This window comes from Dromiciops gliroides, chromosome 3, assembly GCF_019393635.1.
Source record: "Dromiciops gliroides isolate mDroGli1 chromosome 3, mDroGli1.pri, whole genome shotgun sequence".
Lineage (NCBI taxonomy): Eukaryota > Metazoa > Chordata > Mammalia > Microbiotheria > Microbiotheriidae > Dromiciops > Dromiciops gliroides.
Window position 1 is genome coordinate 340,878,051 of NC_057863.1, and position 124,243 is coordinate 341,002,293.

Here is a 124,243-nt window from a genome sequence, read left to right on the forward strand (position 1 = left end):
GTGATATATATTTGATTTGATTAGTCAAGTTAAAGATTATCAGTGAAGGGAAATTAACTCCTGCTGTCTCTCTGAAGAAGAGGGCCAACAGGAGAATGAGTGAGGAGGCAAAGGGAGGGATAGAACAGAGAGAAAAAGGAGGAAATCTTGTTTTGGTGGTGGGAGGGGTCCCACTGAAGAAATCGTAAACATGTCCTTTATGGATTATATTGAAATAACAAGATTAATCAGTTCTAGGAGCACAAACAAAAGACACAGATGCAAAAAATCAAATCATCAAAATAGCAAACAAAAAAGCAAAATCAAAACAAACCAAGAAAAAAATAAAAAGATTGATCAGAGGGGGCAGCTAGGTGGCTCAGTGGATAAAGCACAAGCCCTGGATTCAGGAGGACCTGAGTTCAAATCCAGCCTCAGACACTTGACACTTTACTGTGTGACCCTGGGCAAGTCACTTAACCCTCATCGCCCTGCCAAAAAAAAAGAGAACAGAATTAACCAGGCCATGGACAGCTAGGTGGCACAGTGGATAAAGCACAGGCCCTGGATTCAGGAGGATGTGAGTTCAAATCCAGCCTCAGACACTTGACACTTACTAGCTGTGTTACCCTGGGCAAGTCACTTAACCCTCATTGCCCCACCAAAAACCCCAATAATAATTAACCAGGCCATAATAATTTTGAAACTGAGCATTTAGCTCATTTTAAAGGTCAAACATTTAAAAACAGAACAGAATGGAGTCTACTTGGAGGAAGTAAAAGGAGTAGGTGTTCTTAGGACCTGTAACTACAAAAATAAAGAGATTCTAAACTTTGATTCTGATCAGAACCTACTATGCAGAGTTGTATGCATTAATATAATTAAGAACACAAAAGACATAGAGGAATATTTTAAAAAATATAAACTATCCAATCTAATAGATGACCAAGTAGAGACCATAAATAATCCAGTCTTCCAATCTCTAAAAAGGAAATAGAAGCTCTGGTAAAGGAAAATAAAAACAAAAACAGAAAACTCCTGGTCTTGATTGATTCACAGGAGAATTTTATCAAACTTTTGAAGAGCAATTAGTAGCAATGTGATACAAATTAGTCTCAAAAATTGGGAAAGGAAGCACCTTACCAAATTGCTTTTATGAGATAAATATAATCTTTTCCTTCCTTTGAAAATTTTTTTTTAGGGGCAATGAGGGTGAAGTGACTTGCCCAGGGTCACACAGCTAGTGTGTCAAGTGTCTGAGGTCAAATTTGAACTCAGGTCCTCCTGAATCCAGGACCAGTGCTTTATCCACTGCACCATCTAGCTTCCCCCTAAATATAATTTTAATACCTAAATCAGAGAAGGATTAAGCAAAGAGAAGTATAAACCAATATAATTCATGAACATTGCCTCAAAATTTTAATTTGTTTAGTATTTTATTGATTCAAAAATTTTAAACTAAATCCTATCAGACTATAGTGATTCATCCAAGAAATTATTCATTATGACTAAGTTGGATTTCTACAAGGATGCAAGGATAATTTGAAATTAGAAAAACAACCAACATGATCATCCTATTAAAAAGAGAAACACCCCAACCCATATAATTATCAGTTGATCAATAAATATTTATTAAGTGCATCCTATGTACAAGGCACTAGACTAAGCGCTGAGGATACAAAGAAAGGTAATTCCTGAAGAAGGTGGGGTTTTAGTTAGACTCGAAGGAAGCCAGGATGCAGAGATGAGGGGGAGTATTCCAGGTATGGGGGTCAGAGAAAACGCCTAGAGAGGGGATAAGGAAGGTCTTGTTTGACAAACAGCAAAGGGGTTAATATCACTGGATCGCAGTGTATACATGGGGTGGAGAAGTGGGAGGTATAAAAACCGGAAAGATGATAGTGGGGTGGGAGGTTGTGAAGGTATTTAAATGCTTAAATGAGGATTTTATATTATCTCCATGGCCATAGAAAAGGCCTTTTACAAAGGCCTCAACAACACTCATTTATGCTTCTGCTGTTGTTCAGTCACATCCAACTCTTCATGACCCCATTTGGGGTTTTCTTGGTAAAGATACTGAAATGTTTTGTTATTTTTTTCTCCAGTTCATTTTATAGATAAGGAAACCAAGGCAAACAGGGTTTAGTGACTTGCTCTGGGCCTCACAGCTATTAAGTTTCTGAGGCAGGGTTTGAATTCAGGAAGATGAGTCTACCTGATTCTGAGCCCAGTACTCTACTGCACCACCTAGTTGCCCTTCATTTATGTTAAAAAGCCCTATAAAATACAGGCATTGAGGGATTTTTTTTTCAGAGCAATGAGGGTTAAGTGACTTATCCAGGGTCACAAAGCTAGTAAGTGTCAAGTGTCTGAGGCTGGATTTGAACTCAGGGTTTCTTGAATCCAGGGCCAATGCTTTATCCACTGTGCCACCTAGCTGCCCCCCGGGGAAATTGTTTTAATATAAAAAAGTACCTACCTAAAACCAAAAGCAAGCAACAAGGCTATATTAGAATCTTTTTCCAGTAATAGAGGTGCCTAGGAAGCCACATCTGTGGGGCTAGAGGGTATCAAGACCCTGCCTCAAGAGAGGTGCTACTTGAACGTTGATCAATCAAGCCCCCTGGTACCTCCAAAAATAACCTAACACATGTGGAGACAGTGGGAAGATCCTCATAGACATATCTCAGGGGCCCTCCCAGTCTAAAGCATTTTGATACTTTGTCAGAAAAAGAAACCCCAAATATGCCATGGGAAAACTTGCAGGTGGACCTGGGCCTTTGTTGGTACTGTACTTTCTTTGTTCTGTTTCTATGTATTACCTGACCTGGCCTGGGGTTGGTGCAGGAATCCACAATGTTACTTTGTTCTGCTGCCACCCAGGACAACCGGCCTCTTATAAGTAGAGTCCCCCAATTGACCTAATTAACCCTAATAAAACCTACTAATAACCAAGCTGGTATGAGCCCCTCCCTTCTTTGGTATCTCAGTATTCTTTCAGAGGCTATGCCACCCTACAATTGGCATAATTAGGGCAGAAAAGATTCAGCCCCTTACAGCAGTGGCAGAACCAGCTTCAAACCTCGGGCTCTCTGCTTCCTAAGAAAACTATGCTTTCCCATTATACTATGCTCTCCTTTAATAGATATAGATTTAGAGGTGGAAATGACTTCAGAAGCTAGCTCATACAACCCCTTCATTTAACTTTTTAATTTTATCTTACCTTTTGTCAATTAAGAATTTATTTCCTCTCCCTCCCACCTTCCTCCTACCCCATACACACCAGTTGAAAAAAAAGTAAAATGAAAAAATGAAGTCTTCATAAGAAATGCGTAAACTCAAAACAAAAGAAAGTGACTGCATTGTCCAAAAATGCAAATTTGTGTCTTGAGTCCGTTACCTCTCTGTCAGGAGGTCCTTTGGAATCTCAGTTGGTCATTGCACTGATTAGACCACATAAGTCTTTCAAAGTTGTTTTTCTTCATGTTGTGCTCGCATAAACTGCCTCCCTTCTGTTCACTCTGCATCAGACCATATGGATCTTAGTTTCCTCTGAAACTTCCATGTCATTATTTTTCATGACACAAGAATATTCCATTCTATTCATATACCAGAATTTGTTTATGGTATGAATGGGTACCCCTTAGTTTCGCAGTTTTTTGCTACTACATAGGACCTTTTATTAATATTTTTGGACAATCCAACCCCTTCACGTTACAGATGAGGGAACTAAAGCCTTAAGTGATTCCCCAAGGTCTTACAGTTGTAATGGTATGGTTGAGATCCAAATCTAGCTCCCCCAACTTCAAATCTAGCATTCTTTCCACCCAGGAGGTACTTGTACACAGTAGGACCTCAGCAAACATCTGCTGCTTTTCTTTATTCCTTTTCTCACCTGACTTTCCAGGAATCAGCATTCCTTTCCATGGCTTCCACCCAAACCTGCTATTCAAGAGCCTATGCCTTACTGAAAATGGATAGACTTAGTGGAGTGTGGAGTGAGAAGGGGTGTGAGGGCAGGAGGGGATGAAAAGGATGTATTAGATGACAAGGAAGGACAAATTGCCTGAGTTTACTAACAGGGCACCTTACTAGTGATCTAAGAGGTGGGAGGAGACAGCAAGCAGCTATGATAGAATTCAGGGCATCAATGTCAGATGGATACTCTACTGTCTCTTAGCTTTTAGCCCCAGAACTCACAAAGATTTGAGACTCCTCTTTTCCTTTATTTCTTCTCACCCCAATCTCACTAATCCATAATCCTTCCTTCTGCTCTGCCTTAAGCCTGCTCTCCTGGGCTGTAACAGACCCTGAGCCTTCCAGAAAATGGACTCATTATGTGTGTCTATGTGTGGAATGAGGGGAGGGGAGGGGTGGGTGAAAAGGTTGGGCAACTATTGAGCAACAAGGAAGGACAAACATAGATCGCTAATTCTGCTAACACAGTTCCTATCTCTCTGTAACAGGGCCAGGAAAGCAGCTAAGAAGCCATCTCAGAACCCAGGTGGTCATTCAGCGATAGACACCTTACCACCCCCTTGCTGCTCAACCCAGAATCAACAAAGAAATGCAACTCACCTTCCCTGCCTTATTATCCTTTGGGATATTAGGTAAGTAACCAGTGACTGGATATTAATTTAGAGGAGGAAGAATGCCAGCAATGGTGGGGGTGGGGGTGGGGTGGAGATGGTTTTGCAGTAACTGATCTCTTACAGGCAGCAGACAGATAGGGTGCCCCAGGAGTGCTCAGGTACATGCTAATGTACCAACAACCCTCATGACATGGTGGACCTGCCTTGGATCTAGAGCCCAATGTGGGCAGGGGTGTATTCTCAGGCTCTGGGGGAACCTCCATTGCCCACAGCCACCATCGTTACTCCTTTATACTTCCTTTCTCCATTTTTACTGCTTTCTTCTTTTCCACAAATGGGACTGGTTAGGGAAGAAAAAGGAGTCACATCTAGTGACCTGGTCACCAGACAGGCCAGAGTCCCTCTCCAACCCTCTTCCAGAGTCTTTCCAGATTAGTCAAAGATATAGATTCTGCTTTGCCTGCCCTGGTGGTACTTCTGCTTGGCGGAGCCCAGTGCCTGCTGAAGTCAGATGAACCATTTGCCTTCATCACCTCCCATCACCTGAAGCATCTTACTCTTATGGGGAAGCTGCAGCTGGCTGCTTCTGGCTCAGGGGGGAAATCAAGCTGGTTTTCCCCTTTGACTCGTCTGGCCACAATTTTAAACATCTCAATTTAGAATATATGGCCCTGGGATTGTAGTTGTTATGGGTAAGGAAAGCAATAAAAAGTGAAAAGTTTAAATTCAGTTCCCCAGTTCTTAAGCTCCTCCCTCCCTCCCTTCATGCAGAGTGTGAGGCCAAGAGGGCAAATTCCAGTTGGAAAGTTACCTTTTTGCCCCAAAAGATAAGGCTGAATATGTTGTTCTTTAATTTAGGATCAGGAGAAAAATTTTATTTAAAGAGGTCCATTGCAATGTTTGTATTTTTTTTTCTTTTCTTTTGGTGGAGCAATGAGGGTTAAGTGACTTACCCAGGGTCACATAGCTAGTAATTGTGAAGTGTCTGAGGCCAGATTTTAACTCAGGTCCTCCTGAATCCAGGGCCAGTGCTTTATCCACTGCACCACCTAGGTGCCCCTGCAATGTTTGTATTTTTAAAATAGTTTGTTTCATTTTAAAAAAAGAAGTTTAGTTAAGTTTTAGTTCCTTTAGGTGGTGCCCATTATGATTCTGCAGGCTCTGGAGTCAGGGGCCCTGGGATCACACTGGGGCTGTGGCACTTAGTGACCTATGACTTTGAAAAAATCCATTAACAGGCCTGGACCCTCATGCTTAAACTGAGGGGCTTGGACTTTGAAGAGTCTGCAAAGCTACTGCCCAAGAGCCATATCTGGCCTGCTGCCTGCCTGCTTTTGTATAGCTTCAAGTAAGAGTGTTTTTATCTTTTACATATTTATTTAAAATAGTTTGCTATAGTCTGTCAACCCCTCAAACAGACAGTCTCTGAGGTCTTTGAGGAAACACATATTCTCTCTAATTTAGCCTAGATAGATACTAGGGGCAGGCGGATGGTGCAGTGGATAGAGCACTGGCCTTGGAGTTAGGAGTTCAAATTCAGCCTCAAACATTTGACACTGTGTCACTTAGCCCCAAATGCCTCAAAACTGGGGCCATCTCCAGTCATCCTGATGTATAGATATCTGGCCACTGGACCCAGATGGCTCTGGAGGAGAGAGTGAGGCTGGTGACCCTGCACAGCCCTCCCTGACTTAAATCCAATTCACTGCAAGTCATGACACCATCTCCCAATGTCTTGGTCTTCTTTGGGAACAAAGGACAAACAACAACAGCCTTGTTACTTCTTTAGGCATAGTTAACATGTGTTTCCTGTAAGCAATGCAACAATAACACCCTAATAAAATGTGCTACAAATATGTACTTCAGCTCCATTCATCCTCTTGAATAACTTTGCAATAAAAACCTAATAGGTTTTATTTTGAAATTAACTTTTGGAGGCAGCTTTTTTTTTTTTTTTGGAGGTGGGGAAGCAAAATGAGGAGGCAAAGGAACCCTCAGCATTTCTCACAATATGAGTGTCCTCTGAAGTCACCAACAAGCATATTTAAAGGTGGCTATAGCTAAATCCCTAGCCTTGTCTTTACAAAAGGAATTTGAAGGCAACACACCTGTACTTGACACAAATGAAACAGTAGGTAGTCTCTGACTTAAATGGACTGCAAGGGTAGACTGGAACTCTTGACCAAGTTTGCTCCATTTTGTGGGAGGGCAAGGGATAAAAGAGGTTGGGAAGAGGGAGGAAGAGATCAAATAAACATAAATACAGAGAATGAAGTTTCTTGATGGTCTTAGGAAGTTGTAGAGTGATATACAACTTGCATTATGAGCTATATTGGACTATTTGCCAGACCCATAAATAACAAAGGATGGGTGGTACTTTGCTCCAAGATATTGAGACATGCTTCCTTCTTGACTGGAAGGTGGTGCTTCTCCTTCAATGGATGGATAGTGGAGGGCTGGAGGGGAGGGAGAGAGAAAATTTTGGAACTCAAAATTTAAAGATAAATGCAACAATTAAAAAAGAAAAGTAATCAAAAAGAAAATAGACAAAAATGAAGCTATTCAAATAGCCTTTTTTTTAAAAGTATAGCCAATTATTTTTTTAAAAGCCTAGGAGATTAAGGAGTTTTGTGTATATGTAGAAAGCAAAACAAACGCTTACAGGAAAATAGGTCTTAACCAGTTTTTTGAAATAAACAATTTAAATAAACAAACCATCTAGTCATCGGGAGATGATTAATAGAGATGTTGCTTTTTTAGTAATTAATTTGGAAATATCAGAACATACTCCTTGATTTCTATAGCATCAGGTAGGAGAATGAGTAAGGAAAATTAGTAACAGATTGAGAAAGAGGAAATCACCCCATCTAGAAGCCTGTATCAGTTACCAATGATCATGGATGATAAAGATATAATTTTTTAAAAAAATTAATTAATCAATCAATTATTTCCGTTACATGTAAAGATAGTTCTCAACTTTTGTTTATACAAGCTTTCCAATTTCAGATTTTTCTCCCTCCCTCCCCTCCCTCCCCCCTCCCCTAGACAGCAGGTAATCTGATATAGGTTACACACACACACATACACACACACACATATATATATATATATATATACACATAATAACATTAATCCTATTTCTGCATTAGTCATGTTATAAGAGAAAAATCAAGCAATGATGAAAAACCTCAAAATAGAAAAAACAACAGCACCAAAAACAAAAGAAATAGTATGGTTCATTCAGCATCTATACTCCACAGTTCTTTTTTTTTTTTCTTGGATTTGGAGATCCTCTTCTAGATAAAGATATAATTTTAATCCATAGGTAAATGAAGAACTTTGGTAAGACTTCTTTAGCAAAATAAAGGTTTGTTAAAAAATAAAACAGGGGCAGCTAGGTGGTGCAGTGGATAGAGCACCAGCCCTGGAGTCAGGAGTACCTGAGTTCAAATCCGGCCTCAGACACTTAATACTCACTAGCTGTGTGACCCTGGGCAAGTCACTTAACCCCAATTGCCTCACCCCCCCCCAAAAAAAATAAATAAAAAATAAAACAATACAAAAAGCAAACTGATGAACAAACTAATATAGGAGGAGAAGTTGTTTTCTTTTACTCCCCTTGGCTTTCCCAACCCCAACAGAAATGCTAATGGGTAAAAAAAAGGGGGAGGGGAACCCTAGCAGTACAATGAAGGGAAAACATCAGGAAAATAAAACTATCTGGTCTGGATAATAAAAAATTGATGGTAAAACAAACTCTCCGCTCATCTATCTTCTCCCAGGCCCACCAAGGACACAGCTGCCTATCTTATAGGTAATTATGGAGCATCCAAATGGAAACTTTGACCTGATGTACTCCTGAAAATGACTGCAACATGAGAGAGGATATGACTCTTGCTAAAAGCCCTGACTTGCCTCTTTTTTATTGTTGCCAGAAATATCTCTTCCAAAAAGATCACTTACTTCCCTCCCTCTCTCCCTCCCGGCTTCTTTTCCCTAGGGTTGTGCCTAGCTACCACAGAACAAGTGAGATGGTGTGTCCAATCAGACAATGAGCAGGAGAAATGTAATGAGCTTAAAGAGGTCCTAACAGGTACCACAAGCCCGAGTTTGACATGTGTAAAGAAAATTTCCTACAAGGACTGTTTCAGGGCCATCTGGGTAAGTATCTTGGGAGGAGGGGAAGGATGTCTTCTACTCAGCACTCTCAACTCCCATCTATTTCAATATACTGATATTTCCCTAGTTGACTCATCTAGGCAGTGAGATGGTGTGCTGCACAGAGTGCTGGGTTTAGAATCAGGAAGACCTGAATTCAAATCTTACCTCAGATACTTAACAGATGCTTGATCCCAAGGAAATCACTTAACATCTCTTCAACCACAGTTTCCACCATCTAAAATGAGAGGATTGGACTCAAAATCCTTGAAGGTCACTTTCAGCTCTAAATCCATGATCCTATTATCTTTAGAATTTTCCTGGTACTCAATAATTCTGGAAAATTATGCTTCCCCCAAGGAGCCTAGATGAGAACATTCAATACTGAGACAGAAAATGAAGATTTAAAAATAGAGAAAAATGAAAGAGGATAAAAATTTCAGAAATAATCGCTGCAAAGACAGCCACATTATTTAATTAATTAATTAATTAGCTTGTTTGTTTATTTCAGCTTGTAAGGAAGTGTTTTATTTTGTATACTTAGGAGTTTTGCAAATTAAAGTGAAGTGGGAATCAATTTAGGAATAACTGAATTGATGTGCATTTTGAGCTTAGAAATTTTGCTGAAAATCATATGAGACTCCTACTCATTTTCATAACAGATTCAGATTTGTAATTTTATAGCTAAGAAGAAAGGAAACCACTATATGTAGTTCCACACCCCCACCCCCACCCCCTTCTTGTGTCCTGCACCTTTAATTTTTAGTTTTAATTGAGATTAATTGATAGCCTCCCACCTGTACTAAGCCACATAGGTCCTCAGGAGAAAATTACAGCTAAATTTAAATTAAATTGAAAGGTTTACTAAAACCTTCTTCCCTTTGTCTAATCAGGCTAATGTGATTTTTTTTATTAGACAATACAACCCTTTGTCACCTTCTGATCTCTTCACCTGGAGAAGTTAGGAAGTTTCAAGAAACAGAATCACAATCATTCTTACAATGGTCTATGCAAACATGCTAAACTACATGTAAGGCTAGACCTCTTTAGTCTACCCATTTGTTAAAAAGATAGGAGAAAGGAAAGGAGGGGCAGGAATTGAAGAAAAGATCAGATCCCAACCCTACCCTTTTCACAGGTGATGTCTTCATCAATTTTAAAGGCTGAATAACGATTTTTTTCCTATTGATAAAGTATCCTTAGAAATTAAACAACTGATAACTAACTGAAGCTGATTTTGTTTTAATTCAGAAGCAGCTAGAAGGTAAGAGCTCTTTCTGCTCTTAAGGCTAAAAAGTTTAATAGGAAAATGATCTTATAAAACATGTAGCCAAGGACAGAAGGAATGCAGAAAATTGGAGAAAAAAAATTTTCATGGATGTGATTGGTTTGGAATATTGCTGTGGTCTAAGAGATGATGAACTAGTTCAATTGGAAAGGCATGTAAAGGCTTGGACTTTGTTTTTTTTTTTCAATTTCTTATTTATTTATCACATTACTTTTAAATGTAAATACATATAGCATTTCCTCTGCTCCCTTATTATGTCATGGAAGTTCTGAAAATGGAGGACAAACTTTGGCAGGGGATGCCAATTTGGTAAGCCTTTGAATGTGGATATAGTGACTCATAATTGGGGTACATGAGAAAAAAATACATATACGGAAGAATGAGCGGGGGAGTTGACATCAGATGAAGCTCACCTATTTTAAATGGGTAAAGAAGGGTTGAACACACAGTTTGGTATAGAAACATAAAACTCAATAGGGAAACAGGTGGGGATAGGATAGAAAAAGATTAAGAGTGAAGATAATATTAATGAGTGAATGGTCACTAGCAAAAAAAACCTTCTTGATCCCAAAAGGGAGATTAGAAGGGAAGAAAATTGCCTATTAGATGATTGGGGAGCAGCCAAACAAATTATGGTATATGAATATAAAGGAATACCATTTTGCCATAAGAAATAGCAAAAGAGAGACTTTCAGAGAGTCCTGGGTCATATGAATCATACAAGGAGAGCACCAATGTAAAGAAAAACAACTTAGAAAGATTGAAAAATTCTAATTGATGCAAGGGTCAACCATGTCTCCAGAGGACTTATGATTAAGTATGTAGCTTACCTAATGATAGACACAAGATATGGAGACAAGCATTTATGGGCAGAACAACTATGTGGATTTGTTTTACTTGACTATGTTTAGTTGTTGCAAGAGTTCTGGTTTTTTTCCACTTTTTTTTGGCTGGGCAATGGGGATTAAGTGACTTGCCCAGGGTCACACAGCTAGTAAATGTCAAGTGTCTGAGGCTGGATTTGAACTCAGGTCCTCCTGAATCCAAGGCTGGTGCTCTATCCACTGTGCCAACTGGCTGCCCCCTCCCCTCCACTTGTTTTTTTTTTTTTTTTTTGGTGAGGCAGTTGGGGTTAAGTGACTTGCCCAGGGTCACACAGCTAGTAAGTGTTAAGTGTCTGAGGCCGGATTTGAACTCAGGTCCTCCTGAATCCAGGGCCGGTGCTCTATCCACTTAGCCACCTAGCTACCCCTCCACTTGGTTTTTAATTGAGGAGAGAGATTTGAAGTAAAGTGAGACTAGCAATAGTGATGAAAAAAATAAGTCATTGTAACATTAAAAAATGTACAGTACTGACAAAAGCAGGACCGTTTTGAAAGTAGTGTATACATCGCCACATAACTGCCAAAATGATAAAATATAGCTTTGACTATATTACTCCACTGCTCAATAAAAGCTTCTGTGGGTCCTTATTACTTCTAGGATCAAGTATTTGATTTGGCATTTAAAGCCTTCACAACCTGACTTCAAACTTCATTTCCAGTTTTATTACACACTGTTCCCCTTCACACCCTCTACAATCCAGCCAAACTTGTCTTTTTGCTATTTCGTATCCACAAAATTCCACCCTCTGACTCCTTGCCACTGTACAGGATGTCTCCAATGCTTGTGATACACTCCATCATTACCTCGATCTTTACCTGTTTTTTTTTTTTTTTCAAAGCTTGGGGGCATTCTGGGAAGATGGGTGTGAGAAAACAATTATTAATAATGCATTTCTAGGAGAAACCCAGACATTAGTCTTTGCTGCTCCCTCCTCCTCACACCAGAAAACTGCCTGGGATGAGTTCACCCTAACCAAAGGAATGCAAATTGATTCTTTTGATTAGCTAGGGAAGACACACCAAGAGCAGGAACTTACCCTCTCTAAGACCACCCCTCAATTCATGTCAATCAATGGAGCTGAATGATGCTTAGATCAATGTGTGGTGATCTGCCTTTGCCAAAAGAGGACAAAGAGACTGGACCACAAGAAGCTTGCTCTCTTTTACTATCCACAAGCCCTCTCCTCTCTCTCTCTCTTGATGCTTACCCTCTTGGCTCAATATGTTGGGTATGTAATTGTTTAGGCCTGTAAGCCAATACTTTAATAATATGTGATATTAATTAATAATAAATGCTCACTGCCAAAACTGGTCCAAGAACCATTATTACATAAATAGCAATTAATATAGCAGCAACAATAATCCTAGTATATCCAACCTAGTTCCCAAATAATTTAAATAACACATGGGGGAGTAGGTCAGAAATTTCCAGGCTAAGCTCTAATGTCACTTCTCCATAGGATGCCATTTCCTGAAACTCCTAGTTGCTAGTGTCTTCCCACCAAACCTGCCTTTTCTTTTTTTTTTTTTCCATTTTTTTTTCAGTGAAGCAATTGGGGTTAAGTGACTTGCCCAGGGTTACACAGCTAGTAAGTGTTAAGTGTCTGAGGCCGGATTTGAACTCAGGTACTCCTGACTCCAGGGCCAGCACTCTATCCACTGTGCCACCTAGCTTCCCCCTGCCTTTTATTTTCTATATACTTATATATGGTTCTTAGGCGGTGCAGGAGGTAAGTGTTCTGGACCTGGAGTCAAGAAGACCTGAGTTCAAATCCAGCCTCAGGCACTTCATAATTGTGTGACCCTGGGCAAGTCACTTAACCTCTGTTTCCTTTGTTCCATCTGTTCCCCTGTAAAATAGGTTGTAATGATAAAATGAGATAATATTTGTAAGGCACTTTGCAAACTTTATATAAACCATAGCTAGTAATACTAGAAGGAGCAGCAGTAGATGTTGTTTTCCCTAACAGAATGTAAGCTCCACATGAGCAAGGAATGCTACATTTTTGTCTTTACATCCCCAGCATTTAGTATAGCACTTGGCATATAGGCACATAATAAGTGCTAATTGATGATCTTTAATGGTTATATTGATTATAAATGGAGAATACAAGAAAGGACCTTGCTGCTTAGTTCATATTTTCCTTTCCAAAGGAGACTTTTTTCAGACCTTCCTGCCTCCAGCTACTAGTGCCTTCCTCTATGAGATTACCCTCCATCCACTCTGTATAAATCTTGTAATACCTACTTAATTACATGTTGTCTCCACTATTAAGTCATGAGCTCCTTGAAGGCAGGGAGCATGGTTTTTGCCTTTCTTTGTATCCTCAGCACTTAAAACAATGCCTGAAACACTGTAAGTGCTTAGTAAATGATTCATGGCTGACAAAGCAGACAGACAGACAGAAGGGAAAGAAGGAAGGAAGGAAGGGAAAGAAAAGTGTACTATTTATTATAGGTAAATTTGTAGATGATAGATATTTTTAAAAAGGAAGTAATATGAAATGGAGACAAAATTATAATGAATAAGCTTGACCACAGAGAAGAGATATGAGAAGGCAACTCACTTACTTGCAAAGGTGAGGGACTATGGATATGAAAGAGTTAATTTAGATTTTTTTTTTTAAGTGAGGCAATTGGGGTTAAGTGACTTGCCCAGGGTCACACAGCTAGTAAGTGTTAAGTGTCTGAGGTTGGATTTGAACTCAGGTCCTCCTGACTCTAGGGCCAGTGCTCTATCCACTGCGCCACCTAGCTGCCCTAATTTAGATTTTAATCAATAAATAATTTAAATGTTTTGATGTATTGACTAGTTTTGCAGAAGTGTTTTTCTCTCTTTTAATTCTTTGTTATAAGAGATGGTTTTCTATGAAAGGGGGAATATACAGCAGGAATTATGGGGAATATATAAACAAAAACTATTCATAAAAATTATTTAAAAAAATTTTAAAAGCTGTTACAAATGTTTGAATATAGAGGACATTTTGCTCTGCCTCTGACCTCTTTGGGAGTAGATGCTTAGTAGGGGTATCACTGGGTCAATGGTTATATTTAGTTTAGTGACCCTTTGGACATAAATCCAAATTGTATACAGAATTGTTGGACCAAACTACAGCTACTACATATTAGTGTGTCTGTCTTCCCTGAAGTTCCTCCAACATTTATTAATTTTGTCTTTTGTCATGTTGGCCAATTTAATGGCTGTGAAATAAAACTTCAGAGTTGTTGATAAATTGTATTTTCTCTTTGGAAAACTGCTTCCTTTGACCTTTTGACATATTAGGAAATGGTTCTTGTTCTTATATATTTATGTCAATTGTGATACAGCTTGGATATCAGAGCTTTATTAGAGCTATTTGTTGCAAAGCTTTTATCCCCCTATTAGTTTTCCTCTAATTCTAATTGTACTGATTTTGCTCTTGCAAAAACTTTTCATTTTTATGTAATTAAAATTATTAATTTTATCTTTTATGATCACCTTTATTTATTTATTTTTTTCTCAACAAACACTTATTTTCCATTTACATGTAAGGATAGTTTTCAACATTCATTTTCATAAGATTTAGAGTTCCAAATTTTTCTCCCTCCCTTTCCTCCCCACCTCCACAAGATTGAAATCAGGTTATATATGTACAATCCACAATTGTTCTTTTTATCAGTTCTTTCTATAGCAGTGCATAGTATGCTTCCTCATTAGTTCCTTGGGATTGTCCTGGATCATTGTACTGCTGAGAGTAGCTAAATCATTCACAATTACTCATTGAAGAATACTGCTGTCACTACACAATGTCCTCTCAGCTCTGCTCACTTCACCATACATCAATGTTCATTAGTCTTTCAAGGTTTTTCGGGGATCATCCTGTTTGTCATTTCCTGTAGCACAAGTCCATTCCACTACAATCATATAACACAGCTTTTTCCATCATTCCTCAATTGATGGACATTCCCTTGATTCTCAATTCTTAGCCTCCACCAAGAGTTGCTATATTTTTTTGTACAATTTCCCCCCTTTTCTCTTTTTCATGATTACTATTGTTAACTGTTTCCCTTCCATCCTATTCCCTTCCCCATGATATTTATTCTATTATCCATCTTCTTTCATCCTGTCACTCTTCGAAAGGGATTTGCTTCTGTATGTCCCCTCCCCCACTCAGCCCTTCCTTCTTTTGCCCCTCTCTCTTTATCCCCTTCCCCTCCTATTTTCCTGCAGGGTTAGAGAGCTTACTCCACCCAATTGAGTGTGTACATTAGTCCCTCCTTGAGCCAATTCTAATGAGATTGAGGTCTTTGAGCCAATTTTAATGAGTGTTAGGCTCATTTACTGCCCAGATTAAATAGATTACTCCACCCAGTTGGGTGTGTCTATTAGTCCCTCCTTGAGGCAGCTCTGATGAGTTTAAGATCTTTGAGCCTTTTCTGATGAGTGTAAAATTCATTTACTGCCCTACTCCTCTCCCATCTCTTCCCCCACACCCCTGGACACTAGACCTGGCCTCAGACACAAGACAGTCACCCACTGTATGACCCCAGGTATGTCCCCCAGCTCCAATTTTTTTTTTATGGTTCTCTAGGGTCTTGTATTTGAAAGTCAAATTTTCCATTCAGTTCAGGTCTTTTCATCACAAATATCTGAAAGTCTTCTTTTTCATTAAAGTCCCATTTTTTCCACTGAAAGGTAATTGCTGGGTAGGTGATTCTTGGTCGTAATCCCATTTCCTTTGCCCTTTGGAATATCATATTCCATGCCCTCTGGCCCTTTAATGTAGAAGCTGCTAGATCTTGTGCTATCCTGACTTGGGCTCCACAGTACTTGAATTCTTTCTTTTTGGCAGCTTGCAATATTTCCTCCTTGACCTGAGAGCTCTGGAATTTGGCTATAATATTCCTAGGAGTTTTCCTTTTGGGATCTCTTTCTGGAGGTGATCAGGGGATTCTTTCAATTTCTATTTTAGCTTCTTCTTCTAGAATTTCAGGGCAATTTTCCCTGAGAATATCTTGGAAGATGGTGTCTAAGCTCTTTCCTTGATCATGGTTTTCAGGTAGATCAATAATTTTCAAATTATCTCTCCTGGACCTATTTTCCAGGTCAGCAGTTTTTCCCAGAAGATATTTCACATTGCCCTCTATTTTTTTATTCATTTGGATTTGCTTTATTGTGTCTTGGTTTCTCATAAAGTCACTGGCTTCCATTTGTTCAATCCTAATTCTTAGGCAATTATTTTCATCAGAGAGCTTTTGTACCTCCTTTTCCATTTGACTTTTCAAGCTGTTGACTTTTTTCTCATGTCTTTCCTGCATCACCCTCATTTCTCTTTCCATTTTTTTTCTCTACCTCTCTAATTTTATATTCAAAGTCCTTTTTGAGCACCTCTATGGCCTGAGACCAATTCATATTTTTCTTGGAAGCTTTAGATATAGGGGCCCTGAGGTTGACATCTTCCTCTGAGGGTGCCCCTTGGTCTTCCTTGTTACTGAAGAAACTTTCTATGGTCTTCACCTTTCTCTGTCTCCTCATCTTGCCTTTCTTTTACTAGACTTTTAGCTCCTTAAAGTGGGGCACTGTTTCCAGGCTGCACTATCCCAAGCTTAAGATGTCCCAGGTGGTATAATTTAAGGAGAATCAGGTTCTTCCCTGGCCTGGCCTTTTTCCTGGTCCTAAATGACCCCAGACCAAATTGCTAATCAACCAACTTTGTGTGTTATGGTTGTCAGCTCCAACAAGCCTGTGCCCCTCCCCCACCTGAGCCACTTCTACTCCAGCCTACCACTTGATTCTCAGTAGGGGTGTAAAATCCAAGTTCTGCCTTAGCACCAGTATAGACCCCTGTAGTCGCTCCCCTGCCCAGGGCTCAGCCCTCTCACCAGACTCTGAGCTTAGTTCCAGACGACACTGGTGATTCAGCTAATTCAGAGGCTTTGCGGGTTTCCTTCTCTGGTGAGGACTTCCTGGGACTGGATCTGTGTCAGGGTGACTGTAGGGTTGGGCCCGACTCCTGTATCAGCACAGCAGCTCCCTCCTTCTGACCTTCCAAGCCGTTCTTGGTTAGAAGATGATTTCAGCACATTCTTCTGTGAGTTTTGCTGCTCTGGGCATTTTCCTATGGTGTTATTTGGATGTTTTTTTGGAGCAATCATGTCATGAGTTCAGGAGCTAACTGCCTTTCCTCCGCCATCTTCTATGATCAACTTTAGCCCATGGTTAGCAAAGAAATCTTTCCCTAGAGTTACTTTATACAAGGTACTTCTTTACATTCTCCTCTAATTATTTTGAAATGTATTCATTTGTATTTAGGTCATGTAATCATTTGGAATTTATTGTGGTATATGGTATAGGATGTTAATGTAAGACTAGTTTTTGCCAAGCTGTTCTCCAGTTTTCCTAGAAGTTTTGTTGAGAAGGGGGTTCTTACTCTAGTAGTTGGTGGTGAACTTTTTCATGAATTTATAGGAAGGGAGGTTTATATTTTAGTGAAAGGTATTTCCCATTTATGAGGTCTGTGGGACACTGGAATGAGTTACTATGAAAGATTAAAGAGAAAGGTCATTTACCCTCCCCCTGCCCCTTAATGAAAGAGAACCATCTGCCATGTTTATGTGCTATCTGTTAAAAGACTAAGCCATACAATAGATAACCTCATGATGATTCTTCTAGTCCTAAAACCGATTTTCTATCAAATACAAACCTTAAATAAATTCCAAATCTTTTTTTCAGAGGTAAAGGACTTCAATTTTGTTTTACATCTCTTGCAGAACAATGAAGCTGATGCCATTTCTGTAGATGGTGGCTTAGTCTATGAAGCAGTTATGGACCCCTTTGATCTGAAGCCTATCATAGCTGAAGACTATGGCTCTGAAAAAGGTGAGTTCTCACTCAATTGGGTATAGTAATCTATCTTACACTGCAGGAAAGTAGGAGGGGAAGGGGATATGGGGGGAAGGGTGAAAGAAGGGAGGGCAGACTGGGGGAAGGGGCAGTAAGAAGCAAAACACTTTTGAAGAGGGATAGGGTGAAAGAAGATAGAAAATAGAGTAAATATCACGGGGAGGGAATAGGATGGAGGGAAACATAGTTAAGAATAGTAACTGTGAAAAAAATTTGAAGCAGAGGCAAAAGCAAGGTAAGATGATGATGGTGATTGTTGATAATGATGACTGATGATGGTGGTGATTGATTGATGATGATAAAACATATGGTACTTTGCTGGGCTATTGCTAAAAAAATTCTTTGTCAGGTATAAGGTACTTATATAAATGTTATCTATTATTGTTATTACAATGATCAACCTCATGGATTTATTGTAAGGAAATCTCTCTTTAAAGTACTATATAAATGTAGTTTAACATAAAAAAATTATGAGCAGAAAGCTATCAGAAAAACCTGGAAAGACTTACATGAGCTGATGCAAAGTGAAATGTACTCTATACAAAATAACAATATTGTAAGATGATCTGCTGTGACTGACTTAGCTATTTTCAACAATACAATGATCCAAAACAACTCTGAAGGACTTATGAAAAGTTCAATACATCTACATAGAAAGAACTGATCATATTTGAATACAGATTGAAGCATAATTATTTGTTAGTTCCTTTTTCTAAAGTTTTTTTGGTCTGTTTTCTTTCACACACACACACACACACACACACACACACACACACACACCCCACACCTACCTCCCTTGGCAACTTCCCCAAGTTCTACTGGCATTAAGCTGGTTGGGTCCCAAAGGACAATTTGCTATCATCTCCTTAGGGTTCTAGGGTTACCCTTTGGAAGTTGGGTTTTCTCATTTATGTTTAGTAAAGACTCATGGAAAATTCCCCATATTTAAGTATTTGGGAGCACCTTGTCCTGTATTGGTTACAGGTAGGTAACCCTCCGGTTGAATTTTCATATGGCATGGTTACTTAACTATAACCAGTACAGAGTAAGGTGCTCCCAAATGTAAGGTATGTATATGAGACCGAGGATGACTCAATGCTACCTTAGGACTAGAAGTCCTTTTTTTTTCCTTTGTGGAATCCTTGTGAAGTTCCCCTTAGGTGTTGTTTTCTGCTGGGTTCAACGGTAGGTGCCCTTGTAGAGTAGCCAAGTTAGCTGTTCCTGGTGGGCTTAATTAGTCCTCCATGTGCCCTTCCAATCTCAATGCAGACTCTGTTATTAGCCACTGCTGCTCCAGGGACACCATGCCCCCAAACCCAAATGTTCCAAAAAAAGTCAGTCTGAAAAGGTAAGCTGGATCCTGATTGTAAAGGCCAATTTGAATTAGATTAAGAACTCCTTCCTCAAAATTTTGCTAGGCAAGTCAACTGAGATCCTTCCTTTTGAGGTCCCTTGTCATCTTCCTGTCCCCTGAGACTATTGCTCTGAGAATCTTCCCTAATCCCCCATCTCTTATAGAACGGCAAATTTACTCCTTTGCTGTGGCTGTTGTGAAGAAGGGAACTGATTTCCGACTCAGGGATCTCAAAGGCAAGAAGTCCTGCCACACTGGCCTAGGCATGTCAGCTGGCTGGATCATCCCCATTGAGAAACTTGTGGAACTTGGCATGTTGAACTGGAACAATATTGATGATCCCATTGAGAAAGGTAAGCTGACAAGTGGAATGAAAGCACTCAATACAGTGAGTGGCTCCTGGTGGCCTGAAACTCTATTTTAAAAAATGATGTTTTAAGACCAATATGGAAATGTGTTTTGCATGACTGCACATGTATAACCCATATCTAATTGCTTGCCTTCTCAAGGAGGGAGGAGAAGGAGAAAAAAATAATTTGAAACTCAAATTTTAAAAAATGAATATTAAAAATTGTTATTACATATCACTGGGAAAAGTAAATTTTTTTTTATGAGGCAATTGGGGTTAAGTGACTTGCCCAGGGTCACACAGCTAGTAAGTGTCAAGTGTCTGAGGCCGGATTTGAACTCAGGTCCTCCTGAATCCAGGGTCGGTGCTTTATCCACTGTGCCACCTAGCTGCCCCTGAAAAAGTAAAATATTAAATAAATATATTTTAAGATGATGTTTTACAAAGCTAGCAATCTTTATTTGCATTTGTGTGTGTTTTGGGCACACTTTGAGCAATGTATGAACTGAGATATTCAGGAAAAGGTTATCTAGACCAGAGACTCTGAACCATTTTTGTGCCCTGACCCCTGTGGCAGTTTGGTAAAACCTGTGGGCCCTTCCCAGAAGACTGCTTTTAAATACATCAAATAACATATGAACAATTATAAAGGAAACTCATTAAATTTAAAAATAGTGATCAGAATATTGGTTTTTTTGGTGAGGCAATTGGGGTTAAGTGACTTGCCTAGGGTCATGCAGCTAGTAAGTGTTAAGCGTCTGAGTCCAGATTTGAACTCAGGTCCTCCTGAATCCAGGGCGGGTGCTCTATCCACTTTACCACCTAGCTGCCCCTGATCAGAATATTTTAAAAAAGAAGTCTTAAGAACCCTTGAGTTCTAGACAGATGAGAACAAGTAACAGGCACAATGCATTTTAGCCACTTGAGAGGTAAACACCAAATCTTTCAGTGAATAAAAATTGTATTTTGTAAAAGATGCATCTTCTGAAGCTTTGGATTTTTATTAAATTTCTTATTTCTTACATGAAGTTTAATTTCCTGCATGCCCACCTGCATTTTGATACTCAAATCACACACACACATACTCACATCACATAAACATACACTTACACACATGCTCACACCACACAATGCACATACATGCATAAACACACATACTCATACCACACATGTGCATACATACAATACACACTATGGTCACATCACGTGCACACAGACATGACATGCACATGGAGTCCTCAGTTGTTTCATGGCATGTCTTTTTCTCCATGCAGCAGTAGCTGAGTTCTTCTCTGACAGCTGTGTGCCCTGTGCTTTTTGGACAAACTCTGAGTTGTGTCGCTTGTGCATTGGAGCTGGGCCTGACCATTGTGCCTGCTCAGACAGAGAACCTTACTTTGGTAGCTCAGGAGCCCTCAGGTGAGTTGGACCCACCACTTAATTGCAGTTCAGATATCATCTGGCCTGTGGTGAACATTTTCTATCTCCTATAAATTTATTCTGGTCCCACTAAAAACATTATTTTAGCTTCAACCATCTTCCCTGTATCTTCCCCATCACAGCTGAGTAGAAAAACAAAAAGTTGTCTATGCTTCTCTTCCCTTCTTTTCTTTTAAAAAAGTTTTTGTTGGGTAGTAAGTGCTACAGTGGATAAAGCACTGGCCCTGGATTCAGGAGGACTTGAGTTTAAATCCGATCTTAGACACTTGACACTTGCTAGCTGTGTGACCCTGGGCAAGTCACTTAACCCTCATTGCCCTGCAAAAACAAAAAAACAAAACAAAAACTTTTATTGATATTTTCTGCTTCTTAAATCACCATAGTTGTCCCAAGTCTTCCCTTCTACCTCCCACAAAACCCTCCCGTATGATAAATGGTATTTTTTGAGAGAGAAAAAAAAAATCAGCACAATTGATTGATACACTAGAAACGTCCCAAAACAAATGCAACGTATATCCGCTATGGACCTCTCACCTCCACCAAGGAGGCAGGTCAGGGATGTCTTCTCATCTCTCTTCAATCAAGTCCTATTGATCTTTATACTTTTGTTGCATTGGCTTTTTTTTGGTGGGGCAATGAGGGTTAAGTGACTTGCCCCGGGTCACACAGTTAGTATATTGGCTTTTGACTTTTTGGAGGATCATTTTTCTTTCCATTTACTGCAGTCACTCTGTGCATATTATTTTCTTGACTGTTCTTCCTTTACTCTGTTTCAGTTCATGTAGATCTTCTCCATGATTCTCCATGTTCACCAGAAACAGCATTTTTATTTTTTTGCAGGGCAATGAGGGTTAAGTAAGTGACTTGCCCAGGGTCATGCAGCTAGTGTCAAGTGTCTGAGGTCAGATTTGAACTCAGGTCCTCTTGAATCCAGGGCCGGTACTTTTTATCCACTGTACCACCTAGCTGCCCCACAGACAACATTTCTTACAGCCCCATAATGTTCCACTACACTCATGTACTTCCATTTGATTGGCCATTCCCCACTTGATGGGAGGTTACTTTTCACTTAGGTGAAAAATTCACATCCTTTGAGCTGGAAGGAGTCCCAGGGGCCATCTCACCTAACCCCTCCCTTTTAGAGATGGGGAAAACCAGCTCAGGGAACTTCAGTGATTTGCTTTAGGTAACACAGTGTGTCATTTGAAAATATTGGGGGAGGAAGCATGTCCCTGTTCTAAGTTATTGGGGAATTTAGCTGGGATTTCTAATATATTGCTACTTATAAATTAGGCTATTGCACCAGTTTTTGGCTGCAAGCATTTATTATTAATATGACTGCGTGTAAACCCAGCATAGAAATCTAGGAAGGGAGGGGTAGGGGTGCTGGGCAGAGGCAGCCCCTGGGTAAGGTAAGTCAGTATCTGGGAGAGGTGCAGTGTTAACCTCTGGACTCCCTTGCTGCCATATGCACCATATCATTGCATATTAAGTGCTGATTTGTGTGGTATAGACTCATGGTGCAGTGGAAAGAATCCTAGACTTAGAGTCAGGAGACCTGGGTTTGCCTCCCAGCTCTGCCATTTACTACCTGTGTGACCTTGGAAAAGTCACTTTACTCTTCAGGGCCTCAGTTTCCAAATGAGGAGGGTTGAATTAGATGATCTCTGAGGTCCCCACCAGAGCAGAAATTCCATGACCATGACTACAGCAGGAGGCCAGATGATGGCTGAACTCTAACCCTTCACGTGCTTCCCTTTTTTTTTTAGGTGCCTGAAGGATGGTGCCGGAGAGGTCAGTTTTATGGAGCACACAACTCTTTTGGGTAACTACCAGGGCCTAGAAATCCAACTCACCTCTCGCTGACTCTATTTCCTACCCTCGTGCTGTTCCTTATCTCCCTCCTAGGAAGGGGGGGAATGCTCTATGTGATGATCTTATGTTTAGCCTAGACTTCCTCCTCTGAAAGTTATACTCAGGCTGATAACACTTTTTAGGTCAGTATTTGAAACCATACATCATGAGCTCCCATCCCATTGTTCTTCCCCTACCAGACCACATCAAGGGACACATTAACTCAAAGCAAAGGCATTTAATTAAACAGAATATCAATATTAAGAATAAAGAGGGGTGGGGCAACTAGGTGGCGCAGTGGATAGAGCACCGGCCCTGGAGTCAGGAGTACCTGAGTTCAAATCCGGCCTCAGACACTTAACACTTACTGGCTGTGTGATCCTGGGCAAGTCACTTAACCCCAATTGCCTCACTAAAAAAAAGAAAAAAAAAGAATGAAGAGGGGCAGCTAGGTGGCACAGTGGATAAAACACTGGCTCTGGATTCAGAAGGACCTGAGTTCAAATCTGGCCTCAGACACTTGACACTTACTAGTTGTGTGACCCTAGGCAAGTCACTTAACCCATGTTGGCCACCACCCCCCCCCCCAAATAATGAAGAAGAATTCCCTCCTTCCTCAAACACAGGGTACACCCTTCCACAGATTCCCACCACCAGGGGAAGAGGAAATACACACAGACATCAAGGATCACATCCCAACTGGATCCCAATCAAAAAGCCAAGTCAACAAATATTAATCCCTTACTATGTGCCAGGTACTGTGCTGAGCTCTGGAAATACAAATACAAGCAGGAATAAAGGCTGTCCCTAACCTCAAGGAACTTACATTTTAGCAAGGGAAAATAATACATAAAAGGAAGCTGAAAAAGTTGGAGGTGATGGGAAGACATACCTACCTGTACCAGATACAGTAGTAGGGTAGGGAAAGTTCAGAAAGTGGTCAGAATTGCAGCCTGGAACGACATGGTTGGCCTGGCTATCCTCTTTATTTTTATTTTTTAATTTTATTTTTGCTGGGCAATGAGGGTTAAGTGACTTGCCCAGGGTCACACAGCTAGTAAGTATCAAGTCCTCCTGAATCCAGGGCCGGTGCTTTATTCACTGGGCCACCTAGCTGCCCTTTGGCTATCCTCTTTAAAATAAAGGCTCTGCAAGGAACCAGATAATCAGAGGGAGAAGTCTCAGGGGAAGTGGATATTTCCACTGTGGAAAGTAGTCCAAGGGTAGGGTGAGTTTCCAGGGGGAAGAGGTTTCTATGTCATGGTAGAGAATACCTTTCTGCCCGCAGAGCTGTTTCTTTATACTTACCTAAGAGGTGGTGTTACCATCGTCTTTTCTGCTGGACGGTTTGTTTTCTTGGTGAGTGGCTGAGGTCATCAGCAGCTTCTCTGCCGAGCTGTTACTGCCATCTGCTGCTTTTCTACTGAATTGTCATCGGTTTTAATAGTTTTGCCTCCGGTGAATTTGGCCTGACAAGCTGTGATCTGTCCCAATCTCTCAGGAGGAAATCATGAGAAAACTAAAGGGTGGATGACACAGGGGATGGCTTTTTTCTTTAGAACTGTGCACATTTGCTTTGGTTTTGTTTTCGATTCTTTCAGAGACACTCCCAACTGGGGCTGAAAGGGATGAATTTGAACTACTCTGTGAGGATAATACCAGGAAGCCAGTGGATGAGTACAGGAAATGTCACCTAGGCAGGGTCCCTGCTAATGTTGTCGTAGCCCGAAGAGTGAATAGTAAGGAGCATCTGATCTGGAATCTTCTCTCAGAGGCGCAGGTACGGGCCGTCTTCTCTTCATGCTTAGTTTTCCTTATTTGGACCCTCAAGGATTTCTCCTTCTCTACCCTTCTTCCTGCCCCTCTTGAGGCAGCTAGACGGCACAATGGATAGAGCGCTGGTCCTGGGGACAGGAAGACCTGAGTTCAAATACAGCTTCCTGTCTGCCTCAGATTCTTCAAGGGTAAAATGGGAATAATAACAGCACCTACTCCCTGGGGTTGTTGTGAGGATTAAATATTTGGGAAGTCCTTATCATGGTGCCCCGCAGGTAGTAGGCGCTTTAATGAATGCTTTTTCCCCCCTTGTTAAATACTTTCTAATTCTAGCAGATACCTCTACCTACTCCAACCCTCCCAATAACAAAAACACCTATTACAGTAATTATACTTTACCTGTACACAGCACTTTATAGCTTATAAGACTCTTTCAGGTGCACTACTTTCCATTGCCATTAAGACAATATATTGTAGTGGAAAACTAACTGAACTAGAAGTCGGAAGACTTGGGTTCGAATTCTGGCTTTGCTTCTAATGGCCTTGGGCAATTCACTGCAACTATGGAGACCTTGGCTTCTTCATTTCTAAAATAGAAATAATATCAGAATAAATGAAATGCTTCAGTTCCTTGTAGCCTTGAAATGCTCTGTAAACATAAGTCATTCTTATCTCCTTTGATTCTCACAACATCCCTGTGAAATTGGCAGGGCTGGTACTATACCAATTTATAGATGAACAAGCCAAGGTTTAGAGATGGTAAGAAGAATTTGAACTGGAAGCCAAGTCTTTGGATTTTGTCAGCATTTATTAAACACCTAATATTTGCAGTACACTTTGCCAGGGGCTGGACAAAAGGGCAAAAAAAGAAATAGCTCCTGCTTTCAATGAGTTTATATCTGGTAAAGGCAAAACAGTTATATAAAGTGTCTTTATTTGAATCAGTATAACTCAAACACAATTGGAGGTCTGAGTGTCATTGACCTTAATAAAAACAAAAAGAGACAAAACCAAAATACTATCACAAAAAAAAAAAGCCAAGAAATGTGCTCTTACTTCCAAATATCATGTATTATAGCTGTTCAAACTTCATCCTATCCTACATATTCATGGAAAAAACTGTTCTTTATGGAGACTATATATCTCATTGAGACAGCCTTACTTTCAATATCAGATGGCACATAAGATATTGCAAAAGAGCCAAAGTTTGGTCATTTCAGAGATTCTCTTAAAAAGAGATGCTGACCTGACTAATGGGAAGATGTTTTATATGACTGCACATATTTAACTTATACTGAATTGCTTGAGTCCTTAAAGGGGTGGGGAGGGAGGGAGGAAGAGAATTTGGAACATAAAGCTTTTTTTGTTTTGTTTTTGTTTTTGTTTTTAGTGAGGCAATTGGGGTTAAGTGACTTGCCCAGGGTCACACAGCTAGTAAGTGTTAAGTGTCTGAGGCCGGATTTGAACTCAGGTACTCCTGACTCCAGGGCCGGTGCTCTATCCACGAACATAAAGTTTTAAAAATTGATGTTAAAATTTGTTTTTACATATAACTTGGGGGAAAATTCTAAATAAATACAAAGAAAAAAAAGTGACACTGTCCACCATACATTGGTGCCTCACTATTCCAGCATGTACTCTAGAAACGCCCAAATCCATGAAACCCACCTTCTACATTGCTGACTCATTGATCAGGATTTCATGAACCTATGCCTATCTGCCAGGTCATGCTAAGGTATGCCATCAATCAGTGGTTTATAAACATTTTGGTGTCAGGACCTCTTTATAGTCTTTTGTGGGGGGAGGGGGTGGGGCAATGAGGGTTAGGTGACTTGCCCAAGGTCACACAGCTAGTAAGTGTCAAGTGTCTTGAGGCCAGATTTGAACTCAGGTCCTCCTGAATCCAGGGTCGGTGCTTTATCCACCGCACTGGACCTCTTTATAGTCTTAAAAATCATGGAGGACTCCATCCCCAAAGATTTATGTTCATGGGTTATACCTATCTATATTTACTGTATTAGGAAATTAAAACTATGCAATCCATCTACAGTGAAAGAACTGATGGTATCTGAATACAGAGTGAAGTATAATTTTTTTTAGTTGTTAGTTCCTCTTTCTAAAGTTCTTTTGTCTGTTTTCTTTCACAACTAATATGGAGATGTTTTGCATCACTGCACATGTATAACTTATATTGAATTGCTTGAGTTTATGGGGAGGGTTAGGGAGGGAGGGAGGAAGAGAATTTGGAACACAAAGTTTTAAAAAAAAGTGATGTGAAAATTTTTTTACATGTAACTTGGAGAAAATTCTAAATAAATAATTTTTAAAAAATTAAAACTGATCAATTAAAAAATATTTGTTCTTTAACTCATCTAAAAATAACAGACCCATTATATGTTAACATAGATAACATTTTTAAAAACATATATTTTCAAAAAAAAATGTTAGTGAGAAGAATGACATTGTTTTCCAAATTTTTGCAAATCTCCTTAACGTCTGGCTTAATAGAAGATAGCTGGATTCTCATAGCTGTTCTGGATTCAATCTGATGTGACATGTTGTTTTGGTTGAAATGAAGCATGTAAAGAAAACCCAGCCTCACACAGACATGAAGTTGGAAAAGGGAGGAATGTTTAATAAGCAAACAACATCTTAGTATTATTTTGAAAGTAGTTTTGACCTCACAGACCCCCTGAAATGGTCTTGGGAACTGAAAAATGAGAAGTCCTGCCACAGAGAAATCTACCACAAACTCTCTAGCCACAATCATATCTATATTTCCGTCTATGGACCTATTTTATTCAAAGATTCCTTTCCCATTTTGGCCTCTTTCCTTTTGCCCCAAGGATTATCCTTTTGTGGTCTTCTTTTCTTGACCTTTTAAGCCTTGACTTACCTCCTCCCTAGTCATCTGCTTTCACTCATGGCTCTCTCTTCCCTTAAATAGGAAAGGTTTGGCAAGGGCAAACTGGAGACATTCCAACTCTTTGGTTCTCATCATGGAAAGGACCTGCTGTTTAAAGACTCCACAAACAGGTTTCTGAGGCTCCCTCCTAGGATGGATCATGAACAGTACCTGGGTTACAAGCACATGAAGGCCTTGAAGACTTTGAAAATGCGTAAGCAAAGTCTCTGGGCCATGCCAGAGTGGGCTGGGCAGTCAGGCGGGAGCAGCCTAGTTTTGTTGCAGGCATTGAGAGAGATCTTAATACTTTGAAGAATATGGTCCTTAGTATCCAAAAACATTTCCCTAGAATGAATGAATGAATGAGGTAAATGAACAGTGTTACTAATACCCAGAGATTTAAACAACCCTATTCCCACAGATTTTCACAGATTTCCAGACTCGCAACTTTTTGATCTATTGGCAAGCCAGCCCAGTTACTCCCTTACCATAATTTTCTTTTCACCTGAGTCTGGTGAGCCACTAGACACAGTCAGCTTCTTCACCTTTGTTGTGATGTGGGCTCTTCTGGCACTTTGGTGAAGCCTATAGACCCCCTACTCAAAATATTTTAAAAGAAAATTTCATAATTAGAGGAAATGTTAAATTCTGGCTAGAGGTTAGTGAAAATAAGGATGTTTTTCTTTTTCCAATTGAAATTTCCAGCTCTCCTGCAATCTATCCACAACCCCCAGATTAAGAACCTCTGTGCTAGATTGTTTAATACTAAGGTGAGATGCTGGCACACACATTTCAGGACACCTATGCTGAGCCTCTGTGCTGCCTCCTCCCAATGCCTATTAATGAAGCCCAGAGAAAGTTTTCAGAACATCCTGTCCAATTTCATGCTGTGAAATTCCTTCCCTCAGCCTGAGAGACCAGGAAATCTCTCTTGCTTTCCCAGTTTCAACCTGTCACTACTGAAGAAATGCAACATCCTAAACTTTCAGAGCAATAAGGAATTTTACAATAATCTGGTCCTCTCTATTCATTTTCTAGATGGGGAAATTGAAACCTCAGGAAGGGAAACTGACCTGCTACAAATTGCACACCAGTGTTAAGGCAGTCAGTTTACTTTGGAAGTATGTGGAAAGTTGCTTGTCAACCAAGCACCATCCCACTAAAAGGAGAGAGAACTAGGCTGGGAGTCAGAAGACATGGGTTTGAATTCTGGCCCTGTACTTTCCTATGTGAATTTGGACAAATCATTTCATTCAGTTTCTTCATCTGCAAAATAATGAGATTGGACTAGATGATTTCTAATGCCTTCCTGCCTTACCTTACACATTATTCCCCAACACATATTCTTCAATTCAGTGACTCTGGTCTTCTGGCTGTTTCTTGAACAAGACACTCCATCTCTCTGCTCTGGGCATTCTTTCTGGCTGTCCCCCATGCCTACAACACTCTCCCTCCTCCACTCTCACTACTGACCTCCCTGGCTCCCTTTAATTCCCAGATGCAATCCCACCTTCTACAGAAAGCCCTCCCTGATCTCCCTTAATTCTAGTGCCTTCTCTCTATTGATTATCTCCCATTTTTCCTATCTATAGCTTGTTTGTACACAGTTGTTTGCAAATTGTGTTGCCCATTAGACTGTAAGCTCCTTGAGAGCAGGGACTGTCTTTTTCCTTTCTTTGTATGCTCAGCCCTGAGCACATAGTTGGTGCTTAATAAATACTTGTTGACTTACTAAACTTCCAACTCTAGATCTTCCAATTTACTAATATTTTTATTTATCTTTCTTCCCCGATAACTACTCTACTTCTTGCTGAGTTTTGCTGAATAGGAAAGGAATTCATTTCTGGACAATTCTTTAGATCTTCTTTTTAGACAATCATTAGGAGTTTTTTGTTGTTGTTGTTGGATTTTGTTGATCTGCCCTGCCAAAGTGAATCAGGATATTAAGATCAGTAAGTTGTGCTTCAGTGCTGACACCACCTTGAATTAACCACTGGCATTGTGTTCCTCATGAAAATCTAGACTGTCTGATCCAGACAATGAAATTCATTAGTTAGCAAGATAGTAAAATTAGATAAACTCCAGGAGTTCATTGACTTAGAAATGGAAGGGATTTCAGAAGTTATCTCATACAGTCTCCCATTTTACAGATGAGGAAACTGATATGCAGGCAGTATTAGTGACTTGCCTGAGGTCCAGCATATATTAAAAACAGAGTTAATATTTGAACCTATGTCATAGGATCATAGATTCAGAGCTGGAAAGGATCTTACATGTTATCTGTTTCAACCCCTTCATTTTACAGATGAGAGGAGAGAGGGGAGGAAGAGGGACAGAGAAGAAAGAGAGAGGGGAGAGAGCGAGAGAGAGACAGATGCAGATACAGACCCAGGACACAGAGAGACAGAGAGACAGAGACAGAGAAGATCTATCAGTCCAAACCTTTTTTTCTAGATGTGGACAAAGAGGCCCATGGAGTCCTTCCATGAGGGTGCCTTTTCACTGTCTGCCCCCCAAGCCTCTGCTCCTCATCTCTGTTTCTTCATTTCCCTGGCTTCCTTAAAGATGACTCAAATTTCACATTCTGCAAGCAAGCCCTTTCTGATTTCCCCAACTGCTTCCCTTTCCCTTCTCAGGTTACTGTCCATCTACACAAAGCTGTGTTGAGCCAGTTTAAACCAACTCACAAAAGCTGAATATTAAATTTTCAGTGTGAACGTTACACCTCAGAAATCAGCAAAGGTCACAAATCAGATCTTGATTCATTGTGTTGTCGATTGTCTAGACTTATGAAAGGGATGGAGAAAATGTTGATAACAAAAAATATTGACAATGAATATTAAACAATTGGAACTTAGTACTTTTCATAGAGCCAGTTGTTAAACATTTATCAGCATACTCCTGCCTGTATATATCTTGTACATACCTACTTATTTAAATGTTGTCCTTTCTGTTAGAATTGAGTTCCTTGAGGGTTGGGACTATTTTTCACTTTTTTGTATCCCCAGTGATTAGCATGGTACTTGGCACATCATAGGTACAAAATAAATGTGTATTAACTGACCAGTGGGGACAAGTGGAAGGAAATTAGTTCAGCATGTAAAGTGCTCAGAATGTCTCACTCTTAAAGGAAATGAAACGGTTGCTATTATTGAAGAGCAACCTCTGTTTATAGCTGGTAGGTCTCAACATAGGTATTAGCACAGCCCATCCCTCTCTTAGAGCCTCAAGGAACAAACAGAAAACCAACCTCTGACCTCTCCTTCTTGCTTCTTCCCCAGCTAAGACTTCTCCCTTGATCCCTGAAAGAGTGAAGTGGTGTGCAGTGAGCAAAGATGAAGCATCCAAGTGTCATGAGTGGAGTATGGTCAGTGGCTTAGCCATTGAATGTGTGGTGGCAGAAACCACAGAAGAGTGCATCGGCAAGATTATGGTACATAGCCGCCATATTGATATCGCATCACTATTCCTGGATTCTTAAGTACAGAGGACCTCGATCTGAATCCTAGTTCTGCTACTTACTGGGCAGGATGGTGCAGGAGAGGGATTGCTATGTATGGAGTCAGAGGACCTGGTTTAGAATCCTTACTCTGCCTCTTGCCACTTATGTGGACTTCAGCAAGTCTGTAACGATTGGAATGACGCCACCTGCTGGAGACTTACTGTAGAAGAGTTCCGCCCATGAAGCGAAGGTCTTTGAGGGCAAGACCAGGAGTCTTTTCTTTGGCGGGAGGAAGTGACGCGGACTAGTGGGAGGAGGAAGGAAGAGACTGGCGCTGACTCTGGGGCTTTTTCCTCTGGACTCTGGCAGAGAGCGGAGCTAGAAATGTGCTCTCCCTTTCATAGATAAGAATCTAGGCCTTTCTCTCTCTCTTTACCAAATTCTTATTCTCCTTAATAAATGCTTAAAAATCTAACTCTTGCTAAAGCTTATAATTTATTGGCGACCACTCATAAGATATTTTAGACAGTTTAGCTAGAATTTTAACCCTTAACAAGTCACTTAATGTTTTTGGGCCTCGGTTTCTTTAACTATAAACTAAGGGATGACCTTTAAGCTCCAGCTCTATGGTCATACGATTCTAGGTTGGAATTAGTTGAATGTGTAGCTTCATGCTCCACTATCACTCTGGGTCCCTCTGCAGGTATCTTGTGAGTCAATCCTCTCCAACAAACTGATCCCAAATGCCCAGCCCTACATTGACTTTTACCAGTCAGTCACCATACACCTTAGTTCATAACAAAGGGAGGCCCGGGGAGGAAGGACAGAGGAATAAGCATTTTTAAGTGCCTTCTATGTGCTAGGAACTCTGCTATTTTACAAATATCTCATTTGCTCTTCACAGCCACCCTGCAAGGCAGGGCTATTATGACTCCCATTTTACAGTTGAGAAAACAAGCAAATAGGGATTAAATGATTTGGCCAGGGTCACCCAGCTAAGAAGTGGATCAGGCCTCAAGTGAACTCAGGTCTTCCTGACTCCAGGCCCAGTGCTCTATCCATTGGGCCACTTGTCTCAAGGACATTTAATTAAATTGCAATGTAATAGCAATAACAATATTCTTTCCATAAACCTTGAGCTCACTTTCTCAGAAATTTCTCACACTCATTGTGAAGAGTGGGACTTGCTTAGGAATGTTTTGTAAATGTGGGCACACATGTCATATACCTTTCATTTATGCGAACCATTTTACATGTAATGCTTTTATATGTAATTTATGTCATGCTTTTCATCTTCCTAGCAATAATAATAACTTACAATACATGGCTGTGACCAAAAATAAAGATAAAAAAGCAGTATATGGACAGGAATGCTTATTTTCGTTATTATTTTCCTACATCTCTATGCCATGTGGCTAATTCTCTGAACAGTGTCTGGCAGAAAACTTAGTTCTGGGCCTTCATTTTCCAGTAGAGTCACCTTGTATACAATGAAGATACCCTGATGGAAGGCTGTAAGGAAGATGGGACAGGAAACAACCCAGTTGCTTTGCTAATGATCGAATGAGATAATATTTGTAAAGTGCTTAGCACAGTGCCTAGAATGTGGTATGTACTTAATAAGTGCTTGTTCCATCCATTCATCCCTCTAAGTATTTGCTTTGCCATTCTAGAAAGGGAAAGCTGATGCCATGAGCTTGGACGGAGGATTTATCTATGTTGCTGGCAAATGTGGTCTGGAGGTTGTCCTGGCAGAGAATTACAGTAAGTTGAATGAGACCTTCCCTTAGTAACTGGCTCCATCTTGTTCATGGAAAAGTGATATTTCACACACATATTTTATTGGGCTCTTTAAGCAGTTTGAAATGCAGGGATGGCAGAGATAACAGAATAGTCAATAATGATGAGAAGCATCAATAATTTGATGTTAGAGATCATCAAAATATCTTAGTTTAGTAGTTTATTTTAAATTTCTTTCATCATACCAAGGAACAAATTTTAGCTCTTCTCTCTGCCCCTGCCCATTCTCTAAGGGAGGGAGGGTCTAATAAGCAATAGAAGAAGAAGAGAGGTAGAAAAAGGAAAAGAAAAGAGCTTGGATTATCTATAAGGTGCATAATCAGATAATAACTAAATGAACATTGGTTGAATTGAATTAGATTTTTTTAGAAAAATTCCGTTTATGCTAAACTGTGGAAAATCAAAGGAGTATGACATTAAACAGTTATTATTAAAGGTGTCTGATATTCAACTCAGTAAGTCCTTATTCTTGTACTTTCAGAAACTAAGGATTCCAATCATGGGCGAGGGCCTCTTTGTTCCACTAAACCGATTGAAGGTGGGTCTATATTGGTAACGTGGGTAGTGGAAGGGGGAAAAGAAAGCTGTAAAGGAACCTAGTTTGATGAATCTGTAGACAATCAGGTTCAGTTGTGAAAATGTATAAGGGTAATTGGGTGACTGCCTCTGTGCCTGTCAGTCACTGTCATAGCACCAGGTCAGGAACCAGGTATTTTTATGCTATGGTCAGATTAAACTCAAGAACACATGAATAGCCTTTTAGTTACTGGATCTTGATCATGATGAAACCACACAGCCCAGATAACATTATGATATTGAGCTCTAAGACATGAATTATTCCGAGTGTGGTGGAAAGGGAAGAATGAAGAATGCAAGCTCCTTGAGGGAAGGATCCATTTTAATTTTAGTTCATAGATTCCCCCTGCCTAGCACAGTGCCCCCCAAGAGTCTACTACACATTTGTTGTTGTTTGGTTATTTTTCAGTCATGTCTGACTCTTTGCGATCCCTTTTGGGGTTTTCTTGGCAGAGATACTAGAGGGGTTTGCCGTTTCCTTCTCCTGCTCATTTTACAGATGAGGAAACTGAGGCCAACAGGGTGAAGTGATTTGCCCAAGGTCACAAAGCTAGTATATGTCTAAGGCAAGATTTGAACTCAGGGAGGTGAGTCTTCTTGACTCCTGCCCCAACACACTCTATCCACCATACCACCTGACCACCCTACTAGCACATAGTAGATGCTTTAAATTCATGTTGAAGAAGCAGTACAGTGTAGTGAATAGAGAGTCAGTTTTTTTTTTAAAATTGGAACAATGAGGGTTAAGTGACTTGCCCGAGTCACACAGCTAGTAAGTGTCAAGTGTCTGAGGCTGGATTTGACCTCAGGTTCTCCTGAATCCAGGGCTGATGCTTTATCCACTGTGCCATCTAGCTGCCCTGGAGAGCCAGTTTTGAAGTTTAGGCAACTGGGTACAAGTTTAGCATTGGACACATAAGGGCATCTCAGTGTCCAGGAAACTCTCTGAGACTCTGTCACAGAAGAGCTGCACATCTCTTAGTAGGGGGAGTTTTCTCATTGAAAAGTTCCCTACAAAGATGACATCACAGGTCAGATTCAAAAATAACTAAATAAATGAATATTGAATAGGATGTGTATTGAAGGAAAGGATACAAGTTTCTCTATACTTATACCATTACTAATAATAACAGTACCTGACAGGGATGCAATACTTTATAGCTTAAAAGCCCTTTTGTATAAGTCATGTTTTGTTTTTAAACTTCTCTGAAACACCCAATGCTATTCCTTAGGTGGAGGATCCTAAGGGGAGAAGGCTGTTCTTTCCTCCAGCACCTTATGACACTCATTAGCACTGCATCTGGGGCCATCTCCAGTCATTCTGATGTATATCTGGCCACTGGACCCAGATGGCTCTGGAGGAGAGAGTAAGGTTGGTGACCTTACACAGGCCTCCCTCACTTAAATCCAATTCACTACAAGTCATGACATCACCCCAATGTCATGGTCCTCTTTGAGAATGAAGGACTAATAATGACTCTTCTATTAGGGCATTAAGTATAGTGTGGGATCTTCAGGAATCCCAGAATCTCAGAGTTAGAAAGAAGCTTGAAGTTCATCTGGTCCATTCACCTTTCCTAAGCAGGAATCACCTCTAGATCTAGTGTCATTCCACAGATGAAGAGATGGAGATGCAAAAGGGCCACATGATTTTCCTGAGGTCATATAATGAATTCATGGCAGAATCAGAATGACTCCTAGATCTCCTAGTGCTCTGTCATGCTGGTTCCATCAATAATCAATAAACCAATTTTGAAAAGTATTTATTAAGCATCTATTATGTTCCAGGTTCTAGGCCTGCAAAGACAAAAATGAAACTGTCCATGCACCCAAGGGTCTTACATTCTACTGGGGGACAAAAAATGTACATAAATGAATAGATGCAAGGGGCAACCAGGTGGCACAATGGATAAAGTGCCAGCCCTGGATTCAGGAGGACCTGAGTTCAAATCCAGCTTCAGACACTTGACACAAGCTGTGTAACTCTGGGCAAGTCACTTAACCCTCAGTGCCCTACCCCCGCCCCAAATGTAATAGGGAAATATTTAACAACATAAATAAAAAATACAAAGGAACATAGATTGCATTTTAAAACTAAGTTGAGGGGGTTGGGGCAGCTAGGTGGCGCAGTGGATAGAGCACCGGCCCTGGAGTCAGGAGTACCTGAGTTCAAATCTGGCCTCAGACACTTAACACTTACTAGCTGTGTGACCCTGGGCAAGTCACTTAACCCCAATTGCCTCACAAAGAAAAACAAACAAACAAACAAAAAAACAAAACTAAGTTGAGGGGGAAGCTAGGTGGCACAGTGGATAAAGTGCCAGCCCTGGATTCAGGAGGACCTGAGTTCAAATCTGGCCTCAGACACTTGACACTTACTAGCTGTGTAACTCTGGGCAAGTCACTTAACCCTCATTGCCCTGGAAAAAAAAAAGACAAGAAGGAAAAAAATATTTATCCGATCAGTATTTTTGCTGATATAGGGAACTCCCACATGAGGAAACTCCCCTTACCTGTGTAAACTGGCACCTTCTATGCATCTTAAAGCCTTAGAGTGTTGCCTAGACTACTGAGAGGTTATGTGATTTGCCCAGGATCATATAGTTAGTATGTGTCAAAGGCAGAATTTGAACCTAGGTCTTCCTAGTTTCTCAGCCAGTTCTCTATACCGCAGCTACCTCTAATAGAAAATAGATACAAAAATAAATATCAGGTTGAAGAATCAGGAAAGGCCTCAAGACTGTGCTTGAACTGAGTTTTTAAAAACTAGGGACTCCAAGAAGCAAAGGTGAGGAGGGAAGCATTTCAAGCATGGGCGTACACAGGCAGAAACATGGGAGGCAGAATGTCATATGTGAGGAATAATAAGAAGGCCATTTTGGTTGGGCTGTACAGTGGACAAAGGGGAATACTGCATAATAAGGCTGGAAGGGTAAGTTGGTATTAAGTTGTGAAGGGACTTGAATTCAAGAGAATTAATTAACATTTATTAAGCACTTACTAGAGGAGACAAGGTGGTGTGGTGAATAGAGGGCTGAACCTGGAGACAGGAAAACTTAAATTCAAATCTGACCTCAGACACTCGCCCAGCTAGATGACCCTGAGCAAGTCACTTAACCTCTGTTTGACTCAGTTTCCTCACTTGTAAAATAAGAATAATATTAGCACCCACTTTGCAGGGTTGTTATGAGGATCAAATGAGATGATAATTGTAAAGCACTTAACCCAATGCCTGGCCCATGGTAGGTGCTATACAAATGTAATACTTTACTAGTATATGACCCTAATTTTAAGTCATATTATTAAAAAATAAAAACAAAAAACATAAAAAGTCATATTATTAAAAAGAATAGGAAAGAAGCAGATCATATGCCTCTCACAGCTATGGGTAAGAGATGTACTTTTTTTTTTTTGGTAGGGCATTGAGGGTTAAATGACTTGCCCTGGGTCACACAGCTAGTAAGTAAGAGATATACTCTTTTTTTTTTTTTGGTGAGGCAATTGGGGTTAAGTGACTTGCCCAGGGTCACACAGCTAGTGTTAAATGTCTGAGGCCGGATTTGAACTCAGGTATTCCTGAATCCAGGGCCAGTGCTCTATTCACTGTGCCATCTAGCTGCCCCCAGAGATATACTCTTAACTAAACAAGACATAAGAGGCAATTACGACTTGAAACTGAAAAGAAAACACACAAAGTACCTACTAAGTGCCAAGCAGTGAACTAAGAACTGTGCATATAAAGAAAGGAAAAGTACAATTTCTGTTCTCAAGGAGTTCATAGTCTAAGGGAAGGAAGTAAGGAGGGTAGGGGGAGACCCTGGACAAGCCAACCCCAATTGTCTCCTAAAAATGGATCAAAAAAGAGAAGAGACTTAAATGGGAAGCTATTGGACTATTCCAAGCAAGAAAGAGGTAAATAGTACTAGGACATTAGAGCTGGAAGGGATATTTGAGATCACTGTTTTTGATTTCTTCATTTTAGCATTTTATAGCAACTCCAAATAGCTCCAAAATGGTTTGAAAACTTTCAGGTGCTTTTGTGATCCATATGCCCGTAGCAAGCTCCATGTATTGCTAGAGTAAGTCTGCACACTTTGTGAAGCTCAGTTGCAGCTCAATCAAGAGTCTGTTAGCAAAGGTCTAGAGCAGGAGAAACCTAGGAAGCATGTAGTAACTTAAGAAGAAAAATAGATGATGTTTGTTCTATGTGTTTAAAAAAGTGAGTAAGATTTTGAAAGCCTAAATTGAGCAGCAGTATACCATAAGGAGGAATGGTCTGCCTGAAGGACAATCATTTATTATCTAAACAAAAATCACCTACAACTTACTCAGCAAGTGTTTGTTCACTTCTTGCTGGAAGATCTCTATGGAGGAAGAACCAACTACCTCCCAAGGCAGTCCCTTCTATCTATTGATACTTCTATCTATAGGGAAGTGTTCCCTTACACTGAGCCTAAGTGCTGTGTGACCTTAGGCAAATCAATTGACCTCTGTGATCCTCAGTTTCTTCATCTGAAAAGAGAGTTGAGATGTGGGAGCTGGGGGAGAGCTTCTTGCCTCCCCCCAGGGTGAAGAGCAGACTTGGGTGGTAAGAAGCTAGTTGCACCTGATGACATGCCTAAATCAAGGACTCCTTTTGCTCCTGCATTAATATTTGCTTTTCTATGTGTCTTGCAAGGCTACTATGCTGTGGCAGTTGTTAGGAAGTCAGATGCTGATCTCAAGTGGGGCTCGCTGCAAGGCAAAAAGTCCTGCCACACAGCAATTGACAGAGATGCTGGTTGGAACATTCCAATGGGCCTGATACACAATCAAACCAATTCCTGTGAATTTGGTAAGATGGTCATCTAAGAGAAATAAGAACAGGGCTTTCCAGGGATTGGAACAGGAGTGGGGTAGAGTATGTGAACCTTGGTAAAATCATATTGCTGCCCCTTCCCCCACAAGACATTTTATACAGGTAAAATAAGGTTAAATTAGACACAAAGAGCCTTCCTCTGGAGAGGGAAAATAAATCATGAAAGAACCTAGGTGGTGGTGGGAGTTTGTAAGTTGCCTTTCTATACAGAAATCTCAAATCTTTTTTTTTTTAAATTATCAGCAGATAGTTTTTTCCTTTCTCTGCAATGGGCACCTTAATTGCCCAAAGACTTTGTGAAGGTTCTTTATAAATCTTAAATTTATTTCAGATTTTAGTATTATGACCATATGCTGCTACTTAATTTAGGCAATTATGCAGATTAAAAGAGAACTTTGTAACATGGTGGAAGTAGTAGAGGATGATCAGGGAAGTCTCAGATCAATTTGATGAGTTCTCCACTTAACCTGATAAGATTGACCTTTGGGCACATCAAAGGGCATCCTCCCATGGAACATGGGTGTACTTACTGGTACTTTGTATAAAGGATGCAGGTAACATAAGATGATTAGTTGATTGGGAGTAGACTTCCCTTTTGAGGAAGGAAACCCCACCACCACCACCCTTTTTCTTTTTATGTATTTTTAATGTTTTCTCTTTTTTCTTTCACTATTTTGAGCTGGAACAGGCCTTTATAATCACAAGGCAGGCCTGAGCTTTAGGAATTACACTATGTCTCTTCATTCCCCAACAAACACCCTCTAGTCTAGAAATTCTTAACCCTTTTTTTCTGTCATGCAATTCTTTGTCAGTTTGGTGAAGCCTATAGAGGTAACCTTTTTTCAGAATAATTTTAATGTATCAAATAAAAACATATATGATTACAAAGGAAACCAAAGTTTAGTGACAATAAATTCACATCTAAGTTCACAGACTTCTAAGGGGTCCATGGACTTCAGGTTAAGAACCCCTGATCTAGAAGCTCCAATCCCCTAATGTTTGAAATTTGAGGAACCCTTAAATTTGGGAAGTCTTGAATTGAGTTTACCTAGGAAGAATCTCCCAAAGTTGATGCTGTACAAGAAATCTCTTTTCTCTGGCTAGAAAATTAGATTCCAGGATAACATTGCTTGGGCCATTTAATCTCAGAGGAAGATACAAGCAAAGGTGAGGGTGAGGGTGGGAGAAACTGAAGGAAGGTCTCCTGCCGAAAGGATTTGAGTTGAGATTTGAAGAAAGCCATGGATGTTAGCAGTTAAGTGAAAGGAAGAAGAGCATTCCTTGGCAGTACAAAGGCAGAGTCTGGAGATGGATTCTCCAAATTGTCAAAGCTTGGGGCTTTGGAAGAAAGAAAGTGCAAATGGTAGAGTCTCTTCTATTCCCATAATGCAAGACTGCTCTGATCCTTACTGGTCTGTATTCTAAAAGAGAGAGGGAGGGGAGGAAGGGGGAGAAAGAGAGAGAGAGAGAGAGAGAGAGAGAGAGAGAGAGAGAATAAGCTGATCCTCAGTTTATCTTCTAGGTCAGGACCAAGGACAGTTCCTTCAAAACCTGTCCATTCCTAAGTCTTGGGCAAACTGTCATTTGGAAATGCCGTGTCATCTCTGCTAGGCATTGGTGGGCATGCCTACACTCCATGGGAAAGGGTTCTTCAGTTGCCTCTAAAATAAGGCTCATGCCCTATAATCTAACCAGGTTGATTTGGAGGGAAATCAACAAAGTGATCAAAGAATGCTCTGATCGCCTCCTTTATGCTTGTAAAATACAGGACTCCTATACTGATTCTAGTAGAATGACTGTCTTTGCTCTGTGCAGATAAATACTTCAGTGAATCCTGTGCTCCTGGTGCTGACATTAATTCTAGTCTCTGTGCCTTATGTGTTGGCAGTCCAGGGACAGAGGGTTTGAACAAGTGTGCTGCCAACAGCAAAGAGAAATATTATGGTTACACAGGGGCTTTCAGGTGAGTGTGACAAAGAATATCAGTGTTCAGATGAAGATTTATTAATTTTTCTTCCTTGAAGGCAGTTCATTTTACCTAGTCAGTAGACAGACAGCTATACTTTCCTCCTAAGAAATAAGTGATAAAGAATTGCCTGAAGAAAAGGGATGGATTTCCTTCATCCTATATGATCTAGACTCAGTAGGATGGGATACTACTGGTTCCTAGCCCTCTGCTTAAAGCCTGCTTCTGTGATTTCATTAGATTAGGGAACTCCTGGGTAAGGAAACTCTGCCAATGCAAGTCAGCACCTTCTAGTGTTAAACACTTGTCTAGAGAAGAGGTGTCAAACTTGAAGCATGTAGCTATATGCAGCTGGAACCAGATTTCAATGTAATTTGGAAATGGTGAATAAAATAAATTAAAAACAATAAAACATAGATAATGTCAACTTGTAGTTTTGAAAGTCAATATGTAGCCTGCAAGGATCCATTTCCATCAGAATTTGAGACCACTGCTCCAGAGCTCTGAGAATTTAAGTTACTTTTCCCAAGGTCACACTGTCAGAATGAGTCAGAGGACTTCTTGTGGCACTATGCTATACTGCCTCTGCTAAATCAAATCCCATTCATATCACTACCACTACCAGTTTCTATCCCTGATCTTCTTGGCACACTTACTACTTTTTTCTTTCTTTTTTGGGGGGTGGGGTGGGGTGACACAATTGGGGTTAAGTGGCTTTCCCAGGGTCACACAGCTAGTAAGCGTCAAGTGTCTGAGGCTGTATTTGAACTGAGGTCCTCCTGACTCCAGAGCCAGATCTCTATCTACTGTGCCACCTAGCTGCCCCTGGCACAATTCCAATAATTATTTCATTTTTCTTGCTGTTTTTCTACTTTCAAGAAGCCTACACCACAATGTAATTGGAATGTAAGAAAAATCAGTACCAACTTCTTAATTTACAACATCCCTCTGAAAGTAGATGTAGCCTTGAATAGAAGCTTTTATCTTCCTTCCAAAAATTATTTTTAAAAAAAATTATAGGATCATCAATTAAAGCTAGAAGGAAAATGAGAAGGCTTGCAGTTCAACTCTTTCATTTTACAGTTGAGGAAACCAAGCAAATGAGCTGCCCAGGGTCACACAACTAGCTAACAGGTGTTAGAAGTGAAATTTGAATCTTGTATTCCTTACTCCAAGTAAGCCCACTAGCCCACAGAAAAAATCCACTGAAGCTCACATATAAGTGTTATAGTTTTAAAAATTTTATTTATTTTGGGGGCGGCTAGGTGGCGCAGTGGATAAAGCACCGGCCCTGGATTCAGGACTCCCTGAGTTCAAATCCGGCCTCAGACACTTGACACTTACTAGCTGTGTAACCCTGGGCAAGTCACTTAACCTCCACTGCCCTGCAAAAAAAAAATTATTTATTTTAATTTTTCTCAATTACATGTAAAGATATTTTTTGAGTTCCAAATTTTTCTCCCATCCTCCCTTCCCTCCCCCCTCCTGAAGCCAGTAAGCAATATGATATAGATTATACATTACAATCATGTTAAATATATTTCCACATTAATCAGAACAAAAGGGAAAAACAAGAAAAAATACACAAGAATGATAACAAAAAAGCAACAACAAAAGTGAAAATAGTATGCTTTGGTCTGCATTCAGACTCCATAGTTCTTTTATTGAATGCAGAGAGCATTTTCCACCATATGTCTTTTGGTATTATCTTTGATCATTGCATTGCTGAGAAGAGCCAAGTCTATCACAGTTGATCATCACAAAATGTTGTTGATACTGTGTACATAGTTCTCTTGGTTCTGCTCATTTCATTCAGCATCAATTCATGTAAGTCTTTCCAGGTTTTTTTTAAATCCATCTGCTTATCATTTCTTACAGTACAATAGTGTTCCATTACATTCATATGCCACAACTTGTTCAGCCATTCCCCAATTGATGGGCATCCCTCAATTTCCAATTCTTTGCTACCACAAAAAGAGCAGCTATAAATATTTTGGACATGTGGGTCCTTTTCCATGATCTCTTTAGGATACAGACCTAGTAGTGGTATTGCTGGGTCAAAGAGTATGCACAGTTTTAAAGCCTTTTGGGCATGGTTCCAAATTGTTCTCCAGAATGGTTGGATCAGTTCACAGCTCCACCAACAGAGCATTAGTGTTCCAATTTTCCTACATCCTCACCAACGTTTATCATTCTCCTTTTTTATCATATTAGCCAACTGGATAGGCATGAGGTGGTACTTCAGAGTAGTTTTAATTTGCATTTCTCTAATCAGTAGTGATTGAGAACATTTTTTTCCATATGTCTGTAGATAGTTTTCATTTAATCACCTGAAAACTGCCTGTTCATATCCTTTGACCATTTCTCAATTGGGGAATGACTTGTATTCTTATATATTTGATTAATTTCTCTCTATTATTTTGGATATGAGGCCTTTATCCAAAACACTGTCTGTAAAAATCATTTCCCAGCTTTTTGCTTTCCTTCTAAACTTGTTTGCTTTGGTTTTGTTTGTGAAATTCTTTTTAATTTAATGTAATCATAATGATCTACTCTATATTTCATAATGTTCTCTATCTCATCTTTGGTCATAAATTCTTCCCCTCTCCATAGTTCTGACAAAGAAACTATTCCTTCCTTTTCTTTTTTCTTTTCTTTTTTTTGAATATAATTTTATTTTCCAGAATATATGTAAAAACAAAATTTTGACATCAATTTTTTTAAACCTTGTGCTCCAACTTCTCTTCCCCCCTCTATTTCCACCCTCCACCCACAAGAACTCAAGTGATTCAAAATAAGTTATACATGAGTAGTCATGGAAAAATTCCCATATTAGGTAGTTGTGAGAGAAAACAGTCAAAAAACCCAAAACTTCAGACTAAGGAATCGTCAAAGAGGAAAAGAAAAAAATATTTTAAAATGTGTTTCCATCTGTTTTCAGATACTATCAATTCTTTCTCTGCAGATGGGCTGCAATCTTCATAAGTCCTTCAGGGTTATATTGAATCATTTCATTGCTGAAAATAACCACATGCTTCCCAGTAGATCATCCCCCACGATTGCTGTTATTTTGTATACAGTACATTTCACTCTGCTTCAGTTCATGTAGGTTTTTATGTCTACATCTTGTACCCATTTTGACTTTACTTTGGTGTATGGTGTAAGAAGTTAGTCTATGCCTAGTTTCTGCCATACTATTTTCCAGTTTCCCTAGCAGTTTTTGTCAAATAATGAGTTCTTATCCTGGAGGCTAGAGTCTTTGGATTTATCAAACAGGAGATTGCTATATACATTTACTGCTATGTTTTGTGTGCCTAGCCTATTCCACTGATCCTCCTCTCTATTTCTTAGTCAGTACCAAATAATTTTGATGATTGCTGCTTTATAAGATAGTATTAAATCTGGTACAGCTAGGCCACCTTCCTTTGCATTTTTTCCATTAATTCCCTTGATATTCTTGACCTTTTGTTCTTCCAGATGAATTTTGTTATTGTTTTTTCTAGCTCTATGAAATACTTTTTTGGTAGTTTGATTGGTATGGCACTGAATGAGTAAATTAATTTGGTTAGAATTGTCATTTTTATTATATTAGCATGGCCTACTCATGAGCAATTTCTATTTTTCCATTTGTTTAGATCCATTTGTTTTATTTGTGTGAAAAGTGTTTTGTAAATGTGTTCATATAGTTCTTGGGTTTGTCTTGTCAGGTAGACTCCCAAGTATTTTATATCGTCTACAGTTGTTTTAAATGGAATTTCTCTTTCTATGTCTTGCTGCTGGACTTGGTTGGTCATATATAGAAATGCTGATGATTTGTGTGGGTTTATTTTATATCCTGCAACTTTGCTAAAGTTGTTCATTGTTTCAAGTAGTTTTTTAGTTGCTTCTTTAGGATTCTCTAAGTATACCATCATATCATCTGCAAAGAGTGATATTTTTTTTCTTCCTTGCCTATTCTAATTCTTTCAATTACTTTTTCTTCTCTTATTGCTAAGGCTAACATTTGTAGTACAATAATGAATAGTAGTGGTGATAATGGACATCCTTGTTTCACCCCTGATCTTATCAGGAATGCCTCTAACTTGTCCCCATTGTAAATAATGCTTGCTGATGGTTTAAGATAGATACTGTTTATCATCTTAAGGAAAGCTCCATTTATTCCTATGATCTCTTGTGTTTTTAATAGGAATGGGTACTGTATTTTGTCAAAGGCTTTCTCTGAATCTATTGAGATAATCATAATTTCTGTTAGTTTTGATATTGATGTGGTCAATTATGTTGATAATTTTCCTAATATTGAACCAGCCCTGCATTACTGGTATAAATCCCATAGTGTATTATCCTAGTGATAAATTGCTGTAATCTTTTTGCTAACATTTTATTTAAAATTTTTGCATCAATATTCATTAGGGAGATTGGTGCATAATTTTCTTTCTCTATTTTTGTTCTTCCTGGTTTAGGTATCACTACCATATTTGTCTCATAGAAGGAATTTGGCAGAATTCCTTCTTCACCTATTTTTCCAAATAGTTTATGTAGTATTGGAATTAATTATTCCTTAAATGTTTGGTAGAATTCACTAGTAAACCCATCTGGCCCTGAAGATTTTTTCTTAGGGAGTTCATTGATGACTTGTTTAATTTCTTTTTCTGAAATGGGCTTATTTAAGGATTTTATTTCCTCTTCTGTTAAAATGGGCAGTTTATATTTTTGTAAATATTCATCCATTTAATTTAGATTGTCAAATTTATTGCCATATAGTTGGGCAAAATAGCTCCTAATTATTGCTTTAATTTTCTCTTTATTGGTGATGAGTTCACCCTTTTCATTTTTGATGCTGGTAATTTGTTTTTCTTCTTTTTTTAAAATCAAATTAACCAAAAGTTTATCTATTTTATTGTTTTTTTCATAGAACCAGCTCTTAGTTTTATTTATTAACTCTATAGTTTTCTTACTTTCAATCTTATTAATCTCACCTTTAATTTTCAGAATTGCCAAATTGGTGTTTATTTGGTGATTTTTAATTTGTTCTTTTCTGGCTTTTTTAGTTGCATGCCCAATTTATTGATCTCCCCTTTTCCTATTTTATTCATATAGGCATTTAGAGATATGAAATTTCCCCTAAAAACTGCTTTGGCTGCATCCCATAAGTTTTGGTATGTTGTCTCATTGTTGTCATTCTCTTGGATGAAGTGACTGATTATTTCTGTGATTTGTCGTTTGACCCACTCATTCTTTAGGATGAGATTGAAGTGCAGGGGTGGGTTTAATTGATCAAATTGATTGTGAGGCATCCCAAAGAATTGCAAGACTCAATGACTCAGTTTCCCAAGTTTTATTATCAGACTGTAAGACCACAATGAAAATCATACAAGGAGAGAGGTGTCATTGAATAGGGAGAGGAAATGATTATATTTATAGTGAGAAAAAGTAGGTTATCTCCTTATTATCTTCATCTCCTTATGGGAGGCTCATGGGAGGTCTTATCCTAATTTAGAGTTCCTGGGGTCCTAAGACAACCCCTGAGGCAGGTACCTTTTTCCTTGGAGGTGTGTTTTTGGGGTTTACACATCTTAAAGTGAACCTAAAGACACATTTGGTCCTTTCTGAGCATGTTCATAAAGACATGTTTAAACTTGTCAGACCCAAAGGGTCTCTATGTTTATATCTTTTTACTTAAGATCTGGTTTTTAGGTGCCCTGTTATCTAGGAATATTAAAGGCTATTAATGGTTAATGGTCCCTCATTACTGTCTCTGTTGATAACCCTCTTGGTTAATGTAAGAACACAAACCTTAGTTTCTCTGTTAACCCTTGTGACATTTAAAATCTAATGTGTGTGGTCACCTTTTTCTGCCCCCAATGTGGGGAGGAAACTACCTAGGATTTACTTCTAAGTAGGAAGCTTCAGCAACAGTTTAGGTATTATGCATTTATTAAAGTATATTAGAGGTTAGTAGAGAACACGTGGAGTTCAGAAAATTGAGAAAGAAAGCCTTTCTACCCTAGAGTTCAGAATGAACTCCTTCTCCTTCCCTCAGCCACCAACCTAAGGTTCCAGAATGAAAGAGGCCAGAGCTAGGGAGCCAGCCTCCCTTCCTATTTCCTGTCTCCCACCCTGGAAGGGGCCATCTTTCAAGCTGATTGGTTGAGGGTGGTCTCATATCGATGTTTGTAGTCCACAGTCTCTGAGAACATTTCCTCTTGGGAGTCAGGCAGGTGTGGTTTTAATTTAATTGTCTTTAAGTAGGCTAATCAGCAAAGTCAATAGCTCTCAGTCAGTCTCACTTAATTCAATCAGTCTAATCTCCTCTGGTTGGGGCCTTTGGGTGTTGACAAAAAGTCTGTTATATCTTACACCCTTTTAGGTACTATTAATAAGGACTCAAGTCTCAGTTTATCTGTTAACCCCTTTTTGCCTCCTCCATCAAGATTATTTAGTTTCCAATTCATTTTTAGTCTATCTTTCCATGGCCCTTTATTACATATAATTCTTATTGCATCATGATCTGAAAAAGATGAATTTACTATTTCTCCCTTTCTGCATCTGATTATGAGGTTTTTATGCCCTAAAACATAGTCAATTTTTGTGTATGTGCCATGTACCACTGAGAAAAAGGTATCTTCCTTTCTATCCTTCTCCAGAGGTCTATCATATCTAACTTTTCTAAAATTCTATTCACCTCCTTAACGTCTTTCTTATTAATTTTGTTCTTAGATTTATCTACTTCTGAGAGGGGGAGGTTGAGGTCCCCCACTAGTATAATTTTGCTATCAGTTTCTTCCCATAACTCACTTAACTTCTTCTCTTATAATTTGGATATTATACCACTTTAGTATTGATATTACTTCATTGCCTATGGTACCTTTTAGCAAGATGTAGTTTCCTTCCTTATTTCTTTAAATTAGGCCAATTTTTGCTTTTGCTTTGTCTGAGATAAGGATTGCTACCCCTGCTGAAGTATAATATATTTTGTTCAGTCTTTTACCTTTACTACATGTGTATCTCTTTGCTCCAAATGTGTTTCTTGTAAACAACATATATAGGATTCTGGTTTTTAATCCACTCTGCTATCTGCTTCCATTTTATAGGAGAGTTCATCCAATCCACATTCACAATTATGATGACTAACTGTGTGTTTCCCTGCATCCTATTTTTCCCTTGTTTGTAATTTTCTCTTTCCTTTTCCCTTGTCCCTTCTCACTAGTGTTTTGTTTCTGGCGACCTCAGTCTACCCTCCCTTCTATCAGCCCCACCTCCTTTTGTCCTTTCCACTTTCTCCTCCTAGTTTTACCCTCCCTTCTATCAGCACCCCACCCTTTTCTTTCCCCTTTTACTTACTATAGGGAAAGACAGAATTCTATACCCAATTAAGTGTGTATGTTATTCCCTCTTTGAGCTAACTCAGATGAGAGTAAGGTCAGAACAATGCTCACCCCTCCCTTCTTTCCCTCTATTGTAATAGATATTTTGTGCCTCTTCACTTGATGTGATTTACCCCATTCTGACTCCCCTTTCTTCTCCTCTCAATATAATCCCTTTTGTTTCCCCTTAAGTTTTAAAAAAATAATAATATCACATCAGAATCCATTTATACCCACACCTTCTGTCTTTGTGTAGTTCCTCCTATCTTCCTTAATAAAGATACAGTTCTCAAGCTGTTGACTTTTTTTCATGACCCTCCTGCATCACTCTCATTTCTCTTTCCATTTTTTCCTCTACCTCTCTTATTTTATCTTCAAAGTTCGTTTTGAGTGCCTCTATGGCCTAAGACACATTCATATTTTTCTTGGAAGCTTTGGATGTAGGAGCCCTGATGTTGTTATCCTCTTCTGAGGGTGCACCTTGATCTTCCTTGTCACTAAAGAAGCTTTCTATGGTCCTCACCTTTCTCTGTCTGCTCATCTTGCCTGTCTTTTTTTTTTTTTTTGCCTGTCTTTTACTTGACTTTTAACTCCTTAAAGTGGGGCACTGTTTCCACGCTGCAATATCCCATGCTTCAGGGGTTCCTAGGTGGTATTATTTAAGGAGGGGCAGGTTCTTCACTCACCTGGCCTGTTCCCTAGTCTGTAGATAACCACAAGCCAACTTGTCAATTAACCAAACAGCAAAATTTTGCGTGCTGTTGTTGTGTAAGGGCTAAAATTCTAGCTATAATGTCTAAAATATCTGAGTGGTCACCAATAAATTATAAGCTTTAGCAAAAGTTAGACTTTTAAGCATTTATTAAGGAGAATAAGAATTTGGTAAAGAGAGAGAGAAAGGTCTAGATTCATCTATCTATTAAAGGGAAAGAGTATTTCTCACTCCACTCTCAACCAGAGTCCTGATGAAAGAGAGCGAGAGTGCCAGCCTCGCCCCCTCTTCCTCCCACAAGCAAACGTCATTTCCTGATGCCAAAGAGCCACATGTCTTGTCCTCAGACGCCTTCTCCTCATGGCAGAGCTTTGCCACAGTAAGTCTCCAGCAGGTGGCATCATTCCAATCATTACAGTCCCCCCTTTGTTTCTTCAAGAAGCACAGGGTGTTTCTTTGATGAAACAGTCAAAAAATAACAGAATATAATACCCTATGCTAACAAATAATATGTTAATAACAATATAGAAAAGGGATAGAGGAAAATTTTGTCCAGAGGGGCAATCCCTCATGAACCAGCACTTTGACACTGGCCTGCAGAGAGTACATGTTACAGATGGTGTATATAATAACAGAAAGAAAAAAGAAAAACAACAAAACAAAACTGTTCCTTCAAAGTCTTTGAAAGTCTTTTCTCAGATAACTCTTGGGATTTCCTATGGGTGTAGTAGTAGAATGGAAGTCTTTTCAGGGGATGATGTGTGGATGCTGGTAATCAGACAGAAAAATTTCCTACAAAATTGATCTTAACACAACTTTAAAATAGCTTTGTCAATAATCAAATCAAACAATGAGAGTTCTCAAAAACATGTCTAAGGGGGTGCAGCTAGGTGGCGCAGTGGGTAAAGCACTGGCCCTGGATTCAGGAGTACCTGAGTTCAAATCCAGCCTCAGACATTTCACACTTACTAGCTGTGTGACCCTGGGTAAGTCACTTAATCCCCATTGCCCCACAAAAAAAACAAAACCAAAATCAACCAACCAACCAAAAAAAAAATGTCTAAGGGGATTCAGAATCTTAGTTGTTATACATGAAACATATAATAAAAATTGAAACATTCTCTAAAACTTAATATTACTATAGTTCCCCCCCCCCCGCGGAGTGTAAATTGAGAAGACAATTGCTGCGATATTAATTTTAAAAAATAATTTTTATCTTTGTTTCATCACTTTTTGCACCATCTGCCTAATTATCCTCATGTCATTATGAGAAGTTTAAAAATCTAATATGATTGGTAACAGATGCCAAGGCCAAATTCAACACTGTATTTATCATGACACCTGAGATAATTATGAGGGTTACCATAAAAGAACAGAGGAATGATGGGATATGAGCATTCCCACACTTGAGTAATATATACCACCCATACAGTATGCCAGGCTTAAAATAGGTGGATGGGATATATGTCCATGCCATCGAACATATTGGAGGAAACTGAGTCAGACTTTAACTCACCAACACTGGCCACCCAAGACTGAGCACTAATCAGATGCATGGCATTGAGATGTCCATGGCATCAGGCATATAGGAGGGGGCATAGAAGCCAGATGTAGAATGAGATGGGTGGGGTGAAAACTTCCAGCCCTCTGTACAATATTGTGGGAAAAAATTAAACCAAGAGAAACCAACCTCAACATTTGTCAAAAGCCGTTCCCTCGGCCGTACCTTGACTTCATGCATGTCTCCCCTCATGTGGTAGTTCAATGTCTGCTCTTGCATGTATTCCTCTTGTGATCAGATGGCATCCTGGCCAAATGGCATCTGATAACTCAGAATGAAGGCAATTAATGTCTTAAATGATAAGCTCCCATAATCCTGGTCTCATATGGATTTAAAAATTGAGGATAGTAATGATCACAAAAAATGTGAATGTACCTTGACTCAATATAATATACAATTATGCAATAATTTCAAATAATACCTTTTTTTTCTAAGTATACAATTACTTTTGTGAAAAATAGGAACATATTTAAATACAAGTTAAAACACAACACAATCTTAAAGAAAACCTTTTTTTTGAAAAAAGAAAACTTTTACAAGTGTTCCCCTCTTTTTTTGAATATGCTTATCAAAAATAATACTTCTTGAATCAATTTACACTTGCCATGGAAACCAATTTGCCAGGGAAATGCTTTATAGAGTTCAATCAAATAATCAGTTGAGAGAAAAAAATAACAAAAACAAACAACTCAGAATATGGGAGCACAATACTCCCAGAATTAACATTGTATTATGAAGTCAAAACCATCTTGCATTGTTTCAAAATTAGATAGATGAATGAATAGGAGAAAATACACATGGAAGAATGAAAGACAATGAAATTCAAACTAGGGAAATCTAAATGAATATGAATGTAATATTAATAAGAGTATTATAAAATATAAATTTGATCACATGACTATAAAAAGCTTTTACAAATATTCTCCCCCTTTTTAAAGCTAAGTATAAAACACCATCTTAAAAGCACGAAAATCTCTATGAAAATAAACCCATACTGTTAATTTCACAATGTAGATGTAATAGCATAGAAATCCTATGTAACCTCTGAACTGACATTATTTCTCTGAGTGAATTTAGAACATTTTTGATTCCGATATCTAAAATCCCCAATACTCATATCAGTACCTTGCTGATTACTTCTACATTTCTGCAAAATATGTCTTCTTGAAATATGATTCTCATTTTTATTCAGCTTAAGTTTGTCTTCTTTAACCCCTCTATTTTCTCCTTTTATAATATAAATACTTTATAAGGTTACTAATTAAAGACAAAAGCAAGTTAACAAAATTATGAACAAAATGAGCATATCTGGGATTTAAAGGGTTTTCCAAGGTTGGTTTGAGAGAACCACAGCAGGTCAAGTCAGAATCATAGCCAGGCTGGGGAAGGGCTGAGGCTAACTGCTTCAGCAACTGAGTAGAAGCTGGTGGATTAGCTCTCGTGACCTCCTGGGCCGGAGGATCAAGGGGCTTGGCCATGGGAGGAGTAGGAGGTGGTGCCAGAGGAGGGGGAGGAGATGGGGTCCCAAGAGGAGGGGAGGGGACCACCTTTCCCACCTGGTGCACAGCCAAGGACTCAAACTCAGGCCTGATTTCTCCTTCCCCCTCTTCTAGGGGATTAAAGGCTTCTAGAGGCTGGGTTGTTGCCTCCAGGCATGCAAAATTAGAGCAACGATTAGTGTTAGAATTTGGAAAAGCTGCAGGAGTCAGAGGTATCTCTGACATGGTTGGGAGAGGCAGGAATATTTATATTCCCTTGTGTGAGCACCTTGCTGGCTCTTCTAACAAAAATAAAAATAGAAAACCCACAAAAACAAATCATTAACATGATCTTATCCCCCATTTGTCTGGTTAAACAAACTAAAATCAGGAACAGGGTACTTAGGGAGTTTAAAAGATCCATTTGAAAATTTAAAGCGAAAACAGCTGATACTTAGCAGTACTTTCCATCTGTAAGGGCTAAAATTCTAGCTATTCTGTCTAAAATATCTAATGAGTGGTCGCCAATAAATTATAAGCTTTAGCAAAAGTTAGACTTTTAAGCATTTATTAAGGAGAATAAGAATTTGGTAAAGAGAGAGAATGGCCTAGATTCATCTATCTATTAAAGGGAGAGAGCATTTCTCGCTCCACTCTTAACCAGAAGCCTGACGAAAGAGAGCGAGAGCACCAGCCTTGCCCCCTCTTCCTCCCACAAGAAAACGTCACTTCCTGATGCCAAAGAGCTTCATGTCTTGCCTTCAGATGCCTTCTCCTCATGGTGGAGCTTTTCTACAGTAAGTCCAGCAGGTGGCATCATTCCAATTATTACAGTTGTTAGCTCTAATGAGCCTGTACCCCTCTCCCACCTAGGCCACTCAAGCCTACTTCCTGGTTCCCAGCAGGAGTGAAAAACCCAAGTTCTGCCTCAGCACCAGCAGAGACCCATGTAATCTTCCCACCCCCACCCCCGTTGGCCCCGGGCCAACCACTCAGCCCTCTCACCAGACCATGAGCAGATAACACTGGCACTGCAGCTGATTCAGAGGTTCCAGGGATCTCTTTCCCTGGCTCAGCCTGCCTGGGACTGGATATGTGTCAGTGTGACTGTGAGGTTAGGCTCCACTCCTGCCCTGGAACAGCAGCTCCCTCCTGCCGACCTTCTAAGCTGTCTTTGGCTGGAAAATTATCTCACCCATTCTTTTGTGGGTTTTGCTGCTCCAAAAATTGTCCTATGGCATTATTTAGAGGTTTTTTGGAGTGATCATGTCATGAGTTCTGAGAACTTACTGCCGTCTTTCCTCTGCCATCTTGGCTCTGCCCTAGAAATCCTAATGATACAAATATCTTCTTCTCATGTAGGGATGCAGACATTTTAACTTTATTGAATAACATGTTTTCCATCTCCCCAATTCTGATTCTTAAAGAATTATTTTCCCCAGTCAGCTTTTGCACCTCCTTTTCCATTTGACTTATTGCATTTTTTAATGAGTTGTTTTCCTGTTAATTTTTATCCTTCTTTTCTCAAGCTATTGACTCTCTCTTGCATAACTCTCAATTCTTTTCCCAATTTTTCTTCTACCTCTCTTATTTGGTTTATGAAATTCTTTTTGAGCTCTTCCAAGGGGGCTTTTTGGTCTCTAAACCAATTCTTCTTCCCCTTTAAGGCTTCACATTTAGGAGTTTTATCATTGTTGTCTTTCTCTGAGTTTATGTTTTGATCCTCCTTGTCACCATAGTAACTGTCAGTGGTGAGGGTTCTTTTTTGTTTCTTATTCATATTTTCATTTATTTTAGTCTCTTTTGTACCTTTTAAGGGTGAGTTCTGCTCCTGGGGTATAGTGTACACTGTCTGGAGCTTCTTTTGATGGAGACCTGGGGCTGAGTCACCAGCCTTCTGCTCTGAGGCTTCAGCAGTGTTGGGGCTGGAGGCCCCACACCTGGCCTGCTGTGCTACTAGCTTTCTGAGCTCAGGAACCTCAGTTGCTCAGCTGCTAATCTTTGCTGTGACTAAGAACCTTTTGCTGGTTTGCCCAGATACCCTCTGCCCTGAGCTGTGCTCCCCTTTTATCCACATGAAACAGACCTTTCCTGAAGATATTCTAGGTTATCTTAAGTCAGAAGATTGTTTCACTCGAGTTTTTTTGAAGGTTTTGCAGCTCCAGAATCTATTGAGAGGCTTAATTTAATGTTGTTTCTGGGGGAAACTTGGGAGAGCTCAGGCAGCTTCCTGGTTTTGCTCCGCCATCTTGGCTCTGCCCAGTGTTGTTTTTGAGAGATAAATATTAAGCATTCTAGCCTTCGGCCTTTTAAATTAAGAACAGAAAGCATTTCTTCACAAAAAATGATGTGCCCTTATTGCAATAAGTAGAATAAATAATGAAAATAATTTCAGTTCCATGTGATGGTCATTTAAGAAATAGGGATGGGAGGATAGATGGAAAGGGCAAAATTCATGGAGAGATAGACACAGAGAGATTGAGACAAAGAAAATACAGGCTAGAGAGAACAAGAGAAGAGACAAAAAATAAGCACTCAGATATAGCCACACACAAAGGAATAATATCTTGGAATAACATCCTTACTTTTCGGCTTTTAGAATATTATTCCTTAACTCAAAGAATTAAAAAACACCAAAACAGAACTAACACTAAAACTAGAAAGAATATAATTTAATTTTATTTGACTAATCAGGATCTCCCACTGTTTTGGGGGTCATGTTTTTGAATTTTGGCTACCATGTTGTAGATGTGCAAAGATATCTTTGAATAAATATTTCAAATGAACACAATGGCAGAAAACAGCTCCTAATGTAATTTTCATTTGTCAGAAGAAAAAAATTTAACACTGTCTCAAGATCATTTTTAAGGGGACCAAGAATATAATAATAGAGGAAGGGATGATGTCATCTCATCTCTCATAGAGCTATTGTACAAGAACAGCAATCTTGATGGATATTTCAAAGAATTAGGTTATCTATTTTTCTCTCAACCTCTATCACAATGTATAAACCAGTCAGACAATATGCCTTTAGCCTCCCAGTTAACATCACTTATATTAACTTATGTAAACAGAATTTAAGAGGAATAGAGAGGCTGGACTGCATTTGGGAAATTGTGTAGCCTTTTTGATAACCTCCCTCCTCCCACCCCCCAAAAAAACCCGTATTGAAATAAAATCACACATTTTTATAGTATCAGAGCTCTTCCCTGGGGATACTTTATGAAAATGAATCATGTAATTCTATCATGTCTGGGGAATCAAAATTATAGATCATCCAAAGGGCAATGGAGAAAAAAACAATAAGCTAAAGCATATTATGAATGATGAATGGCATACAGGAAGAGACATAAAAGATATCATCCAGAAGGCATATGGATAGAAAAGAAGGTGGACTAGTCAATTACAAGAGTGAAAGATAATTGATGTCATTGGTTGCCCATGTGATGTTAAGAAATCAAAAAGAAGGTCTTCAGCTGGTTGGACAGAGTCCCTGTGAAGAATTTATAGAAGGACCATGGACAGGTGTTGCACAGGATAAAAACCCTTATGCTTAAGTTGCTCTCTACAATGTTGGAAAGAGCACTTATAGTGAATAATATCACACATACACTGAATTACTGAAGTGTGTCTTTAGGAATAAATTTTCAAAATTTTTTAAGGACTTCAATATTAAAAACCAAATATAAACCCCAAGGTTTCATTTAAGTAAAAGTTTCTGACAGTGCGAAACCTTTAGAAATATTTTCTTAAATCAAAAACTTAATGGAAACGTTTCCTTTTTTACTCTTTATTTTTGGTGACAGTCATGGATTATAAGTTTTTTCTTATTGCTAGGAAGATGAAAAGCATTATATATGTAAAATAGTTCCCGTAACTGAAGGATCTGAGACCCTAAAATGAATTGCCTTCAAGGAAGGAAAATAAATAACACTTCATCCTAACTTTGATTTTGTTTCTTTCTTTTACCTGATCCTCTCCTCTCTTCCCCTCACCTTCCTTCCCTTCCCATCCCCCTTTTCTTCCCCTCTCCTCTCCTCTCCTCTCCTTTCTTCTTTTTCTGTAGGTGTCTGGCTGAACACAAAGGAGATATTGCCTTTGTGAAACACAGCACTGTCCTGGATAATACAGATGGTATGTCATTGACTATGTTTTATCTGCCCTAGAATCATGTTATTTAGGGTATACTCACCTCTGTGGAAGTCAATTAAGTATAAGAGAAAATTTCATGAACTCTTCATCTCTATGGTTCTAGGCACCAACATTTTTCCTGAAAAAGACTAATAATAGGATAAAAAGTACAAAACATGATGCTTTTTTTTTTTTTGGTGAGGCAATTGGGGTTAAGTGACTTACTTGCCCAGGGTCACACAGCTAGTAAGTGTTAAGTGTCTGAGGCTGGATTTGAACTCAGTTCCTCCTGAATTCAGGGATGGTGCTCTATCCGCTGAGCCACCTAGCTGCCCCTCAACATGATGCATTTTTATTATTACCTTGATAAAGACCTAGATGATAGGTTTAACAAATTTATAGATCTGATTTACAGATCAACAAATTTACAGATTAAGCTGAGAGGGAAAGCTATCACACTTAGATTAAAGAGTCAGGATCCAAAAATGTCTTTGAAGAGCTAGGGCATTGGGCCAAATCTAAAAATATGAAATTCATTAGGGACAAATGTAAAGTCTTACCTTTAGTTCAAAAGGACAACTTTACAAATACAGGACTGGGGAAAGAGACACTGTGAGACAATAGTTGTTCTGAAAAGGAACTCAGGTTTTAGTTGACTTCCAGGTCAATATGAATCAATAGTGTGATACTGCAGCCAAAAAATCTAATTCGTGCTTTGGCTGCATTGAGAGTGGCACAGTTTCCAGAAGTGAGAAGGTGATAGCCCCTCTGTATTCTGCCCTTATCAGACTATATCTGGAGTATCTTGTAAGATTCTGGGCAACACAATTGAAGAAAGACATTGATAAACATCAGGAGAGTTTCTAGAGATCAACCAAGATAGTCAAACCAAGTCAAGTCTAGTCAACAAATATTTATTAAGTGCCTAATATGTGATAGGCAATGTGTTAAGCATTGGAATACACAGAAAGGTACAAAAAACCCAATTCCAAACTCATGGTCCTTGATCTCAAGGAGCTCATGTTATAATAGGGGAAACACCATACAAATAAGATACATTTGAGATAAATTGCAGGTAATTTCAGAGGGACTTGGGTCCATTTCCTATTTGGATCAAAGTGGTTATTTTCAGCCTGGAAAAGAGGAGACTCAGGGAAAACATGATAGCTGTCTTCAAGAACTTTTAGGGAGCACTGGCCCTGGAGTCAGGAGTACCTGAGTTCAAATCCGGCCTCAGACACATAACACTTACTAGCTGTGTGACCCTGGGCAAGTCACTTAACCCAGATTGCCTCACTAAAAACAAAAAACAAAAAAACAAAACAAAACAAAACAAAAAAGAACTTTTAGGACTCTTGTGTGGAAGGGGAAATGGATGAACTTGTTCTACTTGACTCCAAACCCTATAGGAACAACGGGTAGAAAATGCAAGTAGGTCAATTTAGGATTGATATAAGGAAGAAGTTCCTAACAATTAGAGCTGTCCAAAAGTGGAATGTTATACTTTGAGAGATGGTGGATTCTCTCTCCTTGGAGGTCTTCCAGTAGGAACTACATGTGTCACATATGTGATAGGACAAATTTCTCTGAGATATGTGTTAGATTGTGGTTTGGTCTACCAACTATCAAATTTTGTGATTTCATGAGGCTCTACGTGAAGCACCTACAGTTCTATTCTTTCAGCATTTACTAAATACCTACTATATGCAGAGCACTTTCCTAGGTGCTGAGGATTATAGTGCGGTATAGTGAAAAAGGGACCAGAGACAGAGGATTTTGGTTCAAATCCTGGCTCTGCTACTTTCTTATATACTTATACTTTATACTTACATGACTTTAAGCAAATGACTTCATTTCTCATTTATAAAGACAATTGGTTGCACCAGATCATCTTTAAAACCATTTTGAGTTCTAATACTATGATTCTGACATATGAAGTTTAGATAAGAAATCATCCCTGCTTTCATATATGTTAAAAACATATTTGAGCCTGGCATGGTGGTGCATACCTGTAATCTTAGCTACCAGAGAGGTTGAAAATGGTTGATATTTTGGGCTTGAGGGTTCTTAACAGAGATAGGTTATGTACACTGGGTGTTCCTGCTAGGTTGGCATCAATATGGTAAACCTGTGGGAGTGGGAGCCATGCAATTGTCTAAGGAGGGGCAAACTAGCTCAGGTAGGAAACAGAACAGGCCAAAACTTCTGTGCTGATTAGAAGTGTGATTGGGCCCATAAGTAGCCCATATACTTCCAGGCTGGTAAAAATAGGGAGATGCTGTCTTAAAGATAGACAGACAGAAAGATGATAGATAGATAGATAGATAGATAGATAGATAGACAGATAGATGGAAACAAATACTTACTAAGTGCCTCCTATGTGCCAGACATTCATATAAGTGCCTTAAAAATATCTCATTTAATCCTCACAACCCTGTGAGGTAGTTTCTATTATTTCTCATTTTACAGATGAGGAAACTTGGGCAGGAAAAGGTTAAGTTATTTGCCCAGGGTTACATAGCCAGTAAATATATAAGGCTAGATTTGAACTCAAGTCTTCTTGTCTCCAGGCTCAGGGATTCATCCACTATGCCACCTAGTAGTCTCTAGGGACATACATGCAAAGTATTGTGAAAGTGAGAATTAACATAATCATTAGCACTACTACTCTATTCATGGGGCAGCTAGGTGGCACAGTGAATAGAGCACCAGCCCTGGATTCAGGAGGACCTGAGTTCAAATCTGGCCTCAAACACTTGATACATACTAGCTGTGTGACCCTGGGCAAGTCCCTTAACCCCAATTGCCTCACCATAAAAAGAAAATAACTATTCTATTCATTCACCCACATAGAATCATAGGATAATAGGTTTAGAGCTTAAACAGCCCTTAAAGGCCTCTTCATTTTAAAGATGAGGAAACTGAGGCCCAAAGAGATTAAGTGACTTGCCTGGAATCACATAGCTAGTAAGCATCTAGAGCAGGATTTGAATTCAGGTCGTCAGGACTCCAAGTCCAGCTCTCAATCCACTATGCCACCTTGACTCTCAAACACAGAATCCCAGCATTGGAAGGGACTAAGAGACCATCCAATCCAACCCATATCTGAACAAGCATCCTTTATACACCACCAAACAAATTACCACCCAGCATCTACTGGCGGACCTCAGCAATGAAAAATTCTCCACCTTCTAATTGTTAGGAAGCTCTTCTTGATATAAAGACTGAACTGACCTTCCTGCAATTTCTATATGTTTTTCCTAGTGCTGCTCTCTGAGGTTAAGCAGAACAACTATACACAATTCCTCTTCCACATGGGGTCCTGGAAAGGACCTGAAGACAACCATCAGTCCCTCCAAGCCCTCTCTTCTTCTACAGAACAGTCTAGTTTTACTTTCTTCTTTTCACTGTCCAGTGAGTCAGTGACCTATAGACACCATTCAAACCTTGCCTAATGGCCCCTTACTACAGAAGGCACCAGGGATTTCTGCAGTTAAGCCAGGGCAAACTTGCATCCTAACTCAGAAGAGCAGAGGAGCTTTGGGTGGGAACAATTGTATTGGGGTGGTTAGGGATGGGGGAGGATAGAAGGGCAAGGGTCGTAGCATATTAGAAGAAAGAAGGAAAAGAATGGGTGGACAATAGGGAGGAGAGCCCATGGCAGCTCTCAGTCTGTGACTTGTGACCTACACATGGCACAAATAGATGGATTTTCATGACCCAACAGGTTCCATGCATGGGTATTGATTATCACTCATGCCATCCCTATAGGATACTCCCTGGATAGAGAAGAAGAGGTTTTGCTAATAGTGAACTCCATTCTCTCTACAGGCCAGAACCAAGAGAACTGGGCCCAACACCTGAAGAGTGAGGACTTTGAGCTTTTGTGCCTGAATGGTGAACGGAAGCCTGTGACAGAGGCCAAATATTGCCATCTGGCTCAGGCCCCAAATCATGCCGTGGTCTCACGGCCAGATAAGGCAGCGTTTGTGCGCCTTGTGCTGGTGAACCAACAGGTGTGTGGAATTTAGGGTGTCAACAATAATTGCAATACTATTTATATTGTACTTTAGAGTTTGCAAAACACTTTACAAATATTATCTTGTTTTATCCTTACAACTCCGGAAGGTAGGTGCTTTTATTGTTCCGATTTATTCCCATTTTATTTTTAAATTTTATTTATGATTTATTATTTTATTATTCCCATTTTTCAGATGAGGAAACTGAGGCAGAGATTTAAGTGACTTGCTCAGGGTCACATTGCCAAGCTAGATTTGAACCTCAGGTCTTTCTAACTCCAAGTTCACTTGTTTATCCACTATCTACTACTACATACATAGCTTCCTATATAATAATAGCTCACATTTATATAGTGCTTTAATGCATACAGTGCACTTTACAAATATTATTTGATCTTATCTTCACAACAATCATAGGAGGTAGGTGCTATTATTATCCCCATTTTAAAGATGAGGAAATTGAGGCAAACAGGGGTTAAGTGACTTGCCCAGGGTCACACAGCTAGTTAAGTTTCAGAGACCAGATTTGAATTCAGGTCTTCCTGACTCCATGCGCAGTGCTCCATCCTACTGCACCACCTGGATGCTTATATTCAGGTTCAGTTAAATTCAACAAATATTTATCAGGTACCTTCTGTATGACAGGCATTGCGCCCATTCCTAGGGATAAAAGGATTTCAACACTTTCAAGGTGTTTCCATTCTGTTTGGGGGAAGGGATACAACATGCACACAAATGAGTAAAAGGTACTTTGAGGAGGGACAGAGTAGTAATCAGTGTTTGGGAGGGTTTGGTGGCACTGGTCAGGGGCAGGGAGGGGAGGTGAGCCCTGAAGGAAGATAGAGTCACAAAGGCAGAGTTAAGAAGGGCATACATTCTAAGCATAAGGAATAGCTTCAGTCAATGCAGTGAGGAGGAAGATGAAATGTTCAGTTTGGGGAACTGGAATCTGATTTGGATGAAATGAAGAGTCTGTAAAGTAGAAAATAGTGAAACAAGACCAGAAAGGCATATTAGTTGGAATGAGGTTGTAGAGGCCTTAATGCCAGGCAGAGGCATCTGTATTTTATTGTTGGGAATATAGGGAGCAACTAAAGGTGTTTGAGAAAAATGACACAGTCATCCTCTAGCTTAGGAAAACCATTCTGAGGGCCAGCTAGGTGGCGCAGTGGATAAAGCACCAGCCCTGGATTCAGGAGGACCTGAGTTCAAATCCAGCCTCAGACACTTGACACTTACTAGCTGTGTGACCCTGGGCAAGTCACTTAACCCTCATTGCACCACAAAAACAAACAAACAAGCAAATAAATGAAAGAAAGAAAGAAAGAAAGAAAGAAAGAAAGAAAGAAAGAAAGAAAGAAAGAAAGAAAGAAAGAAAGAAAGGAAAACCATTTTGGCAGCTGTATAGAGGATGAATTGGAGAGGGGAGAGACTTGAAACAAGGAGGTTATTACAATAGTTCAGGTTAGAGGTGGGTTATGGGGTCTGGAACTAGAGTGATAGCTATGTTAGCAGAGAAAAGGGGGTAAACGTGAGAAATGTTTAAAAAGTACAATGGAGGGGCAGCTAGGTGGCGCAGTGGATAAAGCACCGGCCCTGGATTCAGGAGTACCTGAGTTCAAATCCGGCCTCAGACACTTGGCACTTACTAGCTGTGTGACCCTGGGCAAGTCACTTAACCCCCATTGCCCCACAAAAAAAAGTACAATGGAGAGAGCTTAACAACTGGTCAGATATGGGATGGAGGGGCAGTGAATGAGAAGGAAGAACCAAAGATGATTCTAAAGTTAAAGACATGATGGGCAGCTAAGTGGGGCAGTGGATAGAACATGGGCCCTTGAGTCAGGAGGACCTGAGTTCAAATCCAGCCTCAGACACTTGGCACTTACTAGCTGTGTGACCCTGGGCAAGTCACTTAACCCCCATTGCCCCGCAAAAAAAAAAGTACAATGGAGAGAGCTTAACAACTGGTCAGATATGGGATGGAGGGGCAGTGAATGAGAAGGAAGAACCAAAGATGATTCTAAAGTTAAAGACATGATGGGCAGCTGAGTGGGGCAGTGGATAGAACATGGGCCCTGGAGTCAGGAGGACCTGAGTTCAAATCCGGCCTCAGACACTTACTAGCTGTGTGACTCTAGGCAAGTCACCTAATCCCAATCGCTTCAAAAAGAGTTAAAGTTAAAGACATGGAGAAAGGCGGCAGTGCTTTTGACAAGAACAGGATACTTTGGAGGATGGTGAGGTTTATGAAGGGAAATGATGAGTTCCATTTTGGACATTTTGAGTTTGTATTAGATGGAAAATCAATATCAAACAACTGCTAATGCAAATCTGGAGTTTAGGAATAAGAATAACATGGAAGATATAGATTTTGAAGCCATCTGCATAGAAATAAGCCCCTAGAGCAGATGAGATAACCAAGAGAAATGTTTGAGCCAACAAAAGTTATGGAAAAGAAATAGATGTAGCAATGAGGAGAGATCAGTGTCACAGAAGGCAAGGAAAGGGAGAGTAATTAGAAGAAGGGAATCCTCAACAATGCCAAGTGCTTCAGAGAAATCACATATTAAAGGAAAGCAGTATGTTGTGCCACAAGTGGAATTGATAGACCATTCCAAAATGGAAGCCAAGAATAGGTCTCCAATTCCAGTCTGAGAGGTCTAGGGGCCTGGAACCCTCATGTTACTGAGGTCTAAGGTGATGGACAGGGAATGGGTGCCCGGGGAAGATGCTGATGTGAGCAATGCTTTCTTTCTCTTCAGCAGCCACACCTATTCTAAAATATATATGTACGTATACACACAGTCATTACATCACCTTCCTTTCCTAGCATTTCCCTATCCTCTCCTGCCCAGCAAGACCTCCCATGTAACAAAGAACAAAAAGGAGAGAAAAGCAGTTGAGCAAAACCAATCTGCACAACAACTGAGTCTGACTATTTATTCTATACCACATCCAGTCCCCTACCTCAGCACAGGAAGGAGGGAGATACATTCCTTTGTTTCCTGGTTTGTACAGGGTCAAACTTCTTACAGTCTCCACCTTTTATATGAATGAGATTGGAATAAATTAACAGGTCATAATCCCAATCACATAGACTTCTCCTTACTTAAACCTCAAAGTAAAGACTGAAGTGGACAATTAATGCTACTGCAATGTCACAAGTCTCTAAGTAGATGTAGAGAAAAGATACTCTCTGACTAAGTAAGTTAAAGCAGAGAGGCATTGAATATTCATCATTCTCTTTGCTTGAGCTACTTGAAAGACTGGAAAATTCACTCATGTGCTCCCTCTGACCAATAGGTCTTTTCCCAGTAGAAATGAGGGCAATGGGCCTATCTTTTGGTAGAGGTTGTGATAGAGGTTGGTTAATCTTTCTGATTGTTTTGCTAGCATGGAAAAGCTATGACCCCTGTACTCAGAGATCTTTCTTTCCTTCCTTCCTTCCTTCTTTCTTTCTTTTTTTGTGGGGCAATGAGGGTTAAGCTTGCCCAGGGACACACAGCTAGTAAAGTGACTAGTGTCTGAAGGCAGATTTGAACTCAGGTCCTCCTGAATCCAGGACCGGTGCTTTATCCACTGTGCTACCTCACTGACCCCTCAGAGATCTTTCATTCCTTAAACTACTAATACTACCACTGTATTGCTACTACTACCACCACCACCACTACTACTGCAACTATGAAGAATTCAAGGATGGCTTTTATACCTCAATAGTAAATCAATCAGTCTGCCTATTAATTATTCAATAAGTTTTAATTAATTTTTTAGGTACTATGCTAGGCACTGAGGACACAAATATGAAAAATAAAACAGTTCTTGACTTCAAGGAGCTTGCTTTTCTGGGGGGGCACATATAAAATATATAAAGCATAACTATAGGGTTAATAAATACAAATGTATACAAAGTCTTTAAATGCAAGGTTGTTTGAGTGGGTACACACCAGCAGTTGAGGGTTAGGAAAGGCTAAGTGCAGAAGAAAGTACTAAGTTATATCTTAAAATAGAAGAGGGATATTATAAGGCAGAACTAAGGAGGAAGTATATTCTAGGCATGTGGGACAATTTACATGAGATGAATTGAGGATCATTCTAAAAATCCTCTCTGCACCAAATAAATCTTCCCCATTGATGATGCCCCAGCCATATTGTACCTGTCAGTCCCTTTGGATGAAGGTATTTTGTCTCTTGGAGGGCCTTGTTAAATTGCCTCTGGGTGGGGAAATATTAATTTAACAGGTGGATTGGCTGTCAAAGACAGGATGAAGATAAAGGACAGATAAGTTCTAATGGAAAGATGTTGCTAACTAAAATTACAAAAAATTAAGGCAGGCAGGTCTGACTGGGTAGAGTACCTATAAGTAAGAGACATTACATGAGAGCCCAGCACACCTGAGAGTGGGGGAGGGGCACTTGAAATTGACCAGGTAAGGGTGAAGCAGAAAAAAGGCTATGATGAAGTGAAGGGAGATAAGATAAACTTCACTGACTTGGAAGTTTCCCCCAAGGCTAGTTCGATGGGTCCTCACCATATGTCTGCCCATTTAATACAGGATCTCTTTGGGACCAATGGGACAGAATGGCAGATGTTTCAGATGTTCCAATCCAGAACCAAAGACCTCCTGTTTACAGAAAACACTGAATGCTTGTCGGATGTTTCAGACAAAAGAACCTATGAAAAATATTTAGGACCAGAGCATATCAAGGTCATTGAGTCTCTGAGAAAATGCTCAGATTCCTCAGGTAAGTAGAATTTCCTCAAGGGGGAAATCAGAAATATACAAATGGATCCTGAAGGAGCACAGATGTCATTCAGTAAAATAAATGTGTTTTGAGGATTTACTTTGAGCCCAACAGTATAGTATGTGTGGTGTAGACAAAATGATGGAAATTTACATAAATACCTACTTGGGAAATAGCTGATAATGACTGGGATTTCCAAGCTCTTCTCATGCCCTTTGCTTATTCTTCAGTTTGTTACTGAGCCCCTGCTTCTCAGTCCCCCTAGAGTTGTCCTTTAGTTTGATTTATACCGGCAGAACTGCTGTAGAGGAAGAGGAGAATAAGAAAGAGAAGTGGGTTACAACTCCCCAACTCTAAGGATGTGCTTCTTATTCCCCATTCCCCTTAGAAATTCCTAGATCCACATCACTGGCCTTGTTGGCAGCTCATCCCCACACTTAACCTCATACCCCAATGCTGATGATTAATTCTGTTCTTTATCCAAGACCTCTAAACTTCCAGATCCTATGAGAAAATGATAAGAAGTCTGAAATGCAAATTTGAGAGAGCATTTCCTTTTTTTTTTTTTTTTTTTTTTTTTTTTAGTGAGGCAATTGGGGTTAAGCGACTTGCCCAGGGTCACACAGCTAGTAAGTGTTAAGTGTCTGAGGCCGGATTTGAATTCAGGTCCTCCTGAATCCAGGGCCGGTGCTCTATCCACTGCGCCACTTAGCTGCCCCGAGAGCATTTCCTATGAAATGTAAATAACTGATTTTAGAACATGATGCAAAGAGCTTCATTATTGCTTCTGTAGGATTGTTTCCCTGATAAAGAAGTGAAAAAAGAGGGGAAGAACTTAAGTTAGAGCCTTTATCTTCAATTTCTGTCCCTATTACTACCACCAAAAGGAAAAAAATAACCCTTAGAAAACTTCAAAAGGGTTATGTGTTTATGTGTTATCAATAGTGAGATCTGGAAAAAGAGAAACCTTGATTCAGAAGCACCAAGTGTTGACAATTGAAGGGAAAGCAGGTAAACCAATTTGGGGGGCCCTCAGAAGAAAGGATGTGTTAGCTCATAAGTATTCCCTGTTTTAATTGGGTGGGAGTTGGGTGGGAGGGTATCCTGATTTTTCTCTCGATATGAGATACTTATATCTATAATTCCATATTCGTGAAACACACACACATACACACACACACACACACCCATACCAGGCCTCAAGCTCTCACTCAACTAGAGCCACTATCCCAAGCTATAAAAGCCAATACCAGTGACATGGAGCTAGAAGAATCTTAGTAAAACTTCCCAACAAGAGAGGCACAGGGGAGAAGGGAGAGTCTCAGATCCCACAGGAGGAGGAAAGTGTTCTTGGTATTCTAATTTGGAGCTCAAATTGTATCTTTCTTTAGAACCAATGTTTCATAGTTCATACAATAGGAATGCAGGTCCAGAGCACTGAAGGTGATGCAGGCTGGCTTCCAAAATTAGTCATCATGTAAAACATGACTTCTTAAATTCTAGTGTTTTCCCTTAGTTGATCATCTCCATTTTATCCTGTATATAGCTTGTTCATATAAAGTTGTTTGTAGTTGTCTCCCTCATTATGCTCCTTGAGGGCAGGGACTGTCTTTTGCCTTTCTTGATATCCCCAGTGTTTTGCACAAAAAGTGCTTAACAAATGCTTTTTTTTTTTTTTTTAGTGAGGCAATTGGGGTTAAGTGACTTGCCCAGTGTCACACAGCTAGTAAGTGTTAAGTGTCTGAGGCAGGATTTGAACTCAGGTACTCCTGACTCCAGGGCTGGTGCTCTATCCACTGTGCCACCTACCTGCACCACAAATGCTTATTGACTGACTAACTAAATGCATTGTGAATTCTAAATAGCTGACTTATGAACTTCTGGGCACAGTCTATTTTTGAGGTGAGGACTATATGTATAAGACATGGCTTTTGTCTGAAAGTTTGTGGACTAGTAGAGTGGGCCATATACATGAAACAATGAAGACAGTACACAGTAAAACGTTAAATTGGGTGGTGAAGAAAATCATGGCAAGAAGGGCTTCAATGCTCTCATGCATCTGCTATCTTATTGATGTGAGTATCCCACCAGTACTCTACATTGCAACCCATCATCACCTTGTCTCTGTGGAGACAAAAAGCATCAGGCAGATGGAAATTTACATTGATCCCTTGTAAATAAACATCAATACTTTCTTATTTTGCAGTACCTTTTATTGTTGTTGTTCAGTCATGTCTGACTCTTTGGGACCCCACATGGGGTTTTCTTGACAAAGATACTGGAGTAGTTCAACATTTCCTTCTCCAGCTCATTTTACAGATGAGGAACTGAGGCAAACAGTGTTAAGTAATTTGTTCAGGGTCATACAGTTAGTGAATGTTCTAGGCTAGATTTGAACTCATGAAAATGGGTATTCTTGATTCCAAGCTATGATAAAATAATGGGATTTGGCAGCCACCCAGGGGCCCCACCTGAAGATTTATTTGGAAGTCATTGAATTGGGTGAGACTGAGAACCTACTTAAGAAAGATTAAATGGAGACCACACCTGGCTGGCCCTGAGTGGCATGTTGTTCTCAGAGGCTGTGGACCACAACATCAACAGGAGACTACCCTCAACCAATCAGCTTGAAGGACCTCCCCTTTTGGGGAGGGAGACAGGAAGTAGGAAGGTGAAGGTGGCTCCCTGGATATTTCTCTTTTTCTTTCGGACTTTAGCTTGGTAGCAGAGAGACAGAGAAAAAGAGAGGCCCTTTCTTCATCCAGGACTTTGGATTGGTGGCAGAATTTCATGTGGACTGCTAGGAAAAGCAAGAGTTTCTCTTTGGTTATCCCGCATAGATCTAAGCTAGGGTTTTCCATTCTCTCTCTTCACTAACTTCTAATACACTTCAATAAATACTTAAAAGCCTAAACTCTTGCTGAATTTATCAGAAATCTTAGCTAGTTTCCCCCAAAAAACTGGAGGGGGGCAGGGCAGGTTAGGACCCACATTTGATTTTAAACATCACAAAGCCCAGTGCTCTACTGAGCCACCTATCCTTCTTGCACCACTATAACTATAGGGATAGCTGGGTGGCAGGGGATAGAGTACCAGCCCTGAAGTTGGGAGGACCTGAGTTCAAATCTTACCTCAGACACTTATTAGTGTGACCCTGGGCAAGTCACTTAACCCCAATTACCTTAAGCATTCAGGGTCATCTCCAGTCATTCTGATATATATCTTGCCACTGGCCTCAGATGGCTTTGGAGGAGAAAGTGAGGCTGGTGACTTTGCATAGCCCTCTTTCACTTAAAATCCAATTCACTGCAAGTTATGACATCGGTCATGTTCCTTTTCAGGAACAAAGAACAAACAACTATAAGTATAAATGTTCAACTTGGAGTCCACCTACCATGCTGGGGCTGTCTATGTCTCCTGACATTTTGTGAATACCAGTGAAACTGTCCATGAGTTATCCCTTGTTCTCATTACATGACAGGTTCATCTCCTTTTCTGGTTACATATTTCTCTGATGACAATCTTTTTGTTGCTTTATGTGTTGTCTTCCCATTTGTTCATGAGCTCCTTGAGAACAGGAACTGTTTCTATTTTCCATTTCTCCAATGCTTAGTACATTGTAAGTACTTAATGAAGGATTTTTAATCTTTCATTCATTTATTCATTCATTCTGTACAAGTCTTAATTATTATAGATAAAATATGTTTGTACATATTTATATACCTCTTCATTATCCTTTGAATGACTCATGATTTTAATTCTTTGGAGACTCTCTAGGGCATTCAAATAGTTTGATATGAATAACATTCTGTCCATTTCTGCTCCACAGACCTCCTGTCTATCTGTGAGTTCATTAATGGTTTCTAACCTAGGAAAGTGGAACAGTCTTCCAGATGGACTTGCAATCCAGAATGCCCCACTGCAAATGTGATGGAGGCATCTCTCTCATTTCTTGTCAACAGATGATCCCAGAGAGGAGTCTGGGCTAACTTCATGAACCTTTATGCTTACCTGCTGTCTGTCACCTGAGCAAGAAATATAGTGGATGAATGTCATTGATTATGTGTCTTCATCTTATACAGAGTTCCTCCATTCCTAAGTTCCCCCCCAACCCCATTTAGACTACATTCTTCCATACTGTAATTCTCAAACTGAATTACATATTCCTGTATAGTCAGGTCCCTCCTCAGGATTTTCAAAATTTTATTCATCATCCCTTACAGTGGAAGCTACAGGAGCCCCGTCAAATCACATACATGGAAGTTAAATAAGAGGTTCTTGAGAGATGGTGTTCAGGGGTGTAATACTCATACCCCAGGGCAAATGGCCTAGCAAAACTCTCAAATGTTGCTCAAAACTGACAAAAACATAATTGGGGAGTGTTTGATAAAATAAATAAAAATATAATACAACATAGGATATGCTAATTTGTGGTTTCCTAAATTCATTTATATTTAAGTTTGACACCAATGGTGTAGGTGGACTTTTATAGTTTTGGTCCAAACCTATGACTCCATTAGTACAGTATACTCCCAAAGGGGAAACTTTTCTAACAAGGCAGTTTCTTTATTTGTAAAGTGATAGTAGATTATCATTAAGGATAGAGCCAAGACAGCAGAGAGAAGCCAGGAAGTTCCCTGAGCTCTCCTGAATTTCCCTCAAAAACATCAAATCAAGCCTCTAAACAGATTCTGGAACTGCAGAACCTACAAAAAGACAGAGAGACACAACCGTCCAACTTGAGATAATTTAGAAGACTTCAGGAAAGGTCTGTCTCGCTTGGGAGAAAGGGGAGGGCAGCACAGCTCAGTGCAGTGGGGAGGAGGTCTGGACAATTCAACAGGAGGCTCCTGGCTACAGCACAAATCAGTAGCTGAGGCCCCTTGGTCCTTACTGAGTAGGCTGGAGGCACAGCAGGCCATTTGTGAGACTGCAAGCCCTGGCTGAGAGGGCAAACTGCCAACTAGAAAACCATCCACTTTTCACACAAATAAAATCAGATCTAAATAATTGGAAAAATATCAGTTGCTCATGGATAGGATGAGCTAATATAATAAAAATGACAATTCTACCTAAATTAGTTTACCTATTCCCATACCAATGAGACTACCTAAAATTATTTTATAGTGCTACAAAAAATAATAACAAAATTCATCTGGAAGAACAAAAGTTCAAGATATCAAGGGAATTAATGAAAAAAATGCAAAGGAAGGTGAACTAGCCATATCAGATCTAAAACCATATTATAAAGTAGCAATCATCAAAGGCATTTGGTACTGGCTAAGAAATAGAGGAGTAGATCAATGGAATAGGTTAGGCACAGGAGACACAGTAGTAAATGACTATAGTAATCTACTGTTTGATAAACCCAAAGACTCCAGGTTCGGGAATAGAAACTCAGTATTTGAAAAAAAACTACAGGGAAAACTGGAAGATAATATGGCAGAAACTAGGCATAGACCAACATCTTATACCATACACTAAAATAAGATCAAAATGGGTACATGATTTAGACATAAAGGGTGATACCATAGGTAAATTAAAAAAGGAAAGAATAGTTTACCTCTCAGATCTATAGAGAAGAGAATAATTTATAACCAAACAAGAGATAGAGAATAAAATGAAATACAGAACGGATGATTTTGATTACATTAAATTAAAAAGGTTTTGTACAAACAGAAGCAATGCAGCCAAAATTAGAAGGGAAGCAGAAAGCTGGGAAACAAAATTTTTACAGCCAGTGTTTCTGATAAAGGCCCCATTTCTAAAATATGTAGGAAAGTAAATCAAATTTATAAGAATACAAGTCATTAAAAAAAAGAATACAAGTCATTCCCCAATTGAGAAATGGTCAAAGGATATGAACAGGCAGTTTTCAGATGAAGTAATCAAAGCTATCTATTGCCATATGAAAAAATATTGTAAATAACCATCGATCAGAGAAATGCAAATTAAAACAACTCTGAGGTACAACCTCATACCTATCAGATTTGTTAATATGACAAAAGAGGAAAATAATAAATGTTGGAGAAGCTGTGGAAAAATTGGAACACTAATGCATTTTTGGTGGAGTTGTGAACTGATCCAACCATTCTGGAGAACAATTTTGAACTATATCCAAAGGGTTATGAGACTGTGCATACCCTTTGACCCAGTAATACCACTACTAGGTCTGTATCCCAAAGAGATCATTAAAAAGGGAAAAGAACCCGCATGTACAAAAATATTTATGCAGCTCTCTTTGTGGTGGCAAAGAATTGGAAATTGAGGGAATGTCCATCAATTGGAGAATGGCCGAACAAGTTATGGTATATGAATGTAATGGAATACTATTGTGCTGTAAAAAATGATGAGCAAGCAGATTTCAGAAAAACCTGGAAAGACTTGAGTGGAGTGATGCTGAATGAAGTCAGCAGAACCAGGAGAACATTATACACAATAACAGCAATATTGTGTGATGATCAACTGTGATAGACTAAGCTCTTCTCAGCAATACAATGATCCAAGACAATTCCAAAGAACTCATGATGGAAAATGTTAGAACTCATGATGGAAAATGTTCTCCACATCCAGAAAAAAGAACTGTGGATTTTGGATGCAGATTGAACCATACTGTTTCTACTTTTGTTTTGTTTTTTTTGAGGTTTTTACCTTTTGTGCTAATTCTTCTTTCACAACATGACTACTGCAGAAATATGTTTAATGTGATGTACATATATAACTCATATCAGATTGCTTTGTCTTGGGGAGGGAGAAAAATTTGAAACTAAAAATCTTATGAAAACAAATGTTGAAAACTATCTCCCCCCTCCCACCTGGGGCAATGAGGGTTAAGTGACTTGCCCAGGGTCACACTGCAAGTAAGTGTCAAGTGTCTGAGGTCATATTTGAATTTAGGTCCTCCTGAATCCAGGGCTGGTGCTTTATCCACTGTGCCACCTAGCTAGCTGCCCCCCCAAACTATCTTTACATGGAAAATAATAAAATACTTTTATTATTTAATAAAAAGTGATAGTAATAATACTTATACCACCTATTTTTTAGGATGATTCTGAGAAAATGCTTTATGATAAATCACTACATAAATGTGCTAAATCCTTTGAGGCCCACATTAACAAAAATGTAGGCATGATAAGCATATTCAATTTTGCTTATACATGGATGTCTAGCAGTGACTGGCATGTATTACATACTTAATAAGTATTCAATTGATTAACCCCTGAAGGTATTAAATGTACATTTGTTCGGGGCAGCTAGGTGACTCAGTAGATAAAGCATTAACTCTGGATTCAGGAGTACCTGAGTTCAAATTTGGCCTCAGACACTTGACACTTACTAACTGTGTGACTCTGGGCAAGTCACTTAACCCCAATTGCCTTACCAAAAATAAATAAATAAATAAATATACATTTGTTCTCTGGAATAGGGTAACCCTTCCCTCTTGAAACCTTGTTTATACTATTAGTAATTTAGCAAAGGTAAACTCCAGCCTAATGTACCTCAATTAACATAAATTCACCAGTTTGATTACTGAGATTTTGCTGTATGTGTTTACCATTGGGTTTGAGTATGCAAGTATACCGTTTGCATAGTCTGGGAATCCTTATCCCAGCCTACCATCCTCACTGGAATAAGCCAGGGCAGGAGAGCAAAAGAAAGGAGTAGCCAGTAGTTAGTTCATTTACTCTGAACCTGCAGAACCTCCCAGAAAACTAACTGTGACTGAGTCCAGCCCCAGTAAGAGGGAGGGTAGATTAAGGAAGGCAGTGGCCAGAAGCAAAACAGATTCTTGAGGAGGAAACAAGGTTAAAAAAGGGAAAGATAAGTATAAGAGAATGGGATGGAGGGAAGTAGCAATAATAACTATGAATGTAAATGGAATAACCTCAAACAACACAATTTCAAACTATACTACAAAGCTATAATCATTAAAACAATTTGGCACCTGACGAGAGTGGCTTATCAACGAAACAGATTGGGTATATTGATGTAAAGTAATGACAAAGACACTTAAAGAGGTTGATGTTGGGGAAAACAGCTGAGACCAATCATAGAAAATAAATTGATTCTGGAAGGGACACAATTTTAAAAGGATCAATTCTCAGGAAATGTCAAGGAAATATGATAAAGGTCAACCAATGCAACCCTGTCATTTTACAGATGAGGAAAATGAAACCCACAGGGTCACAAAAGTGACCTTGGAAGAGACAAGATTTGAACTAAGGCCTCCTAACAGTCTGGCACTATTTCTACTGAACATAAAAATGTAATTATTTTTGTGGGAAGGAGTTTGTATCCTATTTTGCAGAAGCTTTTCTTATTTTGTTGTTCTCTTTGCTTTTCTAAGTAAACGATCATATCTTCTATAAACATCTTAACCTCTTTACCAAGGTTTATTCCTTTTATTTTTATTTCTTATTGTTAAAGCTAGCATTTATAGAACTATACTCAATAATCATAGTTGATTTAGTTTGATTAAACTGGCATTCTTCTTTTTTTCCTTACCCCTCCCCCCTTCCCCTGTCCCTGAGGGGAAGGGGGGAAGGGGGAAGGATTTTTAAAAATTCACTGATGAATTGCTTCAAGGGATGCAGAAAGCTGGGAAACAATTTTTATGGCCAGTACTTCTGATAAAGGCCTCATTTCTAAAATATATAGGGAACTAAATCAAATTTATAAGAATCCAAGACATTCCCCAATTGAGAAATGGTCAAAGGACATGAACGGGCAGTTTTCTGATGAAGAAATCAAAGCTATCTATTCCCATATGAAAAAATACTCTAAATCACTATTGATTAGAGAGATGCAAATTAAAACAACTCTGAGGTACCACTTGACACCTGTCAGATTGGCTAATATGACAAAAAAGGAAAATAATAAATGTTGGAGAAGCTGTGGAAAAATTGGAACACTAATGCATTGTTGGTGGAGCTGTGAACTGATCCAACCATTCTGGAGAGTAATTTGGAATTATGCCCAAAGGGCTATAAAGCTGTGCATGCCCTTTGACCCAGAAATACCACTTTTGGGTCTTTTTCCCAAGGAGATCACAGAAAGGGGAAAAGGACCCACATGTTCAAAAATATTTATAGCTGCTCTTTTTGTGGTGGCAAGGAATTGGAAATTGAGGGGTTGTCCATCAGTTGGGGAATGGCTGAACAAGTTGTGGTATATGAATGTAATGGAATTCTATTGTACTTTGAGAAACAATGAGCAGGAGAAGTTCAGAGAAACCTGGAAGGACTTGCATGAACTGGTGATGAGTGAGATGAGCAGAATTGGAAGAACATTATACACAGTATCATCAACATTGTGTGTTGATCAACTGTGATAGACTGGATTCTTCTCACCAATGCAATGGTACAGGAGAGTTCCAGGGGACTCATGATGGAAGTGGCTCTCCAAATCCAGACAAAAAAAAAAGGGAACAGTGGAATGTGGATGCTATTTGAACCACACTATTTCTTTTGTTTTTGGTGCTGTTGTTTTTCTATTTTGAGGTTTTTCCTTATTGCTCTGATTCTTCTCTTTTAGCATGACTGATGCAGAAATATGTTTAATGTTGTTACATATATGTATATGTATATATATATATGTGTGTGTGTATATATGTATATATGTATATATATGTGTGTGTGTGTATATATATATAACCTATATTGGATTGCCTGCTGTCTGGGGCGGGGAGGGAGAAAAATTTGAAACTGGAAATCTTATGTAAACAAATGCTGAAAGTTATTCTTACATGTAACAGGAAAATAATAAAATACTTTTATTTTTAAAAAAATTCACTGATGAGCCCATTAAGTTCAGCCACTAACCTCAATGGAATTCTATCAACCCCTGTATTTATCTTTATACAGGGTGTCCCAAAAGTCTTGATGCACTGCACTAAGCTGCTTTATCAGCCCCTTTAAATGTCTTTTTTAAAAAAGCTATTAAAGCTTAAAACTAAGACTTTTTGGAAAACTGTATCAGTGCATTCAGTGATGATTAGAGTCTGTTGGAGATTGATATAATCTACTTATGGCTGTGGCATTACTGTAAACTGAACTAGTGAATAGGCAAATAGGGCTGTCAGTATCATGGTTTTCTTTGAGAATGAAGGACAAACAACACACACACATATAAAAACACATACACACATTTGTGTATGCATATATGGGTGGGTAGCTAGATGGCACCGTGGATAGAAGTGCTGGTTATGCAATACCAGAAGACTTAGCTTCCTGAGTTCAAATCCTGCCTCAGACACTTACTATGACCCTGGGCAAGTCACTGTTTGCCTCAGTTTCTTATTTGTAAAAGGAGCTGGAGAAGGAAATGGCAAAAAACCTCAAATGGGGTCACTAAGAGTCCAACAACTGAAATGACTTAATGAAAAATGCATGCATGTGTATATATGCGTTTGTACACACACACAATACACGTGTGTCTCTCTGGAAGGCAGGGATCATCTCATTCTTCGTGATTGGTTGGGATCAGCAACCCCATTCTGCTGCTCAGCCTGTGCTTGGAGTGAATAAGGCTGCTGCTAAAGCGCTGATGATGGGGAGACCCCTGTGCCACCTCCAAGCTAGGCAGTGTCAGGGTCTAGTACACCTTGAAGACCGCCGGGGTGAGGAATCTCCAGAAGCCCAGGTTCCACCATCACTAACCACTGTAGAACTGTCAGAGGCTCAGATAAGACGTTCGCATCCAACAAGGTCACAGGATTCTAGCAACGATTGGTAGAAACAAGATTATTTCTCTTAGCCCCACATGCTGGCGGCCCACGCCCATCAAACGTCAGGTCAAATGAGCCTGAAGTGGGCGGGGACAGCCGGGTCTCGTACCCGAAGGACGCCTGCGCAGTAGGCAGTTCCTGTCCGATTTCCTGCACGAGCACCTGCGGAGCCATGGCGGCTGCAAGGGCAGCGGCGGGGTTGTTAGGGATTTACTCTCGGCGATTTCTTGGGGCGGCACGGAGGGTGCCGGCTGTCGCTTCTCTCCGATGGACCTCCACCACCACCGGAGCCGTGGTCGCCCCGCCAGCGGTGGAAAAACGACCCCGGGCACCGGAGGTGTCCTGGCGAGAAGACCCAGAATCAGAAGATATCAACCTTTACGAGAAGGTGAGGGGGCGGGGCTAGCGAGCCGGAAGGGACCGAGGAGGCGGGATTAAGGGGCTCTGGACGCTGAAAGCTCAGTTTTAGCCCACCGTTCCCCAACACCCCTCTTCCAGGTCTTTTCCTGGGGTCGATGTACTCCCACCTGTCCAGTCCCTGACGTGCCTCCTCCCTGGGTCCCAATTTCTTAAAATTACTAGGACCAGTCGTGTCAATTGATGCAGGAATCTTAAAAACAATTTTTGTGATTTTACTGCCATATTTCACTTCTATGTGTGCAAGTGCACTTTTTTTCTTTCTTTTTTTTTTGCAACAAACATTTTATTTTTTTCCAGTTACATTCATTTTCATAAGATTTAGAGTATCAAATTTTTCTCTCTCCCTTTCCTCCCCATGCCACAAGAATGCAACTAGGTTATATATGTACAATCCACAAGTGTTCTTTTTATCAGTGCTTTCTATGGGGGTGGATAGTAAGCTTCCTAATTAGTTTTTTGGGATTGTCTTCGATCGTTGCATTGCTGAGACTAGTTAAGTCATTCACAATTGCTCATTGAACAATACTGCTGCCACTATGTGCAAATGCAATTTAAATGTATATAATTGCAAACAGATGCAATTTTGCTTTCAAATAAAAATGTTCATTCTATCTCTATTTTCTTTGCCTTATGGATTAAAAAAAATGCACAGTGTCAATTGTCGTAGCTTGGTCCTTAGACAAGTGTATGTGCTTTCTAACTTTTTCAATCTATCCCCAAAACACAGAACCCAGACTCCCACGGTTTTGATGAAGACCCTGTCACAGACCTTTGGAACATGAGAGTCGTGTTCTTCTTTGGCGTCTCTGTCGCCATTGTCCTAGGCTCCACCTTTCTGGCTTATATCCCTGACTACAAGTGAGTATAAATTGAGGAATCACTTGCTGCTGAGTCAAAGGAGGATGGGTGAGAGTCCAGTCAGCCCCTAGCTTCCACTTCATGGCTCCTTCTCTATTAGTTAGGATTTCTGGAGCTCTAGCATGCCTGTCTGTCTCTGACTTGGTTCAAGATAAAAAAGCTGGTTCAATCATTGCAGGCTAGTAGTAATACTATACAAGCAGTGACGCTTGTTGGTTCTCACTCTCTCTTCTCTCTTTGTCTTCTTCCACAGGATGAAAGAATGGGCCCGGAGGGAGGCAGAGCAACTGGTGAAGCTAAGGGAAGCCCAGGGCCTTCCCCTTATGACTTCCAACTATTTTGACCCCAGCAGAGTTATTTTGCCTGATGATGAGGAATAAAGTAAACCCCAGCCATGAATAAAGTGATTCTGATTCTGTTGGTATGGTGTGTATGTGTTGAATGTTGAAAGGGCATATGAGATTCTCTGTGCCTTTCTCTGCTTTTATCTCCTAGTTGCTTTGTTTCTGTGTTATTTCCCTGTTTTCAGCTCGGAGGAAAAGACTATTACTGATCTTGGCAAGTCACTTGGTCCATTTAACTTAACCTCAATGGGCTTTAAAACTTTAAAATGAAGACTTTGGAATAGCTAGCTTCTTAAGCCCCAGCTCTAGAGCTCTGATTCTCAAGTAACAAGATATATAACTGTGGGAACTATAACACAGGTAATCCTAACATTTAAAATTTCATTTTCTGCTATAACAAAAACTAAAATCTTGACCAACTCTTAATATTATTCAGTTTGCAAATATACATCCCATTTTCCCCAGATCTCACTATCTGCAATAAATCTCTGTGATTATTCGCTTGTGCCTGTGCTTGAGTGCACTTGCGTGTATGTTCGAGCATTCTATGAGAGAATTTTACAGACCCATTTGGGAGGATGCAGTATGGGAAAAAGTCCTGGATTTGGAATCAAGGGCATTGCAGTCAGGTTCTCCTTTTGCTGCCTGTTATGTGACCTTGAGCAAGTCTCTTAACCTTGTAGGGGCCTCTGTTTTCTCATCTCTAAAATTAGGATGCTGGGCTAGATAGCCTCTGAAGTAACTTCTCCTTCTGAGATCTTAGGGTGTTTGTTTGTTTTTTTGTATTTTTTTTTTAACCAGACATGTGATTTCATTGAGCATGTAGGAACCTCCCAGTAAAGAGCTTCTTATGCATACTGGCACCTTCCCTATAACTAACATTCTTAAATTGAATATTCTGTTTTTTCAAGTATTTTTTTTCCTCCTACCTTCACCCCACCTACTGGAAAAGAAAAACAAAAACCCTTGTAACACATGCATAGTTAAACAAAATAAATTCCCCCATTGGTCATGTTCAAAAATTCGTCTCATTCTGCACATTTAGTCCAACTCTGTCGCATCGATCAGAGAGGGGCATCTAGCCGATAGCTAGTATGTGGCAGAAGTAGGATATGCCTCTAGGTCTTCTTGAGTCCCAGGGCAACTCTGCCATTAATCTTCAAGATCCATTCCTTGTTATCTATGATCCTGTCAACCTCCCTGGAAATGACTGCAGTAATGGAGGAATAGAATATAAAGAGAGGGACACACTCTTGTGCCTTTTGATTGCAGCAAGAGATAATGGGAGAATCACAGGGGTTCAGAGAAATGTTCCTTTATCCTCAAATTTTGTTATAGTGGATACTGTAACAATACAGAGAAAGATAAATTTATTAAGCTCAGGGACAATGTCTTTGAAAATCCTTGATTCCCAGAATCTCAAAGTTGAAAGGGACATCACAGTTTATCTATCCAAGCAATCTACCTCCTACAACTTCCTCAACAGGTTATCTTGAATTATAGCAAATTACTTGTGAAGTATAACAGAACCTAGCCAGCAAGTCTTTTATTTAAAGTCTGGCTTAGGAATGCACATTTTTGTCAAAAGTTCCAAGTTTAAGTAGATTTATTAATTGGGGGTGTGGGGGTGGGGAGGGGTTGGGTACATCAAAGGCATGAAATAAATGCTACGGCAAGGTTGGTATAACTACATAGTTAAGAAAATTAAGTTTTATCTACAAGTAAAGATACACAAGGATTATGTTGTTCACAGGTAAAGAGCTAAAAGATGAAATATAATACTTGATCCATCTAAATGTTACTTTTAAGATATTTTCTAAAGAGTATGAGTTAGGGGGCAGCTAGGTGGCACAGTGGATAGAGCACCGGCCCTGGAGTCAGGAGGACCTGAGTTCAAATCCAGCCTCAGACACTTGACACTAGCTGTCTGACCTTGGGCAAGTCACTTCAATTGCCACACACACACACACACACACACACACACACACACACAAAAGAGTATGAGTTAGTATGAGAGGCATATAGCATACGAGGTAGACTCAGGATTATGGTTCAAGCCTACCTCTTGATACTTTGGCCATATGTCCTTGGACAAGTCACTTAATCTCTCAATGTCTTAAGCAACTCTCAGAGACTACAGGTTGCAGAACTGTTTCCTCACCTGAAATTGCTCCTCATACTAATTAAATCATGTCTGGACAAAACCCAAAAAGAATGGCTAGGGCAGAGGATGGGGGAAATACAATAAAGGATAATTAAAAAATATAAATACCTTAGACATACATTAGTATATGACAAAGTTTCAACTTAAATCATTACTTAACCTGACTGGGTTTCTCCCCCCCCCCAGCCCCCTGCCCAGGGCCAGGGGCATATCAGTTTTTATTCATCCTGAATCTTAGGGTTAGAAACCTTCCAGGGCATTCACTGTTCTCAATGACTCTGATGGTGCATCAGAGAAAACAATTATGTTTAAAAATAATGCTAAAAAGTCCAAAGTGTAGGGGGAAAGGAAGAAAATGAGCCTTACCACTTAATAGGGTTGGTAAGACCTGAAAAGGGATCAAGAAAAATGTTAGTCTGTAAGCATTTTGAGAGTTGACTTTTGGGACCGTGGGTGGACCTGGAAGAGATATGGCAGAGGGCACTATGATTTTCAGAGTGATAGCTACAGAATCTGTGGGCAAGCATTGTGTAACAATATTTCCCATTTTAAGCGTATGGGTAAATCCAGATGGGTGGAATCCTGAGGAGTGCAGAGTGAAAGGCTGATGATTATTGGCACAATATGCACACATGTACAAAAATGGGAGAAAAAAAACAAACAGAACATGCATGCTTTTAAAAAAAATATGGTAGTTGCTAAGGATCTTTCCTTTATAACATGCTGATCTCTTACTCTCCATTGTGAATGACAGGCTTGAAACTGCAAAGATTATTCCCTCCAGTTGATCACAAGGATGGACTTGAAATTGATGAACCTATTGTCTCTCCAAAAACTGGGTTTAGCCTAACCACTCCAGTGTCTCCTTGTCATTGAAAGCTGGAATGTTGTAATATAGGACAAGGCCATCCCTTAAAAATTGTCTTTCTAACAAAACATGAGTGACTGTGCCTCATAGCTATAAAGATGAGTATTTTGTTTGAGATATTTAAAATCTTGTTATTTCTATACCATCATCCCTGTCCATGTTATTTTATTTATTTATTTATTTTGCGGGGGAATTGGGGTCAAGTGACTTGCCCAGGGTCACACAGCTAGTAAGTGTTAAAGTGTCTAAGGCTGGATTTGAACTCAGGTCTTTCTGAATCCAGGGCTGGTGCTCTATTCACTGTGCCACCTAGCTGCCCCTGTCCCTGTTATTTTTACCAGCCTTAGATAGGGACAGTATAAAGGACCTATGGATCTGGGTTACATTACAATTTGGGTGACCATAAGTCACTTAAAGGGCAAATAGGTGCTGAAATGGATAGAGCACCAGACCTAGAATCAATACTCCTCTTCCCGAATTCAAATTTGGCTTCAGAAATTTACTAGCTGTGTGACTGGTCAAGTCACTTAAGCCTGTTTGCCTCAGTTTTCATAATTGTAAAATGAGCTGGAGAAAGAAATGGCAAACCACTCCAATATTTTTGCCAAGAAAACCCCAAACGGGGTCATGAAGAGTTGTACACAACTGGAAAACTGACTGAACAAAAAGTCACTTAATCTTTGGCTTAGTTTCTTCACATATAAAATAAGTCACCACCGCTGCCTCCTTAAAGCATAGAGCTTTTCTCTGAATTATTATTATTATTATTATTTGGCAAGGCAATGAGGGTTAAGTGACTTGCCCAGTGTCAAGTGTCTGAGGTCAGATTTGAACTTAGGTCCTTCTGAATCCAGGGCTGGTGCTCAATTCACTGTGCTACCCAGCTGCATAGAGCTTTAAAATTTGCAAAGTGCTTTACATATTTTAACTCACATCCAAGACCTCTTTCAGCTTAGAAATGTGTGATAGTCTAATGCATAAGGGACCTTATCTTTCATATCGTAGAGAATTCAAACCCCAGCTACCCACAGGGAAGCATTTAACATAAACTTTTCCAAGTACTGATTATCTTATATTTGTGTAGGGCTCAAAACTGGCAAGGTAGAGCCCTATGGACTATAAGACGCTGCATTTTGTGAGAGGGTTGGAGAAAGTGTTGGAATTTAAATGTTAAATTTGTAAGTGGGGTGTGCAGAATTGTTACTTGGGGGAACCAGAGTAACAATATTTGGGAACCACTCTCCTAGAATTTCAGATTTTGGCAGCAAGAGCCATAACTCGGCTCTCTAGTCTGGAGTCTCTTTGACTTTAACATAAAGCTTTAGGGCAAAGTCTATGGGACGTATGGAGGAGGGGAGAGACCGGAAAAAAAAAATCAAACAATCATACCCTAAAACCTACAACTCCCAGAAGGCTCCTTTCAGGAAACACATTTGTTCCACATCCGACTTGGGGGCAAGAAGGCCCGGAAGACTACGATTCCCGTGATGCTCTGCGCCCCGACGAGCGCGTAGAGCTTCCAGGGCCACGTCTTTCTATCGCGGCGGCACTCCTCAATGATGGTCTCGGCGGAAGCTGAGCAGATGGGGGACGGAGGTGGTACCTTCCAGCCGTATCTGGACTCTCTTCGCCAGGAGCTGCAGCAAAGAGACCCCACGATGCTTTCCGTGCTGGTGGCCCTGCTCGTCGTGCTGCTGACGCTAGGTGAGGGCCGGCCACCCTCAGAGGCCGTTTGGACAGTTGCGGGGTTCGAGGGCGCTTGGTGGTGGTAGAGGGCTCCTGGTGGGGAGGGGCGTCAGCTCCCCCCGATTTCCTCTCTTGGTGGGCCCCGCATCCGCGTGGTCCGTCCCCTCGGCTGTCATTTCCTGAGAAACCCAAGAACTCACCCCTTTCCCAGGTCCTGTACACTTTTTACTCCAGGAAAAGGGGTCAACTAGTCTAGTCCCTTGCCTTCGGTCAGTACCTTTACTGTCCCGCTGTCCCCTCCCGCCGGGCAGGGAGGTGGGTGCGGGTACTCGGAGATATTTGGTGTTCCCACCCATCCAAGATGCAGATCTCAGTTCCCTCCGGTGCCACTCCTGTCCACGTAGCAGGAGCTTCCCCACCTTCCCCTGACACCAAGGGGTGCCTGCCGCTGCCACGCGACCAGCGCATCTTTCTCCAGCACAAATTTCATCCCTGCCTCCCATTCTTTGAAGACCCTTGGTTGTTACATGTCGGAGCCTGCTCACACTTACCACGTGCCCCTCCGGTGCCTTCCTGCTCACACTTCCACAGGCAGAGCCCTCCATTGCCCTCTACTTGATAGTCTTCATCGGCTCTTAAGAGACTGTTCTGTACAATCATCTGCTGCAGACAGGACAAAATTGGTAGAATATTGGTATTCCAAATTTTAAAATGGCGATTTTTGTTTCTGAAAGAAATATGGTGGCACTAAAGGGGCCTTGTGGTTTATCGAAGACAGTCTATCCCCTTCTCTTCCTCTGTGTACCTGTAGGGAGTGTGTAGAGAGGAGTAATATATTAAAAGACTGAAAAGATAGGAAGAGGCCAGGGTGTGAAGGAGCTAAACAGAGGAATGCTAAACAGAGGAATTTATCTTTTATTATATAGGTGATAGGAAGCTGTTGGAGTTTATTGAGTGATATTGTCAGATATGAATCCTTTAGCAAAATGACTCTGACAACTACATGGAGGATGGATTGAAGTGAGGAGAAACTTGAGGCAGGGAGACCAATTTGAAGCCTGTTTCCATAGTCCAGCAAGAGGTTGTAAGGGCCTGAATTATGAGGGGAAGGAAAAGGATTTAGGCTAGAGATGTTGTGAAGGTAGAAACATGTGGGGGGGGGGGCAGGGTAATGAGAGTGAGAAGGATTGGTGGTGCCCTTGACAGTGATAGGGAATTGTGGGAAAGGGGTGTGTGTTTGAGGGGGGGGGGGGAGAACGAATTCTGTTTTGTCTCCAGGACATTTTAGTTTGAAATGTCCACGTGCAACCAGAACTCTGCAACTGAGTCTAGAACTGGATAAATTGGCTTAGGAATCATCTGTGTACAGATAATAATTGATCCCGTGGAAGCTGATGAAATCACCAAGTCAGAGAGTATAGAGAGAAAAGAGAAGAGAGCCTGAGATGGAGCCTTGGGGGACATCCACAGTTAGTGGGTATGACATGAAGAAACTGAGACTCAGGACCAGAATTTAAGAATATCCTGAATACCAGGCAAATTTTTTTTGTCAGTTGACATACCTGATTCTTCAAATTAAATGACTTGCCTGTCAGAGGTAAGATTCAAATCCAGAACTTTCTGGACTTCATCCAGTTCCAGCATTATTTTCAGTTTCTTCATGTATGCATGTACACATATATACACACATATACATACACACACCATATACACATATATGTGTGTGTGTATATACACACACACATACATGTATACATATGTATGTATGTTTTGGGTTTTGTTAGGTTCAGTATTTTAAACATTTCAAAATGTTTTTCATTCTGAACCTTACAAATACAAAAAAAGGAGCATTTCCATATATAAAATAGAATACAAAAAGAAGATTGTATATGAATTAGTGGATGTCTTTCATACTGTTTTTTAAAAACAAGTATATAATAAATTAAACCTATTACTTTCAGAATTATCCTCTTTCTGAACTTGTTTCTATACTTTTAAAAATGTTTCAGTGATCCTTCTCTTTTTTTCCTCTTTTTAATTCTTATTTTTGGTGTCATTATCACTTCTATCTCCTCCTTTCTATACTAATGTATTCTTTTACCCTCCCTTTTCTTTTCTCTCTAGAATTCTCAGACCACAATCAATCCACCTTCAGGTCGTCTGTTTGCTTCATTTTCACAATTAACTCTCTTTAAAGACATGAAGTTTCTGAAGGGACACTTGTTTCTTCATTAGAATGTTTATGTATTGGAGCAGCTAGGTGGCACAGTGGATAGAACACTGGCCTTGGATTCAGGAGTACCTGAGTTCAAATCCGGCCTCAGACACTTGACGCTTACTAGCTGTGTGACCCTGGGCAAGTCACTTAACTCCCATTGCCCCACCAAAAAAAAAAAAGAATGTTTACATATCATCATCATCACAGAGCCTCTTCCAATTCTTCATATAAATTCATCTTTCTCAACTTTTCTTAACTCATATTTGCATTTCAAAGTTCCTATTCAGCTCTGCTTTTTTTTTTAATCACAAATGGTTGATAGTCTTTTATTCTATTAAACATCCCCTTTTTTTCTTTGTAAATTATATTCAGCTTTTTAGGTTGTTAGTCTTGGTTATAAGCCTGTATTGCTTTTTTGGAATATTATATTCCAGGCTCTCTTATTTATAGCAGAAGTTGTCAGGTCTTATGTGATCCTTACTGTGGTTCCTTGTTATTTGAACTGTCTCTGACTGCTTGAAGAAATTTTTTCTTCTTTGACATGGAGCCTCTGGATTTTGGCTGTGATATTCTTGGATTTTTCCTTTTGGAGTTCCTTTCAGGAGGTGATTGGTGGATTCTTCCCCATTGCTTTCCAATTCTATAGATCTAGGCAGTTTTCATAATGATACTTTGAAATATATAGTGTCCAGGTTTTTCTTTTAAATCAGGTTTTTAGGGAGTCCAATTCTTAAATTATTTCTTCTTGATTGGTTTTCCAGGTTTCTTTATCAAACACTTAGATTTTCTTCTTTTACAAAATTTCATTCTGATATTTCTTATTGTCTCATTCAGTCATTGATTTCTTTTTGGCCTGTTCTAATTTTGAGGAAATACATTACTTGGGTAAGGTTTGCTACTTTGACTTTTTAGCTCTTTATTCTTGTTCTAATTTTTTTCTCCAGAGTTTTTATTTCACTTTTTGTCTTGTTTCATTTCTTTTATGTAGTACGCAGCCCTTATTGAAAAACCATTTTTCCTTTGAGTCACTGCTTGCTTAGGGAGCTTGGGACTTTGCAGATAGATTACAATTCTTGATAGTGGTTAGTATCTTTTTGTGTTTCCTCCTCTCCTTAGCCTTAGTTCTTAATTAGGCCTTTGTGTTAGAACTAGTTTCTACTTTCTGCTGTGCTTTTGAGTGTGGAGGTGGCTCTGCTTGTTTTCAATCTTTGTCATCCATGTTGACCTCGACCTCATCCCCCTGCATCCTTTGGGAATCTTCGGGCAGAGTTCTAGGTACCTTGGTGGCCCTGGGCCTGTGGTGTTTAGGTCTGAGCTCTGATCATCTGAATGGCTGCTGACATTCCTGGCGGCTTCACTTCATTGTGTGCTTTTGTTCACACCCAGACTTTCTTGGGATAGTCCTCAACTTTTGTGGCCTCAGAATATAGCTTGCAAGCCATAAAGTTCATTGGCCTGTCTGTGGGAAGGTCAGGAGTCTAGCTTCTAATACAAGCTCTTCTAGATTATTTGCCTGTGCTAGCTCTGGCTTTGCTGGAGAGAGGCCCCTTTCCTGTCATCCATAGGCTTCTAGCTGGCTTTTTGTGCTGTTTTTGATGGAAGAAGTAATTTACTGTAGTTTCTCACTGGATTTCTTGATGACTTTTAATGATTTTAGGGCCTTGCTGGAGTAGATGTCTGGTTACTTGACTGCCTGCCTCCTTTCAGATGACCAGCCTGACCAGAAATCCCCCAGCACTGTTTTTCATCTTTGGCCTCCATGCCTTCTCTGCAGAATTTGGTCCTGAGGCCCTGGAGAGTTTAGAGACCTGTTCAAGGTCACCTGGGTAGAAAATGTCAGAAGTGGGATTTGAACCCAGGTCCTCTGATTCCAGTCAATGCTCTTTCTGTAGTACTGTGCCATGACATATATTCAGATTTTTCTGGTATCTCTTCACCTGAGCTTTAAGCTTATTTACTGGGCACTTCCTGAATGTTCCATTCAACGTATCTGAAACTGAACTCACCTTTCCCCCCAAACTGCTCCCTCTTCTGACTTCCCTTTTTCTATGAGTGGGACTACTTTTCTCTTAGTCACCCATGTTCAAAATCGAGGAGTTGCCTTTAGCTTCACTCCCCCTCAGACCTCCAAAACCCATCCCTCTTCCTAACTTAACCTGTTATTGAGGGCACCGCCATCCTTCTGGTCATTCACATGCAAACACTTGGGATTGTCCCCAGCTCTTCTTTCTCTCACATTCCATATCCTGCCAGTTGCCAAGTTACATTCATTTTTTTCTCCTCAGTACCATAACCACCCTAGTTCAGGCCCTCATCCTCTCTGCTCTGTCTTATTGTAGTTGCTTCCTGATTGGTCTCCCTACCTCAAGTCTCCCACTTTCAGTCCATCCATCACACATTTGTCAGGTTAATATCCCTAAAGCACAGCTCTGACCATGTTGGCTCCTCTCCTAAGAATGGTTTGGTGTATGGGTTCTGAAGTTCTTTTGTGTCATGTCCCCTTAGGGTAATGTGCTGATACCCCTTCTCAGAAACATGTTTTTAAATACATCAAGCAAAATACACAGAATTACAGAGAAAGCCAAGTATACTGGAATGTAATTATTAAAGTATTTCTAAAAACACACATTCACAGACCCAGCTTAAGAACCATTGCTCTGGTAGCTATTGCCTCTTGGGCCAGACACGAACTCTCCTGGCATTTAAAGCTCCAAGCTTATCCATCACTCCCCTTCATTTACTCTGTTGTAGCCTGCTGACTTACTTGCTGTTCCTTGTGTGCAGCCCATCTGCCGTGCTTGTACCATTGTAGTGCCTGAGATGCCCTCCTCCCTCCCCTCTTAGTTCCCATCACAGCCTGGCTTCAGTGCCCTTTTCTGCTGAGACCTTCCTGATCTCCCACTGATGGTGCTTTCCCACTCCCAAATTATTTTGCATTGACTTTTATGTTAGGTATTGTTTCATACTGGTTGATTAAGTTACCTTTAGTATATAGTATAATTTATATATTACATATTAATTTATATATCATATATTAATAATACAATTTATATGGTACTTTAATATTTGCAAAGCATTTTATAGACGTTGACTCACTTGATCCTCATGACCACCCTGTAGGTGCTATTGTTATCCCTATTTTACAGAAGAGGAAACCAAGGTACAAAGAAGTGAAGTGACTTTCCCAAGGTCACACAGCTTTTAAGTGCCTGCAGTAGGATTCATTTTTCTGACTCCAAAGCCCCACTGAGCTGCCTAGTATAGCGAAATGGACTATAGATAAGGAGTGAGGAAACTTATTTGGGTTCAGGCTGTAGCTTTTTGTAAAGTGAGACTTTTAGACCAGGTATGTTATCTTAATTATTTTCTCTTCACTTTCACAGTATGCTGGAAATTCATTCAGAGCAGAAAAAGCAGTCGAAGAGCTGTACTTCTGGTTGGACTTTGTGACTCGGGGAAGACGCTCCTTTTTGTCAGGGTAAATGCTTTTACTGTCATGTAATAGAGCTTTGTGACAGAAATATGAGAGATCTATGATAGTCCTTTGAGCCATTGGTTGCTTTGTGGTAATTTGTAAATGAATTCTGATAAATCTGGAAATATTTCCTACCCTATTAGATAGGAAAGAGGTATCTTGGGAAGCAAGTAAGGCTGCTAGCTTTTGTACATTTCAGTTTTCATGTGGTTACCAGAAGTGATTTAACTTATTGAACATTAGAAAATATGCTTAGCACTTCCCTTTACTCCTTTCACCTGATGCCAGGACAGGTAAAGAAGCAGCAGAAAGAGCAGAAATATTGTAGTAATAATGTTAAAAGCTATAAGGATGGGGGGCGGCTAGGTGGCACAGTGGATAAAACACCGGCCCTGGATTCAGGAGGACCTGAGTTCAAATTCAGCCTCAGACACTTGACACTTACTAGCTGTGTGACCCTGGGCAAGTCACTTACCCCTCATTGCCCCACAAATAATGATGATGATGATAAAAACTATAAAGATAGCAAACCCTTCAGTGTAAGTTGGTAAGGCTGTTATCATGGTGGCTGTTCTCTTTGGCATTCTAGAAAGGTTGTGCTTTTTTTGAAATGAGTAACTTCATAGTTACAGAATTAGGGTAAAAGCTTTCCTTTTTCTCTTATTTCCTTTCTTTTAGAAAGTAGAAATAACTAAAAATAGCATTTGTGAAAAATCAATAAACTCAAGTTATTAATGCTGATTTCTTTCTTTGGTGGGGGGCAGGGCAATGAAGGTTAAGTGACTTGCTGAGGGTCACACAACTAGTAAGTGTCAAGTGTCTGAGGCTGGATTTGAACTCAGGTCCTCCTGAATCCAGGACCGGTGCTTTATCCACTGCGCCCCGTAGCTGCCCCTGCTGATTTTTTTTGAAATGTAATTTTTTTTCTTTCATGTATTGAAAGTTTTGTGTGAAGTTGTTTTGGAGGTATAGAAATCAAGAGTGTCTTACTCTGAGTGACCCCTAGCAGAATTGATCATTTGAAAAGAGGAATAGTTTACATACTTCATTTTTGTGTTAGTCAATGTGTTGGGCTTTGCATCTTGGAGGGTCAGGGGAATTTCATGTTTAGTAAACCTGAAAATTTAATCTGATCTCTTGTTTTGTTTTACAGCTGTTAACAGGACTTTACAGAAATACGCAGACATCTATTACTGATAGCTCTGCTGTGTACCGAGTCAACAATGACAGGGTAAGGATTCATCAGAGTCTACAATACCCATGTTATTATTTGCACTAGCATACTGGAAGTCCTCAACTTACAAATGGGTTTCAATTATTTCAGTTGTTTATAAATTAGAATACATTTTCCCATAAAAACTATTATAAATAGTAGTAAGCTTCCCAAGCTGACTGAAAGGAAGCAATTTTAGTTATTCAAAAGCCATTTTTCATTTTAAAAGCTGTGTTTCATTTGAAAATACAAGAACATCGAGGAGCAGCTAGGTGGTGCAGTGGATAAAGCACCAACGCTGGATTCAGGAGGACCTGAGTTCAAATTTGGCCTCAGACATTTGACACTTACTAGCTGTATGACCTTGGGCAGGTCACTTAACCCTCATTGCCCTGCAAAAACAAACAAACAAACAAAAATAAAATACAAGAACATTTTATTCTTGCTTTTTGTTTTTATATCACTGTCATTTCTTGGGTTGGGGAATCTTCCTCCTTTTCAGATTGAACCCTCCTTTGTGGCAGAGAAAAATAAGCAAAAACATCCCATACAGTGACCACATTTTATAAAGTATATAACATTCTGCCCCAGTAGTACCCCATCTCTTTGTCCTTTTTGACATTCATCGATTTTCCAGTTTTTCAGCCTTCCTGATAGTGATCTTTTCATTTACACTGTTGTAGTCATTGTGCATACTCTTCTTTTGATTTTGTTGATTTGCTGTGCCTCAATTCATGCAAATCTTCCTGTGTTTTACTGAATTCCTTTGCATTTATATACTATCATTTTTCAGTTATTCAGGGATGGGCTCAGGTATATAACACCTCTCCCATACTGTGATGGAAACTCACTACCAAAGAAAGATGTTGGCAGCTCCAGGGTGAAAGAGATAGAATTTATTTAAAGGAGACTCACTTACGGGGGGGGGGGGGGGGGGGGGGGGGGGGGGGGGGGGTCAGTGTCCAGGACGGTTGGTGGAGGTTATATGAATTCCCATCAGATTCCCTCTGATATTTATACATGTAAACATACTTGACAAAAAGTCTTCTTTTTCTATACTAGGGAATCAGAATTATAGAAGCACGTGTGTGAGATGCTGATTGGTTAAAAGGTTGTGCGAATTCCTTGTGCACGGTTAGCTCATACTGGATGTACTTTAAGTGCAGCATGTAGAACTCTATACCTCCCTGATAAACTATTGATAAGAAAGTCTCCAAGAATGTTAAGGACCGCTAATGATACAAAAGTGTTCTTGAAAGATGTGCATGTACACGTGCCTCCCCTTATGTTACAAGGTGAATGGGAGGTTAGAGTTTTCCTTGTGAGACCCAGCCATACAGCTAAAGCCTTGGTACCCTACAGATGGACACCCAGTGTTTGTTTTTTTCTTCCCCTAATTCTTTGCTATTATAGAAAGGGCTGCTTGAATATTTTGGTCTCTTGTCTTGACTTCTTCTGCAAATGCCCAATAATGAGTGTGCTACTCAAAAAGAGATGGACTATTAAGTCACTTTGCTCTCACAATTCCAGATCAATATACAAAATGGTCCCAATGCTGTTGGGACACGCAGTGGAATACTATTTAATGATTAATTTTGTTAATATCTCGAATTTCTTTTTCTATGTTGTTGTGGCTCGGGTCTTAAAATCAACCCCCCCCCCCTTGTTAATCTTTATGAGTAGTGAACTCAAGTGGAATGCCATTACCATTCCTCTCCCTGTCGACCCCCAACATGCCACAACGTGACCCCCTCAAGCCATCCCTTCTGTCTTTATAGAGTCATCTCAAGACCCATGTAGAGACTTTCTTGACTTAGTCCTCACTGATCTCTCTTCTGAGCTCCTTCAGTGCTTACACCAAACAATTAGTACTTAATTATTTTCTGTTGCATAATGTATTTTATTCTTGTCTCTCCTCAACTAGATTATAAGCTGCTTGAGGAGTAAAGAACATGGCCTTTTAAAATTATCCACAGGGCCTACTACAGTACTGAGTGTATACTTAATAAATACCTGTTGCATTTTTTTTAGTCTTTTGCCCCATATATTATCATTTAAATACTTAAAATAACTATACGAATTTGTGAATGTTATTTCTAAAACAGCATATTGGTATCCTGTCCTGACTTGCTTTTTGGTAAATAAATTTACTCTTTTCTGAACATAGAATTTCCATAATAATGTCTTTTTTGAGACATTAATTGTATGTTATTGTTGTAAATTCCTAGGGTAATAGTTTGACTTTGATTGATCTCCCTGGTCATGAGAGCTTGAGGCTTCAGTTCTTAGAGCGATTTAAGGCTTCAGCCAGGTAAGTAAATGAGACGTAATATTGATGCTTCTGTAAAAAGTATATAAATTGACACTACTTATGTGATTTTCACAGAATGCTTTTCTTATGATGCTATATTTAGTATTTTTTATTTAAAATGTATTCATTCCATGAAAATATCTCAGTGAACACCAAACTCTTTAAAAAAATCTTGAAGTAGAATCTAAGAACTGGGAAGGGTCTCAGGAGCATTTCAGATCCAGTACCATGTGTAAGTTACCATTCATCTAAATCAATCAGCTATGTCAGAGAGATAAAGATGAAAGGGACTCATGTGTACAACAATATAGTAGCTCTTATTGTAGTGGCCAGGAACTGGAAACTAAGAGAGTGCCCATCTACTGGGGAAATGGCTAGTATGTGAATGTAATAGAATACTTTTATTCCATGTGAAATGAGAAACCTAAAAATACTTGAATTAATGATGGAGTATAAAGTGAACAGAAGCAGAACAGTTTGTATAGTACAACATTGTAGAGACAAACTTGGAGAGTCTTAACTCTCATCAGTGCATTGACCAACCCTGATTTCAGAGGCCTGATGGGGAACTATGCTATCTTCTTCCTGATAGAGATGAAGGATTCAGGGTACAGAATGAGACAGTTTCAGACATGGCCAATGAGAGGATTTGTTTTACTTCAGTATACATATTTATTAAAAGAGGTTTTTTTTCTTCTTTTTTCTAATGGGGAGGAGGCAGGAAAGCAGACATGAGAGAAAATAAATTTTTGTTCACCAAAAATATTAAATTAAAAAAGAAAAGACTGATACCTTAAGGAGCACAGGAGAAAGAATTTCATAATTTGAGGAACATGTGCTTTTACTAGTGACTTTAAAAGTTCTATTCTAAAATTCTCTTTCTTTTTTTTTTTTTAGTGAGGTAATTGAGGTTAAGTGACTTGCCCAGGGTCACATAGCTAGTAAGTGTTAAGTGTCTGAGGCCGGATTTGAACTCAGGTACTCCTGACTCCAGGGTTGGTGCTCTATCCACTGTGCCACCTACCTGTCCCATTCTGTATCTTTTTAAAGAAAAATCCTTTCCAGATCCAGTACTTATCAACCACACTGCCGTAAAAATTTCTTTAGTTGGCATTGGAGGCTCTCCACTGCCTGGCCCCAGTCTTTCTAGCATTCTTTCCCATTGCTCTCCTACATCAGTCTTATATTCAGTTCAGCTGCTCTGCTTTCTCCTGAGTACACCTGGTGCTGCCTCACTTTGGTGATGTGCTCACCTCACCTTTCTTCCTCTGCCTGTGCTGCACTCTCCCATCTCTACCTATGGAAACTCCATCCATTCTTCAAAGCCCATTTCTCAAAAAATGCTCCCTCTTTCACAAAGCTTTTCTGGTTACCCCAACCAGAAATGATTTCTCCTTTTCCTGAACTCCCAGAACATCTCATTCCTGTGCCATTTGTAGGGTTCCTACCTCATTTCTGTTGCTGTTGGATGCGTCTTAACTGAAGGAGACACCACCCCTCACATGGCACAGCATCACGTACGTGGCAGGTAGTATTCATGGTACTGTGGAAAGGAAAGGGAACCAGACTTAGAATCAGGGGATCTGAGTTTGAATTCCAGCTCTGCCACTTATGACCTGTGTGACCTTGGGCTCTCCTCTCTGCACCTCCATTTCTCATCTATAAAATGAAGGAGTTAGCCAAAGAAAGCCCTCTGGGTCCTTTCCAGATCTAAATCTATGATTGTATCACTAGTAGGCAGTGGTGAACCTTTGAAAGTGTGAGCAGAAGGAACTTGAGGTTTGTGCAGGACAGACCTGGGGGAAAGGAGGCTGAGACTGAAGGCAGGAAGACTACTTAGGAGGCCAATATAATAGTCCAGGTAAAGGGTAATAGAGGCCTGAAAAAAGAATGATGGCAGAATAAAAGGAAAGAAAGGGTGGGTGTCACTTGAGATTGTGAAGGAAGAATTGATAGGACTTGGTCACTGGAGGGAGGCAGGGGGAGGACTGAAACTTGGATGACTTGGAGAATAGTGGTGCTATTAACAGAAATCCAGGAGATTCATAGGTCCTGCCATTTCTTTCTTCCATTAATGAATTTTCTTTAAGAAATTCAAGACTTTGTGATGAGAAGGTCAAGATGAAGTGAAAAGTTGTGGTGTCTGGCTTTTCATCTTTACTTTGACTAGACCAACCTTTAAAGATATTGTTTATCTTATTTCAGTCTCAGCTAAATTGTTTTTTGTTTTAAAAGGGGGGCAGTGATATTAACGACTTTTCTTGGGGGCATTCTTTTGGATGTTTAACACTCATGAAGTTATTCTTTAGATGAAAGAGAGTATGAAATCATCTATACGAGTTGAGTTCTGTAGCGAAAATTTCCTGTGGAAGCTCTCATATTGTGCTTTCATATTTACCTATGGATTACAGGAGTCTCAGCAACTGAAAAGGAAGATTGTGGGTTAGGACCTGCAGATGCACTGATGGGAGTGCCGAGCCTCATTCTGATCTTGGTCCATCTGCAGCACTCGCTTGTTTTATTGGCCTGGAGTAAAGGCCTTGTAGACATCACAGAGGATCTAGCGCAGAACTCAGAGATCGTTGTGACAATTCACACTGTTTTGTTTTTCCATTTTATTCAGAGCAATCGTGTTTGTTGTGGATAGCGCTACATTCCAGCGGGAGGTGAAAGATGTAGCTGAGTTTCTTTATCAGGTCCTTATTGACAGCATGGTGTTGAAGAATGCACCATCATTATTGATAGCCTGCAATAAGCAAGGTAATCATCATGTTGGTAAGATTATCTCAGCACATCTTCAGGTGTGGTACCGTTTTAGCATAATCATTCTTCTTTGACATTTTCATACATTTGGGGGGGTGGGGGTGGGGCAATGAGGGTTAAGTGACTTGCCCAGGGTCACACAGAACTGTCAAGTGTCTGAGGCTGGATTTGAATTCAGGTCCTCCTGAATCCAGGGCTGGTGCTTTATGCACTGCATCACCTAACTGCCCCATTTTCAAATGTTTTGACAGAGTGATGCAAAAGCCTATTATACTTAGTGATTTGGAGGAGCATTTAATAATGATAGTAGAAGAGATAGCAACTGAATAACCAAGTGTAAATTCAGGTATTTTGAGCCCTGATTTTAGCTCCATGACTGTCTCATTTTATGATCTTACTCTGCCTCAATGGTATTATCAGCCTCTTTTAAGGACTAACAATGGAAAATGCCTATAGGTCATTTTTATTTTAATAGCATATTTCAGAGTTGCTAAGTTATTTTCACTTTAAATTTAAAACTGTGCCCATCTTGTCTAGCATAGTAATTTGATTTAAAAACAACTTGTGGATGCAGATATAGTTGCTCTGTGATGGAGAAAGGGAAAAGATAAAGGTTATCCTTTAAAAAAATAAAAGCCTGTAGAAGACTTGTCAGACATGAAAATACCTCTGTGTAGAAGGGCTAATTACTAATATTCCTGGATTTTAAACCAATGGTGACATCTTCATCTTTCTAGATCTCACAATGGCAAAATCGGCCAAGTTAATTCAGCAGCAGCTGGAAAAAGAACTGTGAGTATGGATCTAAGGCTTCTGAATATATCCATGTCATTTTAAAAAATGGGTGACAGAAATTGAGGACTTTTAAATAATTGAGATATGCACATGTGTATATGTGTGTGCATGTATGTATATGTATATACATATTTAAACATATCTATACACATATACACATTCTATATCTAAATACTGTATGCTATAAATAAATAAAAGTATAAATAAAAGTAACTTTAAAGTTTAGATAGTACTTTTTTCCAGAACAACCCTAAGAGGGAGGTAGTACATTGTTATCTTCATTTCACAGATAGAGAAATTGAGGCTCAGAAAAGGGAGGTGACTTACTGTCTCTCAGATTGTTGCTTAGGTCTCAGAGCCTTCATCTATATTGGTGGAGGGGATTTCCTAACTTTAAATGCTGTGTAATATATAGCCATAGGGTTGGATGTTTTGATCTGATTGGAAATAATTTAGGAAATTGTTAACTTTTATTTTAAAAAGCTATCCTGTGTGTACAGAGATGAAGCTACCAATGGAATCATTGTTAGCAGTAGAGAGAGAAGATTTTTGGAAATTTTAAAGTATTCAGAACTTTTCCCCCAAATAAAGAAATTTTTAGAAAGATTGAAAAATATGCTGTACTTTTAGAACCCTTAACAGATCTAAAGTCACTATTTGGAACACAAAAATGTTTTGTGCATAATTTTCTGCTTATTATAAGTAACTGTATGGCCTATGAAAAAGTCACTTGATCCCTGTGCCCAAGGCAACTCTCACAGTAACCATAAATTAACAAATAAGTTGCTGATCTGCATGTGAGGTCAAGATTTCACATCACAAGTTCCACACACATAGAATCAGAGGCCCAGCTTTAAAAAAAACACATGTGAATACTCCCTATACCAACATAGATTACATCCTGTACTTACTGAGGTTGGACCTTGAGGATAGAGCAGCCTCTTTCTGGACCTCTGCTTAAAGCCTTAATCACCCAAACTTGCAATCCATTGGAATAACCCTCAAGAACACTGGGTCTCTATCTTTACATGTAACGGAAAAAATAAAATACCTTATATGTAAAAAACAAAACAAAACAAAACCAAAAAAGAACACTGGGTCTCCTCTGGGCCACCGTGAGGCATCAAAGTAGGACGTCAGTGGAGGATTGGAGATTTAATTGATTAAATGAGAAGTTTATATGTCCTACTATATCTAGTGATGTAGGGAAGTCTACAAAATTTACTGGTCTAAAGATGTTTATAACCAGTTCACAAATATTATAATACACGCTGGACCCCCTCCCCAACCTGGCACAAGGACTCATGGGTTGGCTTCCCTGGAGGGAAGCGACTGCCATCAAGTTCAAGACACATTCTGAGTCCCATTCCCAGAACTCTAGCTCGGGAGTCCCTCCTCACCACACCCTACCCCTGGTGTGCTGCAGGCCATAATCAGTTCTCTTTGTTGTTTCCAAAAGGTGTGCTTCTAGAAGCTGCTGCCTGCCCGCCCACTCCCAACTTTCTCTGTCTCTGTGGCTCTTTCTGCTCCTTGCAGGTTGTGAGTGGCAGATGCCATAACCTATGAGAACAGGGAGGAAAGACAGCCCCCTGCACTGCCCCTGCTGCTCTCTAGAGGATGGTGGGTCTGGGCACAGCTGGGGGCATTTTGTATTTGTGTCCCCAGCACATAATCCTGCTTCTAATGTCCACTTGGGCTGTCAGGCTTAACTTTTTAAAGGCCACCAAGAGCATCGCCAATCTTTGATCAATCTATCCACGACCAGTTTTCTATCGGGAGGTATACTTTTATACTCTGTAGATGGATAACGGGGCATAGACATATTTTTGCACTTACTTTGAATGTGAACACTTTGTTGGGGGCAGGTAGGTGGCACAGTGGATAGAGCACCGGCCCTGAATTCAGGAGGACCTGAGTTCAAATCTGGCCTCAGACACTTAACACTTACTAGCTGTGTGACCCTGGGCAAGTCACTTAACCCCAATTGCCTCACCAAAAAACCCCCAAAAAACCCACTTTGTAACTTCTGTTAGCTTTCTCTTTTTGTGATTACATCATCTAGGAGTGAGGTGGGAAAGGGAAACAATTTTCCCCCTTCCGTCCCACTCCTCAACATTGAATAAAATTTTCCTTAACCTTTCTTAAACTTTGAGACAGTGATGATACCTCAGTACCCAAGAGAAGGCCTCCCTCTGCTGTAGACTTTACATTCCCTCTCTTTAAACCAAAGCTCTTTTACATTACTTTATTCCTATCTTAAGGCTTTTAGACAGGAGATTCTCTCCTATTTCACTTGGTTTTTTAAGTAAAACACTTTCAAGAATGGATTCAGAAATAAGTCGTTGGGTGCCACTCTACCCACCAGAGACTATGGCCTAGGAGAGTTAATCTGCTCATTTTTGGAACTCCTGCTTTGGGGACGATTGATCTGTCCTAGTAGGTGAATGAATGAGAGCAAAGTCACATAGCCTGCTATACTTAGCCAGCCCCAGACCAGACTGTTCTTTACATCCAATCTAGCTCTTGTCTCAGTCTGTTATTGACAACTGCCTTGCCACCCCATATCTAGCTACACCCTCTCCTATTCTCCCCCTTTCCACCTTTGCTCTGGGAATAATAATTAAACCAAGGGCTCATCATCGTGACTGCTCTATGATGTCATTCACTCTCCCTGTGACTTCCCAGAGCAAAATATTCTTCCCTGGCCACTACTACTTCTTCTACATGTTGTTTCCTCCAGTTTTAATTAATTAATTTTTATTTAATCATAAAAGCATTTTATTATTTTCCAGTTACATGTAAAAATAGTTTTCAACATTTGTTTTTGTATGATTTTTAGTTCCAAAATTTTCTCCCCCATCCTACCTCCCCAAGACATAAAACAAGCTGATATAGACTATATATGTACAATCACATTAAACCCATTTCTGCATTAGTCATGTTGTGAAAGAAGAATCAGAACAAAAGGGAAAAACCTTGAAGAAGGAAAAAAAACACAAAAAAGTAGAAACAGTATGGTTCAATCTGCATTCAGAATCCACAGTTCTTTTGTTCTGGAAGTGGAGAACATTTTCCATTATGAGTTCTTTGGAATTGTCTTGAGTCATTGCACTATTGAGAAAAGCCAAGTCTGTCACAGTTGATCATCACACAATGTTGCTGTTACTGTGTACAATGTTCTCCTGGTTCTACTCACTTCACTCAGCATCAGTCCACTTAAGTCTTTCAAGGTTTCTCTGAACTCCTCCTGCTCATCCTTTCTTACAGCACAATAGTATTCCATTACATTCACATACCACAACTTGTTCAGCCATTCCCCAGTTGATGGGCATTCCCTCAATTTCCAGTTCTTTGCCACAGTTTTAATTTATATTTTTTGAGGTAAAACACTGCCTTGTTTTTGTATTTGTGTCTCCAGCATGTACACTGGTCTCCCTGCCACAAGGCTCTCCCCTTGCCAGGCCACCCTCCATTCAGCTCTTAAAATGCTCTTCCTAAAGGCCATGTCTGATCTTGTCACTTCTAAACTCAATAATTAACTCTCCTGACTCTGTTACCTCCAACAGCAAATATGAACTACTCTGGTGTTCAAAGCTCTTCCTTAACCTGTACCTTCCTTCCCCTATCTTTTCAGTCTTCTTCCACCTTATACCATCTTCCTACCCCCATCCCAAACCCTAACATACTCTGCAATCCAGCCTCCTGGCTATTCTTAAGAAGATGCTCCATCTCCTGACTCCAGGCATTTTCACTGGCTGGGATGCTCTCCCTCTTCATCTCTGCCTACTGGCTTCCTTTAAGTCCTAGCTAAAATCCTAGCTTCTTTTCTGATCTCTTTTTTTCTTTTTTTAAGTGAGGCAATTGGGGTTAAGTGACTTTCCCAGGGTCACACAGATAGTAAGTGTCAAGTGTTTGAGGCCGGATTTGAACTCAGGTCCTTGGGAATCCCGGGCCAGTGCTTTATTCACTGCACTACCTAGCTGGCCCTTCCTCTATTGACTGTTTCCAATTTATCCACTGTATAGTGTGTACATGGTTGTCTGCATATTGTCTTTCCTATTAGATTGTAAATTCCTTGGGGACAAGAATTGTCTTTTGCCTTTCCTTTTATCTCTAGTGCTTAGCACAATACCTGGCAACATAGTAGGTGCTTAACAAATGTTTATTAACTGACCAGTTGGCACATAGTATTAATAAGTGCTTTTCACTCATGAAGGTGTTTTGTAGTCCTGTGTTCCAGTACTTTAATTGTAAGCAAATCATGTTGGGATAGAGTTTTTATCTCCAAATGTACCACTTCAGAACAATTTGGAGCAATACTTACCTTCACTTAATAGCCAGTAGATGGCACTAAGATACTTTAAGTTGAGACTTTTCTGATAATCTAATTGAAAATAATCATCTGGTTGAAGAGATGGTGAAAATAAAGACTCTTAAGACCACAGAACTAGAATTAAAAGGGACCTCAGTATTTCACTGATGTTAGCTGAGTGTAAAAAATACACTCATAATACTTTAAGAAGACTTAACTGTTCTAAAATTCTAGTCTTTGGGTTCTTTCTTTCTTTTTTTCGCGGGGCAATGATGGTTAAGTGACTTGCCCAGGGTCACACAGCTAGTAAGTGTCAAGTGTCTGAGACCAGATTTGAACTCAGGTCCTCCTGAATCCAGGGCCAGTGCTTTATCCACTGCACCACCTAGCTGCTCCCTCACTCTATCTTTGTGAAAGAAAAAGAGGGGATAGTTACTTAGAATATTGGGGAAGCACATACAATCTGGTGGAAAGGGCAGGATGAGTTCTGCAAATGTGGACAAGGAATTTCATCTTTTTGTGCTTCAATTTCCTCATCTATAAAATGGGGACAATAATATTCACCCTCCTTACCTCATAGCATTGTTGTAAGGTGAGAGAAAAGTGTGACAGTTGGTGGGGGGCGGGGGGGGGGGGAGAGGCAAATGGAATAATAACACCTAAAGGATTTTTCATAAGATTTACATCTATATCTTAGCTCAGTATCCGTAGGAAAAATTTAAATTATAGTTGGCAAAATGATTCTTTTGTTTAAAAGTTTTAAAATGAAATTTCATTACAGTATAATGTATATGAAGTATAATGAATGTGTGCTGTGAGAGTCTTCTGCAATATTCTAATTTTCTCTAAGGATCTTCAGTGTTGTGTAAATTTGGACTGTGGACCCCTTCCTAATTTTCTATTTTATGTGTTTGCTTGGTTTGACAGTAATACCTTGAGAGTTACCCGAACCGCTGCCCCCAGCACACTGGAGAGCTCAGGTGCTGTTATCACTCAGCTTGGAAAGAAGGGCAAAGAATTTGAATTCTCTCAGTTGCCAATGAAGGTGGAATTTGTGGAGTGCAGTGCCAAGGGAGCTATGGGGGATGAAGGCTCTGCTGACATCCAGGACTTTGAGAAGTGGCTAGCTCGGGTGGCCTGAAGACATGGAGCTGGGACAGACAGAAGATGTCTAACCCTGACAACATATACATATGGGTGGGTTAGCAGTGAATTGATAAGGGGTGAAAATATAATTGAAAATGCTCTCTTGTTGTGGAAAGAAATTATTGTGAGAATATTAAGGATAAATGTACTGTAACCAGCTTGGGATTTTTTTAGAGGCCTGCTAGATTCTTTTTTTCAAATAATTCAGCTCTCCTTTATTGTCCCATTGCCAAGTACATTGGTTTTCGTTTCTTCCTTGGATCTGTAACAGTGAGTTTTGTAAAGTTTATCTTATCCTCAGCAGACTCCAAGTAGAGAGGTTCATTACCATAAGCATTTTACTTTCTTTTTCTTCCTTTTTTTTTCTGGGCAGGGCAGTGAGGGTTAAATGACTTGTCCAGGGTCACACAGCCAGTAAGTGTCAAGTGTCTGAGGCCATATTTGAACTCAGGTCCTCCTGAATCCAGGGCCAGTGCTTTATCCACTGCACCACCTAGCTGCCCCAAAGAAGGGGGGGACTTTTTTTGTTTGTTTGTTTGTTTGTTTTGAGGGGGAGGGGCGCAATGACGGTTAAGTGACTTGCCCAGGTTCACACAACTAGTAAGTGTCAAGTGTCTTGAGGCTGGACTTGAACTCAAGTCCTCCGGAATCCAGAGCCAGTGTTTTATCCACTGAGCTACCCAGCTGCCTCCACCATAAGCATTTTTATCTTAAGAAGTGTTTTCTCTGTCCTGATTTTGAGTTTTCTAGTAGCTTTACTCTGGAATCAAATCTGCCCATTCATGAAGTCCAATTAGTTGCAGATTTCGCTTACTTTTTTCTCTATCGTTGCCCTTGGTGTATGTCCACAGTTTTTCATAGCTTAAGACTAGCCGAATTCATTGTGACTGAACAGCTCAGAGCCACTTTCATGGAATACTTGATTATATCTTATTCTGCTCTCTTCATTTTATAAAGCTAAATAATGAACAAGTAGCAGAAAGATTTTCTGCGAGGGTTTTTTTTGCCTGCAAACTCAGCAGTGTTAAAGACTATCTGTGTTTTTGTAATGAAATTCTTGGCTTCTTAAATTTGTGGTTTTTATAAATGATACATTTGTCATAAATACTATGGCCAGCATGATTTAGAGCAGGCAGAGAGCATGATGTGAAACTTTGGTTTCAAAGTTACAGACGGCCCCCTGCCTCTGCCACAAGTATGCCTTGAGTCTCAAAAGGTCCTGAATGACTTTTATCCTTGGAACCTCGTCCCCACTACTGAAAAGTAGCTCAGTATGTACACTTTACACTGGCAGATCAGTGGTGCCATCTTTGTATGTGAAAGACCAACATTATTATTAGGAAGGAATAAAACCTGAAATTGACAAGAATTTTTCTTATGTCTTATGGAAGGATTCTGATTTGAAAGCCTTTCTGCTGCTAATATTAAATCATTTGGACTGCCTTCGCTGGCAGAAATGGTAGCTTAGGGAAACAGAAGTAGGGGGAAGAACCAGTGAAAAGAAATTTAATGTGGTCATATATGCCATTATAGCTTCCTTGTTTAATGTTTCTGTGTGTGGCAAAGAAAAAAGCCACTGTTAACCTAGCATTGAGCCCCGAACAGAGGAAGTGCTCAGTACATATTCAAGCAGTGGTTTGAAAAACCTGTTTAAATGGTGTATTTTCTCAATCTGTTTTCTTTCTCACAAAATTTCCCATTTAGTTTCATCCTGTTTTTTGGTTTACTTCTTTTTTTAAAAATTATGTGTTAAACCAGTATTTCACCCCATTAGCAGAAGCAATAGAATGTCACAACAAAGGCTGTTTAAATTGGGGAAAGGAACTGGTTTTTATTTATGACATAAACTAATTTACAGTTAGGAGAGAGAAAATCTACTGTGAATATATACTTCCATTAGGAACGTATCATTTGTTTTGGGGACTTTAAATACAAAGATTTTGAAAGCATTTTATAAACAGTAGTTTAAAAAATAACCAAAAAAACCCCAACCAACCCAACTCTTCATATTTTTCCAGTGGAGGAAGCAGAAGATATATTAATTGAATGAGTTACAGAATTATCTCCATAGGACTGAATAGTCAAACTCTTAGTACGCTGTTAAAATATGTTGTATCTTTGACTTACCTGTTTTGGTGCAGCCTATGGCTGTGGTGTTTGGTCCTTGGGACCCTTGAAAGAATTTTTCATAAAGTAAAAGCAAAGAATTCAAGTGTTTTCTTCTTTGGTGTTTCAGCTGTTGTGTGACTGAGATCCAAATGTTATTTTGGTTTTTGTGGAGCCTTTACTTGCAATGTTTCTCACCATTGGGGTTCACGGTTCTACACCATTGATTGGCTCTTCCCCTGCATGAGTCTACATAAAAGCATCCCCTCCAGCATATAGAGGTTCTACTTCATGGACACTGTGCAGATTCACTCCTAGGGAACAGACACTGGGGAGATTGTTAGGCATTCGTTATAGGCTCTGTCTGTAACTGTTGTCTGTTGCTAGAATGGAGGGTTTCAGCAGGTCCCGATGACACTTGGCAAACTGCAAATGATCCAGCACTTTGCACCACGTCCTTTAGCTCCTCTTCAAGCTTCTTTTCAAAGGGTTCCTATGACTTTTCTGCCTTGGTCATCAGCTCTTCTGCTAAGGGCCTGGCAGTCTGTTGGTGATCTTCATTAGCCAGATAGACCAACAATTTCTATGACTCTGATGATGCCCATTTGGTTAATGAGTGGGGGGAGTTCCTGGGGTCCATGATTTAGTTTCACAGCCATTGAACTCTATGTAAATTCGTAGATAATCATGGAGCTCAAAATCTCATGGATCTCACCCCACCATGGCTTTGTTACTGACATGTGAGTGAGTGGCTTGTGCCCTTTTGGTTCACTTTATATAATTTGATTTAAGCCATAATGTGTTTTCCATAAAAGAACTCAAAGTCAGTATAGAGTAGCCAGGGCTAAATTGTTTTTGTGAAGGTTATGTGCACAGTAAATAGGGATCTTCAGAATAGGAGATGCCACACTTTTCCCAGTTTTCCCAGCCATGGTTGCCAGCACTCAATTTTGTGTAAATGTGAATATTACTTGTTTCAATTTAGATGAATTTTCTCTTGTTCTGTCCTCAGTGAAGACAGAGAACAGATGGTTTCTTGCAATCAGGGAACATGATTGAACTGCTTGTCTTCATTTTTCTCCAGACTAAATCCACATCCCTTAAAAAAAATGTTCCAAACAAATGGAACAGATTACTCAATATAATTCTCACTCGGTCCTGAATGTTTTACTTCTAACAGTCTGGGTAGGATACTATTTAATGCATTACTTAGTATTCAACCCCTGCTTCACATCCATTTATCCCCCTTGTGTCTATACTTGGCTTCCTTCACAACCCCTTAACACTCTATGGCCAATAGCATCATAGTGCCCTCATTACCACCCTTGGTTCTGTTTACCTACCCCTTTATGCTGCTGTACCCTTTGTACCAGCCCCTAACCCTCACAAGAGCTGCCCCTACCATCTACTTTTTCTACTCTTGTTACTGGGCTGCAGAGAACTTCCAGAGGAAGATGAAGAGCTGAAGATCCAGCCTACAATGTAGACCAGACCTCTGGCGTCTCAGCAAACTCCAGATCCATTGGACAGCTATTCTAAGTGCTTCAACTGAAGTGTTTCTTACCATAGGGAAGCAGGGCTCTTACATAACTGTCTCGTCAGTCCCACCTCCTGTGTGTCTTCATAAGGAGCCATTTCCAGAGGCACAGATGATCAACTAAATTGGCAAGACACTGTGCCCATTGTTAATGAAGAGGGACAAATCCTACTAGCAAGATTCTGTTAGCTGAGCTACTGGTTTTGACTCAAGTCCCACCTCCGCAATCCTTGCTGCTTTACTCTCAGATGATACATCTGATTTTATTGAGGTCATGAAATCATAGATATACACTTCCTCTAGCTCCAAAGGAAGACACGTTCTTATGTCTAAAGTACCCCTATGTGTTTGTGTGTGTGTGGGAGAGAGAGAGAGAGAGAGAGCGAGAGTGAGAGCGAGCGAGCATTTGTTAAATGTTTAGTATGTGTTCCACACTGGACAGGAGGACATTTCTAATGGTGGAAGACCCTTAAAGGGGAGTTGAAATGGGAGCAGAGAACATGCTCAGTGGCATAATGTGGAGGTGGTGGGGAAGTATGGGGTGGTGGTGGTAGGTTAGGCTGAGATAAAATGAAAGCTCACTTTATCAAAGCCAAAGAGCACAGAGACATAATGGGAGGTGCTAGGCAAAGCATATACAATGTTCCAGGCACTATGTGCTAAAGGTGTTACAAACATCTCTTGAGCCTCACAATAATTCTGGGAGGGAGGTGCTATTATTACCTCCATTTTAGAGTTGAGTAAACTGGTGCATAGTTTAAATGACTTGTCCAGGCTCTCAGTCTGTAAGTGTCTGAGGTCAAATTTGAACTCAGGTCTTCCTGACTCCAGGCCCAGTGCTATGTGCGCTTCATGATGGAATGCAGGAGGCTTGGCTTGTGATTGAAGATGCAGTGAGATACCATGTATATGACATTTGTAAATCCCAAAGTGCTAGATAAATGCTAGCAACTATTGTCTTCCCCAGCTAGATTGTGCAGGTCATAAAACTGTAACGTGGACATCATAATCCTACCTCCTCGGGGGCTTTTGTGAGGATCAGATGTCGCATATGTATAATTCCCAACTTCTCCAAAGAAAGGAGTCATTTTTTTCTCCTTTGTTCTGTGAGTCAAACTTGTTTATTACTAATTACACAATGTTCAAGTTTTTTTATTGCTCTTTCCATTTCTGTTGTCGGACTTATTGTATATTTTTTCCTGATTCTGCTTACTTTGCTTTGCATCAGGCCATATATCTTCCTATGGTTCTTTGTATTCTTATTCATAATTTTGAGTGGTGCAATAATATTTACATTACACTAATGTACCACAGTCTGTTCGCCCAGTTGCCACTGATGGGCATCTACTTTGTTTCCAGTTCTTTGCTATTTAAAAAAAAAATGCTATAAATATCTTGGTATATATGAAACCATCGGCACAGCAAGGTGGTACAGTGGAGAGAGCGTTAGGCCTGAAGTCATGAAGATTCATCTTCCAGAGTTCAAATCTGGCCTCAGACACTTAGTAGCTGTGTGACCCTGAGCAAGTTACTTAATCCTGTTTGCCTCAATTTCTTCATCTGTAAAATGATCTAGAAAAGAAAATGGCAAAACCACTCCAATATTTTTGCCAAAAAAACCCAAAAACCCAACCCAACCCAAATGGGATCACAGAGAGTTGGACACAACTGAAAATAACAACAATAACAAAAAATATGAGACATTTCTATCCATCTCTAACCTCCTTGGTCTGTATGCCAAGTAGTAGTATCTCATTTTGATCATTGTCTTAGCATAATTCCAAATTGATTTCCTGAATGTTTGGACCAATTCCTAACTCCTCTGAGAATGTGTTCTTGTGCCTGTCATCCTGTAGTTCTTCCAACAATGACTCTTCCAGTCTTCTGTCACTTTTGCCAATTTGCTGGGTGTGATTTGAAATTTGTGAGTTGTGATTTTCATTTTTCTTATTATTCATGATTTAGAGCCATCATCATTCATGTGATTGTTTAGTTTTTAATTCTTTTGAAAACCATTCATATCTTGTGACCGCTTTTCCAATAGAGAATGGCTTTTGGTCTTAAACACTTGTGTTTAGTGCAACTGACAGCTTTGGCAGATGGCCCAGGTGAGTCACCGAGAGGTTAAGTAATTTGCCTAAAGTTACAGCCAGCATGTGTCAGTGGATGGACCTCAACCCAGGTCATCATGACCCAAGGTCGATCCTTCATCTACTCTGCCACATGATGCTTTTATTACTTTACTAACAACTAATATTAACACTAAATTCCTGTTACCTATTTTGGCCTCTGCCACATTATTGATTCATATTTATTGTAAAAAATAGCTCAGCCATATTATGGCCTGAACAGAATCCTTCCCCAGTGTCTCATTGTAATGTGAAGGTGACTCTTGGTTCTTGAAGGTGCAGCTAGTGGTGCACAGTGCCTAGACAGTGATGTCCAGACTCCTTTGCCTGCAGGGTAATGGCCAAATCACTGTCTCTCATTTACCTTCCCAGCCTTATCTTCTTCTTCCTCTGTACAAATGCTCTACTCTAGTCAGTGTATATAGAAATAGTAGAAGATAAGTGTCTTCTCTGCTGTTGTTCAGTTGTTTCAGTCATGTCTGACTCTTCATGAGCCCATTTGGGGTTTTCTTGGCAAAGATACTGGAGTGGTTTGCCCTTTTCTCCTCCAACTCATTTTACTGTTGAGGAATCTGAGGCAAACAGGGTTAAGTGACCTGCCCAGGGTCACACAGCCTGTAAGTGTCTTAAATCTGATTTGAACTCTGGTCTTTTTTTTTTTTTAAAGGCAATTGGGGTTAAGTGACTTGCCCAGGGTCACACAGATAGTAAGTGTTAAGTGTCTGAGGCCGTATTTGAGCGCAGGTCTTCCTGAATCCCGGGCCAGTGCTCTATCTACTGCGCCACCTAGCTGCCCCAAGAACTCTGGTTTTCTTGACTCCAGGCCTGGTGCTCTATCCACTGCACCACCTAGCCGCCAGTAGCTATATAGCTCTGGGCATATCACTTAATCCTTTGGTGGCCTAAACAACCCTGTAAATTTAGAAGCTAGGATAAATCTCTAATCTGCATTAGTGGAGGGAGATTGCACAGTGGAACTTCCCTATATCAATTAAATCATAGGTCCTCCCCATCTTAAAAAAGAAGAAGCCCATAGACCACAAGAACTTTACCAGTTCTGGCAAGGCTGCTGGCAAACCCTCTTATGCTGTCCATGTTCACATAATGGAGAGATTTGGACTAGATGATAATACAATTAGGTAGATTCAAGAATATGTTGGTAAATGTTTAACAACTGACTCTTTAAAATGTACTAATACTTTTAAGTTAAATCTGAAATACTGTTTTCCCATCAGTTTCTTAAGTCTAGAACAAGAAAACAATAAATCAAGCCCTAATTCTTAGTATTTGCCAATTCCCAAGGTAGAAATGCTCACAGTGGAAAATTTAACATTTGGCTCTTGGGAGCTAGCTGGAGCAGGCTTCGGCCCTGCTCTCATTTCAGAAAAATTGTTGTATTCAACATTTTTATCAACAACTCAAACAGAAGCACTCAGCACAGTGACTGGTACATAGTAAACACTATAAAAAATGTTAGCTATTATTATTATGGGTTTTTAACCTTTGTTAAGTCATGACTTAACTGGTTGAATCCCTTGACCCAGAGAATGGAGAGTAATGGATTCATGTAAATCTAGAGAGACAACTCTAGTGCAATGCCAGGGGAAATTGTTGTGTTAAACATTTTTATCGATAACTTAAACAAAAAGCACAGATGGTACGCTCATGAAATTTGCAAATGACATTAATCTAAGAGGAACAGAGAAACATTTGAATGGCAGAATATGGATCCAAAGAGATCTTGACAGTCTGGAAATGATAGGCTCTATCTAAACGTTCTCAGGAAAGAGAGGGGAAGTGTGAGCTTGGGGCCCATCTCTGGAAGAACCAAAATTTCTCCTCTCCCTGATTGGCTGCTTGTCCCAAACCATGAGACCAGGGACTGCTGACCTAGAAGGGTCAGTAAGTACTCTATCCCTCTGGGACTCTGGGGAAGGTCCAATTTCAGCAACTTTCCTGAAAGAGGCCTGCCTTGGGAGTCAGGAGAAATAGATTCTCTTCATTTCTCTAAAGAGAGAACTTTGTCTCACTTTTTCCTCCTTTGTAAAAATGGGGTCAGATGATGAAGTAAGCAAGCAAGCTACTAACCTCCTGACAGAGGGGTGATGGACTCAGGGCACACAATAAGACATATGTGTTTTGGACAGGGTGGGGGCCTGTGGAGCCTAGGTTAAGAACCCTAAAATCAGATGATCTCTAAGGTCCCCCCAGGTCTGACAATCATTGGAGAGTTTTTCCCTTTAAGCAGACTTCTTAGATTCCAAATATCAAAAAAACAACTGATTTTTAGCACTTATTAAGAATAATTGGCTTAAATAAAAAGCTACTAAATGGGCCACGTCTTGGGGGTGGGGGCAGCTTCCTCATTGGTATATTCCAGTTTCTTATTGGGGTGATATAATAATAGCTAATAGATATTAATGATATTCACTACCCTTCCATGCTGCACCCCCCCATTCCCACCAACTTGGGAATGCCTTTCAAATCACTTGCCTTATCCATAGTTTGTAGTGCTTACCCCAGGTACAAAAATTCATGGTTATGGCTCTGCCTACACTAGCCACCCCAATAGCTGTGCTTGGGTCTCTCTGTCTTGGCTGTGCTTCCCCATTGTCATGTCCTAGGTTGCCCTTTCCCCCTCTCTCAACCCCACCCCAAGGAGGGAGAATTAGGGCAATGTATGATTCAGGTAAATTGTTTGAGACAAAGTCTGATTAATAGCTTCTCATCACATCTTTAGGCCATGGAGGGTGGAGGTTGGGGGTGGGGAGGAGGAGGGCACTAGCCGCTCAGGTCACCTAATTACCCTTCTCCACAATCCTTCTCAACTCACTCTCCCTCCCTCTTCCTCTCTCTTTCTCCTACTGCCCCCCCTTTCTTCCCACTTTATTCCTCCCATTTATCCCTCCCTCTTCCATACAAACTCATTAAGATAATTGTTACCAAATTGTTGAATTTCTGCCTGCCCAGGATGACATTACTAAGTTATCCTACAGGCACAGAATCTGAGTTGGAAGGGACCTCAAGCCCACTTAATCTTTTTTTAATTTAATTTTTTTTTAACGGGGCAATGAGGGTTAAGTGACTTGCCCAGGGTCATACAACTAGTAAGTGTCAAGTGTCTGAGGCTGGATTGGAACTCAGGTCCTCCTGAATCCAGGGCCCCTGAACAAAAGTCCAGATGGTCATCCAGTCTTCCCTTGAAGACCTACAGGGATGGGGAAAACATTACCTCCTAAGGCAGCCCTATAAGCCTGTAGGTCACTGGCTGGTCTGCCAGAAGGCCTCTGTGGCCCTAGAGAGTCCCTGATCTTTCGGTCTGTGATTTCCTCTTTCCTTCCATCAGTTTAGTCCTAGTGATACTAGAAACATATAGGCATGCAAAGTGTGCTCAGGAGATCAAAGACAAATATGAAAGCTGGCTTATGTGGATTAAAAGACCGAGACAGGAGACAAAATCCCTTGAGAATAAGAACAAAACCTAAGAGAATAAAACAAGATCATAGGGAAGGATATCAAGTCTTTAGGGAGAAGTCCAGACCTGAAGAAAAATTTCAAAAAAAGAATTAAATGAAAGAAAAGAATGCCCTGAGAGAGGAGAGCAAGCAAGCAAGTCCTTAGGGAAGAGACCAAGGCCTCTGGGTGGGGCGTGTTTCAAAGTATTCTGGAAATATTAGCTAAATAGGGGCAGAGTGAAAGGGATTGGGGAGTAGGTATAGGATAAAGGTAGAGAATAAAGGAGAGATAAAATCCATTTCTCTCTCCTGGGTGGCAAAGGGGAGGAAAATTGAGAAATTCTAAGTAGGCTGGCAGCTCAGACACACAGAGAGAAAAGACACTGTCACTGAAAACTGAAGCCTTGTAGAGGCAAAGGGAAAAGGAAAGAAGAAGGAAAGGCTAAAGGAGGAAGGCTGGCACTTTCTGTGAGGGGAAAGCAAACTTGGGGACAGTGATCAGGGCAAATAAATAGGCCAGTGCATGAGGTCTGAGCAGGAGGCTGAGCAGGTTAGAGGCTTTGAGAGCTCTCCTTTGCCTGACTGCTCCACAATCTTACCTGCTGCTGCCTTCAGAGGGAGCCGCAACAGAAGGAGGGAAGAAATAACTCATGGGCCTCTGCTTTCCAGTTGCAATTGGAACCCGTCCATTGTTACTAACCAGTCTGCTGCATTCGCCTCCCCCCTGCACCCCAAAGGCAGGCCCAAGGTCTCTTGGTCTTGTACCTTACACTATGTAATGATGACAAAATGAATATACTTAGGTATCTTCTTCACCCAGGGATGAAGCATCTTGAGGAAACGGTGTTGCTTGATAGAAAACAAAGAGCTGGGAGTCACCTTAGAAGGGCTTAGATAGTCTAAGTGACCTTAGAGGTCACCAAATTGACCATAGAGGTCATCCATAAGACCATAAATCTATAGATAGAAGAGACCATAGACACCATCTAATCCAACCCCCTCATTTTACAGATGAAGAAACTGAGGCCCCTAGAGGTGACTCATCCATAGTCATAGTATCAGAGCTGAGACTCGAACCCAGATCTTCTCCTAGTACAAGAATCTCTCCAGTACCACAGCATGCCCATCAGAGCAAGATTTTTATGAGTTCATTCACCATCCCATTATAAATGGTTAGCTCCCACTCCAGCCATGACTATAGCCCTTTTCTTACTTGCTCAGGGTAATGATTTACTTATTTCATTAATTGTATTGCAGTGCAATTGGGAAAAGATAATAACTGGCATTTATATAAATGCTTTAAGGTTTGAGAAGCACTTTATACATACTATCTCATTTTGTCATCAAAATAGCCTAGCAGGTAGGTGTGATTATTACCCTTATTTTACAAACGAGGAAACTAAGGCAAATTGCCATTAAGTGCCTTGCCCAGCATCACACCACCAATAAGCATCTGAGGCCAGATTTGTGTCTCAAGTTTTCCTGACTCTGGGTCTGGTGCTTTATCCACTGAGGCACCTAGTTTCAAAAGGAGGGTCAGGTAGTGTGCCTAGTGTTTGAGCGGCCACTGGGGTTTGGCTGCTGTAGTGGCTACTTCTGAGAGCTTTTAGACCAAGATAAGAGGTATATCTGGGCCCACCAGTCACTGCTGGCAACACCCGCATTTCGGGGGCAGGGGGGAGAGAACAAAAATTCAAATCCTTCCTCTCTTGCTACAAAACCCAGAAGTTCCCTTCTTCGCTTTATACAAACAACCCTTCACAAACACACTGGTGCATCCACATCTAGAATACCCTGCTAATAGCCATATTGTATCTTTTGTTGATTTTTTTTAATAATATGAGGGGTAAATCATATAAGCAAACTTTTAAACAGTTTCATTTTAAAATATTTCATTTGTTTCCCTATACAATGTAAACTCCTCCAGAACAGACACAGTTTTGTTTTCCTCTTTGTATTTCCCAGAACCTATCATACAGTATAGGCTTAAGAAATGCCTGCTGAAAAAAATATAGGGCTCATCTGTGCCAACCCTCTCCCACCTCCACCTTAGCCTTCTTGGCAGAGGTGGAAGTCTATGGATATGCAACATTGCATATAATGACAGACTTCAATATGTTGCTTAGTCATACTGAATTTTTTTTTCTTTTAATTTTGTTGTTATAAAAGATTACTCTGGGGGGCAGCTAGGTGGTGCAGTGGATAAAGCTGGCCTTGGATTCAGGAGGACCTGAGTTCAAATCCAGTCTCAGACACTTGACACTTAACTAGCTGTGTGACCCTGGGCAAGTAACTTAATACTCATTGTCCTGCAAAAACAACAATAACAGGGGGCGGCTAGGTGGTGCAGTAGATAAAGCACCGCCCCTGGATTCAGGAGTACCTGAATTCAAATCCGGCCTCAGACACTTGACACTTACTAGCTGTGTGACCCTGGGCAAGTCACTTAACCCCCATTGCCCCGCAAAACAAACAAACAAAAACCAAACAAAAAAACAATAACAACAACAGCAAAACCCCAAAAAACAAAACCAATACAAAAAGATTACTCTGGGGGGAAGGTGTATTGGGAAATGTAGGCAATGTAAAAACAAAAGATAACAATAAATATATATTTTAAAACATTTTTAAAAAAAGAATTTGGAGCAGAAAAAGGGAAATACTTATTGAATTAAATCATCTTTTTTTTTTTTTTTTTTGCTATCAGTTGGGATCTGGGATCTGCAAAAGAGATCCCAGAAGACCAAACCTACTGACAGTGCAGTCATCCCAACTTGCACGGCTGGGGGAAACCATAGAAGTCAACTGGTCACCTTTGTGTCCTTGGGGCTCCACAGAACCCCTTGTCTCTCCTCGTTTTTCTTGTTCTCTATTCAGGGTCTGAGTTGTCTCAATCCCTTTCATTCATCATTCTTATTGAAGAGGGATAAAAAGCAGCAACCTTGGGTTCAGTAATTTTAGGCCTTTCCAATTTTTGAATAAGCCTTGTTTCCCTTCAGTTTTTCCTTTCCCCCGAATGATTCCCTCTGATTATGCCCTTCTCTCTAGTTCCCTTCTTCTAATCTGTAATGGTGGGGCTCTAATTCTTCCTCACAGAATCCTCCATCAGCCTAGCAGCCTCCTGTCTTTTCTGGGAGGGCATCTATTTTCCCTCTTGGCTTTTCTTTAAATCTATGGAGCTCATTTTACATTCTGAACATCAATCATCATATTGCCTTGCAATTTTCACCCTGCCTTTTGGAAGGAGCCCAGTGGTATTGAAGTGTGAGGTTTCATGGGGCGTTGAACATCCATCTTTCATAGAGCCTGATTCTTTCTCTAATATAAATCAGTAGAAGCCACCCAAAGGTTTATTAGGTACAGGTCTTTCTACAAACAACCTACCTCTGCTAAGTATCAAATCTGGGAGGCATCGGGCTTAACTATCAGTGATGAAGAATCATTGCAAATTTGGGGACACTATTGTACATAATATTTTAGAGACACTGTCGAGACACACATAGCTATTTATGACTGTACAAGTTACTTTTCTATTCTATGCAGGCCTCAGAGAGTCTCTCCATCTTTTGTAGTTTGTAGGAATGTCCCAATAGATTAATCAACAAGAGCTTATTAAATGCCTAATATTACAGATACTAGGCACTTCGCTAGTTTTGGGGATACAAGGACAAAAATGAAACAAGTTCTGTTGTATACATAAATGAGTTTATACAAAATAAATATAATTTGGGGGTTCATCAGTATAGTTGGGAACCTCTGTATCAGGGGTTCTTAACCTGGGGCCAATAGATGCCCAAGTGTTCTGTGGATATATTTCATTGTGTCTGTGAACTTGAATGGGAAAAAAATACATCTTTATTTTAACTAATATCTAGCTGAATTTTAGCATTTTCTTCAATTATTTGAAAATATTATTCTGAGAAGTCCATAGGTCTTAACAGACTGCCAGTGGGGTCTATGACACACAAAAAGGCTTAAGCATACCTGTTCTGTATCAATCTATAGTAAAAAAATTTATTAATCAGATAACATGATATCTCCAGGATAAGATTTTTGGCTCTTTAAATTCCTCAGAACTTAACTATATGGGGCAGCTAGGTGGCCCAATAGGCAAAGTGCTTGCCCTAGAGTCAGGAAGACCTGAGTTCAAATCCTGCCTTAGATACTTACCAGCTATGTTAACTTCTGTTTGCCTCAGTTTCCTCATCTGTAAAATGGGACAATAATAGAATTTACCTCTCAGGGTTGTTCTGAGCATCAAATGAGATATTTGTAAAGTGCTTAGCACAATGCCTGTCACATAGTAGGTGCTAGTGGTAGAGTGGATAAAGCACCAGGCCTGGAGTCAAGAAGATATCTTTGTGAGTTCAAATCTGGCCTCAGACACTTATTAGTTGTGTGACCCTGGGCAAGTCTCTTAACCCTGTTTGCCTCAGTCTCATCATCTGTAAAATGAACTGGAGAAGGAAAGTGCAAACCACTCCAGTATATTTGCCAAAAAACAAAACAAAACAAAACAAAACAAAAAACACCCAGATAGGCTCACAAGGAGTTGAACATGACTGAAAAACAGCTGAACATTATTCACCTACAGTGATTGTAGAGATCTTCATTGCCCATGTATAGTTCTTTCTAAATGAGGACTAAGGACGATTTAGCCCATTTTCCAAAAGGGAGACAGATGAGTTTGTTGGCCATGGCGTCAGAAAGCTATGTTGGTTTTTTCCTTAGTAAGTTCAAAGAACAAGTCTGATCCAACTAGACTTGACTATCTCATCTTATTTAAAAAAAAAAAAAAAGCAACACAGTTAAAGCTCTTCCTTGCTCTTCCTGCAGCCTTTGTATCAATACAAAGAGAGGATTTATGCATGAACCAAAGCACATGACTTGAACATAGATTGTATGCTGTGAATATTTTTTTCCAGAGCTATTAACAAAAACCACTGCTAAAGCTGTAACAGTTTTATGGCAGATACAATTGCAGTTTTCAATGGCATTAAATTGGACTGTGTTTTGGAAACTCTACTTTTTTACTTGTATCTAAACAATTTTGAGAGGCAACATGGCATAATGGATAGAGGGCTGGCCTAAAATTCAGAAAGATCTGGGTTTGAGTCCTCCTTCCAATACATAGTGGTTTTATGACTCTGGGCAAGACCCTTAACCCCCAGTGTACTTGGCAGCTCTAAGACGATTTGTATAATACTTATCTCCATTAGTAGAAGGAGTTTCCCTACTGGGAGTTTCTTATGCCATTAAAATCGCAGGTCTAGTCAAAAAATAAATAATTTGATGTCTTTATTAGAAAAATTAGATCTAGGAATATGGATATTCTTTATACTGAAGGCAGGCCCTTATTATCTTTCACTCGGGATGGGTTTAAAGAGAAGTTACATTTGTTGATTAGTTATTGCTATATGGCCAGTTCAGCATCAGTTATTGGGCAAATGTCCACTAACACTTAATTCCTCAACTGTGTTAAATAAGCAAAACCATTTAGTTATTTTATATTAGTTATTTTATAGTCTAACCAACCCATCCTGGTGGGCCCAATGAGTTGCAATTTTTTGTGTAACCACCAGGTGTCTCTATGGGACAAAGTTTGGCAAGACACTTTTTCTTAAAATTCCTACCTAGAACAGGTGGGTTTCTCATTTGCAAACGATGCATGGGGGAGATGGGGAGGAAGAGAAGGCATCTACTCCCAAAATGTTATCAAATGAGGGCATCTCTTCCATGTAAGGTGTCATGAAACTTTAGGACTTTGACTCATTACCTGAACGAGATCTTCAGAAGATTTAGTGTTCCTTCTGAGAAAAAAATACTGCCTCTATCTATAGGTACCTTTCCTGTTCGTGCCCATGCTAAAGTAAATTGGCCTTCTGGGGCAAGAATACAATTCCAGGGATAAATTTGTGTAGCAGAAATTCAGCACTAGCCTCCCTTGCTGTGGTTCTTACTAGAATCAACAGCTATAGAACATCTGCTCTATTCTGTGGGTACCTTTTAGAGGGACTGATTGGGAACTAATGAAGATTTGACACTTGTCCAAAGCTTGCTTAAGACATCAGATATTTGAGAAAGAAAATGTAAAGACCTTGAGAACCATCTGTTTATTTTGATTCTCTGTGTTCTATCTCTGTTTTAAGTGAAATCAGCAGAGGGCCCAGGAATTAGCTAGACCATATTTTCTCAGCCCTTCACAGAAAGACCTTTGGGGGAGACACAATTTTAAGTTAGGCTTTCTACCTATGTAGTCATTACAGAACTACCTATTCAAACATAATGTGTGTTTGTGTGTGTGTGTGTGTGTGTGTGTGTGTGTGTGTGTGTTTTGGTGAGGCAATTGGGGTTAAGTGACTTGCCCAGGGTCACACAGCCAGTGTTAAGTGTCTGAGGTCGGATTTGAACTCAGATCCTCCTGACTCCAGGGCTGGTACTCTATCCACTGTGCCACCTAGCTGCCCCCTGTGTGTGTTTTTTTAAAGAACCTTGGGAATGGTACTAGGATCTTCTCACAATAAATTCCTAATGGAATTTAGTTCCAAGAAAAAGTTTCAACCTGCAGATAAATTTGTGAGCTTTCTTCCTGTTGTCAGAAAATAAAAACAATGTAATGCAAAATTCTTCTTTCTCTGGGGCAGCTAGGTGGCACAGTGGATAGAGCACTGGCCCTGGATTCAGAAGTACCTGAGTTCAAATCCGGCCTTAGAAATTTAACACTTACTAGCTGTGTGTCCCTGGGCAAGTCACAACCCCAATTGCCCCGCAAAAAAAAAAAGCAAAAAACTTCTTTCTCTGAGCTGATAGAAAGTTTATAATCTCATTTATTCTTGTAGTTACAGGTCCTAAGAACACCTACTCCTTTTACTTCCTCCAAGTGGACTCCATCCTGTTCTGTTCTTAAATGCTTGACCTTTAAAATGAGCTAACTGCTCAGTTTCAAAATGATCATGGCCTGGTTAATGTGCTTTTTAGTTTAGTTTTTTTTTTTTTTTAAATGGGGCAATGAGGGTTAAGTGACTTGCCCAGGGTCACACAGTAAGTGTCAAGTGTCTGAGGTTGGATTTGTACTCAGGTCCTTCTGAATCCAGGGCTGGTGCTTTATTCACTGTGCCACCTAGCTGCCCCGCTGGTTAATGTTTTTAAGTTGAACTTTCAGATTCATCTTAGAATGGGTTGCTTTGTATACTTTTCCTTCCAAGATCCCTTACACCCATTATCTATTTTGGGGCTAGCAGCCTTGTCAAGCTAGCTTGGTCTATAGCTATGCGATTATAGCTAGATATGATATTAGAAAGCTACCTCTAACACTTTTTAGCTATGTGATCTTAGGGAGGTATAAGATAGAGATGAATTTTCATTACATTTTTAAAAATTGGACCTATGATTTCACCACTGTAGGAAGCTTCTGGTAAAGAACTTTCTCCAAAACTTATAACCTTAGAGAGTTTCCCAAGGGTGTCAATACAAGGCCTGTAAACTGCATGTGGCTCATAACACTCCCAAGTATGACTTGTGAACCAGATTAAAATGTTATTGGGAAATATTTAATAAATTAGTTATTTGAAATATATATTAAAATGTGTCACTTTCTAAGTCAGTATGTGGCCTGCAGGTATCCTTATGTATGGTGTAGTGGTCCCCATTTCTATTTGAGTTTGACCCCACTGGGCCAAAGCATTCAGAGGCTAAGTGATTATCTGTCCCGGGTCACATAGCCAGCATGTGGTACAGGTGAAACTTGAACTCAGGTCCTCTGCACGCTGATATCACTCTCTCCCATATTATGTTGACTCTTTATCATAGTTCTAGAGCTAGAAGAAACCCCAGAGGTCAACAAGTCTCATCTTCCCATTTTATAGGAGAGGAAATTGAGATTCAGAGCAAAGATATGACTTGTCTATGGTGACTCAGGTAGTAAGTGGCAAAGTCAGAATCTGCCAGGTGCTCTCACTCTTCATCCATTTCCCCACCACGTTGCCAATAAAAATGGGAAGTGGAAGTGGAACTGTGGTCCTTGGACTCAAGAGCCAGAGTTATTTCTGTCATGTACCACCTTTCCTAGCCCGAGTTCTTTTATCTGTAAAATGAGAATTGTAACACTTCCAGGGTTGTTGTGAGGTTCAAGTGGGCTAATGTATGCAAAGTGCTTTGGAAAAAAGAAAAAAAGAGAAAAGAAAAAAGTGGAGGGCCATCGAAGCATTTCTTTAAAAAATGCATAGAAGGGTGCAGAAGGCAGCACTGACAAGCAAGGCAAGTTTGAAAGTAATGGGTCAAATTCATTATGTTTTTTTAGAAGCAAGTTGTATGGGAAAGAAAGCCACAGTTTCATATACAGTTCTCTTTGTGTTCTGCTTGGCATATGGAAATGTTCAGGATTTTTTGGTGTTTGTTCAGTTCAAAATTTAAAATAAAAAACCCTAATATCCTTTGTAAATGTTAAAGCACAAGATAAATGTCAGTGATTATTTTTATTATTGTGTTGGAGCCAGTGAGCCCCTGGAACAGAGGATTGTGAAGTCATGCTGGGCGATGAGATATGTGTCTAAAGGCCAGGAACACTCTGGCCATGCTGGATCCCAGGTCACCAGGAGTCACTGGGATGCAAAATAAACAGGAGTCAAGTGAACATGTTTGGGGCCAACCTCATTGTGTTCTTTGCATCATTAAGATGTCTTGTGCGTATGGTCACCTCCATCCTACCATAAGGCAGAGGAAGGGACTGCAAGACAGAGCTTCAGTACTAAATGCCAAGATTAGAAACGCTTTATCCCATTTTCCTTTATTATTTTAACTAATTGCCTGGTGAGGAAATATTGGTCTGATTTCTTTATTGTCCTAATTTCATTTAATTTACATTTAGTATTGTGTGAACTCCTTAAGGGCAGAAATGGTCACTGTGTGTCCCTAGCATCAAACCTGCTACTTTGTTGGTGTTTCATTAATACTTATGGTGGGGGCAGCTATGTGGCACAGTGGATAGAGCACCTGCCCTGGAGTCAAGAAGACCTGAGTTCAAATCTGGTCTCAGACACTTGACTAGCTGTGTGACCCTGGGCAAGTCACTTAACCAAAATTGCCTCACAAAAAAACCAAAACAAGACAAAAACAAATACATGTGGAGCATCTTCTAGCCATTAATCTGGTTTTCCAGCAACTTTAGGACAACTTTGATTCCAGATAAATTTACCTCCAGGCTCTTTCCTTCTTTCACCCTTGCTGTCCCTGGTACCTGGATTGCCTTCAGATCACACCTGGCCAGCCATTTCCCTAGGATGGCAGGTGAGGTTTAGGGTGACTGGCTTCCATTTGTTCAGGAAAACTTTCCTGGGGGTAGTGGGGTTAGAGAAGATCTCTCAGAATGAAGGGAAGGAAAGAACAGGGAAGAGAGAGTCAGTAGATTCTGACCAACAGAAAAATGCAAGCAAGGGGAGTTCCTGAAGAAAGTCTAGTGAGGCTCTGATTTAAAAAGGACTGTCAGAATAGCAGGGTAGGGGCAGTGGATAGAGCACTGGCCCTGAATTCAGGAGGACCTGAGTTCAAATCCAGTCTCAGACACTTAACACTCACTAGCTGTGTGACCCTGGGCAAGTCACTTAACCCCAATTGCCTCACCAAAAATAAAAATTAAATTAAATTAAAAACAAACAAACAAAAGAATAGCAGGGTAGCCTGTGACTGTCTTGGGGCTTTATGTCCTCTTGTGTGGCCAACTGGCTCCCTATGATGGCCCGTTGTGTCCTCTTGTAAGAAAAACAGTCTCATTAATGCCCTGACCTCTAGGTAGATATTCTAGAAAAAGGGTTCAGGGCTGGGCTGAGCCTCTCAGGGATGCTACAGATTGGTGGCCCCCTTATCTCTCCACCCCCTCCAGGGTTCCCCTTATGATGGACCCTCACCCTATGGTCTGCCAGTTGAATTTCTGAGCCTGTGGGCTGAGGGAATAGGGTGACTTTGCCTAAGATGTTCATGGAGGAGCTGGATAGAGTACCAGCTTTGGAACTAGATCTGAATTTGAATCCTGCTTCAGGAGCTTTAGTAAGTGCCTTAACTTCTTAAGTCACTTAACCTCAATCAGCCTCAGTTTCTTTGTCTATAAAATGGGGATAATGACAGCACCTACCTTACAGGGTTGTTGTAAGGGTCAAATGAGATTATTCCTATATATATGTGTATGTAAATATATGTGTACATATTTATGCACTTTGAAAATCTTAAAGCACTATATTAATGCTAGCTGCTATTGTGTGATTTCTCAGATAGTCTGTCAGTTCTTATCCTCTGGTCTCACCTCTGATGAACTTTTTGTAGATAAGAATGAGGAAGGGGGGCATAGCTAATTCTGGCATCTCCATGGTCACAGGAGATCATAGAATCCCAAGGCTGGAAGATCCTTCAGAGGAAATCTAGTTCAACTCCGTAACCTGAAGCTTGGATCCCTTCATTGTTACCTGATGGGGAAAGCAGGAATACTTTAAACCCATAGTTAATCTTTTGGCTTCTTATTAGCCCAAAGCTTCACTTTCTTTTCTAACCAATCCCTTCTCTCTATTCCTCACCAACTAGAGCTTCCATTATCAAGAATAAATTGAATATATTCCTTTTAGGCTATCTGTAGCCACCTCTAGAGTGTGGTGGTAATGAGGGCAGTGGCCAAAAAGTGACCATTTCTCCTCCCTAGTGAGGATAAAGGGATATGTCAACTTCTGAACAATTAAAAATTCAACCATACTTTTATGTATTTAGACTTCTTGGGAATATTAGACAAGAGACATTATATTGAGAATTAAGACAGTTTATTGTTTGATTGACCAACATGCTAAGTCTTCAATTTTTTTACACAGTTTTATGGAAAGTCAATATGGCCACTTGTACCTCCTGAGCCAGTAAGAGACGGACATGCCACCATCAGAGCTTCCAACGGCCAGCCAAGTTACAGGGGAAGGTTGGGAGGGAGGAAATGAGGGAAGGAGGCAAGAGGATAGTGAAGGAAGAAGATGACTCAAAGCTCCTCAGTTCACACAACAAGATGTAGACTTATGTCCATGCTATGGAAACAATGACTTGATACTGATGTAGAACTCCCAAGATGGTGCCCTGGCTCCCTCTCCTGAGGCTGACTTATTGAGTTATTTATGCTCAACCACATTAATTTCCTTAAAGTGGGTTCAGAGTCAGGTGAATTTGTACATCAAGATTCAAGATGGTTACTGCAAAAGAAATTTATCCAAATCTTAAACATCCACAAGCTTCAGGCTGCTTTTCATTCTGACACCATTAAGACATTTAGATAATTGGCCAATGCTGAGGGTCCTCTGATCTGTTTATCCACCTTCAGGGATATCAGAATGGTCATGGAAAGCCACCTTCCTTTGGAGTGGTGTCCAAATCTCTCTTGTATTTTCTCCCCACTTACGCAGATATGGTAGGTAGAATCTGATCCCTACTTATCAGGTTAGATGAAGAAATGACTGCCCTATTTCTACCTATTACCCCAAGCATGAAGGCTCTAAAATATGTTTTCTGTACACATATAGACGCATCATCTGTGCATAAATCTAGAGCTCCAGTTGGTTATACATCTATATATGGGCACTGAATGAAGAATGAGGAGTCCTGGCTTCTGAGACCAAAATGACTTCTGACATATAATTTTGGGCAGGTCACTTTTTACTTTTCTGTCTCATTTTTCCTGTCCGTGAAGTAGGGAAAATTACAATTCCTATCTCCTCTTATCTTGTTGGAATGTATCAAGAACAATTAAAAAAAAGAGATAGGAAAATGTTTTGATTCTTTGGGAGAAAGGTACTCTAGAAACCCCAAACTTTGTGGCTACCATTGAACTCTTCTTGAAGACCATGGGTGCCTTCTGATAATACCCTTCCCCTATTTCCCTAGTCTACTTTTCAACGTTACAGTCAGTCCTTTAAAGTGATATTACCTCCTTCTTTTTGCCTGCCTCTCATCTCATAGGATAAGACATAATAAAACCTTCCAATGGATGAAGTTTCATTACTTTATGGTATGCCTTTAACTTGAGTATTTAGAAGCCATCTGTCTTTAATTCCAGGAGAATATCATTCAAAGACTTAAGAGTTCTGAGTTCTTTTTTTGTTGGGGTATGATTTCTTTTTTCTAGTTTCCGTATATGTCCTTGAACAATGGAATCTCAGAGTAGGAAGGGACCTTAGAGATCACAGAGCATCCTACCTGAACCGTGAGTCCCCTCTTTGTTGTCTGATTTGTAATGAATACATCAGAGCGAGGAGAGACATGTCAGCATCAACATATATATATATATATATATATATATATATATATATATATATATATATATATATATATATATATCTGGTCCTATGCCCTGGGGTGATGGTGCTATGAAGGGAACTTCTGCTTAATGTTCACTAAAGAATTTTGTGACATGATGGCGGGAACAGAGAGGCTGGCTTAGGGGTGAAAATGATGGTGGTGAAGCCATTCAAAGAAAATGTTATAAGCTTACTGGATACCCGAGGTGGTCAGGCGCTCCCCCCAGCCCAGTTGGATTACATGACTATAGTTCTAATGTTTGTACTACCAACTCACTTTCTGATGCTGCCCTCAACAGGTTTCCCCAACTATGGTCTCTTGTACATTCTCTTAGATCATTTTGGTTATGGGTCAGTCAGTCCACCCCCCTCCAAATACTCCTTTAAACCTTGCAATCCTGGAACTGTTATTAATCCTGATTCCCTGAAAAGTCCACTTTAGCCATGCTGGAACCCAAATATTGAGGGCTGGTTGAAGACCCTGGCCAAATTGGAACCTCTCTTCTCAGTCCTCATGAGGGGAAATCACTAACTTGATTGAGGTCATCTCTAAAAAGGCATGAACTTTGCCCTTCTCTATCCTATTTGGATTTAGCATTTGTAAACCATTCTTTCTCGGGATATTGGGGGGTTTCTCCTGAGGCTTTCTTCTAGGGAACAGATCCACTTTCTCCTTGGACCAAGTAGGTCCACATCCCAAGATAAAGTCAAGAGATCGCTGAGGTAGAATTAAACCCCAGGGTGTTCTCAATCAAGGTTCCACTCTGGTTCTCCAAGCAAGAGCATGGTGATGCTACCTGGTTAGGATGGGAGAAAAAGGAGAAATGCACTTTTGTGAAGGAGGTTTGATTGCTGGAACAACAGTCCATGAGAAAGGAATTATGGAAGGAGGAGGGTGGTGAGAAAGGAAAAGGTCATGGAATGGAAATCAGTAAGACAGGGAGAAAGAAAGGCCCTAACCTTTAAAGGAGCATTCAAATGGGAGGGGAAGGTTTGAGTTAAGAGTTAGGGAGAGAAGGAGAGGAGAGGGGAGAGTAGGGAAGGACACAGGAAAGAGAAAGGGAGTTGCTGTGTACACACCTGGAAAACCATGGCTGGCTGCAGGCAACACTAAGACAAGCTATATCTTCCACTGTGCAACAAGCATAGTTCCTCTATGGCTACTGATAGAAACAGGTTACTGTTCCCCTGATTTTGTGCACGCGTGAAGGGAAGTATCTTTCTCGGCTTGTTTTACAGGAATGTCACAAGAGAAAAAATGCTACTCTATGATGCAAAAAGAATCCATACATTCATTCATTGAACACACAGTGGAGATCACTGCAAATCTGTCTAGGACAGAGGTCACAAGTACTTCACTGCAAATAAAAGACCATACATTGTTAACCCAGGGACATGAACGCCTTTAAGGTATCGTGAGGTAACTAAGCGATCTTCCACCAAGCACCACTGTAAAGTGTGCGGCATGCGTATGCATGGAGCCACATCCACACATGTGCATCCACGCACACATATGTACATATTATATATATATGTATATATAATGTGGAGATATTCTCATGTGCTATGTTTTTCCTCTAGTTGAACACATCGATGCATTAGTTTATTGATGGCAAGACAATTCACAAGTTATCTGACAAATATTAATTACCTCTTATTTCAACAGTTGCAGCACTTTTCATTTTCCAAGACTGTCATCACAAAGCAAATTCCAATTTGATAACAGTAGGAGAAACAAAAATATACATTGCGTGTGCATGCATGCACACGTGCATGTACGTATGTGTGGCATATACACAATCTAACTATGTATATATACTTATGTACACACATATATAAAAATTAAGCATGTGACACATCTGATTTTGGTGAGCACATTGATCTTTGTCCTTTGGGGAGAAGAACTCATCTGGGAATTCTGTTTCCCCTCATCCTCACCGGAAGATAAATTTTGCTTCAAAGATCAGCCCCTATGCACCAGTACCTAACACTGAAATGATGGGGGCAGATCTCTCAGGACAAATGTTAGAGGGTACTACAGAGTTCTCCTCTACTTGATAACTGTTGGGTGCCATTTTGGATTGGTTTCTGAGAAGTTCATTCCAGATGTGTTTTCATTCAGAACATCTCCCTCTTGTGGAGGGATTCATATAGAAATCCAATTAGCCTGTCTAAAAGGTTGCCATGATTTTTTCCTCTCATTTTCCCATGTCTCAATGAAAATACATCAGTACCCTGAAGGTATTCTAAGTCAGGATCACGTTTGGGGTTACAGTTTCTTGTTTTATATACAGCCAGATTTCTTTAAGGCTGAGTTTTCATTTCTCCTTGATTTTGGCTTTATGGGCCCATCCATATTCATTAGCATGGCTGGCCCAAGGGGAAATGTTACTTAATTTATAAAAGATATTTCCAAAGGTGTTCCAATGGTCTCGGGGACTGTCTTTCTCAGGAGTGAATCAAAAATGGCAAGCACAGATCTTCTTGAAAGGTGTGGATGTCACCAGCACCACTCCCCTATGCAGGCCATCAGAGGACCCTGCTGCTCAACCATACCATAAAGTGACAACAGTGTAACCTTGATATTCATGACAGTGTGTGCGTATAGCTCATGTTTATACTACACAAGTGGAATGAAAAAACATCAAGAAATAATGTTTTTTGTAGAACTGTACCCAACAATATTAGCAACTAAAGTTCTAAAAACATTTATTCCTATAGTAGTTCTGCAGATACCATGCCCTCCCCACCCTCCCACCCCAAAATCATGTATGGAATAATACTGTATGATACACAATAATGAGCTTGGGACACACTTCATCCCACTGATCTTGAGTTCACCAGTCATCCAGAACTCATAGAGAAAGCAAGTGTTGTACACTGCTCAACGTCAAACATTTTCATTTCTTTCCACACATCCCTTATAATGGATCCACATATACATGTATATCAGTTTGGCAGCTAGGTCAGGAACATGTTCAGGCCCACAGATATTTTCACCAGCCTGTAAAATTTACATTGGTCCCACCCCCATTTGCCAAGATAACCACTTCCTCCCAGTGTCCATTTCCTCCTCAAATCTAACCAGTGTCCCATTTAGCAAAATATACTCCAGACTCCCCTTGCAGGTTTTTCAAGGGGATGAAGGGGAGAGGCAATAGAAAATTGATTTCAATCCCTTTAGGTCTGCTGCCAGCTTTCCCATGGACCATCAAAGCAGCTTTTCTTTGAGGCTCAGGGCTTAGAGCCCAGGCCCATTTCAATAGCTGATAAACATGTATATAAATA

At 40.0% G+C, this 124,243-nt stretch overlaps 2 protein-coding genes across 2 annotated transcripts; both read left to right on the plus strand.

Moving 5' to 3' along the window:
• Positions 1–4,445: 4,445 nt before the first annotated feature.
• Positions 4,446–99,514, plus strand: LOC122746658 (inhibitor of carbonic anhydrase-like). The gene is given in 25 exon segments (XM_043992455.1): positions 4,446–4,589; positions 8,572–8,732; positions 17,652–17,760; positions 19,303–19,491; positions 20,762–20,906; positions 22,697–22,752; positions 24,383–24,561; positions 27,505–27,676; positions 30,744–30,895; positions 32,578–32,668; positions 33,186–33,242; positions 37,959–38,114; positions 39,954–40,101; positions 55,286–55,353; positions 59,182–59,366; positions 63,926–64,115; positions 71,785–71,790; positions 80,959–81,031; positions 81,033–81,199; positions 86,783–86,877; positions 88,028–88,105; positions 90,316–90,398; positions 93,022–93,158; positions 93,899–93,953; positions 99,196–99,514. Coding segments are annotated over 25 exon segments (3,009 nt in total). The 5' UTR covers positions 4,446–4,546; the 3' UTR covers positions 99,410–99,514.
• On the plus strand, positions 74,970–76,541 carry NDUFB11 (NADH:ubiquinone oxidoreductase subunit B11). The gene is made up of 3 exons (XM_043992454.1): positions 74,970–75,229; positions 75,989–76,119; positions 76,373–76,541. Exons 1-3 carry the CDS (start codon positions 75,014–75,016, stop codon positions 76,497–76,499), a joined length of 474 nt encoding a protein of 157 aa, XP_043848389.1. The 5' UTR covers positions 74,970–75,013; the 3' UTR covers positions 76,500–76,541.
• Positions 99,515–124,243: the final 24,729 nt, after the last annotated feature.

Coding starts and splice junctions, on each gene's coding strand:
- NDUFB11 (XM_043992454.1), top strand. CDS start 75,014: ATGGCGGCTGCAAGGGCAGCGGCGGGGTTGTTAGGGATTTACTCTCGG. Junction 75,230..75,988: donor ATATCAACCTTTACGAGAAG/GTGAGGGGGCGG, acceptor CCCAAAACACAG/AACCCAGACTCCCACGGTTT. Junction 76,120..76,372: donor GCTTATATCCCTGACTACAA/GTGAGTATAAAT, acceptor CTTCTTCCACAG/GATGAAAGAATGGGCCCGGA.